The following is a 103,438-nucleotide window of genomic DNA, read 5'->3' on the forward strand; positions in this document are numbered from 1 at the left end:
GAAATGACTTTTGGGGCACAACCTATTTACATTGTGGCCCATTAAAAGAATGGTTTGGATCATCCTATGGAGTTGGTCGTAAAGTAACATTAAGGCCCGTCCACAACATAGGATGATCCAAGGCGTCCATGGTTTGGATAATCCTATGGAGTTGGTAACATTAAGGCCCAATCGTAGGCCCCACCGATATTTTTCAAATTGAAGCGTACCGTCCACAATATAGGATGATCCAAGCGGTCCATGGTTTGGATAATCCTATGGAGTTGGTAACATTAAGGCCCAATCGTAGGCCCCACCGATATTTTTCAAATTGAAGCGTACCGTCCACAATATAGGATGATCCAAGCGGTCCATGGTTTGGATCATCCTATGGTGTGGTTCGTTCAGTAACACTAAGGCCCAATTTAGGCCCTACCCATATTTTTGAAAATGAAGTGTACCATCCACCCATAGGATGATCCGAGCCGTCCATTAGATGGGCCATAACGTAAATGCGTTGTGCCCCCAAAATCATTTGCATAGAATGATCACAACCCTCCAATCTATAGAGGTTTCCATAATAAGCAATTTCTCTTTATATCTGAGGGCTAGGATCATCATATGGACAAGGTTTTTTGGGACACAACCTATTTACGATGTGGCCTGTCAAAATGGACCGCTTGGATCATCCTATGGCCTGGACGGTACACTGCCTGTTGCAGGGACACACTAGTACACTACGTCATTAAAAAAAAAAAAAAAAGAGAGGGCCGGGGGTGGGGAGGTGTCGGAGTATAACGTCGTTAAAGCCTAACTTTAGCGTTTAGTGCCGGGGGAAGGGGGGCGGCAGGGGGAGGATATCAGCGCCCAAAGTTTTTAACACCCAATAATATACGGCTTGAGTGCTTTCCTCTCAGCTTCCTCTTTTCTTTCAGTAGAACTAAGCGATTGACCTTCCAAAAACGATGAAGATGGAAACCCAATACAGATATTCTTGAAGAGAATGGTGCGTGTTTCATGCTATGGAATCTACAACTTGTAAGAAGGTTTCTACTCAAGATTGGGTATCACGAGCTTTCTACTCCGATCCAACTAACAGCAACTATCTCTCTAACTCCGCCTCTGCTTCTCACTTTCAATATCTGAAAACATCCTCATGGAAGAAGAAAAAGATGCAGTGGAGACCAGTCTCTGAGAATAGAAAGGAATCTACTAAGCAATGGGTGTCACAAACTTTCTATTCCAATCCTGGTAAGAGCAACAAATCCAATCCCCCCTCTTCTGTTGCTTCGGACCCCATTTATCCTCTACCCAATGATGATCCCAATTCCTCTGATAAGCGACCCATTTTATCCTATGCCCAAGCCCTTAAAAAGAATCAAACAAATGGGTATCAGGAAAAGATGGAAGTTCAGATGATAGCACCCAACATTCCCCCTCCAACTGTTTCAATTTACAGAAGTGAGCCTGCTATTTATTTTGATGATGCTTTTATAAATGCAAATGCTGAGCAATTCAAATATTGTCTTGTGGGTAAGTTCCCCCGCTCATGGCCGAGCTTGACCCAGATCAGAGATTGGGTTAATAAGCAATGGAAACTCAAAGGGAGCTGCTCCGTTACCTTTCTAGATTCTCAGTATGTTTTCATAAGATTAGACAATGTATCTGATATGCTCTATATATGGAAGAGAGGTACATGGTTCGTCAACGGCCATTTGATGAAGGTCTTTAAATGGAATCCACACTTCCATCCGGCCGAGGGAGAACCCTCTTCGGCCGCTGTTTGGATTACACTCCCTTCCCTCCCCGTGGTCTTATTCCAAGAAGATGCGCTGATCTCTATAGCATCTTTGGTTGGAAGAGCCCTTGCAATTGATGCACCTACGAGAATTCTATCTCAAACGGATGTTGCACGAGTCTGTGTAGAAATCGATCTATTAAAAGAGCAACCTCGTCGAGTATGGATTGGGATGGGACAAGGTGGATTCTGGCAAGGCATACACTATGAGAGGTTACCTTCATACTGTTTGAACTGCTCTATGCGCGGCCATTCGACAAGGATCTGCAGATACAGTAAGAGCAACATCATAACAGGTGATTCTCAACAGAAGATGGCAAAGTCTAGCGTCCGGAATTCAAATTTTAAAGGTAAAGAAGATGGGCATTGCCAAGATCAATGTGGGATATCCAAGGGTTCTGTCCCTAATTCATTGGAGGGAGGAAGTACTCCGGCAAAGAGTGCTCGAATCAGTTCCGAAGTTCAACATAAAGATGTAACCAATCAACATATCATAGAGGCTTCTTCTCAACTATCATCAACCCGAGTAACTTTTGTAGAAGCAGTAAGCAACATAGAGGTTTCTTCTCAACTACCATCACACCGAGTAACTATTGTAGAAGCAATAAGCAAAAGCTTAGGATATATTGAGAATGGAAAATCAAGAAAGGATGAGGGTAAGGAATTAAGTGAGAGCAGCGTAGAATTATACACTAGACATAATCTTTGAGCTTCTCACTGATACTTGTTTTTTTTTTAATCTTTCCTAGGTAACCCCCGGTATGGTGCAATGTTTACCCATTCATTAATAATGAATGAAGCTTGTCTTCGAGGATGTGAAGAACATAGGCAAGTTGCAACAACGTCAAGAAAGCAGACATTGGATGAAAGAAATGAAATAGAAGTAGAAATCTTTCAACAGGATCAGCAGGAGCAAGAGCAGCCCCCAGAAGAGGTTCCCCGGTTCTTCACACGGATATTCACACAGATTATGAACAAAAATAATAAGAAAAATCAGGGAAAGATAACACCCAACAGGTATGCTGCAAGTTACCTAGTTAACATGGCTTCAAGTTCTTTTCTTGGAGTATCACAGGCACCTGTCTTGATGATCTATAGACTCCATGCTTAGAGGACATAATCTTAAATACTTATTATAGCAGGTTTGTTGCAAATTACCTATTTGACATCGCTTCTAGGTACTTTCTTGGAGTATACAAGGAATTACCTAGTTAATATGGCTTCAAGGTAGTTTCTTTGAGTATCACAGGTGTCTTGATGATGTATTGACTCCATTCTTAGAGGACATAATCATAAATACTCATAATAGCAGAAACCAAAGATTTTACTCTTCTACTTGCAGTGTAAAATGTTGTTAAAGAACAGGGTTTTGACAATCAATTTCACTGTAAAAAAGAAAATCATCCAAAACATGCTTGGTGGTGTTATGTTTAGGCATCAATTTCTATCATGTGTAGATTCTTTGATTACAATGCTGGCCTTAAGAGCCTCTGTGAAATGATAGCGTGTTACGATCCTAGGTGGGGGCCTGCATCTTTATCCCAAAGCCAACCAAATAAGTTTTCTCCCCTGCTATTTATCAAATCTGATTTGTTTATCTGTTTGGGATATGGTTTGATTACTTTAACTGCAATGTCTTTTGCCCATTGAGCTCCTGAGCTCCTAAAGTCTCGATAGTTATCTGCGAACTTCTGGGTTTGCACCACAAACAGACTTTTCCGCCTTTATATTAATAATAATTCAACCAATACGAGGGGTGGGATCGAGGCACCATACGGCACGAGCTTCAACCTCATTTTGGGTCGTGAATGGTTGGAGAACCCAAAAAACCAACCCAACTACCCCTACAAGGTCCCTAACAATGTCACCGATACATCTTAGAGCCTAGAATACCGAGAGAAACTATCACTAAAAAATTGGTAGCTTTACGTAAGAGTATCGAGAATATGTCAAGTGGACTTGCTGCCAGCGGTAAGAAACACCAAATTCAGCAAACATTCTTTGAAAAAGCCCCAGACGAAGAAGAACCTTTAATCCAATAGAAAAGACAAAGAGGGAGAATGTACATAAAAGACCAATAATGGAGCATCTAAAATGGCAAATGCAAGTTCTTTGCAGCTTGAGTACAAAAAATTAGATTCACTTCTGTAGTTTCTTCCTTGCACTTTCTTGTTAATCAACTGCAGAAAGAGGGCTAAAAGACAGTCTATTAAGTGCCGCCTAACAGAAACTAATTAGGTCTCATGCACAACCTATATATTCATAATTTCCTTTTTATGATGGGTAATTTAGGAAACCAAGGATAATATAGTAGCTCTCTTCTTCTCTAACGGAATACTTGTTTGATTAGGAAACTAGAATATAGCATTTAAGTGGTTAAATTAAATTTTTGAAGAAACCGACTGACTAATTCTCGATTTTGCTAAGAAAACTCAAATGTGAAACCCGACCAATGATTCTAGATCTTGCTAAGAAAACCACAGATGTGTAGGAGCCAAACGTATAAGAATATGAAAAGGAAAGAAGACAGTCGATCAGCAGGTTTTGTTGTTTAGATGCTTCCTACACATCCTATTCCATATAATTGTATACCCCACAAGTGAGAATTTGTTGGTCTTTTATTTTAGTAAGTTCTCTTTCATTTTTTTTTAAAGCAAAGGGTTTAAACCACACTACCTGTTGTGAAAACTTTTGATCTAGGGTTTGATGGAAACACAAAATAGAGAAATTAGTCAGAAAAAACACACAAATCAGAACACAAGATTTACATGGTTTTTCACATTCTGTGACTAGTTCCACGGGCGAATGCGATCCAAGAGCTTCTACTATAGATGAAGATTTCAATAGTTTCATCCAAACATGGAATCTATGTGATTTTCTCACAATGGAAAACCCCCATCTATTAGGTACCTAACCAATACGCCAAAAGCTCCGGAGCTGATGGAACGAGTTGGGCTGGACCCTTTAAACCTGGAACATACAAGGCTTGGTCCCACCTAGTCCCATGGTTTTTTTTTTTTTGTTAATATAATCGGGATAGGCTATTTGATATGTAAATGCGTATCTTGTTCCCATACTTTGAATTGAATTCGTCTATTTTCATAAATGTTGATATTGTTAGCCATTCCTCATCTCCTCCGCCCCTCCCTCCCCCTACATGGTATATTTGCAATCTCTATTCAAGGAATTCTCAACAATGGGAAGCAAATCATTTTATTTTCTACTGTTAAATCTTTTTCTGATGGAGAGAAGCTGTTTCAAGTAGCATACCAAGTAGCCAATGATTGTCAGTTTTTGACCCATAGGTCTATCAAATGTTCCATTTGCGTTATTTCTTTAAGTTTGATTATAGTGGTAGAAAAGTATTAATTACATTCTTGCTCTGCAGGAGGAAATTCCTCTCAGGCAAGCCATTCTTCTTCTGGAAGAAGAAAACAATTGTGCTCCTTAAGCCATCAATTTTGCATACACTCTCCTTCTCGTTAGCTGAGATAGAACGGGTAACAAAGGACTTTGATGTTGTTATTGGAGTTGGAGGCTTTGGCATCGTCTTTAAAGGTGTTTTTGATGGACGTACTGTAGCTGTTAAAAGGTTAAATATATCTTCACAACAAGGTTTTCACGAGTTCCAGGCAGAAATTAAAATTCTTTCTAGGCTAAGACACAGGAATCTGGTTTCCTTGATTGGCTACTGTGAAGAAAAAGATGAGATGATCTTGGTTTATGAGTACATGGCTCATGGGAGTCTGAGGGAGCATCTATATGGGAGCGACAAGCATCCTCTCTCATGGAAGCAGAGATTGGAAATCTGTATTGGAGCTGCAAGGGGACTTCACTACTTGCATTGTTGTGCTCCTCTCCCTATCATTCACAGGGATGTGAAAACTACCAACATCCTCTTGGATGAGGAATGGGCTGCTAAAATAAGTGACTTTGGGTTGTCGAGAGTGGGTCAGATTCATGATTTGACCCATATTACTACAGTGGTGAAGGGTACCCTTGGATATTTGGATCCTGATTATTTCAGAAGAAACATTTTGACAGTGAAATCCGATATTTACTCCTTTGGTGTCGTTCTATTCGAGGTCTTGTGTGCAAGGCCACCAACTTGTCCCAAGCTTCCTGAAGAACAGATTTGTCTTTCAGAGTGGGCTATAGATTGCCGAAGAAAGGGGATACTTGAGGATATCATTGATCCTTCTCTCAAAGGAATGATTAGTCCCAAATGCTTAACAAAGTTTGCAGAGACAGCTGAGAAATGCGTGTCTGATCATGGCATTGATAGACCAACAATATTAGAAGTGATGAATAATCTCAAATTCGCGCTCCAATTGCAGGAAATTTCCGAAGGTTGGGAAACTGATCATGGTGAAACTATTAAAAGCTCTGCACTTTCAAGTGATAGCAACTTCAGTGCCCACAACACCAACATAAGCATCTGATGTGAGATCAAGGGGAGCAACTATTGGGAACTAAATACAGGAGCAGTGTCCTCATAGCTCATTAATTCAAAGCAATGATAAGAATGTTGTCAGTTTTCAGTCTCCTGTTGTGCTTTGTCCTCAAAAGAGCACTGATAACAAGGTATTATTGAGTTAGAAAATGCCTTTGCTGTTTTTCATCTCGATTAGTCCCCTTAAATATTGTATACAAATGGGTTTTTTGGAACTGAAAGGACTGGTTGTTACACCATCCCTTGCCAACAAAAGGATCGAAACGTATGCAATCATGTTGTGCCAAGCTGGTATGGTGTGTTTATTTTTTGTACAGAATTATATCTTGACAATGATTCCGTTTTAATCATTATCCTTTCTAATTCTTACACTAAAAAATGAAAACCCGACCGACCCAACCCGAGAAACTATCTTGGCTAGGGTCTGGTTTACGAATATCGGGTTTTCCTATAGAGAAATTAGACCCCACCCGAGATAATTCTCAGGTAGGGTAAAAACCATTGAAACATGGACAACTACTAAAATCATTGATAATTTACCTAAAATGGCTTTAATCTTTGGGGTCGATTCTCAGCTTTTGGATCAAGTGAACGGTCAAGATTAAAAGTTATAGAAAATGTAGCCGTACCTCTTCCTCCTCTTTTCCGATTTTTCAGGTCGAAAAAAATTCCTCCATTTCCTTATCTCTCTTCTTAATGACGAAAAAACGGGGGGCCATCTACTCATCGTATTGCAGCATCCTTCCTTGAGCTTGACACAGAGTTACAAAAGGGAAAACGTAATTTAACCCACAAGGGCGACCCCCATTGGACCACGTCATTTTGGGCAACCGGTATTACCTCCTTAACCCGTTTTATTAGGGATGAGCCATTATTTAGTTAAAACCGAACCGAACCAACCGAATTGGTCGGTTAGGTTTCGTTTTTTTTTTTTTTTTTTCGAAATTCGGTTTCGGTTTTCTCAAAAAAAAAGAAAAAAAGTGTTGTCTGTGCACTCCGTAGGATGATCAAAATCGTCCATTTGATTGATCACAACTTAATTAGGTTGTACTTAAAAAATCATTTTGATCGGATGATCCTAACCCTCCGATCCAAACCGATATTTTGATTTTTTTTTCCCTCTTTTTCTCCCACAATTCGGTTATTCAGTTATAACCGAATAACCGAATTTTTATTCATTCGGTTTGGTTTCGATTACCGAAATTTGGTAACCGAAATTATTTTGGGTACCAAATTTCGGTCTATTCGGTTCGGTTTAAACCGAATAACCACCCCTACGTTTTATGTTATATAAATCCATTTTAGGATAATAATGCAGTAGACCCTCTAATATTTTATTTATAATCTAAGCTTTTTATTTCCCCCAACCAATAGATTAATGAGCAGAGCAGTCAACAAAAAAAGCACGAAGAAAGTAGAGTAATTAAACGGAAAAAGAGGATGAAAAAGGTAGGAAGGTGTGTGGAAATATCATTTCCTAGTGTCCCAGCAAAATAAGAAAAGTCTTCTTTGTCAATATTGCACTAATTTTGATTTTCCAAGAGCTTCTCACTAACTTCCTCTTCTGTTCTCCTTTCTGTTATGGGAAGTGGCAACAGTTCGAGAGATACCTTTATAGTTCGAGGAGTCTGTAATTCTCAGAAGGCTATCACAGCCAAATCAGAAAAATGTTTTAAGAAAACCATAGCTGTATTATCAGAACAAGGTAATGCAAATACCATTTCCCTACATATATGGGGAAATGATAGCAGCACAACCATGTTTGATATTTTCACTTAACTCATCTTGCCTTTTAGTAGTAGTTAAAGGGCTGTCAAAGGTTATTGCAGTGCCCAAAAAGCTCTCACAAGCCAATTAAAAAAGAAAAGACAAGCTGGGTTTGTGCAATTATTAAAACATGGTTGTGCTGATATCATTTCCCTAAATATATTCTTTAAGCCATAATTCTAAATCAAATGAAAGCAAATTTCATTTGGTTATTCTCATTTGGCATCATACCTAAATGCACGAGTTTCACAAAATCCTTCACATACAAACACCTGAAGAAAAATATTGCAAGCATCATCATCAGAAGCACACATTGGCTGAGGAAGAAGATCTTGTTGCCTTAAGAGGGTCCAAAGTTGTTCCCTCACTGCAATGCCCACTGTTAGGACCAACAATCTGGGCAACACTGGCATCACAAACAGATGCAGTTTCTGCTCGTGCTGCTACTGCTTTTAAACGAAGGCGCTCAGCTCTAGAACCAATGACTTGGCCAAGGACCGAGGCCGCAATTGTGAAAGCCATTGCCATCTTGGGCATCAGAACAGACTTCCTTAGCATGGCTATGAAAGGAACAGCCGCATGAACAGCAACAAACCAAGAGGGGGAGAATTTTTCAGTGTGTTCTCTCCAGATTCCCAAAGGGACATTGGCAGCCATACCCAAGAGGCCAATCACCAGTACCTTTGTTGGAAGAGCTTGAGGACGGATGGTCTTCACGAGAGCTGTCCGGGCTAGGGCTGCCCTTGCGGCAACTATAGCTGGAGGGCACTTTAGCTTCATGCCTGGTGGGGGTTGTAGAGCCCCTGCAACAAGGGGTAGGACGCCGCTCACTGCCCTGTAGGACTTGGCGATGGGGCAATTCCCAGTTTCCAGCCACTCGTTGCTTAAAGCCTCGTGTGACGAATCTCCTCCCTGGAAGATGAGAAGATTGTGAGGAGGCAAACAGAAGAATAATGGTTTTTTGCAAAGAAGAATACAGATAAAGTCACCTTTCTTTTAAGGCCCTGTTAGGATTGCAGGAATTTTCTAGAGAAGTTTGGAAAGGAAAAATATTTCTAAAATTTCACAAACACGAAAAAATATAACTTGAACCAACCTAGTGAATTTTTACTTGGAGGTACCTTCAATTTATGTTAATATCCCTCTAGTTTAACCATTTCACTCTAAATTGTGGAGGAAATTTTTCCCAAGAAAAAACTTGTCAGAAATATTTTTCTTGCAATCCAAACATGGGTTTGAGAAGTAAAAGATAACCCTGGCATAAGAACTGGGTTTCATAAGACAACAATCTGAACTGCTCAGATAGCAGGAAACAACGGACTGACACGTACATTCACAAATTTTGAGGTAATTTATTATTTAATTGAGAGACACGCTAAAGCATAGATGTTTAGTGAGAGTTGATTGGCTATGAATTGAAGCAATTGACATATCAGTTATAATATGCTGTGAAGTTTGAAGAAAGGCGAATCCAGAAATACCCGGAGGTCTCAAAATAAACGATGTTAAGTTTTACATAGAGAGTGCCAACCATTGGTATTTGTCACATGCTCAATTATTTAAAGAGCACAACAAGAAAAAGATACAGTTGGGTAAAGCAAAAGTTCACAATGAACAACCATCAGATTGTGATTGGACAGGCCTGATGATTTGATTAAATAAAAATAAAGAAAGAAATAGGATCAAATTCATCGCTGAGATACACAAATGAGAACAGTTCCAGTTTTAGCGCTGAAGATGTATTACCTGTGAAGAAGTTTCTTTCTTGGAGGGTGTCTTTTTCTGCTTCTTCCATTTTTCAGAGAAAGAATCAAAGCTGAAGGGTCCACCTGGTCCAAAGGCTGATAGACTGATAGTGGCTGCCTTTGCTGCTAAGGGGTTAAACTGACGTGTAGGCTCAGGGGGTGAATTGTCGGGACGAGAAAAAGATCTCCCAGATAGTGGGACCACTCCATCCCGTCCATGGAAAAGCCTAAATGCCATGTCAAAATTGGGTCCATCTTCAAAAATCGGACCTTTGGTTGCCCATACCTTGAAAAAGAACCGAGTAAAAACAGAATTTATTCAAATTCAACAATTCATCTAAAGGTTAAACCAAGCACGGGGAAAATGAGAGAAAAACATCATGATCAACAAAATAATAACCATGCTGCAACAATCTTTTGTACATGACATCATGACAAATGCATATGTGTGCGTAAATAAAGCACATAAAAAGGAGTTATCATAAAGGGAAGGATAAATAAAGCAAAGGGGGAGAACTCACAGGCATAGGAAAATTCTTAGGCGAGGAGAAGGAAAAGCTAGTGGGCTCATTGATGGTTCTCAAGAATGGACATCTTTGGATGTTCTGATGACCAAAGAAAGGGTCAGATGACAATGAATCTTCGCTTATAGCTCTGAAGAAATGCTCCATTTCTGGCAGAGCAGTTTTACCTGTACATGGGAGAAAGATAGGTCAGTCAGGGCATCTTTGCAACACAGTCTTGAAAAAAGTGAAAAAATGAGTATATTATTAGGGAGAAAATTTAAGCAGTGTAGAAATCTACAGAATGAACTTTATCATATTTAAAGACTGCAATTACATTAGAAGGCAAAAGAAAATAGGAGCATCATGTATATAATGGCTATTTGTGGGTTGGATCCCATCCTATTTCTGTTTACAATATCTGGGTCATAGGTACTTATCAATGGTGAATGGTTTGCAAAGGGCACTGCCAATCTGTTTACCTCACTTGTTTGATACCAAGTAGGCTTCTCAAAAACACTGCATCTAGAGACCCAAATGCCTCAAAGGGATGTCAGCCAGCTTGAAAGTCACTTCACACACAGCTAGGTGGGGTTTTTGAAGATAACATTGGTCTTCCATGAGAGATGAATAGTTTTTGAGAAGAGAAATTTACCAAGGGGAACTGCCCTAGAAACCTGATACTTGTAAAATGAATTTATGTCAACATTTACAAACGGACGTATAAATCATTCTCTAACGAAGAGGAAGGCTTTTTTTTTTACCAAGATAGCAAATAACAACAGAATATGCATCCAAATCTGGAAAAAAAAAAATGGCAGATGCAATCCTCAAAATCAAAACCCATGAATGCGAGATATTAAAAACAGTTTAAATGAATTGTGCAGATACAGGGAGTAATGGCATTTCGAGACTTTTTGGGCTTCTTGTGTTTTAATTTTCCCTTGATCAATGAATATTTTCTACACGATGATTTTTCTACCACTGCCAAAATATTTGAAGTTGGAAATGACAGAAGATCAGAGAAAAAAATTAGTTCCAGGCGAATATAAGAGAATCAGATATGCAGATAATCAATAGCAAAAAAATTGGAGAGCGAAACAAGAGACTGCATCGCTTTTACAGGGATTTGTACGGCAAATTTTTGAGTTTTTCCCTGCCCTAATTGGAAAGAGTCCCAACAACCTATTCTATAACCCCCAAAAAAAAACAAAAATATCAAAATCTTGAAACCAAATTCCATCAAATCCTCTACTTAATCAACCCCTAATTCATCAATAATTACCTAAAGACAAAGCCCAATCGTCTCCTTAACAAACAGTCACATAAACTTCAGACGCAGATTCCAAAAGGAGAACATATCAAACCCTAAAAACCCAACCCAATTCCTTCAAATCCTCAACGGAATCAAACCCTAATTCGTCAATAACTACCTAAAAATAAAAGTCCATCCTCTCCTAAACAACCAGTCACATGAAATTCAGACACAGATTGAAAAAGTAGAACATACATATCAAACCCTAAAAACCCAATTCCTTCAAATCCTCAACGTAATCAAAACCTCTCAATAACTCCCTAAAAAAAAGCTCAATCCTCTCGTAAACAAACAGTCACATGAGCTTTAGACGCAGATTTCAAAAGGAGAACATATCGATCTGATGAATTTGAGCATAATTGCAGAAAAGATCAACATTATATAGAAGAAAATTGAGAATTCGGCAAAAGATTTACCCCAATCTGAAGCTTTCTAAAAGAAAAGAAAAACTCTGTAAAAACCGCCCCTTTGCCGGAAAATCCCAAACCTAAAAGTTCGTGTGGACAACACGAGAACTTCGCCGGCCTCGACCTTTTTATTCTTCCCAACAAAGAGAGTGACTGGTTGAGAAGGTCAAACCAGGACATTACCTGTAATCACCCGTGGACTTGGTAATACCACGTGTGTATGACTCACGTTCTTTTGGTGGTTGGTTACATGAGTTAATTTCAACCATCAGATTTCTGAAGTGGAAAGTTATGAGTCGTTGGATCGCAGTGGATTAATTTGACCTTTGTTTCTGGACATTGATTGGGCTGTGATATATTCGCCACCTTTTCTTCCCATGGCCACCCGCAGTGTATATATGCGAATGCGATCATGAGTTAACTATTTTACACTAAAGTGGGTGGCCCGGGGAAGAAAATGGGGCGAATTTTCTTCCGAGGACCACTCGATTTCTACCTATTCTACTCCGGGATAGAGAGAAGCTGGACTTGCCCAATGCAATTTTTCTTTTCTTTTCTTTTCTTTTTTTGTTTCACGTGAAAGAAAGTGATGTATTTGCTTCCTCTTTTTCCTTGCCATCCTCTGTGGTGTATTTATGACATTGTTTTAAATTTCGGTCGAAATATTTTGATTTCCGCTGCTACCGAAAGTTAAATTCGCTTGAGCCATTTTCTGGCTGCTAGGAATTTTTTTTCACAATAAATCGGTGTCTCAGAGTGATGAGAGGATTAGGGCAGTGAGAGAAGGAGAGATATTTGAGAAATACAAACACCGAATCAAGAAAGTAAAAGATCTCGGGTAACTCCCTCGAACGCTGGTTGGACGGACGACTAGGACGGTTGTGCCAGAGTTGAAATCAAGAAGCTTGATTGTATAGATTTCTTACTCCTGGGTCCTTGGAGAAATATAATCCAACTCGTTCCTCACCCAGATCAATCACCTTCTTCGTTGCTATGTCCTCAAACACACGAAAGTTTGGAAAGAAGATAGCAACATAGTGGGGCCTTCTTAAGTATGGGACTAGGTGAGACCCTTGGTGTGGGATATGTTTAAAGGGACTAGCTTAGAGTGTTCCATCAGCACATTTTGGTTGGGAGAGAGAGAGAGACAGAGAGCTAGCAAAAAAAAAAACTAGGTGGAAGAAAATGACGTGCAAAGGAAATGACCCACTTGTCATGTAATTTCCCTCAAAAGCGATGCAAGTGAACGAGTATAAGAAAATAAGGAATTCGTACTACAACTAGTTGCAGACCCGTGCGATGCACGGGGTGAAGGAAAAATGCTTTAAAACTGTTTTAAAGCACCCTTATAATATATATACATATAGAGGAAAGTGTTGGTGACCTTAAGCTCACCAAGCTCACCAAACTTATGGTGAGCTTAAGCGCCCAATCACATTGGGGCCTACTTTGTTAGGATGATCCAAAGCATTCATTTGAAAGGCCCTTACATAGATGGGGTGTGTACCAAAAATCAGCTCCATAGGATCATCCTAACCCATCCATCTGTGGAGGTCAAAATGGACAGACATTATTTGTCTACAAATCTGCCCATTTTTTGTCTTCCACAAATGGAGGGGTTAGGATGATCCTATGGAGTTGATTTTTGGTACACACCCTATCTATGATAGGGCCTTGCAAATGAATGGTTTAGATCACCACAGAAAATGTGGGACCCATGTGATTGGGGCGCTTAAGCTCACCAACACTTTCCTCATATATATATATATATATATATATATATATATATATATATATAGAGAGAGAGAGAGAGAGAGAGAGAGAGAGAGAGCAAAATTATGATCTTCTGAGTATCTTCAATTGAGAGAGAGAGCAAAATTATGATCTTCTGAGTATCTTCAAATGACCAAAGGAAATGAACATAAGACATGACTTATAAAACCCGATGTAGATGCTCGTGTTGAGATTTTATATGGTGTAAGTCCTTATACTCATGCATTTTTCTAAATAAATATATATTTCCACTATAGATCGAACGACTATGATCATCCTTTGGGAATAAATTTTTCGTCACAACCTATTTACATCGTGGTTCGTAATTTAAAAAGCCCTCTTTTATACGGAAGAAAGCTATTAAATCTCTTATTAAAGGCTATTAAATCTCCTATTATATCTATTTCTCTCTCCTAATTCGGCAATTAAATCTCCTATAATATCTCTCCATCTATCAAGTTCATATCACATCAATATCATATCCCGTTTTTCCCAACCTATATACAAAAGGTTATACATTTGTTGTCCCATGGCGAATGCAATATCGCATTTGCAAATCCACGTCATGTGTGAATGGATGGTTCCAGGTTTCACTTCATTTTATAAATAGACGGGACAGAGCTGCCCAAATGACTGAGGCAATTTGACCCGAATAAAGAAATGTAGCAAATCAACAACCATGAAAACACTTTGAAAAGCCCCCCTCCTTTGTCTCTGTGTCTTCCCTCCTTCCCTGAAAATCCCTTTTCCAAATCTGTTCCTCTTAGGAAACGAAATCGAAATCCTGGATTACCAAAGGCTTTGAAAATTTTGTATACTCTCGGAAATAAATCAGAATTTAGAAAAGGAATTAGCTCTACTTAATAAAACGTTTAGAAATAAATTCTGAATAGGAAACGAAATCGGAGATATACGTTCAAATACTTTACATGATTTATATCCCTCTTTTAAAGGAAATATTTATGCGCCATTACAACTTCATTAAAGAAAATGAGAACCACCATATGGGAGAGATTTATAAAACTTCATTAAGTAAATAATTACAAAACAACAACATTAATTAAATAACATATTTTGTTCCCAAAGTAGAAACGCTAATGAGTGAGAGAGATTTAAGGATTATTTGTGATACGTTTTAGATATATATCTATCTATAAAAAGACTCTTCACATTCTAACTGTTGCAATTCCAGGAATAAAGAGATGTGTGAAAATAAAGAGATGTTTGAAACGATTATTAGAAACATGGTGGTGACTTTTGAAATCGAGAAAAGATGGTGGTGACGTTTGAAATCGGGAAACCGAATAAAACGTTATTATAAACTTGGTTGAATAGATGCATTGTAAATATCTAGACAAAAAATATCTAAAACTCAGATGGGTAAAATCCAAATAAAAAAATGCAAAATAAAAGAATACCTTGTGGGTGTTAATGGAGTAGCCTGAGCATATGACTGCCGTAAGCAGAAGATATGAAAAAGATGGGTGGCAGGAAGTTGGTGCGGAAGGATTGTAGATTTGGAATATTGAAGATGAAAAAAAAAAAAAAAATTCACTGCCCAACTATATATGTTAGGTGGAGGTGAAGAGGCATTAACGAAAAGACACAACTCACGGAGGGGAGGGTTGGTTAATTGAAAGATATGGATGGATGGGATGCGATTGCTTACAAAGAGATTATTGAAAAAGGAGAGTTGTGATGAGATTCCCATATTTTTTGCTGGATATTTAGGAGATCGATTTGGAAACTTGTATGTAGGGGAGCTGGTTGGAGAGAGAGAGAGAGAGAGAGAGAGAGAGAGAGAGAGAGAGAGAGACGAAGGGGTGTGGATATTTTCTTAGATTTTTTGGGATTTTTTTTTTTGAGGAGAGAGAGAGAGAGACGAAGGGGTGTGAATATTTCTACAATTTTCTTGTGACTATTTTTTAGGAGTTCAAGGAAGTGTTTTTTGGGAGCGAGGAAAAAATGGAGAAGTGGTGTTTGGAATTACGGTTGTTACGGAAAAAAAAACAGGGCTAAATGCGGTTTGAGGGGGTGCCACGTGGAACACCCTCAGTGTACCACATCCAACTTTATATACACAGTATAGATTGGATGGCAGAAATGAACTTATCTAATTAGGGTTTCATTTTTTGGGAAATGATATTTCCCCCCTCTGATGGATACAATCCCACCCCTAAACGTTATTCGTTAGATTTTAAAGGCAAAGGAAAACGTTAAAGGGAGTGAATTTATCCTCAAGCAGTGAACCCCTCTCACATAAACCGTTAAAGGGGGGGAATTTATCATTTTAGGGCGCGGGGGGGGGGGGGGGGGGGGGGGGGGGGGTGGGTGTGTGAATATCAGCGCCCAATTTTCTTTCATTTGTCACCAACGAAAGCGTCGTCCATTTCAAAGCCACAGAGATAAAGAAGCCCTGGGAACAATAAGGCTCCATTATAATGGACTAGGGTTTGGGTTAGGGTCTGGGAGGATAATGTATCATCACAACCAGTTTCTTCTGTTCTATTCAACGAGCTTTATCCCCAGAGTAGGGTTTCAAATGCCCAAAACCCTTTTGTTAGAATTTCAGCTCATAGACTGCATTCCAGATGAAAACAAACCCATTCTAGATTTTCGTCCTGATTTTCGTCTTTTTGAAGTAAAATTAATGTCATTGTCTTCTTAGTTTTTCTTTGGTCAGATTAAGGTTTCTTTTGGTACTTTTTTAATAGAAACCCTAAACTCAAAACCCTTTTCTTGCCAGTTCAATTGGGTATTTGAAAATGGAAGCCATGGATGATTTTGGTGACCTCTACACCGACGCTGAGTTTGACGTGGATTCTGGTTTTGGCTTACACCAGTTATATATCGAAGAAGAAAAGAAGAACAATGGTAACCAAAAAGAGTGCCTTTTTTCAAATTCAAATTCTCTTAACAAAGAGTTCGATTCTAGTTGCGAGAATACACATAGCGATGATGAGCAAGTAAAAGGGGAGGATGAGAAACCAATTGTTTCTGATTTGAAAACTGCGCATTTGGAAGTGAAAGATGAAAATCTAACATTGGAAAATGGTAGTGATAGTGAGGACGATCTTCATATTCTTTTGAATGAGGAGGATTGCGCAAGGTTTCCCCTTGTTGGGGGTGTGAGTGTGGGGAATGGAGAAAGAGGTGAGGAGAGTGATGAAGATGATGAGGATGATGACTTGGTGATTGTTACAGAGGGCGATCATCCTAGTAAGGATCGGAAATGGGTTGACCCATCGCAGTTGGTAACAGATGGAGTTTATCAGAGTACGGCTTGTAACGGTGCTGAAAGAGGGACTGCTCCAAAGGGTAGTTATCAGTCACAGTATTCCCAGTTCAAGGTATGGTTATGATCATTGTAATGCTGGAATCCTTGTATTTGTGGGACTTGAAATGGGTTTGTTTCTATGATGATTTTTTTTTTTTTAAATGATAGTTTCCATGATGAGTTAGGAGTCTTAATTTACCTTTGGTAAGGAGAATCCATGTTTATTTCAGCGAGGAGTTAGTAGTTTAACTTTAAGTATAATAGGAGTCCTAATTAGACTGTTATATCGGCCCATATTTGGAAAGTTGAATATATCTTCTGTAGGACGCCTTTGTTCTAAATTTGAATGTCTGCCTCCCTCTTTTTTTTTTTTTTGGGTAAAGAATTGCTTTATAGTTTAGTGGGAAATGTGTGGTTTGACATTGAGCAAATCCATCTCATGCCTTGCGAAGAAAAGCATGTTTGTTACTTGCACATAATAAAATATATGACATAATGATTCATAAACTAAATGTATTGGGGAAGATAATTATTCAAGGCCATGTGCCAATTGAAACCCACGATGAATATGTTTGTTAATATATATACATATGACCAGCATGAGATCATGAAAGATTTCATCTTTTCTATCTGTCTGCAACTCACTCGAGGCTTGGGAAACAAATAACAGACACGTGTGTCATGATATCCAAAAAAGAAGGTAAGGGGATAGAGGCTCTACTTCAATGACGTGGATGAGTTCGATTCCCATAGATGGTTTTTGGTTAGTTGTCAGCTGAAATGATATATATATATATATATATATATATATATATATATATATATATATATATATATATATATATATATGAGAAAACGGTTCCTACACATATGTGTAGATAAGTTATCTACACACTAGCTTAAAATACAGTGGGGGCCACATTGTTTGGGTGATCCAGGCCATTCATTTTTAAGGCCCTCACATAGATAGGGTGTCCACAAAAAATCAGATCCATAGGATCATCCTAACCATTCGAACTGTGGAGGCAAAAAATGGACTAATTTGTGAAGGTTTAAAGACATCCATTTTACCTCCACAAATCGTAGGGTTGGGATGATCCTATGGATCTGATTTTTTGTAGACAGCCTATCTATGTGAGGGCCTTTAAAATGGATGGCTTGGATCACCCAAACAATGTGGGCCCCCACTGTATTTTAAGCTAGTGTGTAGAGAACTCTCTACACATATGTGTAGGAACCGTTTCCTCTCTCTCTCTCTATATATATATATATATATGAATAGCATTATTGTAGCTTAATATTTGATTTTGCAAATGTTAAGCTACGCCAATGTTAAGCTACGCCACGTTATGGTGATAAATTCAAAGATTTCACGGTGACTCTTACATCCATCGCATTATGATAATATCATATAACTACACCACATTAATTACACAAAGACTACTCTTCTCCTTCTTCTTTTTCTTCTTTGTTTTTTGGTAGGTTCCACACTTCTTCTACTTCTTTTTTGAATGGTAAAAAGTTTCATTAATAGGGAGACCAAGATGGTCCACAACAATGCAATAGATAAAAAAAGCATAAATACAACATAAAAAACAAATAGAGAAAAAGAGATCAGAAGAAACTCAAGGAAGAGGGAAATCATATTGCTCCAAAGCCTCCAAGTAGTGTTGCATGGATTCGGATACGCGTGTCGGGATCCAACACGGATTCAAGGTGTTGGATTCGACAAACCCCCAAAAGTAGGATTCGGATTATGTAATTTAAAAAAAAATAAAAAATTTCAAAATAAAAAATTTAAATATATGTGCGTTTGTGTTTGTTTTCATGAAAAAATTGAGGGTGGTGGGTTGTGGCGAGTTTTGTGTTAAGAGTGTTAAAGGAGGAAAGAGGTCGATGTTCGAGAGTCGAGGCGCTAGGGTTTTTATTAAAAGAGTACGGGTTGTGCTTTCATATAAAAAAAGTTAAGAAGAAAACGCGTTTAAAGGGAAAATATACAGGATTCACATTTCAACAGAGACAACCATGAATCAGATTCGCTCGAAAAAAATAGGATTCGTGCGGGACACGGCTACGACAAGAATCCAGGTGTGTCTCACGTGAATCCATGTCCGATTTGGATGCGGATATGTGTCGACACGGATTCGGTATAGGGGGGCAAAGAATCCATGCAACATAGCCTCCAACCCTACGCCTCTCCTAGCTAAAATATCCGCTTCCCCATTGGCGAATCTTCTAACACGTCAAAAACAAATCGACGAGGAGCCCACAGTGTGATGAATTTCATCAAAATAAATAGCAAACCGCCATGGGCAAACTTGAGGCCCACTCAACCAACTAATCATATTGAGGGAGTACCCTTCCGCCACCAATTTCACGAAATTTTCATCCGCCGCCTGTCTTAAGCCTTGAAGTACCACACGAACCTCCACCTCATTGGAGTCGGCAATCCCTAGGAGACCCGCAAATGCCCATCTCACCGCACCCGAATCATCTCTAAGGATACCCCAATCCCCGCCGGACCAGGGTTTCCCAAGCTAGATCCGTCAAAGTTTAGCTTTAAGAAGCTCACTGCTGGGGGATCCCAAGCCTGCACAATCGGGGTCCGATTTTCTGAACTATAGCATACCTCTCTCCCTCCATTCCACAAATCAAATGCCGAGACAAACTTGAAACAAGGAATCGACTTAACCTGTGAAATTGCAAGAGCTATCATCTTCAATAAAAGGTAATACAAACTTGTAGCAAGATCCTTAAATATTTGAGCACTTCTCTCCTTCCAAAGAGCCCAAATAACCGCAAGGAAAGAAACATTCCACAAAATCCTTTATTCTTTTCTCCAAGGGACCAACAGCCAACCTTCCAATACCTCAAAGAGATGCAATGGAAAGACCCACGAAATGCTGAATCTATCCAAAATACCGCTCCATACTTCCCTTGCAAACTTGCAATGAATCAAGAGATGGTCCACAGGCTCATCATCAACTGATGTAGGATCAAAAGGGAAGCATACTAGAGAATGCTGATTTTATTGCAACTAAGGTACTGGATAGGTATTGGGTTAATGGAACAGGTTCTGTAGGGATTAGGAATGAAATTTAGTGGACCTTTCTTGATTAAAAGGATGCTGTTTGCTTGGGAAACAGGAGTGTTATGTGGTGGGTCCTTGAAAGGAAAAAAGTGCCTATTAAATATGTTGATGTGATTAAGGATATGTACGATGGAGCAATAACTAGTGTTAGAACCACGGATGGCACGTCTAGTGAGTTTTCAATTACAATAGGACTGCACTAAGGATCAGCTCTAAGCCCTTAACTTTTTACTCTAGTTATGGATGAGCTTACGGAGGGTATCCAGGATGAGGTGCCGTGGTGCATGTTATTTGCAGATGATATAGTATTAATCGACGAAACCAAAGCAGGAATAAATGCTAAATTAGAGTTATGGAGAACTACTTTGGAATCTAAAGGTTTTAGACTGAGTAGGACTAAGGCAGAATATATGAAATGCAACTTTAGTAATGTAAGGAGGCGGGACGAGGACGTAGTAAATATAAGTGGATAGGAGGTACCTAAGAGGGATATATTTCGATATCTTGGTTCAATTCTACATAAGAAAGGAGAGATTGAAGAGGATGTTAACCATAGAATAAGAGCATGTTGGTTGAAGTGGAAGCTTGCATCAGGAGTTCTGTGCGCCATAAAATCCCTACCAAGTTGAAGGGAAAGTTTTATAAGACAGCTGTGAGGCCAGCCATGCTGTACGACTCAGAATGTTGGGCCACCAAAAAGCAGCAAGTACATAAGATGAGTGTAGCGGAGATGCGAATGCTTAGATGGATGTGCGGCCACACAAGGTTAGATAGAATTAAAAATGAAGACATTCGTAAAAAGGTGGGGGTGACTCCAATCGATGAGAAGATGAGAGAGCACCGCTTAAGAAGGTTTGGACATATCCAACGTAGGCCTTTGGATGCTCCGGTGAGAAGAGGTGACTCGTGCCAAATTGAGGGAGTAAAAAGAGGTAGGGGTAGACCGAAAATAACATGGGTAGAAACAGTGAGGAAAGACTTGATAGCTTGGAACATAACAGAGAACATAACCTTGGATAGGATAGAATGGAAGAAAATGATCCACGTAGAATAACCCAACTAGAACCAGGATTAGAGCCGGGTAGATCCCTTTTACCTTCTTCATGAATTTTTTTTCTAAAGGATTCATTTAGCCGACCCCAACTAGCTTGGGACAAAGGCTTTGTTGAGTTGAGTTGAGTTGAGTAAGGTACTGGATAGGTATTGGGTTAATGGAACATGTTTTGCAGGGATTAGGAATGAAATTTAGTGGACCTTTCTTGACTAAAAGGATGCTGTTTGCTTGGGAAACAGGTTGTCGACATGTGTCAATTTTGTTTCTTGAAAGGTGTCAAGAAATGTTGGGGTTAACTGTTGGTAGATTAAAGTGGTCTGTCACAGGTCCATACGGGACTGTTACAAGCTTGGGGGGTTTGGCTGGGTGAGTGGGGTTTTTTTTTTTTGTTTGGGGATGGGGTGGCTATAATAGAATCTGGAGGTATCCGATGTTGTGTAACAGGCAATATGAAAGGGTTTAGGTGTCAGTTTAGGGTAGATATAGGAGAAATGAAAGGTTTCAAGACATTTAGGTGGGATGTGTCTGAAGTTTTACAGGCCGAAGAGTCCAAGAAAGTGGACTGTAACTGCAAATGTCAACAGGCTATTGGGTTTAACTATTTCGATGGTAATGAGGTTTAGGATAGAGTTTCAGGATTGGAACTTTTCCCACCTTATTTCATGACTTCATGTGGCCATTGACTTGTTTTTTTTTTTTTTTTTGAGATAGAGATTGATGCGATCCGACCGTTGGATCGTCACTTTCATTGCACATGACATTACTTTTGTTATTATTTTTGAGGATTATGGACTATTTTTATATTTTATTTGAGACGTAGATGTGGAGGATATCCACATCATCTAGGGCCCACCTTTGCACCCATTATTTCCGTCTTTTCCTTTTTGTTTAGTTCGTTTTTCCCATTATGTCCTTATGATACTAATGCTTTCTACACTGTGTTTAGGGGCATTGGAGTCTTTTCAACCTCATTCAAGTGAGCTAGTAAGGGGCCCACTAAAAGAGAATATAAGAGAGCAAGTGGGGGAGAAAATACCCTAAGTTTTGAAGATTACACGAAAACCAAAAAAGGAGCCATCGGCTATCCAAGAAGAGACGCCAATGGCGTCTTCCCTCTTCTCCATCCCAATGAGGTAGCCTTTTCTCTCTCCCTACCTCTTCCTTATCTCCCTTCCTCTGATCTCTCTCTTCTTCTCTATCTCTCTCTTTTCTTATCTTACTCTCTCATTCTCTTTCTCACACCCTCATACCCTCTCTCCATTCTCTTTCCCGCACCTTCATACCCTCTCCCTATTCTCTTTCCCGCACCTTCATACCCTCTCCCTATTCTCTTCCTCGCACCCTCATACCCTCTATTCTTCTCACGCCCTTCTCTATATTTTGAGGCTCTTGCACCTGTAGCAGCCCGTCGCTGCGTTAAGGGGCCTTGTTCATAATTATTGATATGGGTCTTTTCCACATAAAAGGGGAATCTTTTGTTACAATAGAACCATAAGTGATGTGGATTATTCAAGAATCGAAGTTGATTTGCTTTATAAAAAGAAGATATCCATGACCCAGATATCCCTTTCATTATATCTCTATTCTTCTCACGCCTTCTCCATCGTCCCAAATATCCCTTTTATTATCTTGTCTTCCCCTCTTGTTTCTCTCCCCTCCCCTTTCTTGATCCCTCTTTCTCTCCGGACTTCCTCTTTGCTCCTTTCGGCTCCTTCTCTCATTCCCTCGAACCCTCAATAATCTCCTCCCTTCACTTCTCTCTCAATTCTCTCTTCTCCACATCCCTTTTCTCCTTCAGATTCATTGTTATGGGGGACGACGCTGCTGCCCGGAATTTCAGATCACGCCCACGGGTCTCTCGCCCACTCTCTTGGGCCTCTTTCTAGCATGGATTTGAGGTGGAAAGGCTGCTGCATTTTTTCGGTGAGATTTTTCCATTATTTTCAGCCCTTCTTGAGTCTTTTAGCCCTTTAGCATCCGTAGGAACCTTTTACTTGTTTTACCCTAGACCATCTTAGGATTTTTTCCCTTGTTTTGAGTAGACTTGGGCTCTAGATCATTATTTTATTTTGTGGACAGCAATAAATCAGTGATTAATTATTGTTATTTGACGTACTCTCATCTTTTGTTCTGTTTAGGTTATCATATGCAATATTGTTTTTTTTTATAGAATCTTTTCACATTGATGTTCTATCTTTAAGGCTAGCACTGATAGGTTTCTTTGCTGAAATTAGTCATTTCTATTTGTTTATTTGTTTTCTGGAACATGATATGGTTATATGAACTCTGAAGTTTGATTCCCATGAGCTCCTAAAATCCTGGTGTGTTTCGCGAACCCTCCCGGTTTGCTCCAGAGATTGAATTTTTTTCTTTTTTAAATATGGTTTTAACTTGGATGTGATCTATTTTTCTTCATCTCAATGTGCTATCATGTGCACGAATGCCGGACGCCTTTCTCAAATTGCATTCTTATTTTAATCACTAAAAAAGTACAATTTTACTTCTCTCCGCCCATAGGCCGCAGTTAACATTGTCTTCTTTCACAGAGAATGTATTTCAATATATTGTGATTGTATCCCGTCTTATAGTGAGTCCTGATCTTCTAACTGTTCTTCTGTAGTATGTAAGACCCCATGGAGCAGCATCTCCTAGCAATGTGAAAACATGCGGATCCGGTGGTTTGGTTTCCTTCCCTTCTTCGATGTCTAGTAGAGGTGATTGGGATTTCAATGAGGCCAGCCAACAGATGATGTCGTGCTCAGGGGTCGTTTCTTCATCCTGTAATACAGGCACTCCATCAGTATCTCAAAATGGATTTGATTTCTCTCTTCCGAGAAAAAGGTAAGTTGTCCATCTATTGGATCAAATCCGTATAAGTTTTGGTTTCATTTAAATAACTTTGGTTTTGGAACCTGTTGAATGTTAGCTGTTTATATATTTGAAGGATAATTACTTCTTTTCAATAACATTTTCTTGTTTCCCTCAGCCATAGCTTGCGTGAATATGCCGGCTATCTGATGCTGTTGTGTTAAATACTGCTAATAAACAACAGATTGTCAGTCAACCTGAATATGCTTAGTGCGTTACTGAATTTAAAAGAAAATCAAGGCACCGTGGAAACAATAGGATAAAAGAACCAGCCATTAAACTTAGATTAGGTTAATCTTAACTTATAAAATATACTGTTTGTATTTTTTAGTCTGTCGGGCCTTGTTAACAGTTTTTTTTGATTTTTTGTTATTATTGGTGTGCATACCTTGATATTTTTTTTTATTGATATTCTTTATAACATTAAAAACCTGAAGAAGTATTTTGTCTCATCTTTATTCTATTTTAACTTTGTTCTTTTCGCCATAAACCACATGCTTGATGGTTGGCTCGGGTTTATTTGATTTAAGAATTATGTTAAGAAATCGTGCTACATCAAAATTGTTGTATAATCTTTTTTAGGTCCTTATTCTTGCCTATTAATTTAACATAAACATCTTAATTCAGGTTATGTAATATACAATATTCATCTTAACATTCATTCACAACTACTTCTTAGGGGAGCTCTTTTTTCTTTTTCGTAAGTTGAATAATTTTTCACCGACTTTAGACTTTTAATTTGCCCTTGTTTTGCCCCTTTTCTTAAATTCGATAGTTATTCAACTGATTGGGATTTTAGTTTTGTTTTATTTTATGAGCAATGCGAGATGGATGTCATGACGCCACATAGTTTACGTTTCTTCGTGAAATTTTACTTTGTTACTCCTCCCCCTCCTCCGCGGGATCACTCTTAACTTCTTAATTCCATTTGGTACAAACAATTTAGTTTGAATTTTCAGTCTTTTAATATATTGTATTTGTATGGCCGTGATGACATAAGCATATCTGACCTCTCTTACAGGACTATATTAGACGTAGGTATTGAAACATTTGAACGGAAGTCCTGGAGGCATCCTGGAGTAGATATAACAGATTTCTTTAACTTTGGCTTAGACGAGGAAAGTTGGAAACACTATTGCAACCGCCTGGTACTTGAATTAATCTTATCTTTTGATGGGTAGTTTTAACTTAGCTTCTTGAAAAATAGCATTTTTATTTTATGTATTAGGAACATTTTCGGCAGCAGGCTACCATGCAGACTAAAATTCCTGTGTATGAGTCTTTAAGACCCAATCAAGCATCTTGTGCTAAGGTTTGTTTTCTTCAGCAGCTAATTATATAGATTTTTTGGTGTTTTGGATTTCTAAATTTTAGCATTTCAATAGGTTTACAAAGCTGGATTTCTTCATGGAACTGTGGCATCCCAAGCTTTGTGCTGTGAAATTTCTCCGACTGGACAGGTGAGAAATTGTTGATAGGGGCATGAGGCGCTATGAAATGTTTATCTTTATCATTTATAATAATTCTCTCTAGTTTTTGCGTAACAATTAATTTTTTCAATTTGTCTCCATTCAGCCTAAAGGAAGAGCAATTCAGGTTGAAAGAGGCATCAGTGAACGTCAACCATCCATCGACATGAGGCGTCCCAGACATCGGGATTCCGATGTTGTGATACAAGTGTGCAACCACTTCAAAATCACCTTTAAACTTTTATGTCATATTCCTTCTCTTGTGTACTTATTGCATGGTTAGTGCAGATTGCAGTGCATAGTCCTGTAGAAGATTCCTCTGTTTCAAGCAAGGAAGAACTAGAACATATAGATGAATCATTACTAAAGACATCTGATAATGGGGTTTCTGATGTTGAAGATGACCGAAATGCGCTACATTTTGACAATGCTCATGGAGATGGACTTTCCTATCCAGAGTTGCAATTTGATGTGCTTTCCATAAAAAAGGCTGGAGTGTGCCGTCCTACGAGGTCAGAAGCTAATTGAAAATGGATGTCATCATATTCCTTTTCTCTTTTAGAGTTTTGAACTGCTATATATATGTATGCACTTCCAATTATTAGTTTTTTTTCTTGTATTTTTAATACCATTAAATATTTCGTCTCTCTCTCTCTCTCTCTCTCTCTGAGAGAGAGAGAGAGAGAGAGAGAGAGAGAGAGAGAGAGAGAGAGAGAGAGAGCATGTGAAAATGTATGTAAAACACATGGGTGAAAAATGTTTGACCATACGGAAAACATGTGGGAAACGTTTTGCAGAAATCACACATAAAATATATATATGTATGTATGCATATATAGTATTAAAAACAGAAATAACTAGAAAAAATCTACTAGAAAAATATAATATATAATGAAAATGTGTAAATCATATATGTATTCCTTTTAATTTAAATAAAAATTATAGATACATTATAAATGCATAAAATATGTGTACCGTTTCAATTTTTTTTTAGAAATTTAAATCAACAAATTCCAAAATTGCATAGGCATGCACAGAAACTAAGGTTTAAATTTTCGGTTTCGGTACCTATTTTGGACCCCACCGAAATCCGAAATTTCTGTCCGAAATTTGGTATTAAGCTTCGAAATTTGGGTTTGAAATTTCGAAATTTCGGCCGAAATTTTGTAACAATTTTTTTAATAAAAAAATGTCATTAAAACGAAATTTCGGACTGAAATTTGGTATTTGCGAAATTTGGAATTTCGGCGAATTTCGGTTTCGGTAATTTCGGATTTCGGTTGAAATTTAAAACCATGACAGAAACTTATGGAAATACTAATTAAAAGAAAAAATTAGGGCAATAACTAAAATAAAAATAAAATCATACTAGGTATGCTTCTCATGTTTTGGAGGCATTTCCTATATTATGCATTAGTGGCATTTCCCAATCTTCTGATGGGTTTTTTTTTCGTGTTACCCTTGTTTCGTATGGGTTTCTCTCTCGTTTATCAAACATTTCTAATGTGTTTCCAAAGACGTTTTTGTTACAATGTCCGATCGCTTCTCCATTTCTCATTTCCCCTCTATTTTCCATCCGTTTCTCGCTCTGATTTCACAATTTTTTTCTTGGATTGTTTTCCCAACCTGGTAACTATGGCCCTGTACCTCATGTTCGTCTCCAAATATGATTTATCTGGTTACATTGGGGTTTTGGCCTATTGGCATTTTGATTGTTGACAAAGTGTGCATCTACAACATGTCATAGGGAAACATGTGCTATGATTTGCAAATACGTCCATTTGTGAAGATTGGCTACTCTTAGTTAAAACTTAAAAGCTTAATGTCAAATTTTCAGAATACGAATTCACCCCTAGTTAGACTTGTAACACTTGTTACCTCATTGTTATCCTCTCTCTCTCTCTCTCTCTCTCTCTCTCTCTCTATTTTCATTTCCTTCCAGAGCTTTCATCCACAGAAGGTGCATATTTTTAGCACATTCAAGATTTAGGGCATGTAATTTAAAATTTTCGTGCATCCAGATGGTCTTAGTTGCGATGGAAAATCATCGTTCTTTAAGGCTTCTTATGAGTTTTTTTGCTTCACTTCATGATTCTGGGTTTATTCTTATGCTATACTGATCAGCTTACATTCCCTTGATTAGTATATTTTGAATATGTTTTATCTTTACATTTTGCAATAATATCTTAACTTATGATCTAAATTTTAGAATGGAGCCTCACGGCTTGCTGCACCTTGATTAGGTACGCCCAACAAAAAGCTGCATGTAGGGCAGAGTCTCCGGATCATGATCACGAAAGAGATGAGCAGACTAATCCAGATGGGCATCACCATCAAATTGGGAAAGAACCTGTTCCCGAGGAAACCGCCAAAATGCTACAAACTATAGAGGATGCCATGGATAAAGATAATCTTTCCAGAGATAAGTCATCTATGTTGGAAGCTGATTCAGCATATGGAGATCATATTCAGCACAATTTAAGTCCTTCTTACCTGGAAAGCCATTCTGAATCAGCCAAGGGTGAGATCAATGTTGATCCAAGCTCTGTCAGCGGGTTACGAGAGGCAATTCTGCCTGAGTGTCTTAAGTCGAATGGCTCGAAAAGTGATACTAGTAAAACAAAACTTCAAAATAGCGAAGGTAGCTCTCAAGAACAATGTCACATTCAGGAAGAGCTAAATTCCTGCAGTAGAAAGAGAGTCCATGGTGTGTCGGAATTGAAGATTCCCATGGACAATGGAAAGGCTTCTCTCATGGCCAATAGAAAGGGATGGTATGATGGGGACCGCTTATCAATAAGGCGTGAGCCCCGGAAGGATAGACTACTTAATTATAATTTTGATGGTGGTGAAGACTCATCTTATTACCGAGAGAGAGAAAGATTGATCGGCTATCATGGAAGGAGATTTTCTGACAAGCAGGACAGAAGTGCATGCACAGAACACTTTCACAGGAAAGGCAGTTCACAGTTCAGGGAGGAAATGGAGCCATATCTCCGAAGAAACTGGGACGAAAGAGACTATTTTCTTGAGCAAAGAGTTGCTGCACGGAATAATGAAATGAACTATAAGGAATATTATTTTCATGAAAGTGGATGGGGTGACCATGAAATGAGTGCCATCACTCATAAGGGATCCTCCCTAGCAATTTCAGAGAATTCCTCCTATTATTACGAAAGGGAAAAATATCTAAGGCCAAGACGGAAAGGTGAAAATGACCAGTGGCTCAGAAAGGAAGTGGATGATGATGATTTTGAGGTAGAACATAGATATATGAAGGAATTTTCCCAAGAAAAATATCGAAGGCATATAGGGTACCCTAGACGAGAAAACGCATCTATTCAAGACAAACATGGGAGACATTTAACATACACTGACAGGGACATAGAAAAGTTGGACCAAAGAGAGAGAGATGATTGCAGGGAAATAGAAAGCTTGGATATGTCATGTAGATCTGTTGAAAATGATGACAAGTACTGGGGGTATCCTGGGTCTTTGTCCACACAAAGATATAGGGAATTTCATATCTTAGATAGAAGAAGGTATTGTGATGCCAGTCCACCCAAAAATCATGCAACTAACTCGTGGAGATCAAACGAAAGGTATGCAGATCACTGGAGACTGCCTAACCGCAGAGACATGTATTCCAATAAAAGAAGAGATGGTGGTTTCTTTGTTTCCAGCAGCAAGGAACACCATCATTTGTCTCATAAGGACCTTGATTTTGAAGAAATGGCATTTTATTCTAACGACCTTGTTTGTGATGATAAAAGAAAGCCCAGTTGGCAATCTAATGCAACTGACTGGCCTGATGATGAAAGGTGTTTTAGGGATCGAGAACGAGATAACTTTTGTGACATGGAGGCATCCATTCTCTATGGAAGGAGTTCAAGGCACGGGCAAGGTTGTGTTAATGGCTCCCGGTTAGACAAGGGTATAAGAAAATTACTGGTTCCAGAAAATAAAGATTCTAAAGTTAGCAAGCGCATTAGTTCTATTTCTGACGCCATTGATGGGGGCAGGCATGAGGGAGCTGCCATGAGGTGCAGGGAATCAGTTGACTTATATTTGAATGATTGGGGAGGAAAGGTAAAGTTGGGGAAACCGAAACTAACACATTGTATCAATGTACTTGTATAATATTGATTAGGAGTGCCTCTTTAACACGCCAAGTGGTTTTTAAGTTTTTATTGAACCTTCCGGCGTACATATCCCTTTATTCTTGTCATATTTTTTGATTGTTTCATACAACCAATTTTGTGATTCTTTGTACATTTTTAGCCTGCATTCATGGGTACAAAGGTCTGAGATGGCTGTGCAAGCTAATGTAGTTGGCAGCTCACTATAAAGCCTGAAGCATTCAGCATGTAAAAAATTCATATAAATCAATGAAATTTCATATTGCTCTTTTTTGGTACCTATTATATCAACTGGTTGTGTTTTGTCAAAGGTTCCCATCAACTTCTGAGTTACTTTGTCAGAATGTATTGGCTTTAGGTAGGTTCTCTCTCTCTCTCTTTTATAGGTCAGGTAGGATCTCTTTGTTGCAATTGTTTTTGTCAACTTGTGTAATGCTAGCATATCATCATTCTACATCTAATGCTTTTCATACAAATTTGATTGTATTTTTCCTGTGACATTTGATAATATCCTTTTCAGGCATTCAGTAATCATGAAAATTGACAAAATCTAATAAAGTATTTCATCTTTTCATACATAATTTTTCCATTTTTTGTTGACACATTAAATAGTGTGTCCATGGCTCCATATCATCCGACAAACTCATCTAATATAGATAAATATTTTCCCTAAAGGGTTGTGGTCTTTTTTGTTGTAAGAGCCAAACACACTTGCTTCACCTTACACCTTCCAGTCAAGGTAAGGTATTTTATTCTTTTGTTTCCTTACGTGGAAGTAGACAACTAGCTGTGCCGGCCTTGTTCTCTTGATCGGAATAGTGTGTTGATTATGACTTTCCTTTACCTGGTAACATATTTTCTCCTGGTAGAATGAATGCTACCAGCAATAGTCTCTGCAGTTTTGTCTTCTGTGGCTGCTGATCAATTGTTTTAGTGTTGATTTCCCCTTTTGCATTGCGATAATTCTCTGCTGATGCTTCAAGGTGATGACTCTTCTCAACTGAGGAACTTCAGAATATCTGAAGTTTTCCTGTTCTATGCATCCTGCAAGCCATCCAACATTTTCTTCCTTTGTGAGGATCATATTTATATTTTTATTTCGTATTTTCATTAATTTTTAAAGTCCGCACTCCAAAGCCTTTTCTGTTAAATGCATGCGGCTCCACCTACTCTTACTTGAAGATGGCTTCATGTTCATGCGGTTTCTTTGATAGATTTTAATACACCATCGTCTTCTTTTTGAAGAATTAATTGATAACATATGCTTACTCTTATTAGGAACAATAGTGTTGCCTCTGCTTATGTGTTAATTTTGCCATTGTGTTGTTCGATTCTGTAAGCATAAGATTAATATTATGATTGAAGTTGTAGTCTTCGGGAATGTTCATATTGCCGAAGGTCCTTTTCATCTTAGGAGGTGTTTGGTTGGGCTTCCAAATGGCGGGAAGCCACTCCCAGGAAGCCCAAGGTGTTCTTCACACTGGCTTCATCAGGAAACCCGTTTCATGGGTAGCTTGAAGCCTGTTTTCTGGAACGTGGGTGACCCCACCTTATTGTTGAAGCCAACGAGGCATCATTGGGCTTCAGCGGGAAGCTGTCTTCCCATTTTTTTTGGTTGCCAAACAGGCTTCGGAGGGAAGCAGGAAGCTGGTTTCTGGGGAGCCCGAAGCCCAGATGCCAGAAGGCAGAAGCCGATGCTTCGTTGAAAAGCTCGGCCAAAGGGGGCTTTATTATCAAATTTTGTGTGGAAGTTCCTATTTTAGTTACTTGCTTGTTCAGTTTCTCCTTTTGGGTCATCTTTCTCATTCTGTCCCATGAACAGAGTCATAATGACTCCTCATCTTCACTTTTTTCTGACTTCATATTGCTCTACATCACTATGTTCCCAGGATTATATTATCTTCACTGTTACAACCACTTGGTTTTCAAGTGCTGCAGATGTTATTTGCCTTTTATTTTCTGAAAATATTTGTATTCTCCTAACCCTAAGTAATAGTCTTCTTAATGCTATTCTAAAATATCAGGTAGACTACAAACAAAAAGTTATCGATACTTTTTACCAGGATAATGAGAGTAAAGTTATCCTAGTATAGGGTATCTATGATCTTTACTAGGAGAATGAGAACTCTCTTGAGTCTTGAGTCTTTACATTCCTCATTCTGATGGGGTACATTTTCTGCTATTGAAATACTGTAATTCTGCATGAAAGGTCGGTAAAATGTTCATTGGAAAATCAGATTCGCTGATTGCTAAGTTAGTGATGACTTTGAGCATTAAAAACCATGTCCTGGTTGAAATATTTGTTTTTTAGTATATGATTTTGAGCAGAAATCCACAGCGAATGTCATCAATTGCATTTATTAATATTATTTTAAAGCTTCACAATCAAAATTTTGCATTGATTATGTCTAAGCACATGTTGATCACTGCTCGATATATTGAAATGAATGGGTAGTCGGCATTCCAGGGAACAGGAATGTTGATATACTCGTTTAGGCAGCTTTCATGCTTTTGCTCCCGTGAAACGACATCACTTTTTGTACTTAGTTTAGTGGGTTAGATCACTTGATCAGTTTAGTGGGGTAGATCACTTCATCTTCTAATCTGGGTATTTATATACTGGTTTGCTTATCCAGTTCACTATGGTTTCCATGCACTTTGGTGTTATATGATAACTGATAAACTTGTAAACTTACTGGCCCACAATCACAATTAGCTATTTGACAGTAGCCACTCATTATATTGTGCCACTGTTTGGATTTTGAGAATATTTATATGTTGGCAAGTATTTAAGTGGGAAGCTTAGTATAGATGTTAACATATATAGGATAGCCTAAGGTTATGCTCTACATTTTAATAATATATGTATCTTTGTGTATATTTATAATTTTATACACAAAAAGTGTATATTTAAAACTCAGCAACCAATCAAAAAGAAAAGACAAGGTGAGCTTGTGTCATTATCAAAATATCGTGGTGCAAATATCAGTAGCTTATGTGTGTGTGTGTCTCTCTCTCTCTCTCTCTATATATATATATATATATATTATAGTTTATGATGTTGAATCTTATATTGCTTAGGTGGGAAACTTTTATTTCTTAGATTGCATGTCTTTAGAAACTAAAACCAACCACCAAATGAATGGAAGTCATCCTTCCTCCATGAACTATTCTTGCTAGAATTCTTTACTTCCTACATAGTCTTGGGAAAAGACCTATGTTTTTGTTTCCTATTTGTTGCACTAGCCCATTGGTAATAGCTTCATGAATCTTTGGGGTTGTGTGGAGCATGTGGATTTCAGTTGAGAACTATCAATATGAACTTTTTTGTGTGGTAACCATATTTTTGTTTGCAAGTTTGTTTTTCATTGGTCTTCGCTTAGACATGGTGTAAGTTTGCATTTACTTTATGCATTTGAAAGTTTCATTACTCTGGGCTTATGTGGCATTTTTCTTGTTATATGGACTTTGGATGGTCTCAAATATGAAATATTCCTAGGCTTTCCAGATCTATTCATGCGTAAACAAAATTACCAAAATTGCTCAAGGGAGTTGGCTTCGTCTTTTCCATTTCTTATTTCTCAGTCTTTAACAATATATTCATTTCCTTTTTTTTGGGAGAGTACAAAAGTGGCAGCAACAAAGAGAAAATGGGATGAGCTAGCCTCAAGAACTAGTAGAAAAGGAAGGGTTAGAAAAACAAAATAGAAAAAGTTAAAGTTACTATATTGGTTGCACACTATGACTCAAATAATTTTATAGGCCTAGTACCATGTACTATACTCTATACTATACTTGTACTTGGATACTATGCTATATTTGCAGTTATAGATTTGAGCAATGTTCTCTAACATCAAGTAAAGCATTGAGAAGACAGGGAGTCTAATCTAATTTTTTCTTTTTCTGCATTGACTTCTTCCATGCACTAACATGGCTAGAGTTATTATCAATAACAACCTGTACTACCCTCTCTCTGACCTCCTGAATCATGTCGTCAATAAGCATAAGTACAATTTTTGCATCCTTGATGGAACCAAATGGATTAACCCATCTCAAAAACCATGTCCCTGTTGGACTATTTACCAAAAAAAAAAAAAACCCTAAAAACTAAGCATCAATGCTTCCCATTGGTCCACACATCTCACATAATACTAAAGCCATATTTTGCCCATGCTTTTTAGTGGTCTTCCATCATGCTGTTGTTTTTCTTAACTTCGTCCTTGTGTATCCATCTCATCTTATGCATGGAAGAGGGCGTCATGCAAAGTTGCAAACCCCAAATGCCCCAATCACCTCAAGCATAGGCAAAAAATGGGATCCCTCAGCTTAGACATGGTTTTAAACTTCCGTTGACAGTTGTCCATTTCAACGGGCATCTGTTGACTTCTGCAGAGACCATCATGGAAGTTTAGACCAAAGTCCTAAGTTTGTTTTGTTATGGTGCACCCACATAACCAAAAACCCCAATATATCCAGAAAATATTAATGTCATTCCATTAATAAGATGAATAAAGGTTGAAAAGTAAAAAATTGTCACGACCATCAACTTTTAAAACATCTGAAATATCTATGTTTAGAGCAAACTATATTGTTCTAGACATGCGCAAAAACGCATGCATATTGTTAAATTTCCAGCGAAATCGACACAAAATGTCCGGAGTGTTTCCATTTTCACCCCTACTGAAACACATCATGAAATCGAAATGTATAATGAAACCAAAATCGTAAGTGTATTAGTGGTATACAATACTCGTATCTGTTGCATAATCATATTTATATGAACTGCATGTGAAATATGGTATATGTATAATGTGTAAATATTTATATGAATTGGGAGTTGCTAGGGACTTTCGCAGAAAAGCATTTCGCGGCTGGGTGTTGCATGAGAGAGCAGCCACAAAGGCTCACTTTTCAGCAGATTTTGTCTTATTCATTTAATTCATCTGAGGTGGTTGCTCTCACTTTTCAGCAGATTTTTTCTTATTCATTTAATTTATCTGAGGTGGTTGCTCTCTCATGCAACACCCAGCCGCGAAATGTCTTTATGCAAAAGTCCCTAGCAAATCCCATATGAGTTACATGTGAAATGTGATATGCATTGAATTATCAAACTTGCGCAACATCGCATGTCATTGGGTGTTAAACCATTGTAGTTTGTTTTGGTTATATGATGATTTTTTAGTATGTGCTTGTGCGTATTCTTTCCTTACTTATGTTCCATCTTAAATGTTCACCATTTGTGTATGTTTCCATATGTTTTCTTAATTTTACAGGATTTCCACTGAAATTTTCATCTGAAGCCGACATGTTTCCATTTTCATCACGACAAAAATGCCTACCGAAATCGAAACCTGAAACCTTGAATTTATGTCACTAGGTATTTGATCTTCGTAAACCATCAAGTACAATTGTTTTGCTTATGTGATGGTTTCTTGCTATGTATTTGTGCTTTTTTTTTGAGACGGTATGTATTTGTGCTTATTCTGGCTTTTCCTGCGATTTCATCTTAGTTTTCCATCGTGTCTATTGACTTCCATAAACTTTTATGGATTCTACATAATTTCCATGAGCTTTTGTAGAATTCCACACTGCAAGCTTTTAAATTTCGGTTTCACTTTCGGGTCACTCACCATAGAAATAGAAACATTTCTGTTTCCAACCTCATGGTTTTGAATTACCCAGAAACAACCAAAATGTTTCTGTTTCCATACCCACCGAAACGAAATCGTAAGGAATTTGTTCCATGTCATTATTTTTCCAAATTTCGATTGAAATTCTCGAAAATTATGTAATTCTACTGAAATTCCTGAAATTCAACCGACATGGTCGGGAGATACTGCCAAAAACTATCAATTCTAATCTCCATGCGGAAGGAGTCAGTCATTTCAATGCTCCCCTTCAACGACTAAAGCTGTTGAAGGAAGAAGGCAACAAGGAAAACCACTACTTACCATTCAAAAAAAGAAAAGAAAAAGGAAAACCACTACTTCCGACATTGAGAAAGACCAACTCCCCGGGGTAAACCGAGGAAAGAACACAACAACTCATCCAATTCATTATACAATAATAAAATCGTGGCCTACCTGGCGACCTATCAGTTTTGTGAGAATGCATGGCAAACCAAGGAATTGTTGAAACGATACATGCTATACATCCACGGTTTCGGTTGGAAATATCGGTAGAAATCCTGTAAAATCACATAAATGTATGGAAACATATGCAAATGATATAATTTTAAGATAAAACGTCAAGCATGGTTTTAAATTGCCCCGAAACGACCAAAATGCTTCCGTTTCCATCCCCACCGAAACGAAATCATAATGAATTCGATCTACGTCATTATTTTTCCACAATTTCGACCAAAATTCTTGAAATTCCTGAAATTCCCGAAAGTTTTGTAATTCGACAGAAATTCCCAAATTTCAATCGAAATGGTCGGAACGACAAAAAAAATAAAATGGAATTATGTTATGATTTGCATTTGCATTTATTTCATTAATATAGTGAGTGATATTTGGTAGGGAACATCATTGAACTGCACATCAAAGTAACCGCATCTCATGCTTGTGTTTCCAGATCAGCAGGGGTCCAATAATACCTCGTAACTCTATGTGATATTGACATAGAGTTGGGGTTCTTAGAGTGGGGGGGGGGGGGGGGGGGGCGGAGGGGGGGGGGAGGACTGATTATTGTACTTTATTATACTTCATTACATTGTACTTCTTTATTGACTTTTCTTTTCCAAACTTGTGCGACAACGCATGTCACTAGGTTTTTGATGTGATTAAGCCATTATGGTTGTCTTTCTTGCCTATGTGATTGTTTCTAAGTATGTCTTTCTGCTTATTCTAGCATTTTCCAAAGTTTGTTAAAATTTCATCATTAAGATTCCCATCGAAACCTGGTGGCTGTGTTTGTTGAATAATGTATAAGGGTAGTTTAGTCATTACTTGTAGGTTAGAAGGTATTACAGTTATTGTATGCATGTTGCCCTATTTGGGCTTATATATACATCATAGAGGAGCTCCCTAGTGGAGATTCTCCATCATCTCTACTCTTCTTCTTCCTCTCTTCTAACACCCTAACTCCATTTCTAACATGGTATCAGAGCAAAGATCCTAGGAAGAAGGAAAGAAGAAGAGTTCCTATCTTCACACCTTCTCAAATCTCTCTCACGCTATGTTTTTTTCCCTCTCGCGCAAACCCATCTTTTGGGTTTGCCGTAAACCCATTTCCATCTATTTTCTCTTCTTAAATCCCTCTTATCTCTTTTGCCGCAATTTCCCTCCCTAGATTTTCTCTCTCATTTATCTCCATCCATCTCTCGCCATTTATCTCTCTCTCTCTCTCTCTCTATGGTTTCTTTTTTTTTTGTGCTCAAAACCCAGATTTGGGTTTGCCGTAAATCGCGTTCTCCCCAAATCCCTAAAATATCTCTCGTATTTCTCTCTCTCCATTGTTCTATTTCTGTTTTTGTGTGAAATCTTTTCCCACATCCCTAAAATCTCTTTCTAAAACCCTATTTTCTATCCCTAGATTCTCTCATATATCTAAAATCTCTCCTCCTTTATTTTCTCCTCCCTTTCTCTCTCTCAAATCCCCTCAATTCTCTCTCTCTCTAAAAATAGTGGGTTGCGCATTTGCACAAACCCAGTCTTTGCGTTTTCTTTTTTTAGACCATCGATTCAACCACTTTCTCGCACTCTCTCTCTCTCTCTCTCTCTCTCTCTCTCTGTAGTCTTTACGGCAACTCCTTTGCCGTAAATCCAAAACACAAAAACAAAATAACTATCTCATTTTTTGGGTGGCCGTAAACCCCCATCTCTCTCGACTATGTGGTTGTCATATCTTCCTCCTCTCTCTCTTCATCCATATCCCTTTTTCATCCCTAAATCTCTTATTCCTTCCTTTCTTTGTCTTTTGAATCCCTAAATCTCCACACTACCCATTTATTTTCACTTTTCTATATTTATTTTTTGGCTTTTATGGCCTTTGTATTCATCTCCAAGGTGCACCCCAAGTGTTCGATGAAAGGTCCGAGTGATGCTGATTTTATCGGATTCAATCAGGGAAAGCCCCTCCAACTCAATCAATATCAACATGTCATGATGCTGACTTGGTTATGATGGGGTGTCTTGAGAGTTCTTTTCGTTTCAAGTAGAAGGCTTTAGGCCTCAACTTGAGGGGGAGTATTGCCATGTAGTTCCTTGTTGTCTTTTCTTGTCTTCATAGTGTCTCTCGCTTCACGTTTCTCAAGAAGTGCCATTTGTGTCAGATCCATACTAACCTGATACATGTACCGTTATCAAGAACTCTGTTTGATGGACAAGAAAAGACTGAGAGCATCTTATCATGTACAAAGCTATCGACGCAGAATTGAGAGAGCTTTCTACCAGAAGGTTCGAATCAGAGACCTCAGAGAAGGGGATATGGTGCTAAGGGAATCCCAGACTCCAGTCTTTGATCCTAGGGGCAAGTTCCGACCTAACTGGTCAGGCCCCTACATCGTTGACGAAATCCTGCCCGGAAAAGCCATCAGACTCTTTGATCAAAATGGTAAAAAAATCAGAACCTACTAACCTTGATCAACTCAGAAGATGCTACTCTTGAATATCGAAAGGCCATCTTTGACAGTTTGACCAACCAGATCCCAAATAGATAACCCCAACCATCAAATCCTTTTTTGAAAACACTTTGAGCCCATAAAAACAAAACCCATTCACAAAATACCCTTAAACAGGGGGCAAGTCCCCTGACTTTGCATTGTCATTTCTTCCTTGGCATTGTTAGTTGCTTCGTCGTTATTCGCATTATTCGATGTTTCCTCATCGTGTTCTTAACGTAGTTTTAAGTATTATTGTCTGGATATACACCTGGTCGTTAGCGTGGATTTTGACATTATCTGCCCGCCCCGGACGACTTGCTTTCTGCAGTTGTTGGTTGGTTCTCTTCAAGCGACGGTGTCCCTGTCGACCTTGTCTCCAGACGATGGTGTCCCCATTGTTGGCTGGTTCTTCTCCAGGCAACGATGTCTTGCCGTCGACCTTATATCTCTAGATGACGGTGTCCCCGTCGTTGGTTGGTTCCGCTCACCTTTTCAGTGGTTGTTCTTCTTCTCTTGGCGTTGTGCTACTCAGCGGATGTCTCTGCTAGTCAGTGCTACTTCGCCGTTGCTCGTGTGCGCCTTTGGTGCTTATTTTGCTCGCTGGATTGCTGCTATTTCCCTGCCGAGGTGTCACCGTTTGATCCTCCACGATTTGTAGATTTATTTGTCGGGCTCCTATTCAGGGGGAGGCCCTGTTCTGATTGCTCTTGCCATCATGCTGATTCAGGAAGAGCCGCTCTTTTGATGGCCGTTGATCTCGTTGTTGTACTCTTGTGGTCATTGTTTTATTATTATGTTTTTCAATATGTATTCGCCACACTAGCTTGAGGAGGAGTGTTGTACCAAGCTGGCTGTGTGTATGAGATTACTGTATCTTTTTGTTGTATGTTTATTTTTCGTCGTCTCTTGTAGCAAGCTGGAGTTCCATAGTATATACACTTCATGCAAAATCAATTTTATAACCCATCTTAAACCTTAAATATAAAAGCCACTTAAAAAAAACGAAAATGGGAGGTAGAAAGGGGAAAAAACCCACAAAACTAGGGATTCCTACTCATCGTTTGAAGGAGTGTTCAATAAAAAAAATCTCCATCACCAATTGTTGTGTTTTCATGATAGAAATACTCTTTCCACTGAGTGGTTGGAGAAAAAAATAAGAAAACGAAAAGTCGAATAATGTATAAGGGTAGTTTAGTCATTACTTGTAGGTTAGAGGGTATTACAATGATTGTACACATGTTGCCCTATTTGGGCCTATATATACATCATATACATGAGGAGCTCCCTAGTGGAAACTCTCTATCATCTCTACTCTTCTTCTCCCTCTCTTCTAACCCTAACTCCATTTTTAACAATGTTTAATCATGTGCACCGATCTGCTAACCAGGTGGCGGACAACCTAGCTTGAGAAAGAGTCTTTAAGGATTCTCTAATGCTCTTTGACTATACCGCCGTGATCTTCTTTCTTGTGGTTTCTTTGTTCATGTTGCTCTTGCTCCTTTCGTTGTATATTGACCATATCGGTCCTTTTTATTAATATATATGGCTACCATTTTCAAAAAGAAAGAAAAAGATTTCCATCGAAACCGAAATATTTTCATTTTTGTGCCAACCGAAACCAAAAACGAAATTTAAAACCTTAGACTTCGAGAAATGCTAGAATAAGCACAAATACATGCTTAGAAACCATTTTACATAAGCAAGACAGTCGTTCATAATAGTTTAATAACATCAAGCACCTAGTGAGTAGTGAGTGCGATGTTGCGCATTTATGATAGCTCAGTACTTCGCATTTCACATGTAATTCATATAAATATGCATACATATTACATAAACCACATTTCACATGCCATTCATATAAATGTAATTATGTATCACATACTGATATAGTATACAATTAATGCACTTATGCTTTTTATTCCGATATGCATTTCGGTTTCAGTATCTTTTTGGTGGGGATGGAAATGGGAAACATTTCGGTCATTTTGTATTTGTTTTGGTGGAAATTTAAAACCATGCCACAAAGTACTTCAATTGCTGTGGGGGCCAGAGGCCATATTGAAACTGACACTCGAACCATGAGCCCAAAGAGTTCTAATATCTATGCCGAAGCACCACCACCAACGGGAGTCCTACTATCTATGCCTTCTTCACTTGTTATCGAAAATTGTTGGGTTCCCAATTCCCCATATAATGTCCACTAGATTTTTTTCTCATTCTGTTGGATTCAAAATCCTTCAAAGCATTTTTACATGCTTGTTGAACTTCCGACGGACACTTGGTGCACAATTTTGTTCCATGTTGTGTCCCCGCTAAGTGATGCTTGAAGAACTTAATACCTTTTGTGCACCTTTGATCGTAAAATATACAAAAAATGTAACCCCTCTTTTGCTCCCCATCCTGTTCTTTTGCATACCTCCATGCAAAATCAATTTTATAACCCATCTTAAACCTTAAAAATAAAAGCCACTTTAAAAAACAAAAAATGGGAGGTAGAAAGGAGAAAAAACTCACAAAACTAGGGATTCCTACTCATCGTTTGAAGGAGTGTTCAATAACACTGAGTGGTTGGAGAAAAAACAAGAAAACGAAAAGTTGAACCCCCCTCTTGCCCCCCCCCCCCCCCCTTCCCCTGTCAAAAAAAAAAAAAACACTCATTTTTTTAAAATAAGCTTTCGCGTGGGAAAATCACTATCTCCCTGCTAATTGTCTGTGAGATGTATGCCTTCGATCTAAGGTGTACGCCTTTCAAGCCTCACACCTCTTTAATTGCCTTGGTCCTGCTTCTCATTCTTTGACCGTCGATTTGTTAAAGCAGGTATCTCTTACGGATAGTACAATTAGTCTACTATTTTATGGGTGTATGTAGTATGGACTGATAGAGGGAAACTATTCGATGTGCTCAAGAGAAGGAATTATGGCTTTCAAGTGGATGTGCTGTGTATGGAATAAAATGCGAGCATCTATTCCTTATTTCAAAATTTTCTCATAGGATTTGGACAGGCATCCTCGAGTGATTTGGAATGGTATGGGTATATCCAAAGTCTTTAGTCGAGTTTTTGAGTGGATGGTTAGAAGGCCCATTCGGTTGGATTGTTGGCCTGGGATATCAATATATTCCTTAGCAAGTGGCTGAGGTAAGGAAAGAACTTTAGGGCCTCTTGGTTGAGAAGTATTTGGAAAGTGCAAAGTAATTGTCTTGTCCAAATATAAGTATAGTTAGATGGGCTCTGGACTTACCACTTGTAATGAATTAACTTTTTGACCGAAGGTATAAAGGTAATCTGGGACGGGTGTTGCAATCGAGAGGTTTTTAAGAAGCATTTTGGGGAGGTTGTTAATGTATTTTTTGGGCTTATTGGCATTAAGGATTTCTATGACTCGGAATGGTGGACCGTCCTTACAGCTTACGCATATTCATGGAAAATTTTGGGGTCATTTGGGGGTGGAAGGTGGCTCTTTAATGTGTTTACTTGGACCAAGAGATCAAGCTTTGCCCAAAGAAACTAGCTGACACAATTTTAGAAATCATTGATCTTAATAGAGTTGAAGTGGAAGCATGCTTCAGGAGTTCTGTGCGACCGTAAAATACCTACCAAGTTGAAGGGAAAGTTTTATAGGACAGCTGTGAGGCCAGCCATGCTGTATAGCTTAGAATGTTGGGCCATCAAGAAGCAGCATGTGCATAAGATGAGTGTAGCGGAGATGTGAATGCTTTAGATGGATGTGCGGCCACACAAGGTTTGACCGAATTAAAAATGTAGACATCCGTAAAAAGGTGTGAGTGGCACCAATTGAGGAGAAGATGAGAGAGCACCGCTTAAAGATGGTTTGAGCATATCCAATGTAGGCCTTTGGATGCTCCAGTGAGAAGAAGTGACTCGTGCCAAGTTGATGGAGTAAAAAGAGGTAGGGGTTTTGAGCCCGGTAGATCCTTTCACCTTCTTCATAAATTTTTTCTAAAGGATTCATTTTAGCCGACCCCAACTAGTTTGGGACAAAGGCTTAGTTGAGTTGAGTTGAGTTGAGTATTGATCTTAGTAGAGTTTTTCCATTTCCCCCCCCCCCCCCCCTCTACGTAGAAGCACCAATGCTGTAGTATATGCTGGTGTTTTCAAAGGCAAAGTCGCAAGGTGAGGCATTTTTCCACTTAAGGTGCGTAGCATAAAAGGCGATGAGTTAAGTATAAGCCTCACAATTCTTTTAGGGAAATGATATATCCGCCCCTTTTGATCATCAGGAACACCCCCTGTCAGTGTATCAATGACTAAAGAGGGGCTGTTGTACTTATGTCAGAAGAATTCAATGCCCCTGATTGCCAGAAACACTGACAGGAGGTGTTCCTGGTGATCAAAAGGCGCGGATATATCACTTCCCTTCTTTTAACATTTTAAATAAAAAGATAAATAAATATATTTTTTTATTAAAAATACTAAAATTTTGAAAAATATATATGCTTCATTTCCAATGAAATGTCATCATACAACCATCAATACACAATCAAAATAAGTATCTATCATTACCAAGTTATCAACTAGATAATACAAAGGAGACAGTCAGGGGGACTGGAGTGATTAACAAGTTTTTAGTACATTCTCAATTTCAAACATAAGAAACACTGGGTAGATGATTCTTTATGCAGCTAGTACCTACCATGCACCAATGATTGCAAAATAGGCATTTAATATGCTCCTTTTTTTGTCTCCCCTCCTATTTCCTTTGCATATCTTCATGCAAAAATCTTTCTTATCTCCCATTTCTACACCTAATATATCAAAAGCATTCAAAAAGAAATTTGAATCTATGTATAAATAACACAATAAATTAGGGATTTCATGATTGGCGTATAGTTTTGTACCTTAATTCTGCACACCTGTGCCCTTTGTGCATTTTCAAAGATCTGTAATGTAGCATCTCATTCATACGCACGTTGCTTATGTAACATCACTTCTTCCATATCAACCAGCCTCATTTTTGGGTCGTGTGGCCCATATTTATCAACCAGATGGCAGTAAAAGGTAGCGTGCAGGGATTTTTAGAACCTGGGAATTATAACCATGTGTTTGGATCACTGTTTAAAGCTCCATGATTTAACCATTGATTACCACCTGTCGACTCGACTTTAACTTGACCAAGTACTCATCCGAGTATTGTGTTTTGCCCCACCAAGTCAATCAATAATTCCATTGACTAGCCCAAGTTAATGAACGGTTGATTTTGTCATTCGTTGAATCACCAGAGTTTGCTCCTTTTTACCTTGGTCGAGTTCTCATCTGAGTCCGAGTTTGAGTTTTGAAACATCGGTTTGAATACACAGAAAAAACACTCCAATTGCATCGATTGGAGTGTTGCTTGTCTCATTATTTGTTGTGTAAATGATGTCATAATAAGAAAAATACTCCAATTGCATCAATTGCAATTCCAACATATGTGCTTGCTGCCAATTTTTGGAGGTTTATAATGTTATCACATTAAGTTAAAACTTCCATAAAATTGTTGCACAGTTTTCTTACCCTACAAACTCCACACACTGATGCTGTTTATATTTTCTTTGCATCCTTTTAAGCCAACTGATGCCATCCCAGTGTTGGTATGTTGTTTAGTTGTAATTCAAATTGTTTCAATTTTCCCCATTTTTCAATGGCTTGTTGGAAATTTGGCCAAGAGTTGCCCTGGAATTAGATGTCAAGAGTTCAGTGTTATGCTTGTGAATGGTTTTTCAACTACGAGATGAACAACAACCATGGCAATCAGCTCGAGAAACTCCCTTTTGCTCTGGGTTCTGAAATCTCATTAACAACAAAGTACAAAATTAATTTAGTTTAGGGGCAAGAAGATGGTATTAGAATGCGGCTTTGCAATTTTCCGAGTTCCATTTGATGTGGAAAAAATAATCCATAGACGAGTTTTATCTAGAAACTTCCAGGAGGTATAACTTCACATCTGAACACCTGTTTTCAACAATCTTTATCTTATTTTAAAGTTACTTTTGTGTTGCACATCAGTTATTCATTCATGACATTATTGACAAGAATTTAGAGGAGCTGTATGTGGATTTTAGGCATGCGAAAAGATAAAAAGATTACATGAGTATTGATGGCTAGGGTATCGTGCACCTTTTATGTTCTTTGATTCTTAGTTGTTTTTGTAGCTCTGCAGAATTTCCTTTTCAAATCAAAACTTCACATCCTCGTATAATGTCTGCAAGGTTAGTCCCCATAATAATGTTACTTTCAAGGTTGTCAGCAGTTAAAGAACAACTGAACAACTTTGGTGCCCACTTGGGAAACCAGATGAAAGACAAAATTTCTCTTTATTGGGAACATTGTAAGCATGTGGCAACTATAAAGCTGGGCAGTTTCACCACTCTGAAAAGTGTGCTTTGTTCTTTTATACAGCGATAAAATTGACAATAAGTTTAATCCCAAAACATGAGATGGACAATTTTGTTCATGTTCAGGGGGCTACTTTTGGGATTTTACTCTGTAAATTTTATTGCAGTTGTTTTTTTTTTTTTTCAATTGGTAAATTTGTCTTGTTATGTTTGTGCAATTCCATGAATGATGATTGGTTGAAAAGATGGTTGAGTACTACCTTACTCTTACAGTAACCCCTACGAGTTAGTTTTTGATAGACAGGGTGTGGTACCCTGATCCCGCGAGAGGGGTGTGGGGCGCGAGCCGCCGCTCTCTCTCTCTTGGTCTCTCGTATCCACGCGATTGGCGTGTGCATTTTATTATTGATTTGAATTAATCTTTCCTGTGAACTTGGGATCACTAAGGCAATCCGAATTCCACACGAAAGAGACTGACAGAGTCGCCACCTAGATGTGGGATCTAGGACCCGTAATTAACCAGAAATCTAGACTCGCTACCTGGTTACGAGAATGGAAGGTATGGGGAGTTATCCACCACATGCACCATTCTTGCCCGATAATCGGTCTTCGATTCCAAAAGCTAACTCTTTTAAATTTATTTTAAATGGCTCATTCAACTCTATGTTAATGTGCGAACTAAGTGACATGCATCCTATGATCTAATTTCAATGTGAATCCTAAATGTGTATCTTGATTTATTAATTTGTCTGGATTCAATCTAAGTGAAAGTTCTCCTAAAATTCTAATTTCATGGAAAGTCCTAAGTGATTTGATTAAGCATTTACAAGAAAATTAATATACAAAACACCACAATTTGTTTGTGGTGCCGACTCGCGGGTGGTATGCCATCAGACATCCAAGCTGCCTACGTACCCAAGCCTCACTGGGATCAGAGTCGACGTAGTTCGGTGCACCTAAGCTAAGCTACTTATGCCTAACTCAACTAGGACACCGACCTAGACGGGATTGACTGTTTCAACAGTTTTAGGAGAAGTTATTTAATTCAAGTTGAGGATTTTATTATCTTAGGATTTCATCGAAGATGCTATATGATTCTTATCTAAATGCAAGTTGTCCCTTAGACTAATGCAGGTAATCTACATCCTAGGTAACTAGGCTTGTCCTAGGGAAAAGATTGGGTGACTAGTGTAACTAGACCTATGGCACGGTTGCTATACATAGCAAACGTCTGTGATGAGGCTGGACTCCTAACTCTAAGACTCCCTAAAACTTAGGACACGACACGACACCAGTGTTCCTAAAGTGGGCTCTAATGGTTCTTAAGACGGAAACCATAATCCAATGGTTCCGAGAGACACAAGACAAATCGATTTAAATTCTCGAGGTTAATGAATTTTAGATTTCAAGGATTTTCAGTTTTTGGACATTCAAGGATTACCAATGGTTCTAGGGTTCACCAGTTTCGGCCCAGAATAGCATCCAAGGAAGGGAATCGTGCGTTCTTTCCTTGCGCAATTTAATAATTAGGTTATAACATCTTATTGCCTGGCATATCTCAGGATTTCCGTGGACAGTGAACCTCGGAGCCAACAACGTGCTATAGCTTAAGTATTCAAATTGTCAAAGATCGGTTGCAATTGGGATACGATTATGGATGCATTGGCCATTTTTCCAGGGAAATCTAAAGATCCTAAGATTTCTGTTTCAATGGATTAAGGATTTAATATATGACAGAGATTTAAGGTTCTTTAGAGATTTTCAGGTGATTTTCAATTAATTTCGGATTTTCAATGAATTTTATCAATTTTAAGCATATGAGTGATTTTACAAGTGAAATTGTTGCAAACGAATTCGAAATGAGTTGAAACTTATACAGCAGCAAGATATGATGAGATGTAGCTTGCTGGAAGATTTTTACAGATTTTTACATTAAGCTCATATTTAATTTTGATTTAACAATTAATTGACCAGATTGCAAAAATAACACAGAAACTACTAGAAATAGAAATCTAAATTCCATGAAATTTCTACATTAGTAAGATATAAGTGAAAGTAGCATGCTGTGAGATTTTCATGAATTTAGAAAACTCTTTACTATCAGTTTCGGATTTTTCAATTGTTAGACCAGATTATGAATTAACACTACATCCCATGTAAAACCAGATCTAAAGTAATTGAAACTTTTATAGAAGCAAGAAATATGAAATATAAGACTACTGTAAAAATTTTAAGAATTGTCTTTGTGATCTGATGTCAGTAAAAATTCCCCCAAAATCTGCTGGTTTTCAAAGAAAGCATAAAATTATATACCAAACAAAATCCAAAAATTCTCACAAATTCATGGTAGAATATATCATTATCATATTATTTTCCCACAAAATTTCATTATTTTTGGAATCTGTTTAGTATATCGTTTAGTTTTCTTTGTTAAAAATCATGCAAAAATCCGAAAATATACCAAATAATTCTAAAAAGATTCCGAGAACGGTGTACCTACCTGTGATCGAAATCCTCGCCGAATCCGAGAGCCGAAAAACTCGAAAATCCCGCCTCCGTGCGATCGCTTCCGCTTTCTTTCTCTTTTTCCTTCTTTTTTTGTTTCTTTTTCTTCTTTTCTTGTTTCTTTTTCTTCTTTTTTTTTTTCTTTTCAACCCCACATAGCAACTTTGTTAGAACACATGATAGAAGAGAAATGAGTTCTCCTTCTTACTCACCCTCATTGAACCATTTATAGCAAAGGAATGGGAGGGTGGTGGCCACCATTGTGGACTTATTCCATGGTAGGTGGCCACCATTGTGGACATATTCCATGGTAGGTGGCCACCATTGTGGACATTGAATTTTGACATGTGTGTGGCCCCATGCATGTTTTTTTAAAATCCTTTTGAGTAGGTAAAAGATAACCCAAGTGGGTCCCATATGTGACCAAATTCCCAATTGTGCATAAAATCATATGCCCCACTCCAAAGTATGATCGGAACCGTTCATTTGATGGGCAACAATGTGATTTAATTTGTGCTCCGCTAATCAATCCTATGGGCTGATCCAAGCCATCCAATAGATCAAAATGTGAATATGTTACCCCATTTTTAAATCACTCCCATTTGATGATCCGAACCGTCCATTTGATGGGCGACAATTGATGATCTTGACCGTTCAAATGGTGGGTCGCAATGTAAATTGGTTGTGCCCCCTTAAATCATTCCTCTATGACGATCCAGACCATCCAATTGATGGGTCCCCTACCTAAGTAGGTTGTGTCCTCCTAAATCATTTCAATGGGCTGATCCGAGTAACTCAACCTGATGATCGTAACAAAATTGGTTGTTAAAACGACTTCTCTGAGATCTTGACCGTTCTCTTGATGATCATCTTTAGGTGTTGGATCGAAGTAGGTTCAAAACTCATTTTTCACTAAAACAATGCGCGGGCCACCCTGTTTGATCCAAATCTAAACAAATGCTCAAGACGGGCCCATCAATCGGATCCAAATTCTCTCTTGCTCGGATTCTTGGGAATAACCTTTCTCAACAATTATCAGGACGACACAAAACATGACAAAAATAACCAAAAAGATCGAGAAAACAAGAGGAGCGGACACGGGAATGGAAAACACTAAAGGAGACTGATAACAAGAACACTAACTTCTTTGTTGATTAAAACAAAACAAAATGGGGTGTCTACAGATGCCCCTCTTTGGTAGAGATGACGTAGTCATTGAATACCAAAGTTAAAAATGACAGAACCATTTTGCGTAGCTTTAATCGACAAAGGACTCTACACAAAACGGAACCGACGCAAACATTTACTACCTAATGCAAGACCCTAAACGAAGTCCTAGAATTGGAATGCAATAAAAAAAATCCCGCTGCGGTGCCGCTCACAAACGGGCAACGAGAGAATGAGATACCGCTCACAAGCGGGCTCAAGGAGAAGACGAGACCATTCGCAAATGGACTCGAGAAATGAGGCACCGTTCACAAACGGGTTCAAAGAAAAGACGAGACCATTCACAAATGGACTCGAGAAATGAGGCACCGTTCACAAACGGGCTCAAGGAGGACCTGAGACCATTCACAAATGGACTCAGAAAATGAGACACCGTTCACAAACGGGTTCAAGGAGAAGACGAGACCATTCACAAATGGACTCGAGAAATGAGGCACCTTTCACAAAAGGGCTCAAAGAGGACCTGAGACCATTCACAAATGGACTCAAAAAATGAGACACCGTTCACAAACGGGTTCAAGGATAAGACCATTAACAAATGGACTCGAGAAATGAAGAACCTTTCACAAAAGGGCTCAAAGAGGGCATGAGACCATTCCAAATGGACTCAGAGAATGAGACACCGTTCACAAACGGATTCAAGGAGAAGATGAGACCATTCACAAATGGACTCGAGAAACGAGGCCCCATTCACAAATGGGCTCGAAGAATTTAGAGAATTTTTATGAACTTGAATTTGTCGTAGGATTGGATTTTTTTGAATTAAGGATTTGGATTTGATAAATTTTTTATTTTTGGGAAATGAGGTACCGTCCGTAAACGGGCTCAAGGAGAAGACGAGACCATTCACAAATGGACTCGAGAAATGGGGCACCTTTCACAAAAGGGCTCAAAGAGGACATGAGATTTTTCGTAGGATTGGATTTTTTTTTTGAAGTAAGGATTTGGATTTGCTAAATTTTTTTTATTTTTGGAAAATGAGGTACCGTCCGTAAACGGGCTCAAGGAGAAGACGAGACCATTCACAAATGGCCTCGAGAAAAGAGGCGCCGTTCACAAACGGGCTCAAAGAGGACATGAGATTTTTCGTAGGATTTGAATTTTTTTTTGAAGTAAGGATTTGGATTTGCTAAATTTTTTTATTTTTGGAAAATGAGGTACCGTCCGTAAACGGGCTCAAGAAGGACATGAGACCATTCACAAATGGACTCAGAAAAATGAGACACCGTTCACAAACGGGTTCAAGGAGAAGACGAGACCATTTACAAATGGACTCGAGAAAAGAGGCACCGTTCACAAACAGGCTCAAAGAAACAAGATAGCTTTGATTGATGAATTCAACAACGAAGAATTTAGAGATTTTTCATGAACTTGAATTTGACATAGGATTGGATTTGATGAATTTTTGATTTTTCAGAAATAAGGCACCGTCCACAAACGGGCTTAAGGAGGACATGAGACCATAAATGGACTCAGAAAAATGAGACACTGTTCACAAACGGGTTCAAGGAGAAGACGAGATCATTTACAAATGGACTCGAGAAAAGAGGCACCGTTCACAAACGGGCTCAAAGAAACAAGATAGCTTTGATTGATGAATTCAACAACGAAGAATTTAGAGATTTTTCATGAACTTGAATTTGACATAGGATTGGATTTGATGAATTTTTGATTTTTTGAACTTAATGAAATCGGGGATGTTATAGATCGTGCCTGACAAAGATATCGGAAACTAGGACTTTGACGAATGATGAAACGGCAAACCTTAGGAACGAAGAACCATTACTAACAAGAATGGATCAGAAACACTTTTATGAAACTTCAACAAGATTTTTCTCAAAGAGACTGCTGGTCTTGTCTTCTGGGGATTTTGATAACTGAAACCTTGAAGAAGATATTTGAGATTGGTAATCTAGAACAACGGCTCTCTTGGATATAATCAAACTAACTGGAAGGAAATTCTGAATTTTAGCGGTTCATCTTTCTGAGAAATTGGCTTAACCATCTTTGCATCTGAGGTTCTTCCAAGCTTAAGGTGCCTTCCTGGGGTATGATCTTTTTACGGAAGCTGGGCTTTCTGATGTTTCTACTTCTGAATTTTTCTGAGCTGATCTTCTTTGAAATGAAGTTGTTTGACTAAATTCTCGAGCTCTTTCAGGTATAATTGCAGGGAGCTGCCTAGGCCTGGCCTCCTTCACCAAGACAGTTACATCATTTGGACATAGGAACGACAATTGACTCTTTCTAAAGAGAAAACTTAGATGAAAGGCACTACTCAAAGGATTGAGCAGCCCTGAAGGAGTGAACTTAGAATAATAAAGATTGACTGACTATACTGACAAACATAGTGATGCTTCTGACTTAGTTAATGTTTTGTTTGGTAAGTCTATCCTTGCAAGGAATAGTTTTTCAATTGGTAAACACCGGACTTCTTCCTCGAAACAGTAATGCCTCAAGAATTTAATTACGACCCCTAAGATTGCTTAGCTTCAATGCCCCCAGTTTTGAGGATATCACTTGAATTTGCTTGAACTTCAGTTGATCTTCAGTCTTGATACCGGCTGTAGCCTTCTTATAATGATTCTCTTACCGTGACCAAGTCACCTCTTCAGGGTTTTTAACTTGGCGGACCGCGCTAGCCTTAACTTTTGCCTGAACCACCTTTCTAGGTTTTCGATCCAGCAGGCTATCCCCTTAGCTTTTGCCTAAGCCGCCCTTTCGGGTTTTCAACTTAGCAGGGGAATGATCTTAAATTTTGCCTAGACCGCCCTTTCAGGTTTTCAGTCTAGCAGATCTTCAAACTCCGTTATTTTTCTTATTCATCATCATTTCATTTTTTTATTGTATCTCAGGACCTAGCTCATTAGTTCTGAACACCAGAAGGACTTTTATAGGTAAGATAGGGCTTTTCAAAGAATGGCTTAAGGCTCAACAAAGATTTCGACCGAACCTGTGAACAGGTCGCCTACATATCCCAAGGTAGGAATCAGGTCGTGTGTAGTTCAGGGCGAATGCCCCTAGTTTGAAGATAAATTGTTTGATTTTTTTTTTCCTTTTTTCTTTTCTTTCTGGAACAATTAACTTCTCTTCTTTTGGAACTTGTCCCTCTCTTTTTTTTTTTGAAAGGATTGAATTTCTTTTCCTTTTTGAATCGACCGAACTCGGTTCAACCGAGTTGCCTACGTACCCCAGTATAGGGATCAGGTCTCGCGTAGTTCGGGGAAATGCCCCTGGTTTGATGGGTTTTCAAGAAAATTTTACTCAGGCTCGAAGGGTTTGCAATCGGTATTCTTTTGACGTTGGGTTCTGATTTTGGGATTTATTCGGCCAAAGGAGGCCTTCTGATGTTCAAATTGGGAATCGATCTAGGTTACTAGAGTCCCTCTGGTACTGATTATTTTTTTTTCTCTTTTGTTTTTTTTTTTCGCGGAGTTTGACGGCATTTCCAGGTAAGAGATAATGGATCTTCTTCTTTCAAGATTCTAATACGTGCTTTTGACTTTCATAGAGCGAAACTTGTTCTTTGACATCCTCCATCTATGGATTCGTACTCTCGATATCTGATGATCACTTTTCATTGTTTGCTTTTGAACTTTTCATCTTGAATTTGTTGGCTTTATGAATTTGAGAACCAAGGTCATTGATTGGAAATATGAAAGTTGTTTCCACTCTATGCCCCTTGTATAGCATATATCTTCTCACTTTCTTCATATTCTTTGAGCTTTCCATCTATGTCTTGCCCCTGGTATCGGTTGTAGCTTTTCTAGACAATCTTCTTATTCTTGAAATAATTTTATCAATTCTTCACACTCTTTAGAGGGTAATGTATTTTCAATCGGCATTTACTGGATCAAGGTTTTAGTGCCAGTGTTTACCACTTCAATTTCATCTTTGAAAGGCTGAGATTGGCGCTCCTCCTCTTGTTCAAGTAATTGCTGTGACTCAAGTGGAGTTTCGTCAATTTTGTCCTCATTTGAGGAGGGAGTCTTACTTTAAGATCAGAAGCATACTTAAGAAACAGACACAAGTGAACTATTGAAACTTGGAATTTTATTTAAAGGAAAGGCTGTTACATCTGACGACCTATCCTGAACATGCTCAGGATTCACAACTCTGAATAAAGAGAAAAGCAAACGATAACTTGCCTGGACTAGGCATTAACCTTGAACTGTAAAACCGGACTCAACAATTGCACTGACCATGATGACTGACTCAACATAAAATAGTAAACGACTAAAACTTTAACTGCCGCAACTGTCTAGCTCCGGAGGCTCGGCGAAAGCTGGCTCATAAGTGGTACTTTCAACTTCTGATTCTTTTCATGGCAACCGGGCCTGTGCTTCTTTGAACCCTCAGTTATCTAAGCATTGCGATCGGCTGGCGGCAGTACTGCATGATTCGGGTAGGCTAATTTTTTTTTATCAATCAACTTTTGGATCCTGAATTTTAAGGCAATGCAATTATCAGTAAGGTGGCCAGGGCCTCTATGGTATTCACAATACTGGTCCATTCTCCAATTTGCTGGTAAAGGATTAGGAGGAGCCCTAATGCCGGGTAGGGTAATGTGACCTGAAGCTAACCCTTGCTGCAAAATGACTGATGGTGGAAATGGGAGAGGGGTAAATTCCTTCTTGAGCGCTTGCTTAGGTGTTGCCGTTAACTGATTGTATTTGAATACCATAGGGTTTTGTAACTCCTTGATTTTTTTCGAAGTAAAATTGCCTCTGTTATAAACCCCATGTATTGTGGCCACTTTGATTTCCTGACCTATGGAGACCGGGCTCATCACTGTACATTGCTGGTCGTGATTATCGTGAGACTTTCTCTTCATTTGCTCAAACCACGGTTTGTGGTCATCAGGAAAGGATGAAGCTTCGCCGCTTGACAAAAGATTTTGAGGGTCGAGGAGCCCCATGTCTATAAGGTCTTGAATATCATATTTCAAGCTGAGGCATTTATCAGTTGCATGACCATGACGTAAATGATAATCACAAAATTCTTTCATTTGGAAGGTCCCAGGACTGGGAAGAGGATTAGGAACAGGCTCTGATTCCAATAGTGTTATCATTCTTTCCTTGAGCAACCATTTCAAAGCATCAGGTCGCGAGATCGGCAAGTCAGTGAATTCTCTTTTAGTAGTCTCAGATGGTGGCTCTTGGTTATATTCAAGAATTAAGGGCCCAATAAAATCCTGCTGGTGCTGAGAGATAGAGTTTCTGGTAACAACACCTTGGACTTTGGTATTTTTGTCAGCGAAATGCTTCGAACTTTGGGACTGACAATACCAGGTTTGCATTTGTTGCTTCATCTGATGAACTTCTTCTGTTAGCGCAGCCATTTGTCTAGAGAGATTCACAATTAGTTCTTCCAAACCCATAACCATGGAGAGGCTCGGATTTTTGCCCTTAGAGACAACAGTGGTTGGACCAAATTTCTCAGTAAGTTGAGCTTTGATGAATTGATTTTCTTCCTTCAATTCCTTCATCAGTTGGACGAGCTGGGCCAGGGTTTCTGTGACATGAAAGAGCTGAAAATTTTCCATAGAATCGGCCATCGGTAGGAAAAAGTGGATAGAGAGACTTCCAAAGAAAATGGGGAAATAGCTTCTTCACTGGCCACGAATAGATTCAAACCCAAGAAGCTTTCCTGGATTTTCAGCAGTGAGCAATCCTGACATAGGAACAATAAACACGAGATGCGAGCTTGAAATTCAGGGAATTTCTCCTTTCTATGATTGACATGATAATTATGATACGACTAGATAAGGAACGAGAGGTAAAATGATGGTTCCTCAAAACAAATACACACAGCAATGATGACATGACAGCACGCGGGGAATGCCCCTCGTTCAAGGATTATGAGAGTAAACTCTGAAGGATTCAGCAGAAATATTCTTGAAAAAGGTATCCCCTAGAGGAGGAAGAGACCAAGGGTACAGGCAAGATTGGATCATCAAGATTGCATGATCAAATGATTGAGACACAATTTCCGCCAATGAAGACACAATCGAATCCCACAAGAGACGAATGATAGACACATGATCAAAATGTGAGATTGCATAGGATTACTTTCAACGGGTAGATTAAGAATAACTAATCCTATGAGATCTTTAGAAATGATGGGATTTATATCCTAACCCCAAAGGAAAAGTTTTTAGTCTTCGCACATTTTAACAGTGTTACCTGAAGGCATCAACCCTAATCCTAATCTAGCGGAGTGGAGAGAGGATCTCGACTCATGACTTTGTTTGTGTACCTAGGACCGATCGTAGCCATTGGAAGATGGACTACGGCCTAATCTAGACACAAATGGGTAAGATATCCTAAACTAGGCTCACACATGTGGTGCACATGTGTTCGTATACTGCATGCATGTGTGGGTTAATCTAGGGGTAAGGCCAAGAGTCCCCTTAGCGCGAATCCATGTTCGATATACTGTACCAGTGTCCGGCGTATCAGTACGTGAACAAGAGATCCGTTTACGCACCATAAAGGTACTAGGCTAAGGGTGGAATGCTTCTCTAGCACAGAGGCACCAGGTGATGAAATCCCAGTCAACCATGCTAGATAACACTCCGGGTTCCTAAAATAGGACGTGTGTGCACGTGAGATGCAAGGGTTTAGATGCAAGTGATGTAAGTGTGTGCAATAAGTTCGCGCGATCTATGATGCCTTCAGGTTTTGTTAGATTAAGTTTGAGTAAAATGTGATGAGAAAATAAAACAAGACAAACTAATCTGACAAGTATACAAGAGATAGAGTTCTTATGAGCCAGTTAAATTAAATTCAAATGAATTATCTTTTGGAATTTTAATGAAGTTAGGTGATCCCCAGCAGAGTCGCCAGACTGTGGTACCCTGATCCCGCGAGAGGGGTGTGGGGCGCGAGCCGCCGCTCTCTCTCTCTTGGTCTCTCGTATCCACGCGATTGGCGTGTGCATTTTATTATTGATTTGAATTAATCTTTCCTGTGAACTTGGGATCACTAAGGCAATCCGAATTCCACACGAAAGAGACTGACAGAGTCGCCACCTAGATGTGGGATCTAGGACCCGTAATTAACCAGAAATCTAGACTCGCTACCTGGTTACGAGAATGGAAGGTATGGGGAGTTATCCACCACATGCACCATTCTTGCCCGATAATCGGTCTTCGATTCCAAAAGCTAACTCTTTTAAATTTATTTTAAATGGCTCATTCAACTCTATGTTAATGTGCGAACTAAGTGACATGCATCCTATGATCTAATTTCAATGTGAATCCTAAATGTGTATCTTGATTTATTAATTTGTCTGGATTCAATCTAAGTGAAAGTTCTCCTAAAATTCTAATTTCATGGAAAGTCCTAAGTGATTTGATTAAGCATTTACAAGAAAATTAATATACAAAACACCACAATTTGTTTGTGGTGCCGACTCGCGGGTGGTATGCCATCAGACATCCAAGCTGCCTACGTACCCAAGCCTCACTGGGATCAGAGTCGACGTAGTTCGGTGCACCTAAGCTAAGCTACTTATGCCTAACTCAACTAGGACACCGACCTAGACGGGATTGACTGTTTCAACAGTTTTAGGAGAAGTTATTTAATTCAAGTTGAGGATTTTATTATCTTAGGATTTCATCGAAGATGCTATATGATTCTTATCTAAATGCAAGTTGTCCCTTAGACTAATGCAGGTAATCTACATCCTAGGTAACTAGGCTTGTCCTAGGGAAAAGATTGGGTGACTAGTGTAACTAGACCTATGGCACGGTTGCTATACATAGCAAACGTCTGTGATGAGGCTGGACTCCTAACTCTAAGACTCCCTAAAACTTAGGACACGACACGACACCAGTGTTCCTAAAGTGGGCTCTAATGGTTCTTAAGACGGAAACCATAATCCAATGGTTCCGAGAGACACAAGACAAATCGATTTAAATTCTCGAGGTTAATGAATTTTAGATTTCAAGGATTTTCAGTTTTTGGACATTCAAGGATTACCAATGGTTCTAGGGTTCACCAGTTTCGGCCCAGAATAGCATCCAAGGAAGGGAATCGTGCGTTCTTTCCTTGCGCAATTTAATAATTAGGTTATAACATCTTATTGCCTGGCATATCTCAGGATTTCCGTGGACAGTGAACCTCGGAGCCAACAACGTGCTATAGCTTAAGTATTCAAATTGTCAAAGATCGGTTGCAATTGGGATACGATTATGGATGCATTGGCCATTTTTCCAGGGAAATCTAAAGATCCTAAGATTTCTGTTTCAATGGATTAAGGATTTAATATATGACAGAGATTTAAGGTTCTTTAGAGATTTTCAGGTGATTTTCAATTAATTTCGGATTTTCAATGAATTTTATCAATTTTAAGCATATGAGTGATTTTACAAGTGAAATTGTTGCAAACGAATTCGAAATGAGTTGAAACTTATACAGCAGCAAGATATGATGAGATGTAGCTTGCTGGAAGATTTTTACAGATTTTTACATTAAGCTCATATTTAATTTTGATTTAACAATTAATTGACCAGATTGCAAAAATAACACAGAAACTACTAGAAATAGAAATCTAAATTCCATGAAATTTCTACATTAGTAAGATATAAGTGAAAGTAGCATGCTGTGAGATTTTCATGAATTTAGAAAACTCTTTACTATCAGTTTCGGATTTTTCAATTGTTAGACCAGATTATGAATTAACACTACATCCCATGTAAAACCAGATCTAAAGTAATTGAAACTTTTATAGAAGCAAGAAATATGAAATATAAGACTACTGTAAAAATTTTAAGAATTGTCTTTGTGATCTGATGTCAGTAAAAATTCCCCCAAAATCTGCTGGTTTTCAAAGAAAGCATAAAATTATATACCAAACAAAATCCAAAAATTCTCACAAATTCATGGTAGAATATATCATTATCATATTATTTTCCCACAAAATTTCATTATTTTTGGAATCTGTTTAGTATATCGTTTAGTTTTCTTTGTTAAAAATCATGCAAAAATCCGAAAATATACCAAATAATTCTAAAAAGATTCCGAGAACGGTGTACCTACCTGTGATCGAAATCCTCGCCGAATCCGAGAGCCGAAAAACTCGAAAATCCCGCCTCCGTGCGATCGCTTCCGCTTTCTTTCTCTTTTTCCTTCTTTTTTTGTTTCTTTTTCTTCTTTTCTTGTTTCTTTTTCTTCTTTTTTTTTTTCTTTTCAACCCCACATAGCAACTTTGTTAGAACACATGATAGAAGAGAAATGAGTTCTCCTTCTTACTCACCCTCATTGAACCATTTATAGCAAAGGAATGGGAGGGTGGTGGCCACCATTGTGGACTTATTCCATGGTAGGTGGCCACCATTGTGGACATATTCCATGGTAGGTGGCCACCATTGTGGACATTGAATTTTGACATGTGTGTGGCCCCATGCATGTTTTTTTAAAATCCTTTTGAGTAGGTAAAAGATAACCCAAGTGGGTCCCATATGTGACCAAATTCCCAATTGTGCATAAAATCATATGCCCCACTCCAAAGTATGATCGGAACCGTTCATTTGATGGGCAACAATGTGATTTAATTTGTGCTCCGCTAATCAATCCTATGGGCTGATCCAAGCCATCCAATAGATCAAAATGTGAATATGTTACCCCATTTTTAAATCACTCCCATTTGATGATCCGAACCGTCCATTTGATGGGCGACAATTGATGATCTTGACCGTTCAAATGGTGGGTCGCAATGTAAATTGGTTGTGCCCCCTTAAATCATTCCTCTATGACGATCCAGACCATCCAATTGATGGGTCCCCTACCTAAGTAGGTTGTGTCCTCCTAAATCATTTCAATGGGCTGATCCGAGTAACTCAACCTGATGATCGTAACAAAATTGGTTGTTAAAACGACTTCTCTGAGATCTTGACCGTTCTCTTGATGATCATCTTTAGGTGTTGGATCGAAGTAGGTTCAAAACTCATTTTTCACTAAAACAATGCGCGGGCCACCCTGTTTGATCCAAATCTAAACAAATGCTCAAGACGGGCCCATCAATCGGATCCAAATTCTCTCTTGCTCGGATTCTTGGGAATAACCTTTCTCAACAATTATCAGGACGACACAAAACATGACAAAAATAACCAAAAAGATCGAGAAAACAAGAGGAGCGGACACGGGAATGGAAAACACTAAAGGAGACTGATAACAAGAACACTAACTTCTTTGTTGATTAAAACAAAACAAAATGGGGTGTCTACACAGGGCAAGTGGAGAAAAGGTGTTATTCATTGGTTTTATTCCTTACATAAGCTTTCTCATTGGGACTTTTGCAAATAACTCTTTCTTGCAGTTGATTCTTTCAAGATGCCAGTAACTGCATCAGTGATAATCAATCCTTTTCATACACAGTAAATTGGATAAGTTTTACCTATGTGAGAAGTAATTGCAATCACATTGCCTATTTATTATGCAGTGATATGTTGCATTTCATGCATGGTTAAGTTGCTGGTTTTTGTTGACTGTTCTGTTAGTACAAATTAAGAATATTAGATTTTTTATAAGAGAAAAGAGAAGGTACTCCCTGGAGTAGATAACATATCTACTCCCTACCTTAAAATAACAGTTGGGGCCACATTGTTTGGGTGATCCAAAGCATTCATTTGATGTGCCCTCACATAGATAGAGTGTGCCCAAAAAATCAGCTCGATAGGATCATCCTAACCCTATGAACTGTGGGGGCAAAAAATGGACAGATTTGTGCAGGTTTATACACGTCCATTTTTGCCTCCACAGTTCATAGGGTTAGGATGATCCTATCGAGCTGATTTTTTGGGCACACCCTATCTATGTGAGGGCCCATCAAATGAATGCTTTGGATCACCCAAACAATGTGGCCCCAACTGTTATTTTAAGGTAGGGAGTAGATAAGTTATCTACTCCAGGGAGTACCTTCTCTTTTTATAAAACCACAGCTCATTGCAAATTAAACTAGTTATTTCTAGTTTGAGTTAGTCAGAATAAAGTTGTAGTACATCCTGAAAGTAATCTCGAACACAATAAGATGGCAACAAAGAACCTAAAGTACATATTAGGGGGTTTAATCATGGTCACCATGCAGTCACTAGGCATAAAGGCAGTAGCATCTGCATTTTAGTGGCTACATTTGATGTCCCAAACTGCAGATCCATAATTATGCCTAGAAATCTGAATTATGTAGATTTTTTTTCTTTTGGACAATTTTATATACTAATGTATGCATCATTTTCAATTTCCTTGCTAACTTACAACTTCTGAAGATCACATGAGCTCCACACTTGCATGCCACTAAAAGACACATGATCCTTTTGCCCTCACATTATTGAAGCATCTTGTTTAGACGCTCAGGATATGTGTCTCACCAACTACTGGGGGGCACACAGTCATCATTTACACACAATGATAGTGTAATTTGTACTTCATAGTTTCGCAGTTTCTGTGATGGGTTTACATGGTTGACATGAATGTCAACCTGCTGCAGGATGATCCTATAGGGCTGATTTTTGGTACACACCCTATCCATGGAAGGGCCTTCCAAATGAATGCTTTGGATCCCCCAAAAAATGTGGGGCCACATGTGTTTTTGAGCTATAGCTTAGATAAGCTTATCTAAGCATGTTTCTTTCCATTGCGATTCGCTTTCTTTCAGAGAAATTTTTATTGGAAATTTTTTTCTTTATGCCTCATGTTGTCTTGATATGGCGGGGCCCATCATGTTACCCCTAATGTTATTATGATGTGGGGTCCACCTCTCTATCGAGACCATGTATTAGGGTGGACCCACCATTTTACACCTCGTGTTTTGATGGTGTTGGGACCATCATTTTACACCCATTCATAGCATGGACCCAGAATACTAGTGTGCGTGCGTGCGTGCCTATAGAAACTTTTTATACATTTAATCGTTCCTGACATTAGGTTCAACCTGCTACCTTCATTAGGTTTATTATTTTTGTAGTGTTTTCCCTTCTGATATCTGTTCCTACAAAACTTGTGTTTCTTAAGGATGTTTAATCTTTATTAAACTAATGACCAGTCTCTGGGTTTCCAAAGCTGTTGTTATTTGAATGCCGTGCAATTTATATTTTGATGCATCTTGTTATGAATTTGTTTTATGCATCTTATTATGAATTAGTTTTCCTTATACCGATATCAATTCTCTGCAGTACCCTGGAAGATCTTCAAAAGCTGGAGATATAACACACGACAGGCACGGTGACACACACCAATTATTTGATAGGGACCTGTCAGTGCAAAATTATTCAGATGAAGTTTACAAACGAAGGGAGGCTCCACTCCCTCCACCAAAAGTTGAAACTAATCGTCTCCATAGCATCAGCTCAAAGGTTGAAAGAGTGGGCCAGTGCAATTCAGAACAATCTCCTGGCCATGGCGATGAAAAGTGGCTTGACAAGTATCCGGTTACGCAACATCAAGAAGTGTCACAACTCGAGGAGGGTCAGTTAGCAGTAGAACCTGAAAATATTGAGTTATGTACTATGGGACAAAAACGGGCCTCTGAGAAAACAGCACCAAGTTCAGCTGTTGAAATAAGCCACTCTGACAATAACAAGGAGAAAAATCTACACTCAGAAGATGCTACAGATGATAGTAAGGTTGTTGCAGGTTATGACAATCATAGGATTCTTGAGACAATAGCAAAGATGGAAAGGCGTAGGGAGCGTTTCAAGGAGCCTATTGCTCTGAAAAAAGAGCCTGATAAAAACCCTAAACCTCAATCTAATCCCGTGGTTGAAACAGTGGAAGTTAAACAACAGAGGCCAGCCCGTAAACGTCGCTGGGGCGGTAGTTAGGCACCTAAACATTTGTCCATGGAGCATAAACTTCAACTCTACGGCTTGGTCTTTCTGAGATATGATCATTAAGGGTTACAGTGGAAATAGATATGGAAATTGGAGGAATCAAGCCTGGTGAGTTGAATTATTCTGATTTTGCATGAAACTGATTGAGTGAAGAATTCTGGTTTCTGATATTTAATAGTCATTACTGCCACTTTCTTCAACATTTCTTGTGTAAGAAATAAGATATAATTAATGGGTTACATCCTGCCCAATATGTTGAATTAAATGCTGTGTAAATCTTGAAAACTTTCTGAGGTTGTTAGAGCCAAGTATTGGGTTTTAAATCAATTTCAGTGTAATTTCATGAGCTTCAAACATGGTCAGTAAATGACAAGAAGTTTATAACATTATTAGAATGAACTGCTCCTCACCATTTTCACAGTTTGGGTTGTTTGTTTTTCAACAGTGTTGTAGGATTGAATTCAAGTTTAGGCAGCTGTATTGAACATTCAAGTAGCATGATTAATGAATGAGAAAGCTATGATAAATGTGTGCAATCCTTCTTATTCACTACATCTGATGAAAACTGATTGAAATCTATGTTATTAGTTTTTTTCTTCCTCCATTTTATCTGTATTCTTTAAAAATGAAGGGGAGAAATAGTAAGCAGTTAATGTGATGAGTATACATAATACATTCTTCACCTTAAGAGATACATTGGTATGATGGGTCCCACTTATTTGTTGATCCAAATATCCAGAGTGGGGTGGGAGTGACACCTTTGGTGTCTGATGGCCAAACGAATGGTGGGATCCACCTTGAATTACATCATGTTGGGAATTGATATATTTGCCCATTTTTCTTACCTGGGCCACCCCCTTGTATTGTAAAAGAATAAACATAAAGCACTAGAAGAGGGTTGCGGGATGGAGAAAATGGGGCCAACATATTACCTCCCCAATTCAAAATTTTGAACTAGTGGGTCCCATCACCGGGATTACCTCATCTGGTCCCTTCACTTGTGTTGGGATAAATTGGTATGGTGGATGAATAAAACTGTTTAGAACAAAGAAAGAAAATAAGAGAGGAAGAGAAGCAGGCAAGGTGAGCAATCTAGAGAAAAGGACTTGAGGGGGGCTGGTCCAGGGAAGACAGGGGGGCGGATATGTTAGGAAACATAAATTTGTTAAACAGTGGCTTTTTAGTAATTTAGTGCGAAAATGAGACCCAACTCTTTTGTAGTACAGTTAATGGATCAACTGTCATATTCCTTATCGTTGATTGCTGTCCAATCAAATCCTGCCACGCGTCACAAAAATCCTAACTTTCCAAGCCCCAACAGAGTCAGTGACTACGTGGAGATCCTCCATCCAGTCAGACTTTTTCTTAGTCAATGACCAAAATCCCACTCTCTTTGGACAGAATACCAGTCCAACAAAATTAGGTAACAAAAAAGAGGAATGCTAAAATGAAGGGCGGCGTTGCAGGAAACAGCTGCAAGGGCGCCTCTATTGGATCCACGTATTTATAATGTCACCCAAAAATGTATAAGGGAATGAATAATAAATACAATGAGGTGACTTGGGTCCAATGGGAGCGTCCTTGTTGTAGGGGGGCACTTCAATTTAGCATTCCTCAGAAAAGAAAAAATAGCAAGAAAAATAAGAAAAATAATAGGTGGAAGAAGGGAGTTGAGTCGAGACTTGAGCTTTTTAACTTTATTGTTAGCCTAAGAAAATGAAGACAAATACATCAATCACTTCACAAATAAGAGAGGGCAGTTTCGTCCTCCAAAATATATAGTCCTAAGCCAACTCTCGTCCTTGTATTAATTTACGAGGGTATAAAGGTAAGTTCAATCTCTCACTCTGTTCAAAAGCCCGCCCAGTTTCGGTTTTATCCGGTAAAACTGAGAGAAATGCAACTCATCTCCTCCTCCAAATCCCAATTCCCTCTCTTTCCTCCACCTTCTCCAAACCCTAATTCCCCCAAATTCCTCTCTAAAATCCCATTCAAATCCCTCCTCTTATCCTCTCTCAAAATCCCTCCCTCTTCTTCCAGAGAATCCACCCCCACACCTCTCCAACAAAATCTCCTCTGCTCTGAATCGGACAATGAAGAAGAAGAACAAAATTCAAATAACAATACTCCTGATGGATTGCCAGTCGTTCGTAGGCCGGTATTGGAGTTATCTGGAGTAGAAACCGAGGGTTTTTCTAGTGAATTAGGAAACAAAGAAGCTTCAAAAGATCAGATCCCTTCCTCCTCGATCGAATTACGTCTTTCAGAGATTGCGAAAAATATGCCGATTTTCGAGCCGGAGCGAGTCGACTCGTCGAGTTCTGAGAAGCCGCTCGGGATTAACTTGGAGCTCGCGTTGTACCGCGCAAAGGTTTTGGCCAGGAATTATAAGTTTGAAGAAGCGGAGAAAATCCTTCTCCAGGTGCGTTAGGGTACGGAAATTCTGCGGTAGAACACTTTTTTTTTTTCTGCAGAATGTCTATGATTTCTTACTTTTTTTTACTTACTATTACTAAAAGAAGATGACATGAACCAACCCTAATTAATTTTTACTTTGGAAGACCTTATATGATATAAAGTATCACTTTAAATTAACCATAATCATAATCATATTATGGAAACAAAATTGTGGAAGGGAAATTTTTTTCTAAGAAAAGTTCTCCTCTTAGAAATGTTTTTCTTGCTATCCAACCAGGGGCTTTAATGTGAAACAACCGATTACTCAAAAAGATTAAGGCCCTGTTCGTTTAAGATTATGACAGCCGATTGTGATTGCTAAACAGATTATGGGACTAAAACTTAAATGTAATTTTGAGTCCAATAATAGGTTTGGCACTCACAATCGATTGTCATAATCTTAAACTAACAGGGCCTAAGGCGGTGTTCGTTTCAGCTTATGACAGCCGATTGTGAGCCCCCAACTGATTGTTGGCTCAAAATTATGTTGTATTGTCAGCCAATAATCGGATGGGGGCCTCACAATCGGCTATCACAATCTGAAACAAACAGGTCCCTATTCGTTTGAGATTATGCCAACCGATTGTGTGTCCAAAACCATTTATTGGACTCAAATTTGACTCCAATAATTTGTTTTGAACTCACAATCGGTTGGCATAATCTCAAACGAACAGGGCCTAAGCTGCTTGAGTTCTTGTTATTTAATCATTTATACTTCAACACTCCCCCTCACATGTGACCCTTCTTTTTGTTGGGTTGGCCGTACACGGGCTACATATGGCCACTCTTTTGGGTTCGCCGTACACGTGGATTTTTAATATGAAGGAGTTGTTGGGTTTTGAACCCATGACCTGCCTGAGGCAGTAGCTCTGATATCATGTGAAACAACCAATTACTCCAAAAGCTAAAGTGGCTAGAGTTGGATTTATTTTATCATTTATACTTCAGCACTTAATGATGTTGTTAGTACACTATGGATTGGTTAATGTCTCTAACGTGACAGTTTTAATTTTCAGTGTATATCGTTTTGGCCGGAAGATGGACGGACATATGTGGCACTAGGGAAGGTTTTGAGCAAGCAGGCAAGAAATGCGGAAGCTAGAACAGTGTATGAAAGAGGCTGCCAGGCAACACAAGGAGAAAATCCCTACATATGGCAGGTTAACATATCATTATTTTTCATTAATTTTCCATGCCTTGAAAGTTCTTATAATAGATTTTCATGTTCTTTGTAACCTCTGTTTATTCTTCAACAACCTTAGTCATTTTCATATCTTAAACTAAGTCAAGACCAGTGGCTTCATCTGGACAATGTAACTCTGGTACTGCACTTGCTTCCTGCCGCTAACAAAAGTTATAAGATGAAGTGGATTTCATATATATTGAAGAAGTTTAGGTTTTATTCACACTGTAATTTCATTTCACATTTTCTGTATCTTAACAATGGAAGTTTGAATCAAAATGTTTGCAATTATCTTACTTTTGCTTCTATTTTCATGGAAGACCCATGTTCTACTTACGGATTACACATAACATGCATCTAAAAGATGGAATTAAATGGGTCTTTCTCAGTATGCTGGCTTGCAGAAGTGCTAACGATGAGCAATAGTAACTTGGTCACACGAAGCTTTAGACAACATATAGTATGTATGTACACCATAGGGCCTTAGCTACACGAAGCAAGAGGGGCAGCTAATTTGGGTGTGTAGTGGGAGCTAATTCACATGTATTGTAAATTACTTAGGCGTACCTTAGTTACACGAAGCAAGGCAGGGAGCTAATTTGGGTGCGTAAAAAGAGCTAAATCACATATATGCTAAATTCCTTTTGTTCAAATATTATATGATGTCATGAATTTGGTCTTAGTTTATTTTGATGGAAGTACAAGAACTTGTAGTCTTACAAACTTTTCTAGTATCTACAAGTTTAAGGGCACTTATTTGATGTCTTATCTGTACATATAGAGTTGTCAGTTATATCCTTGTTGCTACTGTTGCTACTAAATGTATTTGGGTAATGGTAATGATACTATCAGACACCCGTGCCTGAGACACCCCTTGATGCATCCATCCAATTAGTACTGTTTGTACCCAACATGGAGGTGCCATAATATTAAAATTTCACTTAAAGTGATGATCTTAACCGGCTGTTTGGAAGATTTAAATGATGGCGTTTGCTCCATTCTTAAACCTTCCATCTGGAGGCAACCAACCAATTACATGGTTAGGGTCATCCAATTAGTGTTACTTTTACACTGGCATCTCCTGTGGGGCCCACTGGTGAACAGTCCAAATCAGTTATGTGGGTGGGCTCAATCATAAGTGTCTCAGGGATGTGTGTCTTGTAGTATCCCAATAATATTTTCTGCATGAAATTTATGGGCTTAAGTTATATGTTTATTATAATAATCCTTGATATAATTTCTTTCCTTTTTTTACAGGTAACATGGGGATTGAACCACATTAATACTTGGACATGTTCTCTGTGTACATGATCTGTTCGATTTTTGGTCCATTCTGAGCTTTGGATTGAATTTTGAGCAAAATTAAAGTAAAACATGTTCAGCCCCATGAACACATATTTGAAACATTGGTAGTTCCTACGTAGGTTACACTTGGCATGCTATCGAATGATGTTGACAATCTGAATTTCTTTTTTACATTTTTAACATTTAGAAAGAAATTCATTTGCTCTTCGCCTTTGATCAGTGTTGGGCTGTTTTGGAAAATAAAGTTGGAAATATCAGGAGGGCAAGAGAACTATTTGACGCTGCTACAGTTGCCGATAGGAGTCATACTGCTGCCTGGCATGGATGGGCAGTTCTTGAGCTTAAGCAAGGAAATATCAAGAAGGCTAGGAATCTCCTTGGAAAGGGACTTAAATATTGTGGTGGAAATGAGTACATATACCAAACACTTGCTTTGCTTGAAGCTAAAGCAAATCGGATTGAGCAGGCTCGGTACCTATTCAAGCAGGCCACTTTATGTAACCCCAAAAGCTGTGCCAGTTGGCTTGTAAGTGTTACGTTCTTTTTAGCAAAGAATTTTTTTGTAATAATACTCTTTTCTGTCTGGGAGGGTATGATTTTGAAAATGTTCATGTTAACTAACCAAGGCTCTTCTTGATACTACATAATTACTCTTGGTACAGGCATGGGCACAAGTAGAAATGCAGCAGGAGAACAACGGTGCTGCTAGGAAACTGTTTGAGGTAAACTTATTCTTTCTAGTCTTACAAAAGAGAAAAATGAAAGAAAAGAAAATTGAAATTGTGCTGTCTCCAGGATATGTGGGCTATGTATTATTATTATTATTATTATATGAATAGTAGAGAATATATTAAGGAGGAAAAAAGGAGAGAACCGCACAACCGAGGGGACTAGGTATTATTATCATGATAGGTCTCTACTTTTAGAATTTTTATTTGTATCTTTTTCTTTTCTTATCAGTACAATACATTGATCCACAAATTTTAGGTCAAATTTGTAAATTTACCATGAAGGTAGTGAAAACTTATCAAAATTATGAGCAGAAAACTTGTGCTTATCTTAGAAAATTTAGACCTGCACTAGTAAATTTTTTATTCTCCTGTAAGGAGTGATCAAATTGCATGAACCAATTGGGAACATGACATCTTTATTATTCTTGGTCTTATGGGCCGAATCTGAAAAGTACTGAATGTCAATTATCATTTGTTATCTATCAGTCGCATACAGGAAATCTCAGTGATAAAAATATTGTGGTGTCAAAAAATTTTAATTCTACAATTTCTAAAACTTCACTAAAACTCTCTGGAAAAATTTATTCGCATGTAGGCATAGCACCATAATATCCTGTCCGAAGCGTATTTATTGGTATCAGGCCACGGATGAACTCGTCTTAAGAACATCTCTAAATTGTTCTTGATTTATTCTGGTAACAGTATGATGAAAACAGACAATTCTATGATTTGGGTGGATATGACACTCCACTCAGATATTCATTCCACATCACCATTTCCTTACTGGAAATGTTTCTACATGGAATTGGTATGGGTGAAGAAAAGGTGAAAGAAAGAGAATGCATATATGTCTTTATTACAGATTTTCCAAGATCATGTCAAAAAAGATACTCACAGCTAGATCTATAGAATGAACATATTCACCCATGGAAATTATCACTTCAAGCTTTAGAAAACTTCATGCTGAACTGGTGCCCAAGTTGAACACCTGAACGAGGAGGTGCATCCTTTAAACATGAGGGTTTGACACTTTCAAACCCTTGCTTTCCCTCTGGTTCAGGGATTGAGTCTACACTGCATCACATCATCACCGTCGTGGTCTTTGTGGCATCATTGGCTCACTCATTCGAACTCTGGTGTTCGTTTTCTTTTAGTTTCATTATCTTGTAATAAAAACATTGTCTTTTGTGTGTCAAAGTTGTGAACTCAGTAAACATAATGAACTGCCATTTCCCGTTCTTAATAATGTTATGTCTTCCTTTTTGTCAATTTATTCGAGCATTTGGGTTCCAACCCCTATTGCTTCTCGATCTGGATCTCTTTTTTGTCATTTTTGTTGATGGCTATTCTTTCTATGCGTGGATTTATTTTTTCAAAAAAAAAAAATCGATGTTCTATGTTTTAGGCTTTTACTCCCTTTCATACTCTTGTTACCAAACATTTTGGTTCCCAAATCTCCATTTTACACCTCACAAGTATTTAGAGACTTCTATCTAGAGCATGGTATACATCAATAGTTTCCTGGTCCACATACTCCATCTCAAAATGGAATCCAAAAAGGAAGCATTGCCACATCACAAAGCCTGGGCTGTCCATGTAATTCCACTCTAGCATGTCAAAATATTTATGGACTGAAGCCTTTCATACAAAAATGTCATTAATCTGCTTTTGACAGCCATTCTCGTAGTCATCACCTACACATCTTATGGGATGAATGTCATAGTGTACCAACGGACCCATATAGTTCTGTACCAGAAAACATCTTTTATTATGCAATTACCTCTAGATTGCTCCATAGGAATCTGCTTGAATAGGTTGAACCATGGTAATTTGTCATTTTCTTGCAAACACTGGCTTGGCTGGCTTATTTTCTTCCCTATCACTTTCTTTACATGTTAATTCTTACACATGCTTCTGTGCAACTTGCGATTAATTCACTTTTAGTCAACACTCTCTATGGAACTTGCTAGAAATTTGTTGTCAAACTACAATCAAGAAAAACAAATTTATTTGTGGCTTTTTGTTCATCGTAAGAATTCAGGGATGCTTAGCAATTGTTTCTTTCTCATATTTCTACTATAATTACTTTTCTTCCATCATTTCACTTACTACCTTATTTTGGGTGGCTCCATTTTTTTTATTACTTTTATGCTATTATTCTCCATTGCTTCTGAAATATTCCCTCATTCTTATGCAGAAAGCAGTCCAGGCTAGTCCAAAGAACAGGTTCGCATGGCACGTATGGGGAATTTTCGAAGCCAATCGGGGTTATATAGAAAAAGGAAGGAAACTTTTAAAGATAGGCCATGCACTAAACCCTAGGGATCCTGTTCTCCTACAATCACTTGCTTTATTGGAGTACAAACATTCTTCTGCAAATCTTGCTCGTGTATTGTTTAGGAGGGCATCTGAGCTGGACCCACGGCACCAACCAGTATGGATTGTAAGTGAACTTTCATTATGGCAATTTCTTTAAGTTCATTTCATCAAATTTGATTTAGCTTCATAAAAATAAAGACGAAGCATTTAGTGAGCATGTGCATGAATAATGCAAGCTTCTGGGTAAAAGGACATTGTCTTTTTTCGGAGGTATGAGCTAAATGATATATAAGTTATTCATATCATTTATGCTTCTGAAGAGTTATTGTTGGTCAACTCTGCGGAATGGAAATCATCATGCATCACTATAGGAAACGATGGTGTTTCCACTTTGAAAGAAATGAGTAAGAAATAAGTCTTCCAGTTTTGGTAGAAGTGTGTTGTTTGTAGGTGTGTATGTGTTAGTTTGGTCAAAGTGATATAGCCAATCTGTCAGCATGGATTTAAATTTCGGTTTCGGTTCCAATTTAGACTGAAATCCCGAAATTTCGGCCGAAATCCAGTAATAAAAAATGAAATTTCATTTTTTTTCTGTACTGAGATTAATTTCGGCCGAAATCTTGTAAAAAATTATAAAACAGCATTTCAACAAAATTTTGGCTGAAATTTGGTAAATTTCAGTCATTTCGGTTTCGGTCTTGACAGAAATCTGAAATTTCGGATTTCGGTCGAAATTTAAAACCGTGTCTGTCAGCATATTTGTTTCAAATTGCATCCATTCCTGCAATTGTGATACGTACTCTCACGACCCTACATATATTCGAGTTGAATGTGATGGTTCAGCTTTTGCATACCCAAAGTAGCCCTTGTATTTTGGTATTGATCTAGTTTGAAACTCTCACCACAAAAAATTTCCATGGACGGATCTTTTCACAGTCCAATCAATAAAGCATGGTGATATGGTAGAAATAAAAGAATAGTAGAAAACAGGATTTGCAAGAGATGCTCATTCCACAAACTCCACATGCAAAAAAGGTTTCATTTGATGATACTTATCCCACAGAAGTGATGGATTTTGATGTATCCAGCAAAGCCGCAAGTCTTCTATATGTTTCAGATAAGATTATAGATTCACGAAATGGGCTATATAATCTTTGAGGAAAAACTGACTTGCTGGCATTGAGGAGCCTTGAAGCGTATTATGTAGATATGAGTTTCTTGAACTCTAGATAACTAGAGATGCATTAGAACTACTTATATAATAATGCTAAAATACAAGAGAAAAGTAAAGTAAGGCTTTCCCCTAGCAAACTTGTTGGCGTCTATCTGCCATGAAACCTTTTTGGATAACAGATTGTCCTTGCTACTATCTTATGTAAGCCGCATACGTTCTTGCTTCACACATAATCAACATAAAGTCAAACATCAGAACATGAACAGAAACTCAAGAATTCTTGTGTTTGTATTATGAAAAGGTTCTGGGTAGACAAATGAGTGTTGACCCACTCATTTCTGAAAGGGTTGATAGTTGCATGTATGTTACAGTGAAGTTTCGTTGTTAAATAATCAAATATTATTTAGTATTTTTTTCTTATTCTATTTACTATCAACCCAAAGGTTTGGTCATTAACATTTGGGCTTCTCTTATACAATAGATGTGCATATCTTTCCAAGGAAAAATATGATCCGGGCTTGGGCCTGTAGCTCAATGGTTGAGGCTTTGCATCTCAACATTGAGGTCTCAGGTTCGATCCCAGCTTAAAAGGGGCGGCCCAGTGCACGAGGCTCCCGCCATTGCGGGATCTGGGGAGGGCTAGATGTACTCAGCCTTACCCCTGCTCTGCAGAGAGGCTGTTTCCGTGACTCGAACCTGTGACCACCAGGTCATAATGGAGCAACCTTACCGTTGCGCCAAGGCTCGCCCTCTTACCTACAAAAAAAATGTGAGCAGGAGAAATACAAGTGGGGCCCAGTTGTTTAAAAATCCAAAATGTTTATCTGTTGGGGCTTGCTGTGAATGTGCAATGCAGCAAAATCCACTCCCACAGGATGATTCTAAACCTCCGACTTGTACCCGACTTGATGCATGGCACATTCACTGCAAGCCCTAACAGATAAAAATTTTGGATCATTAAACAAGTGGGCCCCACTTTCACATCTAGCTGCTCATATTCTTCCGAAAAATATGCACATCCGGCATATTAGAACCCTTATATGACCCTTTCAGCACTTATTAATTTCTGATGAGAATCAATTTATATTTAAATGTACGAGTTTTTCTTTTTCTTTTTCCCACTGTCGCTTTGTTGGTGAATCCACCATAAACTGATTGTAACATTGGGTTATCGCAGGCTTGGGGGTGGATGGAATGGAAAGAAGGAAACATAGTTACAGCAAGGGAACTCTACCAACGAGCATTGTCAATCAACTCGACAAGTGAAAGTGCTGCTCATTGCCTTCAGGTACAGTCATGTCATTTAGACAACCATGTAGTGCTCACTGGGATACGCCTAGTTTGTAAATGGAGTCCATGTCTTTTAAGCTTGGTTCTGCTTACTTCAGAATTGTAGGAACCATGTGTCGCATTTAAACATAGTTTGTAACTCTATGCTTTGTGCTAATTGTCATCACTCTTGTTTTTTAGGCTTGGGGCGTTCTAGAACAGAGAATTGGTAACCTGTCAGCTGCTAGGAGATTATTTAGATCTTCACTGAATATAAATTCTCAAAGTTATGTAACATGGATGACATGGGCATCATTGGAGGAGCAGCAAGGAAACCCTGTGCGTGCTGAGGAAATTCGGGAGCTCTATTTCCAGCAGGTTAGTATATGGCATGGTCAAAACCATATTTCTCCTCCCTTTCTAGTGCTAATTGTGTGTGGCATAAATGCAGAAACCATACTTATCTGATTGTATGCTCTTTTCCTTGTTACTGAAAATGGAATTTGGCTTATATAAAGATGAAACCAGTAGTGTGACACATATACCTATGGTTTCTATTTCTAATAGATACTTTAAGAAAATATGAAAATAGAGAAAAAAGTATGAAAAATTGCAGAAATTTTGGAAAAGGTTTGGAAGATGTTAAAAATACAACCCTTATTGAAAACAACAGGCAAAAGCAAGATCTGAGATTCTATATGGTTCACTTTCTATAGAAAGCTTCATCCATGTGTCAAGACTGAGTTACACTATTCGCACAAGTACAACTACAATCAAGAGGAAAAGCTTCTCTGAACTATAACCTGAATGCATTATATTAAAATACCAATTTTACATGCCAGAAATTCCCTTGTTAAATGTAATATAAACATTCAAACTTGCAAAATTGCTAATAAGTAGATACAAGCATTTAAATAAGATGCAAGCATAGTTATGCAATCAGTCTATGAATAGGATTTGATGCCATTCATACATGATACTTATGAGATGGGGTGGTTTAAGCTTGTTTTTATGTTATTTTAATGTTTCTGTATGATTATTTGTGAGTAAGATGGAGCCCATCATAATGCCTGCCCTAATGAAAACATGTAATTTTGTTCAAGTGATTCCTAAGGCCCGATGGTGAGGGCCCCAACTGATTATTGGCCCAAAATTATTTTGGGCCAATAATCGCAGGGCATGCAGGCAGATGTCATTGGGCACCGACGTCCTCCCAGTGTCCGTGCATGGCTGCCATTTTTTTGTTAATCTTGTAAGGTGAAATCACAACAGTACATTGTGAGAAAATAAGAAATCCATTCAAAGGTTCATCCATTCTCTACCGCCAGGCTATGATTCGTTAACAATCATGAATATACTTTTCTTGTATGCAAACTCATCCTATAGCCAAGTGACCAGGAATGTACCATGTCCTCCTTATTGTTCAGGTCCGTATAATGTTATCATTGCCCAAGTTCTTGCAAAGATCAAGTCGTTTACCCCATTGAGGGCATTAGTTCGACTTAATAAACTCTGTCCAACAAACTCAAGATTGGAAAAAAAAAAAAAAAAACTCAAGCTATGTAATTTGTCCAGACATATAGCTCAACACAAGGGCCTCTGGAAACACAACAACCAGAAATGAACATGTGGTCTTGAGGCTGCAATGTAGATGTAGCCTCATGGGCATGGCTTCCTGCTGCTCTATCTTCTTTCCTTTTTAACTCTCATGATGATATCTCTCTCTACATTTAATCATAGTTTATAACTTTATATTTTCCTATTATTACTATATAAATATTATTAAGATACTCCTAATTCATTCCTCTATCATTAAGCTTGGTCATTGCTCTGTTCTTACACAGCTCTTCTGATGTCTTTCTATCCATGTATTGTATCGTTAATGTTATAGGGTAATTCATGTCAACTAAACCTTAATATCTATCTTGAATTACTTCACCTCCTCACACTTATTTAGAACTATTAAGTAAACACCTCAGGCAACAAAATGTATTTCATCTATCTAAACCAGCTAGAATAACTTTTTTTCTTCTTATCTAGCTAGTTTTATTTCTATGTTGATCTATATCTTTGACGGAGTAAATTTTTAGGTAGTATGTTACACGAATTCTTTTGAATAGGCGAAGTGTTCACGTTGGACACTTTTCAGATTCCAATACTTCATGATTCTCGGCGACATTTTTTGATCTCTTTTACCTTTTATCTATTTTTATGAATTCACAAATCTTTCTTTTTGAGGTTTGCCGAATCTGACACTTGATTTAAACTCCCCGGGCTAACTACCTTTTCCCTTGGCTACGCTCCGCATTTTGCCACCGCATTCCGTCTTTTGCCATACAGATTCAATAGAAACTCCTTCGACTCCCCCTAGTTATGCCTGCGTCAACTGAGTACTTGACTGCGTTGTGCTGAATCGACTGAGATTTTCTTCGATCGCGTTTTGACCCACATCAAAACACTGCATTTGATACGGGTCGGATTCCGACATTCGTGCCCGTATCAATCTAACATAGGTCAATTCTGTTCTACTGTATGATCTGTTTTTTAACTCGAACTTCTTAATGAATTAGTCAAGCCTTATATGCCATGAAGTTAACTTCCCCATTTTGTTCTGCACAGCGTACGGAAATTGTAGATGATGCTTCATGGGTTATGGGTTTCTTAGACATCATTGATCCAGCCCTGGACAGCATAAAGAGACTCTTGAAACTGGATCCCAACATTAATGGCGGATCAATGGATCCTTCATCCAGTATTATAGATGCTAATTCTACAGAAGACGAAGAAAAGACGAGTTCCCAAGCAAGTGATTTTGATCTGGATGCTTTTATCAGAGATAAGTTATCTTTGGATGTATCAAAACTGGATGCCCAGATGGAAAAATTTGAGCCTGGGAAAATTAAAACCTCAAGAAGGCCATGGAGATTAGAACATAAAACTGCCAGAGTGATGATGCCCTGATTCTTGAGCTTTAAGCTTTTATGTGGGAAACAGAGTTGTAGCTAACAATAGTTTGAATATGTAATTTATCAAATTCATGCTTTGAATCAGCTGAAATTGTAGTATGTGATTGCTATAACTGGAATCATACAATTTGTAAATATATTTAGAGCCGTATATAAAATCAGGGATTTGGTAGGGACTTTCGAAGAAAGACATTTCGCGGCTGGCTGTTGCCTGAGAGAGCATCCGCCTCAGATGAACTAAATGAATAAGACAAAATCTGCTAAAAAGTGTGCCTCTGTGGCTGCTCTCATGCAACAGCTAGCCGCGAAATGCCTTTCTGCAAAGTTCCTAGCAAATCACATAAAATTAAGGGTGTTTTTATCGTTGTCATTTATTTTGTGCTCTGTATGGAGAGAGAGAGAGAGAGAGAGAGAGAGAGAGGGAAGGGGGGTTTACTGTTCACCGCTGAGGTGGCGGCTCTCCCCTTCCTCCGTCGAATCTACATGGCACCTATATAACCTACGTGGCACATTATATAGAGTAATTTCAAAAAATATATATAAAATTCGAAAAGTCACTTTCAATTGGGACTTTTCATATGTACAATTATATTAAAAAGGTGTTGGAAGTGTAGAGGTGGAGCCCCCCAGGTTGAAGCTAAATTTTGACGAGTCTAGAAATTTTACACTGTTGGATCTGCCCAATCAACGGTCTTAATCTATCATATCTTTCCCTTAAAAAATGACTTGGAAAAAGAAAAATTCCATTGCCGGGATTTGAACCCGGGTCGCCTGGGTGAAAGCCAGGTATCCTGACCGGGCTGGACTACAATGGATTTGTTGGTAGTGTACGAACTCAAAAATATATAATATGAAGCAAGACTTTTGCATTAAACAAAACTTTAGATATATTTCCTTGGTTAATCTTGTGCGTCCCTTTCTGATGGTTTAGAGTTTTCAAAAAAATCTCAACCGTCGGCTCATCCTAAAGGTAAACAAAATCAACCGACACTAGAATTGCTGCCTATACACAAACAAACTTACCCCTCTCTTCCCCAATCAGCGGCCATGTGAGATCAATAACAACAACTAGATTCTTTGGCTTCGGCAAATCACATGATGTGAAAAGACAAAGATAGAAACACCTTTCATTTACAAACGAAATTACTATCCAACCAAAAACTACTTAATCTTTCATCTTAACCCTCGTCAGAGACCAAAAAAACAACAGAAAACAGAACAAAAAGGGGATGAAAAGACGAAGAAACTACAAAATTCACTAGCCCTTGTTTGGTTTCCTTTTTTTCCCTTTACATTTTCCTTTACCAGAATCAGAGAGAGAGCCAAGAGGAAGGAGGAAGACCAGTAATGGCAGCATTAGAATCTGTTTCCATGGCATTTAGCTTTCTCCTCTTCGTTATCAGTTTACTTCTCACATTTCCAAAATAGGTTTCTTCGTTAACTAACACATTCTCATTCTTCGATTTTAGGGTTTGGATGGATTGGACAGGACATTCCTGCCATTCGAGACAGCCCAAATCTTCCTTCACAGTTTCCAGATTGAGGAATGCGTGGGAAGAGATTTTCTCTTTCAGTGTCGATCTGAGTGGGATTTGAAGTTCTATTGAATTCAAAGCATCTTGGAGATCTTTCTGAAAATCGAGAGAGGGTTAGATAAGAAAAGAAAGAAATAAGAGGATATAAAGGCGATATTTTTAGTATTACCTTTGGGCGGTTGTGTAATTTGATGAATCCGTGCATGTTGATAATCTGTTGATGGGAATGAAAGAAATTCCCTTAAATGAATTGGGTCTTTTTGAGATGGTAAATAACAGCAAGAAATTGTGAAATTAATCACAAATTCTGATAATAAAGTAAGTGAAACCTTTCAAAAAGAAAAGAAAACAGGTGGGTTTTTACAGAGAAAGAGGGGTTTCTTAAGAAAAGAGAAAGAACGGCTAATTAAAGAAAGGGTTTGAGATGGAGAATATACCTGGTTGAGCTGATTAATGTTGAGATCTTGATTTTGATGGTTTTCATAAAAACCCACGTAGTGTTCGAGCTTCAACCCTTTCCCCCTTCCCATCTCTCTCTCTCTCTCTCTCTCTCTCTCTCTCTCTGTAACATTCTCCTTTCCTACTGCTCTCGCTGTATTTATAAGCGAGATCACAGTTTTTCAATTGAGACGAATATACCCCAATTTTCGTAAAAATATACATCGGAGTTTCGGTCTTTTCTGGTAAGAAACGAGAAACCTTAAGGGGTAAAAAGTCTTTTTGTTCTGATCTTGACAGCAAAACAGTTTTGGGGCACGTTTCGAAAGGAGTATAAACCTGCTGAAAATGAATAATATTTTACTGAGCATTTTTTTAGGGTGGTGATAAATTCGCACCCCTTGTAGGATAATTCGCACCCTTTTGACGTCCGTCAATTGACTCAATTCACGTCAAGCGAATTATTCAACAGGGGGTGCGAATTTTTATTGCCTCTGGTAGTATTTTTTTGGTAGCATTTATTAATTTAAATAAATAAAGTGGAGCCCAGTTACCTTTTCATGATCTAAGGAGTTCATTTGTCGGTCCCCTTCTTTGGTAGGCAGGCCCCAAAATTCTCATTCATTAGATGATCCTAACCGTCCAATAGATTTGGTGTAAAATAGACTTCTCAGAAAGTGTGGCTCACATGATTCATGACCCAAGTAATTCAAACAGAAAAGACAAGCTGAGTTTGTGCATTTACTGAAACAGGGTATGCAGAGGATTTGCAAGCTAGAATCTACTTAAATTGTGGCCCAACAAATGAACGATTTGGATCATCCTATAAATTCCCCATAGAATAACCAAAATACCCCTGACCTCAATTAGGGAGGGCTAGCAAAAAATGAGGGTGTTTTGGTAACTTTGTATGAGGAGGCCTTCTAGCTTACCACCCCCCTTTCCAGTAGTTCCACCCCCTCTGATCTGTCTTTTCCTAAAAATGGACTCATTTGTGCTCTTTTGTTTGTCTTTTCCAGATAATGAAGTCATTCTCAAGAAATACAAACAGAAGGGGGTGGAAATATCATTTCAGCTTGTGTATACGTATCGGGCCGGGCGCCGAAATAATGATCAATTAGGGCTCCATTGATCACACCATACAATTTATCAGAACTGTGACGGTTGGATTAAAAGGAATTGAAGATGTCCCTTTTTTACAAAGCATGTTGATCAATACTAAGTCCTTCACTATTTGGATTCATACTAGGTTTCTAAAAACACCCAGTAAACACAACAGCTTCCTCTTCTAAAAGGTTGCTCTCATAAACAACTCAAGAATATCTCTTTCATTGCATCTGAACCAGTTTCATCTCTTTGCTTTAAAGGGGAAGATGTCAAGGGTCCATAAATATTGATCAATCTCCTAAAGCAAGATAGTTTAAAAACAGGAATTTTCTAACCATGGCCAGAGAACAAGTTTAGATGTGAGAAACCTTTTTCATTTTATAATCTAAAATATGGCGCAGTCCATCTCCATGAATCCAGCCATTTTCTCTTTCAGATGTCCATCTCCGCGAATTATCAAGATAAGGCCATTTTTGCTTCCCACAATGCATGCAGGAATTCAGACTCATTTGCTCCAAAAGAATTGTTTCCGAACATAGGATTTCTACGTAACAAAATTTAGTTCACATTTTTGAGCCCGTGCAATCTCCCACATAGCTGAATCATTTACTCGGTTGAAACCATCTGACCCATCACTCTGCCTCTTACAATAAACAATGGCAACAGTGAACCTTTCATTTTCAAGCGTATAAAGATACATAGCTTGTTCATCCTGAAAATTAACATGAAAAACCAAATCAGAAGAAAGAATATAGGGTACAGGAGCATAAATCCTTTTCTATTGTTAAGAATTCATGTTGTCAGTAGGCAAGCGATGATACATAATTGGACAGAAGCGATATAATCATGCTCAAGATGATCATAATTGTACAGCAATTGAAACAAAAAAGTATAAAACGATTGCTAGTTTTTTTTTCTACATTATTTGAGCCTGGTTTCTCTTTCGAATTAATTTTGGGATAAACATAGTTTATAAATATGAATCAGATTCTAGTATATATTGGGCCAGCTTTTATCTATATAAAATTGGATTCAAGCATTCAATTACAGTGTCTGGATGACTCTGTGAAATTGTGGGAAATCTCAGGAAACAATGCGAGATATGTGCATGTGATTTCTGATTTTTGAGTTATTGATTGTACAATTCTCCAACTATACGAGCATTTATTGATGGTAAATACCAGGACAAGATATTGAAGCTCATCCATGTCAATTACAGTGAAAATCTCTCTCTCTCTCCACACACATATATATAGTATACAAAAAATATTTATATCGACCAGATAACTTATCTGCTCCTTCGTCCAGAAATACATGGAGGTCCACATTGTTTCGGTGATGCAAACCATTCATTTGATGGGCCCTGATATAGAAAGGATGTGTGCCCAAAAAATCGTCTCCATAGGATCATCCTAACCCTTGATTTGTGGAGGTGCAAGATGGACGGCCATGAAATCTGTCCATTTTGCACCTCCACAAATCGAGGGGTTAGGATGATCCTATGGAGATGATTTTTTGCACACATCCTATCTATGTCAGGGCCCATCCAATGAATGGTTTGGATCACCCAAACAATGTGGGGCCCCATGTATTTCAGGTCGACAGATCAGATAAGTTATCTGGTCGATCGACCAGATAAATATAGCCCATATAATATATATGGGATTTGCTAGCGCCCATCGCAGAAGGCATTTCGGGGAGTGTCTGTTGCATGAGAGAGCAGCCACATAGGCTCAGATTTTGTCTTATTCATTTAATTCATCTGAGGTGGCTGCTCTCTCATGCAACAGACACTCCGCGAAATGCCTTCAGCAATGGACGCTAGCAGATCCCAATATATATACATTTATCTATAGTAAATATATTTATATTTGTACTATATAAATGTGTAGTGTGTTCAAACTTCAAACTACTTGCTAGCTTTCCTTACCTTTCAATTTTTGTACTTTCTCTAGTCTCTACTAAGCATATACATATTTCCTTTTTAATGTTTTACTTCAGCAAGAGCCTTAATCCTTTGCTCGGCTCTTCTAATCCATTGATATAATATTACACTCATCAATAATGTGAAGAATAACCAGATGTGATGGCTCAACTCCAATACATGTTATACCATGGTAAGATCTGAGCTCCAAAGACCATCTGTACGTGTTACTGTTTTTCATCGTATCTGCTTCCTTTTTCTTTTCTTTTTTTAAATGGATCGCATCTGCTTCCCTTATTTTAAATTTTCCCAATGGTCCTTGTTTTAAAATTTCCCTACTGTTCTAATTCTCCTCTCTTTTTTCCTGCTACTTCGAGTCTTTCATACTCTCCTATTTCCTTTGTGGTTCTCAATTATTATACAGTATAATGGTTCTAATAAGCTTTGGCTCACATCTTACAGGTTGCTTCATTGTGGACCTTCACAAACTAACAATTTTAAAGGTGAGAGAGAGAGACTGGCTAGGTATGCTCAATTAATTGATAGAATTCATACCACTGGCAGCCCATAGAATTCATCAGGAGAAATTTGCAGCAACTCTGCTGCAGTTTGACCTGTACACCATGCGAAAACCCTCGTACTCTCATCTGCAACGGTCAATTTCAAATGGAAGGTGCGGATGACTTCATCATCACAAGTACAATGGCAAAAGCTACATGCCATAAACCCATCAGAATTCTCATTCACAAATTGGCCACAGGGAGCATGTGAAAATCTTGAATTCACATGATGATATTCGATTTGGTCAAGGCGGACACTGCATATCTGTATGACCATTTAAGAAAGGAATGACACATTATTATGAGTGGGCCACTAATGAACAGAAAATATTACGCCTGCAACAAGGATCAAAACATCATAATGATCTGCTATTGCACAATGTAAATAAGAAATAAAAAGTTACACTAAGCAAATAATATAAAATTGTGTTAGGAACAAGAGAGAAGCAAAATTTTGACAAGATGCCAGATAGCTATTATCAATGCTCCAAACCTCAAAATACAGAATGGTAGAGTTCGGACACTTGATTGACCCACTTCTATTATGTCAATACTAGTCACTATAAAAACACCTTACAGATGTATTAAAGCCATGGTTTTAAATTTCGACCGAAATCCAAAATTTCGGTGGGGACCGAAACCAAAATTTCATTTTTCGCCATTTACCAAATTTTGGATTTCGGTCCTAAATTTCGGTCCGAATTTTCGATTAAATGCCATTATTTTTTATTTTTTGTAAGTGTTACAAAATTTCAGCCGAAATTTCAGAATTTCAGTCCGAAATTTTTCGAAAATTCGGTTTTCGGTGGGGTCCGAAACGGTTACCGAAACCAAAATTTTAAACCATGTTTAAAGCATGCATCCAACAAAATTTGAGTTAATGGTGTGCAATGACATACACTAAATATAAAAAAGAAATCCCTTCAAACTGGAGCAGAAAGGTTGGGGTTTCTGTCATAGATTTGGGGAGAACATCCAAGTTGTTGATCAGAAGAAGCATGAAAAAAACAAAGAAACATGTGCAAGGTAAACTTCTCCAGAATGATTTGATACTTCACCTCAATTGGCAAGTTTCACTAGCGAAACACACAATTGGTGCAATACAAACATCCCACATGTTTCCTCCACAGAAGTGCTAGGAGATGAAAAATGAATAGTTTGAAAATAAGGGACACAAGGACCTCAGCCGCACAGTCATCCATGCCGTTGATATAATTGTTGAAGAGATTGTGCTATTAAGGGTATATTTGTAGTTTTGTATCACACTATAATATGCATACATATAGTGAAATGACTATTTTTCATCTAATCTCCGTTTTTTGGGTTGCCTCCGTCTTCTTCTACTTCCCCTTTTACATATTTTAAATTGTATTAGAGCACACCAATCTGATTTCAACTTTTCAGTCGAAAGGTAAGGATCACACTCTAAATTTCAATTCAAAGCCCTTATTTCTTTTCCTCCTCTATTTGGTAGTACCGGTAAACCAGACAGCCACGGAGAGGGAATCTATTGACTGCTGCTCTAATATGAAGCTTGCTGATTTTGTAAAAAAAAAAAAGGGCCAAGGCAATCACATAGCGGTCCTATTTTTTATGAAAATTTATACTGTGTGCTCAGAAGCACAGGTAAAACCAAGTAGACTTGGCTGACACACGATTTTTACTCTCCATGATAGTAGGAAATCATATCCATGAATGAGAATGTAGTTCTTTTTCTGTTTTCATATGTTCAAACAAATGTGATTCTGTTCAAAAAATATATAATTTAACTTTTTATGGCCGTTACCAAACATGGAATCAGAATTGAAAACAGAAACAAGAATCAAAATCAAAATCAAAATTAAGAAACAGAATCATAATCATAGCCAAACATGCCATAAGTTTCACACTTACGGCAGAACATTTAGGCAAAGTAAGAACACATATTTAGTCCAACTTACTGTTACTAGCAGATAAAAAGGTCAACATTATTGTGTCACAATATGAAAGAAGTAAAAGTTGCATCCCTTGGAAACCTTCCATGCAAAATCAAAATCAAAATTAAGAAACAGAATCATAATGACATGACCATAGCCAAACACGCCCTAAGTTTCACACTTACGGCAGAACATTTAGCCAAAGTAAGAACAAATATTTAGTCCAACTTACTGTTACTAGCAGATAAACAGGTCAACATTATTGTGTCACAACATGAAAGAAGTAAAAGTTGCATCCCTTGGAAACCTTTCATGCATACAGGTGTGAATGATAAAATGGAACAGGTATCCAAAAGTTAGTACCTGCATAGGACAAGCTTCTTTCACACAGATATCAGTTTTAATACACATTCACGGTGAGCTATGGACAATTAATGTCGTTTAAAAAAAAACGAATTGATACAGCTGCAGTGCTGCACATAAATGTGAAATGGCGTGGGTGATTTGGAATGAGTATGAAGATTCAAATATCAAATCTGATTCTAAGCCTATGGCCTAAAAGGAGAGAACAATTTTTAAAAAAAAAAAAATGATACTCAAAAATCATGAAAAATGCCTTCATTATGGATCCCAATAGGTCCCAGGAGTTTCCTAAACATATTAGAAAATTGATAAGAAGAAAGAAGCCTCAATCAGACATGTAAGAAATAGGAGGATTATTTCATGGAAGGTTTAGTAGAAGCATAGGCAACAAGTTGATAAGAAAAACTTACGTGTGTCATATTAGTTTGGCTGGAGAGATCAGAAAGTAAAGATAGCTTATGAAGACAAGAGGAGTTTAGCAATGCTGGCAAGCAACTTAGATTAACCAAAGAAACCCCAACATCCTTCTCAAACCATGATACTTCAAGCCTGTCAAGGAAGATTAACAATGTGACAATACAAAGATTAGAAATCAAAAGCTTTAGGAGAATGATAAACACATGGCATAAACCCCCACCATGGGGGGTGTAACATCCCATCACAGCTTGGTTGCAGTTGTACTTCTTCATCATGATAAAAAAAAATGCCAACAAAAAATACAGAATGCTTACAGCTTTTGTTTAGTCATAAAACATGTCAAGCCAGATATGTATATTGTGTGACCAAGGTTCAATCTTCCGAGCGACCTGAGAAACCATAGATTTTCATTTAAGTAAGTTTGTATGCCAATAAGAAACCTCATTGCTTGACAATCAGAGAACAAACACATTATGAATCGCATTAGTATCAAATGTTAACCTAATGAAGATAAAAACCAAAATAGCAGCCGGCCACAAAAGTAAAAATGAAAAATAAAAGAAAAGGCAAGTTCCAACAGATTATTTCTGGCTCCTTGCGATTACATCAAATATATATATATATATATATATATATATATATATATATATATATATATATATATATATATGAACCGTATACTAATTTTTGAGAAGGATGTTCTCTAGAGTGAGCGAACAGTATTGTATTGTTGAAAACTTCCGGTTGTCCCCTTGTGTAAGTGAATCAACGGTAAGTGGGAATTAGGAAAGTCACGCTTTTCTCATATGCTCCCAAGATCGGTCTCCATTCAGTGGTCGTAGAGAGGCTTGCTTGCCATACTAATAGGGGCCTTATTAATAGAGGGGAGCAGGATTATATCTGAAAAGAAGATAGTTCTTAGAAGCACAAGAGAAGGATTATCATCTAAGCCTTGAAAAAGGGAGGGTACTAACCTACTCTCAATTGCTAATTTTTGTGAAGTAGTTAAGGAGGCCAAAATTATTTTAATTTTGATTGGAAAGGACACTTCAATCTCAAATGAAGTTTCCCTAGCATTGGCTCCACCTATGGAAGAGTTTTCTGATATAATGCCAGAAGAACTACCTTCAGGCCTACGATCAAGGGTACTAACCTACTCTCAATGACAAATTTTTGTGAAGTAGTTAAGGATGCCAAAATTATTTTCATTCTGATTGGAAAGGACGCTTCAGAATCAAATGAAGTGTCTCTAGCATTGGCTCCACTATGGAAGAATTTTCAGAAATGATGCTGGATCAAAAAAAAAAAAAACTACCTTCGGGCGTACCATCATTGCAGAATATTCAGCATAATATAGATCTTGTGCAGAAATCTATCCTCCCAAGCATTGCTGCAGAAAAATAATGCGTCATGTTACTCCCAAATCCAATACCTACCGACTTTCGATTGACTCAAGGTAAATTTTCTGTGTAAGAATACCTATTTATCTTATCCAAAAAGCATTGAATCGCATAAATCCAACAATGGGGTCATAAGTTATGATGAAAATATCGAAGGACTGGGATGGGATCCTGGGTGGTTTCTTGGGGAGGTTTAAGAAACAAGATAGGCTTCTTGAATTTTGTTTCTTGAAGAAAACCAAGAGATGTTATTAAGTTAACAAGAAAAGGATTCTTGGGTTGTCGTTTGGGATTCAAGGTAAAGTGGTTTAAAGATTTGAAGGTTGTCTTGGGAGGTTAAAGAACATGAAAGAATTAGTTAAATATTGCAAGGTGGCAGGCCTCGGTTAATGGGTGCTATTTTTTATCGACGGGGTTTGACTTTTGAGGGAGTTCTTGGCTAAGAACAATGTAGTGAAGGTGGCGGTTTTGAAGGGTGTGTTGATCAGCTAAGATGGAGGTATAATCGGTTAACAAGGTGGGTGGCAGTTATGCATGGGAGTAAAGAGGTTTCAGTGACGGTTTAGGAGGTCAAGAAAGGAGGCTTGCAGTTGGAAGGTTTTGGGACTGGTTTTCCTGGGCTAAGGTTTCCTCGGGTGAGGCTTGTTTGCACTTATTTTCTAAGTTTTGCAGGTCACGACTCACGAAAAATAGTGGAAAGGTAGGTTTCTGTTTGGATGCTAAAACCTGCAGTAAGGACGGATTTGGGGCTGATGATTTCATGTTGCTGAAGATGGCTCAATGTGGAATGTTAACAGATGAGTCTAGGTTGGGACTGAAAACTGCTTTATGCGCCTACAAACTAGGGATTGGCGGAATGCTTCTTGCGACAACAGCAAGCCTGTGAGAAGTAACTCTCAGCTGGTTCTCTCACTTGACTGAGAACTGGGTTTTCTTGATGAAACCATGGGCTGACCGTGTAACTCTGGAGGGAAGGCTGCTTCATATGGAAATTATTCGCAAAATTCTTTGGTATCTTAAGGCAGCTCCTGGAAAAGGTTTATTGCTTGGCTAACCATGGACATCAAAGCCTCCGAGCTTACTCTGATGTTGATTGGGTATGGTCTCCTAATGATAAGCATTATATCGATATTGAACGTATCTTGGTGGTAATCTTAGCCAAAGGGGACATCTCCCCATCATGAAATCAAATAACACACATACTTCTAGAAAAGAAAACAGCATGTATGAGCGAAAATTATGTGATTGTGAGTCTGAAAAGATGCAGTGAATGTATGACATAAACTTAAATTCATATAAAACACTAGGCATACATTTCCATTCCTTCAGACAAGCATAAATATCACTTAAACAAAGAATACTGATCCATGTCCACATATATTTTGAGAAAAATAAGACAGATCTGCAGAAGATAAACAGGTCTTTTTTGCCACTAAAAAATTCGAATAAAACCAATACTATGTAACTGTCTGATATGTTGGATGCAAACTATCGCACTTACTGATCATAGTCATGCTTGATGTGTTTATTTTTGGTCACCAAATCCTAATTGATCCTAGACGGAAAATTTTTGGATCAGAAAATTAATTCAATGCCAGTTGTTGGCCACCACTAGATCTGTGTAAAATTTTTAGGAATAATAATTTGCTTTTAGCCCCACATTGCCAGCTAAGTCAAACTGCAGTCCTGACATCATTTAATGTTGTATCGCTGATAAAAAAGAAAACTTTAACAACACTTTTATTGGCTGCTCAAATGAACTGTAAGACTAAGAAGAGATTCATTTTTAACTAAGTAACGAGATGCCAGCATTAAAAATGATGCGTCAATGGGTTACAAGCAAGATATGATCAAGGTAAGCAACTAGGAGTTTACAAGCAATGAATTATGATTTATGACCATGGAAGACCTGGTTGACAAGAAGCAAAATCAAATACTAGCACATGATACAGAAATGGCTCATTTATCATTACCAAGATTGCCGAAAATGTAGCTTCGCCACAACTGCTCCTGTTGTATCTTCAATTGTCACAGAAAAAACAGTTTCTTCTGTATTGGTTTCATGAAAGATGTTTGTAACAACACCATAGAGGCTGACACCAGTCATCTTGTCATGAAGATCAACAACAAATGACTGCAAATTTTTAAAAGTGTAAGAAACTTAATAAAATTCATGCATCTGAAAAAAGAGAAAAAAAAAGAGGTAGAAAAAGATTTCAAATGACCCAAGAATGGATTGGCAAAGCATACGATGTTATTTGGACGCAGGGAATTTTTTTTCCAGGTTTTCCTTGGAAGATGAGATTTCAGCCATTTTCTTACCTCATTTTCCATGGGGCTAAAATAAACCCTAAAAGAAATAACCCTAGCATTCTCTAGTTCTCATCGTAAAAACCTTATTAATCTTGATCACTCTTGAAGCGACCTCTTAACCCCATCTCCCTTCTTTGATTTTTTTTTCCTTTTGATGGCAATGGAAGTAGTAGCACCTGGAGCCACAGGAGGAGGAGGAGGATCTGGGGCCAGTCAAAATCAGGAATTGGTTACAGAAGCACTCCCTTCGTTCTACGAACCCTTCTTGATTTTGAACTTCGTTCACGAAGGAACCGGACTTTTGACGGGCCAGCCCTTTTTTATGCGCCTCTTTACCTTGGAAGGAAAATAAGCCCCATTCACTCTTATCTTTATTCTTTACCCAAGGAAACCACATTATGTGCTGTATTTTCTTGAGAATGAATTCTGGGCAGAGTCTGAGGTAACGGCACCTCAACATGACCAACGGTCAGGCAATTCACCGGGCTTTCCGTGAAGAAGAGAAGAGAAGATTGAGGGCCAAACCCGCCACCTCATGTGCCAAAGTCAAACGGTTGTTCTTCCTTCCCCGCTCCCTCTTTTTCTACATATGCGGTGGCGGGCTGAGCACTCTATACGACCGGAGGCAGGTTACCAGAGAAGAGGGGACAACTGATTTCTCCCTTGCCTTGCTCAATCTTCCTTTTCTGATTGAAAAGGAAAGGAGAGTCACATAAATCCAAGAAAAAAGGAAGGGAAAGAGATTCGAAAGAGTGCAAGGTGACTTGCTATAGTCACATATAGGCATCATGGAGCATGGCAATAGCCAAAGCACGTGAATCGGTGCCTTTTAAAGAGCAAGGCCAGGCCAAAAGCCAATCCATAGCCCCCATTAAGATGTGACAAAAGGATGAGCACGGGTTGTTTTTGAAAAAGTGGAGCAACTCTCCTTGGAGCATTAGCCTCTCGTAGCTCTTCCTTCCAAGGAATGAAGAAAAACAATAAATTTAATATTAATAGTTAGCAATACAAACTATTTCCAAGGAATGAAGAAAAAAAAAATTTAATATTAATACATATCTTAAGTTGTTCTTAACTAGACAATTTAGCAATACAATAGATATTACAAATTATAACAGAATATGAGGGACCCATTTTTCTTCAAACGATAAAAGTTGTGGAAGAGCCAAGGTGTGATAGAATATCGCATTGACGAGAATAACGTAGAAAGGAAATAAGTGAAGGAAATTAAGCACAAATCATTAGGAGCGGCACAAGACCTAAAGGACAAAACGACTCCCAAAAAGTTTTCAAACGCTAAAATGACATCCCAAAGGCCAAGAAAGCAACTAGGACGCTAAAGAAGGCTGAAAACAACCAGTAAAATTGACTTCTCAGCCCCCAAATCCTGTGAACAGTGTTGGAAAAGAACTCCGGGATTGCAATAGGCAACTTCGCAAGGTTGTCTGGCAGTGTTTTCCCAAACAACCTCTCGTCTCATGGATAACTGACAAGGAAAGGTTCATTAACTACCTAGATCCAATCATGTTATTAAATTCTTAATTCTATATCCATCACTGGTCGTCAAGAGACTTGCTTCGCTAAGATCATTCTGTATGTTAAATAAATAAACAGCATCCTTTATAAGCACATCTTGCAGTCACCAAACCCTTAATTTATTAATTTTAGGCAATTAAGAAAAGCAAAGTTTTACAACCACCGGAAACAAATAATAGTAAATACAAGCATCACTGACAAGATTTGAAAGTCCAAATGATGGTATACTCACTCGGAAAGGATAATTACTGAAGTCAATGGAGCCTTGAGAATCACAAAGTAATTTCACTTGAGAAACTTTAAGACCTTGGCTTTCACCCAATGCATTCAACATCCTTGACCCTTGACACCGATTTTGAGTAGATGCCACGAGTACCTAAGCAAAACACAAATCCTAAACCATTTAATGTAGACAAGCAAGGGTGCACTAATCAACAATTTCACAATTACCTGCTCTTCATGCTGAATAAATGGCACCAAGTATAACTGGGTAGCACTACCATATTCAAGACATATTTCCTCACTTATTTCAGTTTCGCTGTCGATAATATTTGAAATAAAAGGCCTATCCAGTGCCAGCATACTTCCTACACTGAAAAGAATTTTATGGATAATCAAATGCAAACAGGCAAATCAACTGAAATATATCTAGTGCAGGTGTTAACCTGAAAAGATTGGCAAGGACGACCTGCTCACCCCACAAGAGAAACTTTAACTTGACACCATCATTGTCAATTAGAATAATTTGTTTCCGTTGTAAGCAACCAAACTTTCCATGAATTTCCAATAACCCAATTGATTCAATCCTACAAAAAGGAAAACACGAAAAAGGAAAAGAATATGGAAACATGTCACTTGGTACTGATAAAAGAAATTTACTAGAATCAACATCTCAAAGAATAACCAAGCTTATTCTTCCACAGCAACACGGATTTTCAGGTAATATGATTAGATAATGGCAACGGACACACAAACATCAATATTCACCATGATTCTCTCCAAAGTATACCCAATGAATGTCCATGCATTTGATAAAAGTACCAATTAAGACGTGTCATTCCCACTTCTCTAATGAGATATCAGAAGCTACCAGTATTCTACCTAGAAAATCCAAAACTGTAGTTCGTTCTGGATTAAAGTAGTATCAAAGCAAGTACTAAAAGTTGAAAAGAACAACAATCTAATGAATATGAAGGAGAAAAGACCCACACTGCAGTTTGATATATGAGAGGAATTCCAAAGACGAGTACGTTCAAAAGTGAGGAGGGCAATCCCATACTATAATGACTCAAAAGAAACACCAATAGGAGAATGGAAAGAAGGTTGTGCCCGGATTAATGAACTTACAGCTTAACCAATGAATAGCAAGTATGACAATTAAGGACATAAGCTGGTATGAAGGTATTTTGGTCCTTGTTGACCATTACAATTTCCTTCCGATTCTTTTTGTTAATTTCCATCTCCTTTCCCTTCTAGGTAGGTAGTTTGGAGTTCGGCAGGAACCCAACTGGCTCATCACCAAATAAAAATATATAATAAACATTCATAAATAATTGGAAGATCTTCCCATTTCATGGATTTTGAGCAAATCAGCATGAAAATTACAATGATTTAACATAGTAAGACCAGTATTACAATCTAACTTGAAATGGTAATCTGCTGCAGTGTTTGCCTCATGACATGTCTGAGAGGTTTTGTGTCTATCAAGCTTATTGAAGCAGTGACAAATATAGTTGAGCTTGAGACATGTGACTGCTTACCAAGGGCAGTCGGTGCCTCTTTTGATGATTAGGACTGCCAATAGTCAGTTTCTATCCAAGATTCAGATAGAAAGATTACAGTGTCAAAGGAGAGAGGAGAAAAAAGAATCACACTTCAATCATGGAGTTGAGTTTTATATTATTAAGAGATATTTACGCTACTTCAATTAATGAAGACATAAGAATAAAATTAAAGAAAGAACTAATTACAAATATAACCACTATCAATAACTCTCGCTCTCAAGCTAGAGAACGGTTGCCGATCATTTCCAGTTTGCAAGTGAATGAGTGATCAATTGATGATGACTCCTTCGTAATGCTTTGGAGAACACATCAGCTAACTAATTTGAAGTTTGAACATTGGGAGCAGTGATCTCCTTAGCTTCTACCTTCTAAAAATATGAAGCATGGGTACGGGTACGGGGTGCGGGTACGACATGACACGGGTATGTGGGTACGTGATTTTCCAAAAAAAAGGGTGCAGGTACGTTCGGGTACGCCGAATATAATAATATATTTTATTATTTTATTATATATTTATAAAAATTTTAAAAAAATAATTAGACAGCAATCAAATAGCAATAACATCACCAAAATGAAAAATTCTAATATTACTCTTCATTTCATAAGTGATTAAGTTCCATATTTCATAACATGAGGCATCAATACATCATTCATTAGAAAAATCGCCAGTGTGTTGATCAGTGCCTGACAAGATGAATTATTTTTTGAGACCAAATTATAAGATTTTTTATACCAGACTTTAGGGATTTAATAATGTTTGGACATGATAGATTTTATGAATTTTTAAAATTTGAAAAATACCCCACCATTTGGGAGTAACGAAAGTTAAAATTTTGACCCGACCATTTTTCTTCGAATTTTGTACTAGAACAGGAGAGTTGACTTTTTTTCCTTTTAGATTTGGGTCTTGAAACTATTTTTAATAAATCCAAATGAGGGGTATTCCGTTATTTACATGGACATTTTACTTACATGGTTTACATGTAAATACTAAGTACAGGGGAGGAGAGGGAAGAAGCAGGAAGGATTTACACCAGCTAGGAGAAAATACTAAGTACAGGGGTGGAGAGGGAAGAAGCAGGAAGGATTTACACCAGCTGGGAGAAGCAGGACGTGTCGGGTACGCGTGGGTGCGCACCCGACACGCACCCAACAACCAAATTTGGGTTTTTTTTTCTTCCAAAATGTGGGTGCGTACCCAGGACGTAGCCAGGGCGTACCCGAACGTACCCGCACCCAATACATGTCGGGTACAGGTACGGGAGCCCCGAGAGAGTACCCGTGCTTTCAATCAACTTCTATAAGTTATATCCCAATGGGAATAGATGCAATATAATTGGCAGCTTGATTATCACAAAACAATCTCACAAGACAACTATCTCCAATCCCTGTTTTCAAGCACCTTCCTCAGCTAGACTAACTTGCAACTAGTTCTTTCCATGGATTAATATTCAGCTTCAGCATTGGAATGAGAAACTACATTTTGTTTTTTTACTTTTTAAACTTATCAGATTACCCCCAATAAAGGGACAATATCCATAAGTGGATATTTAATCATCAGGTGAACTTGCCCAATCAGCGTCAGAGAAACCCATATAAATGCCCATTGTCCCCATATAGCATTGCACTACCAGGAAACCTTTCAATGTATCTAAGAAAGAGATGCACAACTTCCACTTCGCCATTTCTAAGATGCATTTACTGACTTAAGTTAATAAGCTTACCAACTAGACCATTCAACAAAAAACTTGCCCATCAAAAAAAAAAAAAAAAAAAACTTACCTACTATTGGTAACTACTAGGATTATTTCGAGGTTCCCAGGTAACTGCTAGGATTATTTAGAGGTGAAGATTTTTTGGAGTAAAATTAATGAAATTTTGAGTCAAATAATCACAATAGGCTGCCACAATCTCAAACGAACAGGGCCTTAGCTAATTCCCGGTCATCATGGCAATGGGTGGAAATCTCAACCATAGATAAAGAGACAAGATGTTGGCAGATCTGACCTGATAAGTGGCTGCTCTAATACAAGTGCTTCAAGATATGCGCAAGGAGCAACCTGGCAATGTATGTGCACCAGGTGAAATTCATCTGACCCATAACAATAATATTTGTCAGAAGGGGAGATGTTATGAAGGACTGTGGGAATGTTTTAGGATAGTTAGAACTTAGAACAATGTTTTAAATTGTTCTTTGTGAAGAAGCTCTGCTAGGGTTTTTCCTCTTTGTTTTGTTGCTTGTTATATCATCACATTCTGTCAATAAAGCTTCATCATTCTGATTGGATTATTTTTGTTCTCATTTGTGTTTTATGCATCACATTTTGGTATCAAAGCCAAGTTGCGATTCCTGAACTGGACCAGATCACCATGCCCTAATGTCACTGCTTCAAGCAATGCACAAGGAGAAACCTGATGATGGACATGTGCCATGTGAAATCCCTCCAACCCACACCGATGATCAACTGTTGGAAGGTGATGTGAGTGAAGATTTTTTGGAGTAAAATCTGATAGACCATCAATCTATCCATTCGATCCCAGATTGGAGGAAGAGAATCCCTTTAATAATGAAAAGGAAGAATAGAATCCCAGATCCCGACTCCCATGTCGTGGGAACTTCAGCAGGCATGCCAAGTGTTTGAGGAAAGAGCTCAATGAAGGCAGCCCAATGAATTCCAACAGCAGCCTCAAGATTTTTTCATACCAACAGCGGCCTCAAGATTTTGAGAGGGAAATCATATCAAAGTCCCTGGTTTTAACATTAAACTCTAACCTAGAAACTTTTTGACTGCTTAATCAATGCAGTTATTTGTTCGAATGGAGTCATGTCAGGTACTACTGATAATCAATGAGCTCTGTCATAAATGGAAGTTAAATATGGGATCTCATCACCTCCAAAAACAGGTCAGCAAAAACAATTTTTTGAGAGAAATTTGGCTTCGGATTACATGCATCAGAGTTCCTCAAGGTTGAAGGTGTCCTATCTAACAAAAAGTATGTAGGTGAAGGAATAGCACAAGCAATTGAACTTAAAACCAATTCAGTTATGCAAGTTATTTTATATAAGCTTAAAGCACAAAGAAAATTGCCCGAGTGTCGTAAATGAACTTGCCTTGCATAAAACGAATATGAAGCCCCCATCTTCACTGCATCAAGTGAAATGGAAGAGAAAGAATCTGAACAGAACTGAGCCCCCAAAAGCATAGCATCTTCATCTTCATCCTACATTAAAACAAATAATATGCAATCCGAATAGTAAGAAAGGAATATACTTAGAACAAAACCGAAAGCCAAAATATACTTTAAATTCAGATATTCTCCATAAAATTAGGAAAGGTGATCCTATAAAAAAAAATTGACAAGCTACAGATGCAAACTAGCAAAGACAGAGAATCATGAAGTATAGCATCCAGTAAAGTTTTGAGAGCAGAAATCAATTCCAACAATCAAGCTAGTTAGGTCTTCCAAAAAAAATTAGAAAGTTAAGGTATCATTATTGAGCTCCATTGAAGCCTCGATTATTTTGGCATTTTGAGAGCAGAAATCACAAGACCCAAAGTATACTGAGTTGCAAAGAGCAAAAGCGTAACATTATGAAAAAAAAAATGATATCCCAATCCCAAAATTCCATTTAAGAAAGAAACAAGCACCCATCATGAATTCTGCATCAAAGAGAACTCTCTACTTTACAAGCATTAAAATATTCGTTACAAGTGAATATATCATCCGTCATGAAGATAAATTGTAAAGTTAATAGCAGATAAAGGGATCATAAAATTGTGTTTGCTACCTCATCCAATAATATCAGAAGATATTCTGTTGGCAAAAGTCGTGGATGACCAGACCCTTCCATGGCAGTTCGAAGACAACATCCTGTGAGAAAGATTTCTCGTCCTTTCTTCAGAATCCCATGATCAGGATCGACAAAGTCATAGTATCTAGCATGGTCAACAATATTCTATAAGTCATGGTAACCAAAGGATATGCTTTGCAACTTTCAATAGGTATCTCCTTATGAGAAAACATATAAAACAATAACCTTCTGTTGCACGACCAATAATGATGGCCCAAAATTCTAACAAATATCAATAACATAATGTCGAATATCATCTATCTTCTTCCCTTTATTCATGTTAATTCTTTTTTTTTAAACAGATGAACAAGAATTTACAAGAGTATAAGACATTCCTGGAGGTAAATAAGAAATAATATGGTGGACTGTCTGATGTTGAAGGGAATGTCTGAATCTGTTTGCATAAGACAAGAGAAGGGACATCTGATCTAACTAATGGCTGATGTAGAACCAATATGATACAAAAATCTCAAACAGCGACTATGATCTATGGAAAGGCATCGCAATAATGTCAGATGCAAGGCTTTCGATCTGCAACTCCAGGCTTGACTGGCAACTTGCTGCTGTGGCTCGAGATACAGCTTGTGTTTCGATCTAACTAATGGCTGATGTAGAACCAATATGATACAAAAATCTCAAACAGCGACTATGATCTATGGAAAGGCATCGCAATAATGTCAGATGCAAGGCTTTCGATCTGCAACTCCAGGCTTGACTGGCAACTTGCTGCTGTGGCTCGAGATACAGCTTGTGTTTTATTACTGATGAGCATTAAAAAATTGGCCTTTGAAGGTTCAAAGAGGCATTTTTGTTGGTTCTATTTACTGAAGTTTTCATTGGTCAAATCACTCGAGATTTGATTTGTGTATGAACTTTTCCTCCTTTGTGCAGAAAATACACAAGGTAATTGAATATCCCTCCTGGCAACTGGATCAGACTTAATTTTGAAGATAGAAGCAGAAAAATTCAAGTAAAAAATAGTATGTTGTACATCCCTCGTAGTGTGGTCACAAAAGAAAGATGACATTATTTGTGCATCCCACTGGTCAGATGAGTAGATAGCATATAACATTCGCTTAGGTGTTGGCCCTATGCAATGAAATCAAGATTCTCTCGGAGTTTGATTGGATCACCAAATGAAAGCAATACAAATGGTGACAAGTTAACCATGGGGTTGCTTACAATTCTTTAATAGCTTGCCACCATATGCCTGCAAATTAATAGTTTCCCTATACCGGATCTCGTTTTAATAGTTCACAGTTGTAATAGAAGATTTTCATCACTCCTTGAAAACAATAACGAGGAAGATCCTAATAAAAACATCATATCCAAGAAAGTGATGCATGTAATGAGCTGGTAATTAAACTATAACTACAAACTCATGATTAATCACAGAATTAATTAAGTTAATTTGATCGAAATTTCTAACTTTTTAATTAGTTTTGATTTAACCCTGGAAACAAATTAAGAAAGAAGAAAGGTGCGAGAAGAAGCAAGGAGACGAAAGAAGAGGAAGAGCTATCGTTGGTTAAGGCCAAGGTTTTAAATTTTGGTTTCGGTTTCAGTGGAAATCTTGTAAAATCGTGGAAACATATGCAGATGATGAAAGTTTTTAATCTTTAAAAAAAAAATGTGCAGATGATGAGATTTTAAGATGAAACTTTGGGAAATGCTAGAATAAGCACAGAGTGTTACTTTTCTCATAATGAAATGAAAATAATAACATCTCTCCATTTTTTTTTGTCGTTTCGACCATTTCGGTCAATTTTCGGGAATTTTGGTCTAATTTCATGAATTTCAGTCAAATTTCGTGAATTTCAGTCAAATTTTGTGATTTCGGTCAAAGTTTCAGGCAAAAAATGACATAAAAGCAAATCATGTAAATTTCGTTTAGGTGGGGGATGGAAATGGAAACATTTCAGTCATTTCTGGGAAATTTCGGGGAAACAATGTATATAGGCAACTCTGCCCTTTGATGTAAATTTGTAATTTCCTTCTTCTTCAAAGTGTTACTTTTCTCAGAATAGAAAACCCGAAACTGGCAAACAAGTATGTCATACAGGAACATACACGAACACAAGACAAACACATTCCCTTTGTTTGACCAGGTGAGGGGAAACAAGGACAGTTACTGTGACAGACAATGTCGATGCCAAATTATAACCTTTATATCTTTATGCAAACCACATAGGAAAACAATCTTCCCGCAAGAATAAAAGTGACAGCATTAGCTAGATATGAATCAAATCCAAGAGAAACATGACTCAATACATCAAATATATGGACCCTTCACGAGATAGGAAGGAGTTTAATGTTGCAATTTCCAAATGCAAAAGTCTGTGAATTTCAAGAGGACTAGATTTAGATTTATTTTGTAAATATAGAGAAAAGGAGTGCACTCCATGTCGTGTCTGTTGAGTTAAAACGCATAAACCCATGTAGCTGAAAACTTCTGCGAGTCCAAGACTCCAGATTTCCAACTTGCGATCTAGTACTTCAATGATGATACCTAAGAAATATAGTTATTAATCAATTCAAACTACAAGGGTTAGAATATATACATGATGGGATTATGCAAGTAGCATATCTACAGTCATATGCTACTAAAAAGTAAATGATTTCACCAAGTCGGATCATGAAATATACCATTGCTACTCCAGACATAAGAACTCGATACCGATATATTGCTTACCTCCATCGATGTGAAAAAAATTGCAGAAAAAATAAGAACTTCACATTTAATATTCTACTCCAGACATAAGAACTCTCAACACCAATATATTGCTTACCTCCATCGATGTGAAAAAAAATTGCACAATAAAAATAAGAACTTCACATTTAATATCATACATATAGAAGGTCGACAATCAACAGCTGTCACATGTGACATCTCCCAAGGAATGGACTGCTGATACATAAATCACATCAAAAAACTCTTAAATGGTTGAAATATGAGTTGTTGTCTAGCCTTACCTGCGATGGAGATAAAGATCAATGGTGGAGCAGCTCCAAAAATCTCCTAAATTGAGCATATATATGTTTGTGCCTGGAAGAAGAGACTCATTAACAAATGACAGCTAAAAATAAGGGTGATGATCCCCCCCTGTAGGATTATGTGCCCCTTTTTTAACGTGATTTGACGTCTAAAAGTGTTGAAGTCTGCCCACAATTCACGTTTAAAGGGGGGCGCATCACCCTACAGGAGGGGAGAGAGAGGGGGGGTGAAAAAACATCTCCCAAAAATAATTATGACCCCTCAGAGAAGATATTTAATGTATAAATAGAGTGAAGCTTCAACATTCAACACTGCAAGAAAAAAGTTTACAAGAAAAAGCAAATGAATATCCCAATGAAAAGAATGAACATAGAACATTTCCAAAGTATAAAATAGAAGAATAAAAAACAGTACATGGGCCAGCACAGTCAAGAATAATCAACTAAGGTCTGAATAAACACACCCTCTAGTCATCAGACGAAATGCTTGACAAATTACCAAAACAATAATAGGGATCCCACTGTACCTATTAAAATATACACATGGAAACCAGTGTAGAGAAATTGTATAGGAGGCTGAGAGGTGGAGAAAACCAATACACATCCTCTCTTATATGGGTTTTTTGTTTTTGGAAATGGAAAGTTGATAAAGAGTATCCTCTCTTGTATGTTAGATCAATCTATGTAGAAGTTGTTTAATATAGACTTGATTTACTCTCTTGTATGTTAGTTTTCTAGAGTAAATCAAGTCTATATTAAACAACTTCTACATAGATGAATTGTTTTAAATAATTTTGTTTACATGGATTGCTTGTAGCTTAATGTTATGAGTCCAAATAAGAGAGCCACGTGACTCCATAAAATCAAGGTGTAAAGTGGAAAGTTCAAAGACATGAAATTATTGTGAAAATGACTTTGCCAAAACAAAACTCTGAGTTTTCCTTGTCTAATTTTCTGATTACTGTGAGGATAACTTGTGTACTTAACAACCAACTCAATTATATCCAACCTATTGTGATACCACATGTGTGATGCCACCAATTAACAAATTCGGTTGCATAAAGGAATAATTGCTTAACACCAAACCTACAGAGAAAACAGAAATATTTGACATGACTAAAATACCTATAATACACAAAAGGGAAATGATATAGGGATGTAGTTGCAATTGCAGCCTTCCCTAATTGCTGCCGTGCATAGGGGCACAAGTGTAAGCAACTAAATCAGTTGATGTCATATGCATGAGGTCCTATATACAACAAATCAAGGGTGGCTTAATCGCAGCTCATCTACACATATCATTCCTCAACCTAAAAGCCTATAAAAGCAAAAGAAATAAGACAAATAGAATAACCTTTACCTGGAAGTAGACAGCCCCAAAAAACATTCAGAAGTTAAGATAGTATTTGATACTATAGGAGTCATTCCTTTTTCTCCAATTTCCACATTATTAGGTCAGGCTTCAAAATCAAGCCCCAACTCTTGCTATTTTGTTCTTCCGATTTTTTTTATATCCGAGCAGGGCGCCAGTTCTTTAAAAGCATTCCCTCATAAGTACTTTGTGAATTACAAAATAAAAAATGAATATCTAACTTAAGAACAACTTGTCATTCTCAAGTAACACTACAGATCATCATCATTCAACTTTATATGACCTTATTGCAAAGGTAGTTTGAGCATATCAAACTCTATTGATGAAGGGAAAAGGAACTAAACAAGGGCTGAGGTTGCCTACAGCACAAATGGTCGAGATATGCCTTTATTTACAAATCCATCCACAAGACATCAAGCTTCCCATCTAACAAACCAGATAACCTTGGTGGTGTACTTTCTGCCACTTCCGCCCATATATGTTCACTTGCATCTTTTTCCTATAGCATTTATTCGAGCAAGATTATATGGTTTTATTCAATAACACGTATTAAATCCCACTCTTTGACACATGAAAGGCATCACCTAGCTCAAACTAATGTATATTCATGCCAGCAAATGTTACCTTTGACATAGAACCACAACGTATGAAACTCATAACTTGAACCCTGAATATCAACATGCCCGTACATTATTGTCATGCAACTTTGCTTGATTCCTAAGAAGTCAGGATTTGCTTACTAATACCAAAACATTCAAAACCATATAAAATCCAACAAAACATCACAAGAAAAATTGCAATGATTAAATATCATTTCATGAAGACATGAAAGGGTGATGCCCATATTGCAGCTGCATATATTGACTTTAAAAATCTTCAAGGAAGCATTTAAGGCACCTGGAAGAATGAATACATTCACCACAACAGCTTCCAAAATGCTATTAATGGATAGGAAATTTTTCTCATATATTGAATCAATTGTAACAGTGTTTGGAAGCCTCGTTCTCCTATGTTTCTTTTTCAAGTGACTCATGCATTCTAGTCGTCGTTTTGAAGTCCCGGGCCTATGTTGCTCGTTCCAAGCCTGCAAAGAAATCAATCTAATTAAGTAGCACAAAAAAGTATATAAAAAGAATGTCAGAGAAAATTAAGATGGCTAGCAAGATTGATGGTCATAACATACTTGATATCTCACTATCAAACGAAATAGCGAGATAACAAGCTACTAAAATATTACAGCTTGCTTTGACACTGGTGAAAAATATATAAGAAAAGTTCTTGCCATTCAAAATATCTACATATGTAAGCAAAGTTCTTCAACAAGTCTATGCTTCAACAAAGATGATATGAAAGAAAAAGAGGGTCAGTCTAGATCCAAACATAGGCCTAAATGCATCGGAAACAACAAGCAAATGTCGATAGTAGACCCTACAAGAGCCCAGTTTGTCAAAAATATTAGCAGGAGGGGTCCTTATAGTTTATAGGGATTTTTAATGATATTCATTTAATTTTTAAGAGTATTTTTAGGAGCACAATAAGTAATAAACTTTCTATTTTTATTTCAAGCTGCTCTAAAATACATCTTATGCTTTACTTGGTTGATCTAAGGGCTTAAATTGATCTCATACCAAGATTTATACTAGGTTTTTAATGCATTTTAAGGCGTTATAGAATATTAGTTTCATTTCGAGACTTAATATTAGCTTCAAAGCCTCTGTGGGCTCAAGGACCAGCTGGGATGACATGTCACGCCGCAAGGCCTTAATACCCTTGTGGAATCAAGAGCCAGATGACGCTCTGCGGTTGGTGCTCGATTTTTGTCCCCAACAGCTAGGCAAGCAGTGGCAAAGAACCAAATCATCATTGATTTTTAAATATCGCGAAAATCAGATCATTGACTCCAATGATGGATCTACCTATCATAGTCACCACATTTTCATCGCTGGTGATTCGCCAAGGTTAATGCTTTATGTCTACTAGCCATCAATTTTCCAACCTATTCTCTCCACAAAAAGTCAATTTTTCTTCGCATTTCTAGCACCCTAATGTTTAAACCCATTTTGGGATTTAATCGGTCCAATATGAGAGAGAGAGACAGTACCTGGAAGAGATCGGAGAGAAGAATGGCAGAAGTGACTCCGCTGGAATAAGCAGTACATGTTTTGAGAATCCGATAAACGATCCAGCTCCATGAAGGTCCCCTGCGATTATCTTCTTCCTCTCCTTCTCCATTCAAATCGTGTTTTTCCTCTGACCATATCATCGACCTAGCGTAATCTATGAACCCTATAAAAGCATCCTCTGATTCGACGGTGTCCTCGTCGTGGATGAAAATCTGATGAGAAGAAGAATCCATTTCTGTTTTTTTTTCCCGATCAGGTATAGAAATTTTGAGATTTCGAAACCCTAACTCTCCTTTTCGTTTCCAGAGATATGGCGCGAATAGATAGTTATCCTGTTCTTTTTTTTGAAGCGCGGGAAATGATTTTGCCACAGGCTTTCTTTTTGGTGCTTGCCACCAACCTCTTTCGTGAGGGGCTTGAGCCTGAGGGTGTCAATTTTGGCTCGGGCTCGGAAGCTCGCTCGAGCTCGGCTCGAATCCTTAACGAGCCGAGCTGAGTCGGCTAGCCACGCTCGTTAAGCTTAACGAGCCGAGCCAGAGTTACGCCAGGCCAGGCTCGGCTAGTTAAGAATTATATATATATATATATATATATATATATATATATATACACACACACTAAAAGGGTTGTCTAGGAAGTGAAAGGGGGAGGCAAAATATGTCACTTCTTTTTGGAACCCCATTTGTTACTTGAACCACCCCCCATAGTGTAAAAAGAGTAGTCAAATTACACTAGATAGGGTTGTCCAGGGAAGATGAAGGGTGTGAATTTAATATAACCCGAGCTCGATAAGGCTCGAGAGCCGAGCCGAGCCCGAGCCTGCTTCCAACCCGAGCCGAGCCCGAGCTGAGCTTTATTGCTTAACGAGCCAAGCCGAGCCGAGCTTGGCCAGGCTCGGCTCGGCTCGTTTACACCCCTACTTGAGCCTCTATAGCTCAAAAAACCTTGTGAGCGTTGGTTGTAAAGAGCTAGGGGGTTTTGCTTGGCGTTTGGGTGCCACATCAAAGCCTCTTATTTGGTTGCCAATATAGCATTGAAATCCCAAGAGACTCCCAGGGATGTCTCATGGCTAATAATTGCATGTGTGATGATGTGTCAACATTGTCCCTCCATATGGTATCCAAGACAAAATCCACGAGAAAAAAAAAAGTGGAATTTTGAATGAATTTCTTGTGATGGGGTAAAAATAATGGCCCAACCGGGGGCTGCCACGTGTCTACGGCTAAATGGGTAATTCCATACCCTATATGTGGAAATCCTATAAACCTTATTTGGCAAGTAGTTAGCTTGTAGATTAGTGGTTTAAGTAGTCAATAGGGAGGAGACAAACATTTCAAGCCCCTAGGATTTAGCTCGTAAAAGAATGATAAGTAGTGTTTGGTTGGCAGCCTCGTAGAGTTGTGGGAGAGGGTGTCATACCAATATAGAAAGAGAAGAGGATATAGGAGAGACAGGAGGAGGAGGAGGGAAGGCAAAAATTTACTCGAAGAATTCCATCATTTTTTAGAAATGCGACATTGAAGATATAAGGAGAGAACACGGATGTCATGTCACCAGACAAGCAATAATTACCTATGATTCTTGTCTGTGAGTCTATAGGGATTGTGATGCTAAATTGGCATCCAAACACCATAAAGTTATCAGAAAGTGTACTTTTTATTTTTATTTTTGCTTAGAGATTGCTTAAGGATCCCCTTGCAGGTGGCATCCGAACAAAGACAATTCCCAAGATAGTTGTTAGAGTGAATCCTGGAAACCAGCTATTCCATGAAACCCAACATCTAGGGAATATCTACAGAATCCCGTACTGCAGGAAACTAACCCTACTCAAAGAGGGAATCATACATATTTACCTAATCCATGAAGGAATCCTAGAGAACTTACCTGATTCATGAAAGATCTCCAACAAATCAGGGAAGAGCCCACCAGAGGCAACTTTCTCTCATTCTCTGAGGCTCTCCATCTATATAAACCACTCCAAGGCTCAAAGGTACGGGTTCGGAAACCATTCTCCAGCTATTTTATTACGTGTCTACTGATGTCATTGACTTAAGCATCGGAGGGCCTTCCTCGAGAACAAACTCCACGTGGCCTTCTAACCGTTTGTTTGTGGTCACAGGTAGCTCTTCATCACCTTTGAGGCCAACTGAGCAGATTACAGATTTTGGCTGCAACAGATTGGCGCCATCATTGGGGCCAATGCGAAAGGTCTTCAAAGATCTATGAACGTTTTGTCTTTATATGCTTTTTGTCTTATTTTAAGCCTCATTTTTCTTTTCCCCTTTTGACTATTTGGGGAAAATACACCATTTCAAAGTGTTCTTAACATCCCATCTGCGAATAAAATTAGCTTGTGTGGGAACACAAACGCATATTAGAAACTGTCATTTTAGGTTTTTTAGGAAAACCTAGAGTGTAAAATAAAGTGGGTTTTCTCTCTTGTGGTGCGACAAAGAGGCTTGGGGTGCATTTGGATTCCTCAGGGGGAAAGAGAGGAGAGAGAGAGAGGAGGGAGTTCCGTCTTAGGGCATCTATTATTTGTAAATCTCATGAGAAAATTATAAAAATTGAAAAACATATCATACTTGAAATTGAACTGCGGTCTGACACTTAAGTCTCATGTACGCTCGAGTTTGTACCTGTCTATGTTTAGCCCTAGTGGTGACCATGGGTGGAAGGTAGCAAAGTTATAGTGGTTGGAAGAGGAAAAACTATTGTAAATGTACTAAGTGGCTTGGGGCCTCCACAGACCTAAACAAGTTTAATAAGAATATAAAGATTCATGAGGCCACCTTGGTGGAAGAACAAGCTCGGCGTATACGGCCGAAAAAGGAATCAGATGTTGCTTAAAGAGCGATGTGGAGCTCTTTCAATACCACCAAAATTCATGCGGCCACCTTGTGCACAAATAAACAGAAGAGTAAAAATAAGCACAAGCCACAAGATGAACACCGATTTTTTACGTGGTTTGGCCATGACTACATCCACGAGCGAGAAACACAATCTTCCACTATGAGGAAAGTAATATACATGGAAAATCCCAAGAGAATTCTATCAAATTATCGCAAAATTTGTCTTTTAATTATGAGAATTCGCATTTAATTAAAAAATGAAAGAATATTTGGATTGTTTGGGAGACGTTTTGTCTGTTCCAGAATTTTCCATTAAACTGGAGAATTTTGATTGTATAGAAGCCAAAACCAAAGCTTCGAAGAAGACCGACTCAAAAGAGGGCTAAAGAAAGCTATTCTACCCAAGGTT

At 38.1% G+C, this 103,438-nt stretch overlaps 5 protein-coding genes, 1 long non-coding RNA gene and 1 other non-coding gene across 9 annotated transcripts; 3 read left to right on the forward strand and 4 right to left on the reverse strand.

Moving 5' to 3' along the window:
* Positions 1–823: 823 nt before the first annotated feature.
* On the forward strand, positions 824–6,580 carry LOC143881537 (uncharacterized). Its single transcript, XM_077384648.1, has 3 exons — positions 824–2,433; positions 2,527–2,794; positions 5,166–6,580. Exons 1-3 carry the CDS (start codon positions 1,002–1,004, stop codon positions 6,217–6,219), a joined length of 2,754 nt encoding a protein of 917 aa, XP_077240763.1. The 5' UTR covers positions 824–1,001; the 3' UTR covers positions 6,220–6,580.
* Positions 6,581–8,174: 1,594 nt separating this feature from the next.
* Positions 8,175–12,106, reverse strand: LOC143881538 (uncharacterized). The gene is made up of 4 exons (XM_077384649.1): positions 11,977–12,106; positions 10,264–10,433; positions 9,744–10,028; positions 8,175–8,909 (listed from the first exon to the last, which is right to left on the reverse strand). Exons 2-4 carry the CDS (start codon positions 10,411–10,413, stop codon positions 8,298–8,300), a joined length of 1,047 nt encoding a protein of 348 aa, XP_077240764.1. The 5' UTR covers positions 10,414–10,433; positions 11,977–12,106; the 3' UTR covers positions 8,175–8,297.
* Positions 12,107–16,097: 3,991 nt separating this feature from the next.
* On the forward strand, positions 16,098–61,674 carry LOC143881539 (uncharacterized). Of its 2 annotated transcripts, XM_077384652.1 has the most exons (10): positions 16,951–17,090; positions 22,109–23,085; positions 23,783–24,003; positions 25,052–25,178; positions 25,259–25,342; positions 25,416–25,490; positions 25,606–25,707; positions 25,788–26,011; positions 27,743–29,588; positions 60,482–61,674. In XM_077384652.1, the coding sequence occupies exons 2-10, from the start codon at positions 23,050–23,052 to the stop codon at positions 61,127–61,129; spliced, it is 3,363 nt and encodes a 1,120-aa protein (XP_077240767.1). In that variant the 5' UTR covers positions 16,951–17,090; positions 22,109–23,049; the 3' UTR covers positions 61,130–61,674. The 2 variants fall into 2 exon arrangements, with proteins under 2 accessions (XP_077240765.1, XP_077240767.1); XM_077384650.1 differs by lacking the exon at positions 22,109–23,085 and having other exon boundaries at positions 16,098–17,090.
* A 1,319-nt stretch (positions 61,675–62,993) lies between these two features.
* Positions 62,994–74,679, forward strand: HCF107 (high chlorophyll fluorescent 107). Its single transcript, XM_077384653.1, has 8 exons — positions 62,994–63,560; positions 64,612–64,755; positions 66,304–66,609; positions 66,746–66,805; positions 69,012–69,257; positions 71,485–71,595; positions 71,778–71,954; positions 74,196–74,679. The coding sequence occupies exons 1-8, from the start codon at positions 63,036–63,038 to the stop codon at positions 74,535–74,537; spliced, it is 1,911 nt and encodes a 636-aa protein (XP_077240768.1). The 5' UTR covers positions 62,994–63,035; the 3' UTR covers positions 74,538–74,679.
* A 604-nt stretch (positions 74,680–75,283) lies between these two features.
* TRNAE-UUC (transfer RNA glutamic acid (anticodon UUC)) lies at positions 75,284–75,357 on the reverse strand. Its single transcript has one exon. It is a non-coding gene; the product is annotated as a tRNA-Glu (tRNA).
* Positions 75,358–75,643: 286 nt separating this feature from the next.
* LOC143880841 (uncharacterized) lies at positions 75,644–76,642 on the reverse strand. Its single transcript, XR_013251797.1, has 3 exons — positions 76,515–76,642; positions 76,247–76,291; positions 75,644–76,173 (listed from the first exon to the last, which is right to left on the reverse strand). It is a non-coding gene; the product is annotated as an uncharacterized LOC143880841 (long non-coding RNA).
* Positions 76,643–77,817: 1,175 nt separating this feature from the next.
* Positions 77,818–100,588, reverse strand: LOC143881541 (Nucleic acid-binding proteins superfamily). 2 transcript variants are annotated; one of them, XM_077384655.1, is made up of 13 exons: positions 100,156–100,588; positions 98,952–99,138; positions 96,662–96,734; positions 93,626–93,773; positions 92,948–93,057; positions 88,748–88,857; positions 88,502–88,638; positions 88,284–88,427; positions 86,176–86,336; positions 83,117–83,191; positions 82,796–82,934; positions 80,102–80,371; positions 77,818–78,334 (listed from the first exon to the last, which is right to left on the reverse strand). In XM_077384655.1, the coding sequence occupies exons 1-13, from the start codon at positions 100,408–100,410 to the stop codon at positions 78,167–78,169; spliced, it is 1,977 nt and encodes a 658-aa protein (XP_077240770.1). In that variant the 5' UTR covers positions 100,411–100,588; the 3' UTR covers positions 77,818–78,166. The 2 variants fall into 2 exon arrangements, with proteins under 2 accessions (XP_077240770.1, XP_077240769.1); XM_077384654.1 differs by having other exon boundaries at positions 88,502–88,643; positions 88,717–88,857.
* Between the last annotated feature and the right edge of the window lie 2,850 nt (positions 100,589–103,438).

Source organism: Tasmannia lanceolata, unplaced genomic scaffold, assembly GCF_043159265.1.
Source record: "Tasmannia lanceolata isolate RefF3 unplaced genomic scaffold, GAP_Taslan_0.1 ptg000007l, whole genome shotgun sequence".
NCBI lineage: Eukaryota > Viridiplantae > Streptophyta > Magnoliopsida > Canellales > Winteraceae > Tasmannia > Tasmannia lanceolata.

Excerpts from the sequence above, each read along its gene's own strand:
- LOC143881537 (XM_077384648.1), top strand. The coding sequence starts at position 1,002 with ATGGAATCTACAACTTGTAAGAAGGTTTCTACTCAAGATTGGGTATCA. Across the intron at positions 2,434-2,526 it reads AAAATCAAGAAAGGATGAGG|GTAACCCCCGGTATGGTGCA; the intron begins GTAAGGAATTAA and ends AATCTTTCCTAG. Across the intron at positions 2,795-5,165 it reads GGAAAGATAACACCCAACAG|GAGGAAATTCCTCTCAGGCA; the intron begins GTATGCTGCAAG and ends CTTGCTCTGCAG.
- LOC143881538 (XM_077384649.1), bottom strand. The coding sequence starts at position 10,413 with ATGGAGCATTTCTTCAGAGCTATAAGCGAAGATTCATTGTCATCTGAC. Across the intron at positions 10,029-10,263 it reads CTAAGAATTTTCCTATGCCT|GTATGGGCAACCAAAGGTCC; the intron begins GTGAGTTCTCCC and ends TTCTTTTTCAAG. Across the intron at positions 8,910-9,743 it reads AGAAAGAAACTTCTTCACAG|GGAGGAGATTCGTCACACGA; the intron begins GTAATACATCTT and ends CTCATCTTCCAG.
- LOC143881539 (XM_077384650.1), top strand. The coding sequence starts at position 16,506 with ATGGAAGCCATGGATGATTTTGGTGACCTCTACACCGACGCTGAGTTT. Across the intron at positions 17,091-23,782 it reads CACAGTATTCCCAGTTCAAG|TATGTAAGACCCCATGGAGC; the intron begins GTATGGTTATGA and ends GTTCTTCTGTAG. Across the intron at positions 25,179-25,258 it reads AACACTATTGCAACCGCCTG|GAACATTTTCGGCAGCAGGC; the intron begins GTACTTGAATTA and ends TTTATGTATTAG.
- HCF107 (XM_077384653.1), top strand. The coding sequence starts at position 63,036 with ATGCAACTCATCTCCTCCTCCAAATCCCAATTCCCTCTCTTTCCTCCA. Across the intron at positions 63,561-64,611 it reads CGGAGAAAATCCTTCTCCAG|TGTATATCGTTTTGGCCGGA; the intron begins GTGCGTTAGGGT and ends TTTAATTTTCAG. Across the intron at positions 71,596-71,777 it reads GTGCTGCTCATTGCCTTCAG|GCTTGGGGCGTTCTAGAACA; the intron begins GTACAGTCATGT and ends CTTGTTTTTTAG.
- LOC143881541 (XM_077384654.1), bottom strand. The coding sequence starts at position 100,410 with ATGGATTCTTCTTCTCATCAGATTTTCATCCACGACGAGGACACCGTC. Across the intron at positions 88,644-88,716 it reads GTCCTTGCCAATCTTTTCAG|TGTAGGAAGTATGCTGGCAC; the intron begins GTTAACACCTGC and ends AATTCTTTTCAG. Across the intron at positions 88,428-88,501 it reads TTATTCAGCATGAAGAGCAG|GTACTCGTGGCATCTACTCA; the intron begins GTAATTGTGAAA and ends TGTTTTGCTTAG.